General features: G+C 39.4%; 2 protein-coding genes and 1 long non-coding RNA gene across 7 annotated transcripts; 1 reads left to right on the top strand and 2 right to left on the bottom strand.

Moving 5' to 3' along the window:
- Positions 1 to 7,726: 7,726 nt before the first annotated feature.
- Positions 7,727 to 71,301, bottom strand: TMEM182 (transmembrane protein 182). Of its 2 annotated transcripts, XM_004764380.3 has the most exons (5): positions 70,972 to 71,301; positions 70,641 to 70,740; positions 68,905 to 69,003; positions 32,266 to 32,403; positions 7,727 to 9,957 (listed from the first exon to the last, which is right to left on the bottom strand). In XM_004764380.3, exons 1-5 carry the CDS (start codon positions 71,101 to 71,103, stop codon positions 9,737 to 9,739), a joined length of 690 nt encoding a protein of 229 aa, XP_004764437.1. In that variant the 5' UTR covers positions 71,104 to 71,301; the 3' UTR covers positions 7,727 to 9,736. The 2 variants fall into 2 exon arrangements, with proteins under 2 accessions (XP_004764437.1, XP_044933555.1); XM_045077620.1 differs by lacking the exons at positions 68,905 to 69,003; positions 70,641 to 70,740; positions 70,972 to 71,301 and adding an exon at positions 32,516 to 32,614.
- An 18,382-nt stretch (positions 71,302 to 89,683) lies between these two features.
- On the bottom strand, positions 89,684 to 94,695 carry LOC123391356. Its single transcript, XR_006605999.1, has 2 exons — positions 94,234 to 94,695; positions 89,684 to 89,939 (listed from the first exon to the last, which is right to left on the bottom strand). It is a non-coding gene; the product is annotated as an uncharacterized LOC123391356 (long non-coding RNA).
- MFSD9 (major facilitator superfamily domain containing 9) lies at positions 94,681 to 111,257 on the top strand. Of its 4 annotated transcripts, XM_045077622.1 has the most exons (7): positions 94,681 to 94,937; positions 99,227 to 99,314; positions 100,697 to 100,740; positions 100,854 to 100,983; positions 103,946 to 104,155; positions 107,502 to 108,172; positions 110,971 to 111,257. In XM_045077622.1, exons 1-7 carry the CDS (start codon positions 94,767 to 94,769, stop codon positions 110,998 to 111,000), a joined length of 1,344 nt encoding a protein of 447 aa, XP_044933557.1. In that variant the 5' UTR covers positions 94,681 to 94,766; the 3' UTR covers positions 111,001 to 111,257. The 4 variants fall into 4 exon arrangements, with proteins under 4 accessions (XP_044933557.1, XP_004764438.1, XP_044933556.1 ...); XM_004764381.3 differs by having other exon boundaries at positions 107,502 to 111,257; XM_045077621.1 differs by having other exon boundaries at positions 104,003 to 104,155; positions 107,502 to 111,257.
- The last annotated feature ends 5,438 nt before the right edge of the window (positions 111,258 to 116,695 follow it).

Raw genomic sequence — 116,695 nt, forward strand, 5'->3', positions numbered from 1 at the left:
CTCTGAAGGGAACATAATATTACAACGGTCCCCCCTTCCCCCACGTTTTTCTGGCTCTCATCACACTCCCGGGAAATCTTATACAAGGAGAGGCAGTGACACGGAAGATGTTCATAAGGAGAATATATAGGAAAAAAAGGAGGAAGGGGTCCTGGAAAAATTGCATCCACTGACCTTTGAAAAGTGAAGTTAAGAAATCCGGGATCAAAAATCAGAGTAATTCAAAACGATAATAACAACAATAACAAGAATAGATAATATTCATTCATTCATTCATTCATAGATAACATTTATTAAGCACCCACTCTGTGTCAGGTATTGTTCTAAACACCTTGCGTAAACATTTTGCTGTCCTTACGTTGTGGGTAAGGAGATTGAGAAATTATAGAGAAATTATAGAGAAATCTATAATGTTTGAGATTGTGCTGCTTGTAGTAGAACTTGGATTCCAAACCCGGCCCTTTCTCGGTCTCTCCAGAGCCCTCTTGCTTATCTGGAAGGTCTCCGTCCCTACTACCCCAATTGGCCTTAAGTGGGAACAGTGCCAGAAGTCCAGCTGCAGACTGTACATTGCACTGGGGGCTTTGCCCAGTTACACTGTTTGGAGAGAAGTAAAGAGGCTCAGTGATTTGCCTGAGGATACACATAGGTTTTAGACTCAGATTTCCACTGTCTTTCCTCTGTCACATACCTAGGTGTTTTTTCCAACACTGCGAGTGACAGCTTTCAATAATAAAACCAGGAAGTCATTTCTTCAAGGCAGTATCTGCTTTCCACGTAGCAGCATTTCTATTTCGCCCCCGCAGTGGCATAAGCCATTAAAGTGGCTTCAGACCCCTATTGCCTCACACCGGATCCTAGGTCGCTGAGGTAGGTCACTGAGCATGTCACAGGGACCCCCACGTACAGTAACCATCCCATTAATGCTTGAAGCCCAAAGACAACATCAAAGGGAGTGGTCAGTGCAAAATTTTAAAACAGCTCACTGTGTGCAATTTGGTTTTTCATTCATGCAACTAATCCAACACATACCCATTCACAGAAATCTTTCTGTTTTTATTCAAATATGTTCAAAACCACTTTCCAACTGTTATTAGGGGGAAGCCAATTGGTATTACAGAAAGAACATGGAGATTCAAAGACCTTCAAAACAAATTTTCAACCCTCGCTAGCTAAGGAGCATTGGGCAACTTACATGCCTCTTCTCTCGCACTTCCTGCAACTCCCCAGGGGAATGACACCACAGACAACGTATGAAAAGCTACAGGCACACAGGAAGTGCTCAAAAATCATTGCTACTCTTGTCTTGATTTTCGTTCAGTGGGAATTTAGAGAGCACCCTTTATTTTCCTAATGTGATCTTCAATTGCCCACAATTACTTAACTCTTGATAACCCAGGTGGACGGTCCTTACTGTTCCTCCTTTTTAAACTATCCCCACATAGACAGCAGCAAAGTGACTCCCAAAACACAGACTGGGTTGGCATGCTTTTGAGCTGTGCCGGCTTGGCTGTAATTGAAAGAGTGGAGTAATCTTTGAAATATTTAAAGACACAATGTTCAAGCTATAATATTAAATTAAGTAAAAGACAAAACTTTATTCTGTAGGACCCTCTTCTGGCTACCTATTATAACTATATATACCACTTGACTCTAGTAGTGGAATTATGGGTGAAATTTGTGTTTTTCTTTCAGCTTATTTATACTTTCTGAATTATCTAATGAATATGTATTACTTTTGTAAAGGAAAACAGCTTGGAGAATTAAAAGATTTCTTTAACGACTTTTTTTTTTGTCCTATTGTGTCTGTGAATAGGCAGTAACAGACCTTGGAAACTATTTTTCTGAAAGCTTGATAAGTAGTGAAACTGTGGGCTTTGGGGTTCACCATTTTATGATTAAGACAACATTATAGAACAACCAGGTTAATTTAGAAAATCCTACTATCTATAAAAAGTAATGTGCACAGATAAAAGTATTGGAAATCATGAACCAGAATGATAATACTGTTGGTCAATCAAAAACAACAGTATCTTCTAGTGTAAGATGTAGTACCTCTTCCTGGGCTCTTGAGATGTTTTACTTCTTGTGCTAGTGGTCAGTCGGGCCAATTACAAAAGAGTAGAAACTCTTCTATACTCCCCTTAAAAAATAAACTCCTCTAATTTTACTACTGATAAATTAAGAAACAGAAGAATTTCTTAGAATCCAGAAAGAGTCAATTTTAAAGATCTTCTGATGATTTTTATCAACATTCCTTCATATAGTATACTTTTCCTTTTTATCTTAGGGTATTTTCCCAGATCAGAAATGGACAACCTAAAGCAAATAATGTGTAATCTAGATCCAGGTTTCCAATGCAATATCCAGGATGTGTGTTGATTATTCTTAAAATAGGAAGTCAGAGGATTCCCATCATGCCGGTGGACGGTTTTCTGACAGTCAGAAGGATTCTTCTGGATTGGAATAAAACTAAGGCCATCATATATAAACAAGAAATCTCCTTCTCTTGGGGCGCCTGGGTGGCTCAGTGGATGAAGCCTCTGCCTTTGGCTTAGGTCATGATCCCAGGGTGCTGGGATCAAGCCCCGCATCAGGCTCTCTGCCTCCTTCCCTCCTCCTCCTCTGCCTGCCTCTCTGCCTATTTGTGATCTCTCTCTCTCTGTCTGTCAAATAAATAAATAAAATATTTAAAAAATAAAAAAGAAAAATCTCCTTCTCAAATACTTATCTAGAGAAGCAAGTCAGGGAGCATCTAACTTCACTAGCGTGATAGAAACTTCCAGATAGGCAGCAACATCCTGACATACTGATTCTGCTGTCATTTTCTATTCCTACTTAAAATATTAACGGATTATCTTTCAACTGTGTTGACTCCCTGGGGTCTTATTCATATACTTCTCTGATAAGCAATAAAGAGTATTACATTTGACCTATACAAGGTGATTTGTTCAACTTTCCGTAACCCTGACACCTAACGTTGGAACTAGTATGTGGTAAATGTACAATAGGATTTTTGTTTGTGTTTGTGGTGTTTGTTTTTGTTGTTGTTGTTATTGTTTGCCAAGTGTAATATAATGAGTGTTTTCTCCATCCTGGGTGTCTTTAAGTACATCACCTCCTTTAAGGGATGGCAGGTACACTGTCCGTCCACACATAAATCAGCATGCCTCATGACCCCGCTCTCGTCATGGTCCTTTCCCACATCATAACCCTCTCCTCTGAACAGAATGACCTGCAAAATAAGCAAACGGACTCTCATTTTCCCAGATCTTAAGAATGCTTCTCTCAGGCCTCACATTCCCTTCTTCTCAAGTCCATGACCCTTCGCTCTCCTTGAAGACAGTCTTCTAGAAGCTACCCAACTTGTGTTCTTCACATTCTCGCCTCTCATCAGCTCCTCACAACAATCACATCCAACTTCTGTTCCCACCACTATGCCAAGACTTCTGTCAGTATGTCACAAACAACCTCCAAGCTTCCACAGCCAGAGGTCCCTTTCTTTCCCTGTCTCAGCCATCTTCTCAGCAGCGTTGGTAACTATCCTGTCTCAGAACATCCCCTCAACCCCCGCCTTTCCCCTCCACATTTCCTATCAATGCTTCTATGTGTCTTTCTGGTATCTCTTCAGGCTTTACTTCACTTCACTCTAGAAATGTTGTGTTCTCCAGTGCAGAGAGTTCTTTCTCTTGCTAGTCATCCTCCCTCATCGTCTTATCTTTCCCGTGACTTTAAATGCGGTGACTCCCAAATGTGAGTCTCTAGCTCAGACTGTTCCTCTGAGCTTCTGACTCTCACCCACGAGTCTTTCAGCTTGAATATTTCACAGACACCAATCATTACATCGTCAAAATGGACCACAGATTCCATATCTTTCTCGCTCACACCTGTTCCCCCCGACTCTTCTGTTCTAAACTTCTGCATCTACCCATTTGCTTAGGTTAGAAATCTGAGAGTGAGTTCTGACTTGTCCCTCTCCTCATCCCTTATCCAATCCACCAGCAAGTTCTTTCAATTTTCTGCTTCAAAATATGCTCTAACATCCACAAGGGGTCTAAATGGTTGGGCCTTTCTTCTCCAACTTCATCATGGAACCCTGCCCTTCAATGCCCAGCCACACAAACCACCTTGCTGTTCTTAGAACATGTCAAGCTCTTTCCACACTCAGACCCTCTGTCACTAGTCCCCTGCCTTGAGCACCATTCACCCTTCCTAACTTTTATGCACCTGAATACTTGGTGTCCTAATTCAGAATTCTCTTTGTAAGGAGAACCTCTATGACTACAATTGGGGTTTTATGTCATTATGTCTTAAGTATTTTTCCTTAGAAGACTTACCACAATTTCTAAATCATTGTGTGTTTTTTTTTAAACTCATTTGCTTGTTGTCTATATTATTTCTCCAAGTCCTAGTTTAAAGAATGAAAATACCATGTCTATCTTTTTTAGTGATATCACCCAACATGCTGCACCATTTGTGACATGTAGTATGTACACAATTACTATTTGCTGAGTAAACTAGTAAATATTTTAGATGAATATACTGAGCCAAAGTAAGGTGGAATAGCTTGGCAAATTATAAGTTTAAAATCCAGGATTGGAGTGTGGGTCTTCAGATATAGATTTAAAACCTTTCCCACCACACCAGAGGATCCTTCCTACAAGTGACCCAAATAAGGGGTTCATGAAGCAGCTGGTTTGCTTAACCTTCTGCACGAGGATTCAGAAAATGTATCAACAAGGCATGTTGCTTTAGAAAGGAATTCTTTTATCTGGCAAAATTTATTACTATTGAATAAATATTAATTAACGGTTAGGTATCAGTTGTTATAAGATGTTCAAGGGCAGGGTCATTGCCATTAGGCATGCATAGGGTCAGACATAACCCATCCACATGCATCATCACATGAGCCCTGGATCTAAGGAAGAGAGGTGCTTATAGCATTCACTGAGTCTCCCCTGTAATTCCTCACTCATCGCTGGGCTAGGCTTGCAATAGCATAAAGATAAAACACACCCTCCCCTTCAGCAAGCCTTAAGAGCTCAGAAACGCCCAAGACAAACAGATATTTGCAATATGCATATACAATATACATTTAGGCATTTATTATATACAAACATATATACCTTATATGTACAAAATATTTTCATAAACACACATGGATTATGTATATATGTGCATATATATTCAGACCTGTCTATTGACAAATATATATGTATTGTTATCCAAAACCATATATATACATGCATAAATTGCAACACATACATAACTATAAGCACATATAGGTATGTGGGTATATGTTCACAACACACAAACGCACACACACATACACAGAGGTTAATCCAAATTTCTGTTTTACATTTCTCTAGGCATTTACATATACCCATAAAATTCTTGAGAAAAACAAAGGTCTTGCATTTGGGGGGAGTGAAAACAATATATCAATACTACGTATAGTGTCTATATAAGCCACACCAAAATATGAGTCAACAAGCATTCTTCTTTATATAATACTCTTTTTAAAGCTGTATTAATCAAATACCTATTTGTTTAACTTGTTTTCAATGACAATCCAATCTGTAAGCACTGGTAAATTTTTTAACAGTGGCAGTCTCTGTCTAGAATAAATGGAAAAAGAAATGCTAAGAAAAATAAAAACAACTGCCAATGTAAAGGGGGGGCTATTTACGTTTTTACTGAATTACATCACCATAACTCCTAGACTCCCAAAAGAATGGGAATATTAAAATTTTTGCGGCCTGTGTACTTATTTTATCCCAGTGAGCCTCCACTCCCCTAGACTATCCACACAATACTCAGAGTCAGTACAGGATGCCAATTACTCCAACCACACTTATTTCATAAAGCCAATTTTGACTATCACTCTCATTTGTATAAACCAGAAAAATCATTACTTGAATTCAAAATCATGTTAATTTATTTGCTTATAGATGCCTTACAAATAGAACAGAATGGTCAGACATGCCATATGATTCTCTACATCCAAAGACATATCATTTTATAAAGATCTATCAGCCAATTGCCTCTTCAATTGTTCCCCATTACAGTGACGCACTAGGAGGAAACGTGACCCTTCGGAAGCCAAAGTAGGACTCTTCTTAGTACTCCACTGTCATTTCAGACTTGTTGTCCCAATACTTCTCACGCCTGCAAACAGGTCCAGGCTGATCTTAATCTTCATGGAGACAGAGGTCCTAGCACTTGCCTTGGTTAGCTAGCTCAGAAACCCTAACCCCAAATTGGTGGTTTGTTCTTTTTTTCCTCCGACCCTGCTAACCAGGTTAAATGTTCCTGTACATGCTTTATGTTCATTATAATATACATGGTGTTTAATATTTACCCACCGTCCTTGGCTTTTAACATCAAATATACTGTCTTCTTAAGTTTTTGTTGCAATTTCTGTACCTACACTCGGTCATCATGGAGGAAATGTCTCTATGTATTTAATGTTCTCAGACAATCAACAAAAATCTAGTTTCTATTTCTTCTCTGCTGTATGAGCCCCCTCATTCCTGGTGGCATCCCACCAAAATCAAACTGGGGACTCATCCTCTTAATATATTTCTTTCCATATAACCCCAGCACTATGGGTCTTTCCCCATAATGCTACCCGCCTGAAGATGTATGTACAGCTTACTTTTACTAGCATCCCCTATCTGTCTAATCTTTAATGACATTCTAAGCCTCTTCACAAGCCTAATTTGGTTTCTTTCATGAAAATGTAAGTCGAATTATGTGTTTACCTGAACTGACCATCATCAGATGAGGAAAACCAGTAAAGTAGTACTCAGGGACATAAACTCTATGACTGTCCCCCAACACTGATTTTTAAATTTTTGCTTATCTCAATTATATTTATTTCTATCATTCACTTTATCTCTTTTATCCAAGTCTATAATTCTGGGTAGACACACACATACACACCCACACACGCATGTGCTGACGATAAACAGATTAAGAATCAAATACTATCCAAATACTATCACCCCACCCATCATATGACTTTATAAGTGGATTTAATATTCAAATTCAATAAATACATTTCATACATTAGTCATAAAAGTGACTGGCCAGGAATAGCATACTAGTGGCATTTTTTTTTTAAGTCCTACCCGCAGCCCCTATATTGAACATCATCATTTAGCTTCTCTCTATGGTTTTTCCAGCTAGTCCCAGTGCATAGGCTAAACCGTAACAAATACAGTATGGGAAGATCACAGCTTTCCCCAAAATGCAAGGGCATAACTCACTGCCCTCTTACTTCATTCTTTCCAGAATGTCACCAGAAAGATAATCTTATTTGTTACACTGAAATTTCATGATGCAAAATCAACTCTCCTAAAAAAGGTTTTAACACAGTATTTGGAAGCTTCTGAGAATTAGTCAATATACCAAACAGAGACACACATACTATCCTACATCAGACATAAGGCTGTTAGAAGAATCTACTGCATATTTCTGCTATTTTCAAGTATATTTACTTATTGACACAGCACGCACAACTCACCTTCCCTCCTTCCACGGATTGCTGGTAAGTGGATCAGGAAATGCATCTGAATTAAGGTGACTGATGCATTACAACTATGAAATACTTCCAAAGTATGTATCTGTGTAAAAGTGTCACACACATGAGATTGTCAGCCAATTGCCTTATGGTAAATATATGGTAGCCGCATAAGTGTATTAGAAAATGAGGATAACCATCTGAAATTTATAAATATTCAAACCTTTACTGAAAGCAGCTTGTATGTGAAATTTAAATGACATATAATACACCAGAAAAAAGGCTCCATTCCAAAGTTCTACAAAAAGGAATTGTATTTACAGATGACATGAACTAATCAAATACATCTAGCATCGTCTGGAAAACTCAATGGCATGCCATAACTTAATATCACAGTAAATATGCATAACAGAACCCATAATTATTTTTCTAATAATCAAGCCAAAAGCAAAGAAGTAAGTGGAGCAATATAAAAATGAAAACAGAAAAAGACAAAGGCGAGTACCACAAAAAACGTTTATAACTCAGATGGCTTGAGAAACCAGTTAAACCCCTGAAGCTTTTGTTTTTTTGTCTTATATTTTTGTGTTTTGTTTTTATCACATGCTCATCCTCTCTGTCCCTAAACACTAAAATGCCCTCAAGATTCTGCAGATAGCTCAGAGCGTGGCTATTCGAAATCCCTCCCGAGGAAACCGGTTAATGGAAGGTACAGATGTGTCCAGAAGACAGGCAATCTCTCCATCAGGGGAACGGCTGAAAGGAAAGCAATAGCCCCTCTTTCCCCTAGCATCTTCTAGGTGGCCACTGTTAATTTTCCTCTGAGTCCTGCCTTAGGTATTCATGACAGCTGCAAAGTAAAATGCTGTGCCCAGAACAAAGCTCGCATACCATGCAGGTTTTCTGTTCCCTCATCAACACCAAACTGCTCCTCCGGGGAGGTTTCCAAAATGCAAATGCAGTGTGGGCTTCTCAGATGGATTTGATTTCAATCAAAATTAGTGCCAAACAAACATCTTTGATATGCAAAATGTCTGCATGTCTACACTAGCAAATAAGAAAGAATTATCCACCAACCAGCACCAAGTTTTCTTCCAAGAGATTAAAGGAAGAAACTAGTGTATCTGTAAATGTTAAAATACCTGTTGTAAAGATGAAGAAACTGAGAGACAATAATAAAGGGAATCAAATTATCAGAACTACCATAAAATCTTGGGAAAAGTTAATATTTCATAGTCTTTAATAAAGCAAGGCTATTATCATTTCATATGGAAATATTTTGAAAGTTTATAGCTAGTGCATATTAAAAGCACATTTCATCAATAAATTTTCACATGCTGAACATATTAGCATATAATTTTAAGGGGGGATTTTAAAATATGAAACAGAATGAAGTACTAAGCTAAGGTGCCTTATTTTTACGTATTTTCAATTAATCCACTGAGCTCCTAACAATCCATTCTACATTAAATGTAGTTTGGTGTACAGATGAGTCACTTTTAAACACAGTTTAAGGTTTATATAAGGACACACAATTAAGGGAGTACGATTAGGTGACCAAAGTCCTGTTGGCTGGAGAGTGGAATAAGTACGCGTCCTCAGTCTGGTTGTGGCCCACTTGAACTGATGGGTCTGCCTGGTTCTTGCCACAAGCACACTGCTATCTGTTTTTAAGTTAGAAATAATTGGTTTACAGGACTCAGTAATGCATATGTGGAGATGCATGTGTGTGGAGAGGAAATGGAGGAAGTTCTCTGACAACACTTGTTTTCCATTTTAATTATTCTCCAACTTTGTTTGTTTGTTTTGTTTTGTTTTTGTTTTTGTTTTTGTTTTTGTTTTTATCAGCAGAAGTGAGTGCCAAGAAGGAAGTTTTAAGTCAAAGCTTCACTGGCCCAGGGGGTGATATTATGCTATTATCAGGCCTTTGTAACCTGCATGAGCTCTAACAGGTGCAGTGAGAGGGAGGCCCATCTTACCTGCTCCTAAGAGAACTAGGTTCTTGATAGCACCTACAGAGGATAGAAACATGTGGATGTCCAGAAATATTCTAGGACCTTCCTATTAAAGGAAATCACAAGCAAAATGTAAAAGCAAAATTCAAATACCAGCTCAACTAGTCTAATTCTATGCTGGGGTCACCAAAACGAAATGAAAAAGAAATTCTCTGTTTTAAAATCTCTCAAGAAAAGGCTGGTGGCAACGATTTGATTAGTGATGTATCTGTATATGCCGCCCAATAACTAGAAACAGTAATCCAGCTAGCAAAGAAAAAAATATCCCTGCCGGGGCCAGGAAAAATGACCAGCCATAGACAACAGAAGGGACAAACTCCAAGCAGTCTCTCATTTTCATGTTTTTGTAGTCTTCCATGTCAGCCACTGCCTGGATCCAGATGACATACAGCATCACCACCAGGGAAAACAGGATGCCTGAGAAGGACAAATCAAAAGACCTTTAGTCTTTCTGAAGATGTTTTCCCAAGAACGCTAACCAACCATCTGATGATATGTCTCTAAAAATACCATTCTAGCCAAATCACCTACTTTGTACCATATCCTTTAGTATGTGTTTTATATGCACCCTGCTTATCTTTAATTTTCAAAGCATTAAGATGAGAGTTATGACAATATAAGTAAAACAGCAACAGCTGACATGCATTTATTAAGTACTTACTGTATGCCAGGCACTGTATTAGGTGCTTATGACCATAAGAGTCAAAGATCCTGCCTAGTGGAATTTCTCCTAACATTTCCCTTTATACTATATGTCTGATTTGGGGTGAGCACTGTAATACATTATTTATTTCGAGATGTACAATGAGTTGATAAAATAGGTACTATTGACCCTCGGTTTTAAGTATGTGCCAACACAACTAGTAGTTTTCAGAGCTGATTTTCAGCTCAGGTCTTTCCAACTATTATTATATGATTATACCATAGCTAACTAGTGCTGCAGGTAATTGTGTCAATGAAAACAGAAGCCAAAGTAAGTATCAGACAAGAACAGAGATGAGAGCACTGAACTCCTATAAAAGAATAGATGTGATTCTTTTTAATTGAAATATAGATGCTGAAGACTGTATAGCATAAAGGCAACATTGCCTGGAAAGAGTGAGGAAAAAAAAAATAATGAAAGAATTCTGTGGAATGTAAAACCATAGGTTTAAGAGCAAGAGCCTTATTAGGCAAGAGAAAGGAACGGAAGAAGAAGGGAGGCATTCAGGGAGGGAGCAAGATGACAGAAGTATTGGGGCACCTGGGTGGCTCAGTGGGTTAAAGTCTCTGCCTTCAGCTCAGGTCATGATCTCAGGGTCCTGGGATCGAGCCCGGCCAGGGAGCCTGCTTCCCTTTCTCTCTCTCTGCCTGCCTCTCTGCCTACTTGTGATCTCTGTCTGTCAAATAAATAAATAAAAATCTTTATTTAAAAAAAAAGATGACAGAAGAGCTTCACGAATGCTAACATTTGAGAAAACTGCAAAGCATACACTTTTCCACATGGCTGTCCCTGAAATAACAGAAGGGAGGAGCACCACTGTCTGAGCTGCAAACCCAGGACAGTCGGCTCAGCTGATGCACTGGTGAGTGAGTGACAGGTCCCACACACAAACCACGCAGCCTGAGGGATTCAAATTTGTTGCTGAGCAAAATATACTTGAGGTCATTTGCTAGCTGTCCGAAAGTTCAATCCAAATAAGTCAAGGACCTATTATAGTGTTTGAATTAATGAACAAAACCATCAGTCATAAAATCTCCATATTCTAATTGCGAGTCAGTCTGAAAGGTAAACATAACCCTATGACTGGGAGCAGAGATGAAGGCATTTTGGCAGGACAGAGTAGCTTTTAAGAGCCTAGCTATTAATCAGCCTTCTCCGGTTAATTGTGATCCTCCAGTATTTAGGATGTCCTCTCTCTCTCGGGCCATCCATTGTATAAAGAATCCTGAGAAGTACACACAAAAGAAGAAGGACTCATAAACATGCCAAGGTGAGTCTTAAACTTTCTCGTAATCGGGATACAAACCACAGAGCAATGGGGAATCAACATAGATGCTTTGCTAATAAGAAACATCCTTCACACTGTGGTCTGTAATGTAAATGCAAATACTGGAGCACAGAAGAGTGCAATTTAGCCACTGAACAACAGCTATGTCAGAGAGAAATAGTAAAGTCATAGCCGGCGAGCAAACTCCCTGCAAAGCCGTACCTCAGATGCTGACAACAATATGGCAAGGCCATGTGTTGTCGAGCAACTCTGTGCATTCCAATACATTTTTCTGAAAATATAGACACTACTCTCCCCTAATGTAAAGGTTTGGCTTAGTTATTTGCATACTATTTGCCTTATGCAAACAGACTGCAAACCTTTGTTATTATTTGTTGATATGTTTCTTAACTCTCTCGCATCATGTGAGTCTCCTGTGCTTTCAGATAGTTTTACAAAAACAGAAAATTGCCTTTGTGAAGAACCAGTTGCCTTATGCATATTTTCTTCCAAAAGTTGCAAAACCCCTTACTGAGATTAGAGTATTTTAAAAAAAAATGTATTCCAAGTAACCATGTAGATGATTCTTAATAAGGAAGAATTAACTTACATTTTATTTTTTTTATTTTTTTTAAAGATTTTATTTATTTATTTGACAGACAGAGATCACAAGTAGGCAGAGAAGCAGGCAGAGAGAGAGAGAGGAGAAAGCAGGCTCCCCGTTGAGCAGAGAGCCCGATGCAGGGCTCGATCCCAGGACCCTGGGATCATGACCTGAGCCGAAAGCAGAGGCTTTTACCCACTGAGCCACCCAGATGCCCCTTAACTTACATTTTAAAATTGATGTTATTTGAAGAGCATTTACATCCTGAAATCAATGAAAATAGGTGTTTCTATCACTATAATCTTTAACTTGTTCACTAATTGAAGATACTGTCATTTAATTCATATTATATCCATTTATAATTACATCTTCCCATGGGGTAAAAGAGTGTTTCCCTACCTATTAAATTGTCAGTGTTTTATGCCTATTAAATTGCCAGTGTTTCCCTACCTATTAAATTACCGGTGTGTATGTGTACATGTGCACACTCAAATGCAGAGGGACAAACAGAAAGTGAATGGACTAACAGATAATGGAAAGTATTTACACCAAAGCCAATGGTTTAGTTAGCTGACACAGTAGCAAGAATTTATGATGAGGGGTTTATGCAATGCATCCGGCCAACAGAAGAGTCAGGAGACTATTACATAGGGGTAGACTGATCAAACCAATAAATATATTGAGGTTAATTGGAATCATGTTCTTCTTCACTGCCTGAAAAGAGAGTTACAAATTTGAAAAGGGGGAAAGCTAGAATAAAGTCTATGATGTTGTTTAGAATTAAATGTATCAAGGTGAATTTATGGTTCTAGACAGATAGATAAACAGATATAGAAGTAAAAGTATGTGTGTGTTAAGATACATCCATGTGTATACACCTACATATATTTCCTGGCTCTATGTCCTGGGAGGATCTGACCACCATAACACCCCTGTAGCATGGAGTCTAGATCGTGGCTTCTAAATATCAGGAACCAGGCATCTCAAAGAAATAGGTGAATCCAGGTTGGACAGAAAGTACAAGATAAGTCTGGAATGTCAGATGTGGTCTCGGAATGGTGGGAGAAAAGCTAAAGCTAGCTCTAAAGCTAGCTCTAAAGCCAAAGCTCTAAAGCTAGCTTTAGAAGCTCCCCCGGCCAGTTCTGAGGCAATCAGACTATCCAACCAATAATGATATTGGCACATGATACCTCACTGAATAAAAGAGAAATCCATGAGCCCACAGTGATAGAAATACACGAATGAATACATTAGATAGGGAGAAGGGAAAGCTTTTCCTCAGAAAATGCTAACTTATAAATGTAGAAGGAATAGCTCAATTAGAAATCACCATTTGACAATCATTTAAGTAATAATGCAGGCAAGAAACAGAAAAGGATGCTAAAACTAGTAAAATGAAATTTAGATGAGAAATAAATATTTACAGAGGCTCAAAGTCACTTCCTACAAAATACTTATCAATTATAAAGAGGAAAACAGTAATTTCATGCTGAAGAAACCTGGCAAATATCACCTTACTCAAATGATCAGCGTGAACATCACCAGTGGCATGGCATATTGATGTCACTAACCACCTTGTAAGATACAATGAGAATAAAATAGCATCACTGCTACGATACAGCCAAAAATGGAAAGCCTAAATCCAATCAGAAGGAAACATCAGACACACCAATTCAGGAACATTCTAGAAAATCATGGGCCTGTACTCTTGTAGAGTCAAGGTCATGAAGGTCTAAGTAGGACTTATTCTGGTCTGATGGAGATGACATGACTGCTAAATGCAAAGCACGTTCCAGAACTGGAGCCTTTTGCTATAAAACACATTGAGAGTGAAACATCAATGGAGTCTCTGGGTGAAGGGATTTTCAATTCCTATGTAAATCTGAAAATATTTCAAAACAAAAGACAAAATGAATGAATTAAAAAAAAAAAAAAAGCATGGTGGGAACCTGTGGTTGTGTGTTAGAAAGGGCATATGATGGCGGGAATGGGAGAGAGTACATGTGTTTGTACACCCAGAAAGACACATCTTCTTTTGGTGGGCTATTGTGATGATTAGTGAATATTGCTGCTGATGTGGTTCACCTACCAAGTGGAGAGTCTTATCTGGGGGAACACTAATGGAAAAATACTATGTTAAAATCTTATTTATTATCCTTTGATATCTTAAAGGACTCTCCTTCATGAAAACACAAGTAATAATTGTCCTTGAGTAACAAGTGGGTTACATGTCAAACCCACTTGATTCTGTGATTTTAGCAGGAATAGAAATATTGCTAATATTTAGGTAATAATTTATTTATTTATTTTTAGAAGTTGGTTTTTTTTGTTTTGTTTTGGTTTTTTGGTTTTTTTTTTTTGACAGAGTTCACAAGTCGGCAGAGAGGCAGGCAGAGACAGAGAGAGAGGAAGGGAAGCAGGCTCCCTGCTGAGCAGAGAACCCGATGCGGGGCTCGATCCCAGGACCCTGGGATCATGACCTGAGCTGAAGGCAGAAGCTTTAACCCACTGAGCCACCCAGGTGCCCCAATAATTTGTTTTTTTTAAATTTGTTATATTTAAATCTGGTTATATTTTGAAAGCATAGCTTATTTCTAATTAAATTTAAAAATACCTAATTGTTTGAAAACCAAAAAAATGCATTAAACAGCTCACTGGAGGCATAATAAAAGTAAGGTCCCAAATCCCAAGAAGATTTGTGATAAAAAAAAAAAAAAACCATGGACAAATACTTAAGTTACAAGAAGAATGTGTTGGTTCTCTTACTAACATGCAGTGTGGGGAAGAGCCACTCAGGGTTTTACAACTCTCACAAAGTTGAAAATTTTTCCCTCAAAATATGAATTCAATCTGGAAAGCATTTTCTCTGAAACAAAGGTCACAAAGTCACAATGGGCCATTAGGAATACAATTGTTGATGACAAACAATATGGAAATGTTCACAATGTAGGAAAAAATACAAAAGAATTTCACCAACACCAAGTCACAGACTGAAAATAAAACTGCACGGCCTCAATATTTCATGGAAACAAGGATGGAAAAATAAAGATTTTGTATACAACATTATAAAAACCAGATTTAAAAGTTAGCCACAGAAATGGAAACTCTTCAAAAAGACAGGCAAATGTCAAACCCCTATATTCTTGCCTAGAAATACATATACCTGTATTAAAAAACAAAAGCCTTTTGGAGTTGCTGAAATAAAACAATAAACTTGATCTTTAACTGCTTAGATATAAGAGCCTTTGAAATATGTCTTAGTAACTTCAATCATGAGCTGCTATTGGGTACTTGGGAAAGAATCATGAATTCAAGATGATTCCACTGGCCTCTTTTAGTCACGCTTGCACATAAATTCAGTGGCAACTCATTTCAGCTTTCTATGGGCACAGTTAAGGCCAAAGAATTCCACAGTCAAAAAAATTGCATTATGAAGAAAATTAAAGTGAACAGTAAATTAGAATCAGAAAAATAGTGCGTTTTTTTCTAACAGGAGGGCTGAATGTACTTTAAAGACAGGACAGTATTCATCAAGAGCATCTAGAAAAACATAAGTAGAAAGTCAGCTTCATAAAATTTTAGGGATGACAGCATCGGCTCACTCCTTGTCTATTTTCAGAGGATGAAATGAGGTCTATAGTCACAAGGTCAAAGTAGCCTGTGGCATAACTCAAACAGACACCCTAATAGCAGATATAATACAGTAGGATGAAGACACTCACAGACACCCTACAGTGGGGGAAATTTCCAAGGAGGTGGTGAGCAATGAGGGTACTTTTCCAGGTGGGGCTCCCGGGAAGGTACAGAGTGGGTTCCTGCTAACTACAGAAATGAAGAAAAAATCTGGGGTGTGGGTAAGCGTACAAAAGATAGCAGTGTTAATGGAATGGGGAACCTGGGTCTGCTATGCCCAGGAGAAAGAACAAAAAGGAAACTTGATAAGCTATGTATTTACTATCATTCTCCAAAAGGAAACATAGCAATGTATCAAGAAATACATAATGAATGCCTTCTCAGATCTGCAGAGGAGCACCAAGCAGCATAAAGGACCATGTCCCCTCAAGACGCTTTTGCAGAAGATCCATAAATGGTCTTCCTATCAACATTTCTGAAATTGGTCCATACTAATCATTGAAGGTATTATATTAAACCCCTATAGTTCAAAGGTTGTTCTAACAGGTAAAAAGCATCCCAGTTTCATTGTTTCTCTTTCTCATTTATTTTTAAACTGAGGTGTAATTTACATAGAGCAAAATGTACAAGTTTTAAGTGTATGATTTGATGAATTTTGATAAATGGAAACATCAGTGTACCCACAATCCATTAAAAAATAGAACACATCCATCACTGTCACTCCAGGGAGGTTCTTCAGGCCTCCTCACCCCCGTTCCCCAAAACACCTACCACTATCGCAGAGCTTTGCTCTTAGAACCTTGTAGAAATGAAATCATGACAGTGTGCGGTCTTTCGTCTCCGGCTGTTCATATTCAACATGATGACAGAGAATCCACCCAGGCTGTGCATGTCTTAGTAGTTCCCTCCTTTTTACAGCTGAGCTCTATTCCCATTGTATGAACAGACCATGGTTTGTTTATCCATTTATCTCCTGATGATCATTTGGATTCTTTCTAGATTTGGACTATAATAAATTAAGCCACTACGAGTATTTTGGTCCATGATGTTCTAACTCAAACACAGAGTCCTGAAATGACATATATAATTCCTTAGACAAATGGTTTTAAAAAAAGAAATGGGCAACAGTATCTGTTTATGAAACAGGATCTTATGCCATATACAATGACGCTGGGCTTACAGATGCTATGGCAGTGACCTGCAGTGCACCTGCTTTGACTTTCCCCCACACTCCTTAAGAATACAGTCTTCTCTTCCTCAAGCATCAGTTTTGTCAACAAAAATTTGACAGCTGTTCAATAGTGCTCACTGGGCAATTAAACTCTCCAAGGGCTTGGAGCACAGGGATGACTTTTTTAAGTTACAGTTTTTTGTTTTTGCTTTTTTTTTTTTTAGTGCATTTATGTATAATGCAATAAAAATGTAATATTTTGAAATATACAAAATATGACATATAAATGAATGTTATGAAGTTTCATTATAAAATGAACCCCTGCAAACGGATCCCCAAATTAGGAACCAGAAGGCTACCCTACATCTTTTTGTTTTCTGGGACTTCTTTGGAAAGACAGTTGCCCCTCAGGTATGTAGAGATCATCTCTAGCCTTTAATTTAGAGGATATAGAAGCACAACCAAGGAGAAAGAGCTAGACCCTTTCTGAGAATGGGCAAGGGTTTAACCTCTTGGGATGGAATAATAGTGCTCCTTCATGATACAGACGAGACTGGAGTCCATAAGTGATATGTGTTTGGGATCCAAATTCATAAAAGATTTTGGATAATGTCTGCAAATGGCCTTATATTAGGGTCACTATATTTATGTATGTGTTTTAAAAACATAGAGTATTAACTTTTAAAATGTAAACACTAAGTGCCACAGTATTTTCAAACCTTTTTAACATGTGTTAACTTTTAATACAGTAGGAATCTCAAAAATCGCAGTGTTTGAGACCTTTCTCAACTTTTTAGAAATCCTATGTGTCAGGCTCAAGGAGTAAACATGGCCATTAGTGCAGGCTATTCTCATAGATCCACTCCAGAATCTAAAATGCATACTTATTTTTCTAAACATTACATGATGGGGAAAGGAAAATTTTCCAATTCTGTATTTTCTCAAGAGTAACATACTTTCAAAGTAGTTATGTATCTGTTAGTTCATTCACTAAAAAGTTCACTTTTCCAGAAAATGCACTAGAAGTTCTTAAAAAATAATTTAAATTGTACTTTTGTAATAGTCCTTCTTTACATTAACATGCTATTCCTTTCTCTTTTAATTAAATTATGCTCATTTTTACATATCAGACTTCAGAAATTTTAAAACTACTAATGCATAATAGTCAACCGTAAACAATTTCCACTCTTCATTTTCTCAGACTCACTTTCCACTGATTTTTCTCCAATTTCCTGAGATAGCTTGAATACCTTATATAATTTCATGCCTGTATATTTTCATTACACCTATCTGATTTCCAAGTATTCATAACTACTTACACTTCACCACACTACTGTCCGAATATATTAACTGCCCCTTCTCTTTCAATTTCTGGCCTCATGGTTTTATTTAGTCCACCAAACTTATATAATGTCTATTGGATTTCTCAGATATTTATCACTTTCTTAGATTGGCGTATTCATTGTAAGCATTAAACATCCTGTCTATCCAATACTCTGTACTCTCTTGAAAAACAGTTATTGATAGAGAATGATCATGAGGGTTTATCCAATCTGTACAAGTCATTAGGGACTGCATCTGGAAAGCAGATTTTCATTTAACCCCAAAGAAGTGTTTACCCACAAGAGATGAGTTTCATGAAGCAGGAGGTAGTTGAAGGGCACAAGCCTGGCTTCTGACTGCCCTGGTTTAAATCTTACCTCACAGGTGTACAAGCTGGGAAGATTTACACTTGACTAGCTGAGTAACCTTGAACAAGTTCTGTACTTCTCTGTCTCAGCGTCTTTGTTGGTAAAATAGAGATCACGCAGGTGCCTACTGCAGAGAGTAGTCATAAGGAATTAATGGACATAACACACTTAGCAGGGTGCCTGGAACAGGGCAAGCATGTAATAAGCATTGGCTAGTTATGTTATTATCATTATTTTTATTGAGCTTAGGCATGAACTCCTGCTAATGGCTAGCAAATATTATTCTCTGAAATCTTTTAAAGCATCCGAGCTTCTCATTTGACTGGGCTATTTCAGGACTAGTCAAGAGGCAAGGGGATAAACTGCCCCAGTGCCTTCCAGTTCTGAGATTTCATGAGAAGTGAGGGAGGTTGTCTGCCATGTCTTACTAGAATCTTCCACCAGGTGGCACCAGTCACCCCCACAGGCCCATCACTGAACATTTCAGAAAGGGTAACAGGTGAATCCAGACTTGTGCTCACATATGTGTTAAGGACCATTTTCTGTCTTAAGGGTCCAGTGAGAAAACTTCCTGTCCTTCCCCAACAACCTTTTAGTTACAGGAAGTAAAAATTATTTCTAGGACAGACTTAGTATATGTCAATCTGGTCATTCAAGGAGTCTATTACTAATGTATTTCTCTTTTGTATAAGTAAGCATAATGGGTTGGGGAAAAGGCCTCAGAAATTTTTCAGTTAAAAAATAGATATGCCTTATTCATTTGCTATAGTTATTTCTAAGCAAAGTGACTCTTTGGGGGGAGGCCTTCCCATGTTATTATAGTATCAATATCCAAAATAATAACTTTGACTGATCCAGTTCCCAAATATGACAACTGAAGGCACAAAGCCAGGGTACAAAGCAAGTGTTTTTAGAAACATAAGGGTGACTGGCTCTTCTGGAACTACTCAGAAAGCAGATCTAGTATGGGAGCTTTGGACTGACCAAAAGAGAAATCCAAACTGCTGTTTCATGTTTCATAAAAATTGAAGACAGGAATTCTACTACAATGAGCACATCTGCTAAGGTATCAGTAACCTACAGTTCTCATGAGTCACCCTTTTGTTTCCATGCATACGTCTGACAGAAGAGACTTATGAATAAAATGTGAAGTCTTAGACTTTGTTCAAATAGTCTGTTCCCCACTAGGAGATCATGCTTGTCATTTTCTCCTTCTGGTGCACTAAGAAAGACAGAGAAAGACAGAATTTCCACTAAGAAATTCTGGCAAGTATTCACTGCCCTTCCACGCCTGTTCTGCTAACACAGAGGCCCCTTTGCTTTCCAGGGTAAGCGGCTGTTTATAGCCTGGATCTCTCATGATATAGACATGGAGACAGCAGGTGCAAGCAGGGAGATGCGTGTGCCGGTAAGTTTAGAAGCCTTCATCTGGGCTGTCAGCAATTCCTCCCTAATCCCTTCCTGCTCGTGGTCTTCTGTTTCCTCCACATATTCTTCTCTTGCTCTGCTTTATCTGGAGGAAGACGTGAGCAGCAAGGTATGACACGGAGCGCTTCCCGGAAGCCAAGTGATCATTCTCAGCCCCCCAAAAAGGAACATCTGAAATATGTCCGTTGGCTTCTGTGACCTATTTTTTTTTCTAGAATTAAGGCGAAAAAAACACCTTGTAGTTTGCATCCATCCCATCTATCTTATTTCCTATAGACGTAAATGTGGTTTACTGATGAGCCACTACAAATTCCATTAGTCTTTGAGAGAAAAAAGAAAACAAACCACAAGTCCAGTTTAATTTTGAATCATTAGTTTATAAATTTTGTATTCAGAATTTTATATTCTCTTTTTGTCCACTCACCTTTCCTGTGCTACTTTTCTAAGAGGGTTCACATCACTACGCTTTTAGAAAGCACTGTCCTCCAGATCCAAAGGAAACAGATATGAGCTGTGGAAGGATGTGTGCCCAGCAGTTTGTTCCACATGGCAGAGGATTTATAAAAATTCATCCCAACTCACTCAGCTGGTATCCCTTGGTGACCAGTATTGGCTTGAGCAGCAGCTGTCTGGGCAAGGAGCACCTTCTGTGGTCACAGAATGGAGCAGGAGGCAAACCACTACTTTGCCTCTAAAGGACTAATTGTTCCAAAGGACCAGTTACGTGCAGAAGTACCCTTTGCTTCCATTAATACCTCCTGGGTCTAGAATAAAGGCTTCTGTATTCCTCTAGCTTACAAAAGGTCCATGTAGTCTCACCAACATGAGGTCCCACAAGGGATTTGGACATGATCCAGAAGCTTTTCAGGTACCTTTACCCTGGAGGGACTCTGTCTGGCTCTACATTCAGCAGAAAAATGCAGTTGCACTTTGTCACTCAGGAAAAGGTGATTTCAATTAAAAAAGAAAAATCTTTGTACCCTCATATGTTGGTAAAATACTGATTTCAAGTTTTTATGGCCCATTACCCAGTGATGTCAGTACCCCAGAACTTCCAGATCACATCTTAAAAGTTTTATAATGCTATGCCTACCCATTCTAACCTCTTCTGCATCTTTCCTATCACCTACAGTATCACAAGCTTAGGAGAAGACAAGTGTGAACCCCTTTGGGTCTGACAGTTCTCTGGGACACCACATGAAAACAAATTTCAGCACTTGCTTAGGCTTTGTAGAGTGCGGAATGAGACCCACTGAAACAGGCTCAGCATTATAACGTTCTGACAATTACCGTGCACTTGTTCCAGAACTGAACCTCCTTGGGGACCCATGGCCTAGCCTGCCTGAAGAGGAATTTGTCCAGCTGCAAGGAGCGGCAACATGCCCTCCAAGGTTTGCTCTGAGCCTTTTGACAGAGCAAGGAACAACATGGACCCCGCCCCTTACTCACACAGACAACTGTGACATCAGGATGACTCAGCCACACATGGAATGCCCAAAACCAATCTTCCTGCTAATGCCAAAGAGTCTTTATGCATGCACACACCCAGCACTAGCCATTTGGAATTTGGCTATTCTCCCTTCTAAAGCCATCTGTCCAAATAAAGAGAGAGTGTGTAGTCTTATTTGTGGCACTGATAAAGCTGCCACAGCAACCCAAGGCCCAAACTGCACCTGTTCCCAACTGCCCAGCAGAGCACAGAGCAATGGCACAGGGCAGCACCGGAGACTGGGGCAGGGAATGACGAGGTAAGCTGTAAAGAACAAAGAGACTCTAGAATAGCAGGCACATAGAATAAGACCACTTCATTTTGAATATGTAAAATCTAGCCAAAGAAAGCATTATAAATTTAATTCAGTTTAACTCAGTAGATATGCATGATTCCGTATTAAAAGTGACATATAAAAATTTGGCTGGCAGAAAAACCTAGTGTTTGTTACATATCTGCCAAGTGTTCGTATAGCACATGTAAGTTTCCATCTTTGACTTTGAAAGGCTAAATTACCTGAAAAAATGTTCATCATCACTAGCCATCAGGGAGATTCAAATTAAAACCACAATGAGATACCAACTTATGTCAGTTAGAATGCACAAAATTAGCAAGACAGGAAACAACGTGTGTTGGAGAGGATGTGGAGAAAGGGGAACCCTCTTACACTGTTGGTGGGAATGCAAGTTGGTGCAGCCAATTTGGAGAACAGTGTGGAGATTCCTTAAGAAATTAAAAATAGAGCTTCCCTATGACCCCGCAATTGCACTAGTGGGTATTTAACCCAAAGATACAGATGGGCCATGTGTACCCCGATGTTCATAGCAGCAATGGCCACAGTCACCAAACTGTGAAAAGAACCAAGATGCCCTTCAACGGACAAATGGATAAGGAAGATGTGGTCTATATACACTATGGAGTATTATGTCTCCATCAGAAAGGATGAATACCCAATGTTTGTAGCAACATGGACGGGATTGGAAGAGATTATGCTGAGTGAAATAAGTCAAGCAGAGAGAGTCAGTTATCATATGGTTTCACTTATTTGTGGAGCATAACAAATAACATGGAGGACAAGGGGAGATGGAGAGGAGAAGGGAGTTGAGGGAAATTGGAAGGAGAAATGAACCATGAGAGACTATGGACTCTGAAAAACAATCTGAGGGTTTTGAAGGGGCAGGGGGTGGGAGGTTGGGGGAGCCAGGTGGTGGGTATTATGGAGGGCACGTATTGCATGGAGCACTGGGTGTGGTGCATAAACAATGAATTATGTTACACTGAAAAGAAATTAAATTTAAAAAATTACTTAAGAATGTTAAAAATAAACAATGAAAATATTTAAAAAATTTTTCTACCAAGAAGTATGGAAGCTCAAGGATGACTTATTGGCCCCATAACTGCCTTACAGAACTGTGTTTCACAGTGGAAATTGACACTAGACTGCAAACTTCAGTTATTCCTGAGAACATCACTTTTTTCTGCCCAAGATAATTTTGTCTCATCCAACAGAATCTGTCTCTGTGTTCTGTGGAAACAAATGGTCCTACACAAACAATAAAGAATTCTGCCATTAAGGAAGTTAAAAGTCAAGTTTGAAAGGAATTATTCATTTTGGTTGTTTGCAGAATGGGTCCCAGAATACCATGGGCACCTCTCAGTTCCCAGGGTACTCCATAAGAAGATCTGAGGAAGAGGAACCGCAGCCCCGTTCCCACACACAGCAAAGATTCCTCACAAAAAGAAAACATACTGGTCAATGGCATATGAATACATACCAAATGTTTTTCCTTCCTACAGAGTTTTCAGCCAAACGAAATTCTTTGGATATACTACCTTCTTGCACAATTTAAAAATGACCAACACTTTTTTTTTTCCAAAAGCACTAAACACACACACAGACATACAATCCTTTGATCAGACTAAACCAAGGATCAGAGCATTCCTGAGTTTAAAACAACATGCATCCATAATGTGTACTAAACTCATGCTTTTACACTTGATCCTTGAATATGTTGGGGTTAGGAGCACCAACCCTTGTGCAGTTGAAAAACGGCCCATACAGCAATGTCCATAATAGTCAAACCACAGAAAGTCAAGATGCCCTTCAACCGATGAATGGATAAAGAAGATATGGTCCCTATACACAATGGACTATTACTCAGCCATTAGAAAGGATGAATACCCAACTTTTGTATCAGCATGGACAGAACTGGAGGAGAATATGCTAAGTGAAATAAGTCAAGCAGAGAAAGTCAATTATCATATAGTTTCACTCATTTGTGGAACATAAGGAATAGCATGGAGGACATTAGGAGAAAGAAGAGAAAAATGAAGGGGGGAATCAGCAGGGGATACTATGGACTCCAGGAAACAAACTGAGGGTTTTAGAGGGGAAAGGGGTAGGGGAAAGGGTGAGCCTGGTGATGGGTACTAAGGAGGGCATGTATTGCATAGAGCACTGGGTGTTCCATGCAAACAATGAATCATGGAACACTACATCAAAAACTCATGATATACTGTACAGTGATTAACATAACATAATTAAAAAAAGAAAAGAAAATTTCAACTTCCTCAAATCTTAACCGCAGTTTAAAATTTGCCTATAACTGAGGGAGGAGTCAAGATGGCGGAGAAGTAGCAAGCTGAGACTGCTTCAGCTAGCCGGAGATCAGCTAGATAGCTTATCTAAAGATTGCAAACACCTGAAAATCCATCGGCAGATCGAAGAGAAGAATAACAGCAATTCTGGAAACAGAAAAACAACCACTTTCTGAAAGGTAGGACCGGCGGAGAAGTGAATCCAAAGCGACGGGAAGATAGACCCCGGGGGGAGGGGCCGGCTCCCGGCAAGCGGCAGAGCAACCGTGCACAAAATCAGGACTTTTAAAAGTCTGTTCCGCTGAGGGACATCGCTCCAGAGGCTAAACCGGGGCGAAGCCCACTGGGGGTCAGCGTGGCCTCAGGTCCCGCAGGGTCACAGAAGGATCAGGGGTGTCTGAGTGTCGCAGAGCTTGCGGGTATTGGAACGGGAAAGCCGGCTACAGAGACAGAGCCGACAGTAAGCTCACAGCTCCGTGTTACCTTGAACCAGTCGCAGGCTCGGTGAGCTCTGAGCGCGGCCGGAGGTCAGGCAGACGGGAGTAACTGGGCGCGGTTCTCTGAGCGCGCACTGAGGAGTGCGGCCCTGGGCTCTCGGCTCCTCCGGGCCGGAGACCAGGAGGCCGCCATTTGTATTCCCGTCCTCTGGAACTCTACGGAAAGCGCTCAGGGAACAAAAGCTCCTGAAAGCAAACCCGAGCGGATTACTCACCCCAGCCCCGGGTAAGGGCGGTGTAATTCCGCCTGGGGCAAAGACACTTGAGAATCACTACAACAGGCCCCTCCCCCAGAAGATCAACAAGAAATCCAGCCAAGACCAAGTTCACTTACCAAGGAGTGCGGTTTCAATACCAAGGAGAGCAGCAGAATTCCAGAGGAGGAGAAAGCCAAGCACGGAACTCATGGCTTTTTTCCTGTGATTTTTTTTAGTCTTGCAGTTAATTTAATTTTTTCTTTTTCATTTTTTTTTTCTCGCCTTCGGGTAAAATTTTTTTTTAACTGTTACCTTTTTCTTTTTTAACGATTTTATACTAGTTTATCTAATATATATATTTTTTCTTTTTTACATTTTTCTTAGGTGTATTCTTTTTTAAAAAATTCTTTTCTTTTCTTTTCTTTTTTTTTTCTTTTCTTTTTGTTTTTTTTTTTTTTTCTTTCTTCCTTTTTCCCGTTTCTTTTTATCCCCTTTCTCCCCACTCACGATTTTGGATCTCTTCTAATTTGGTTAAAGCATATTTTCCTGGGGTTGTTGCCACCCTTTTAGTATTTTACTTGCCCCTTCATTTACTCTTATCTGGACAAAATGACAAGACGTAAAAATTCAACACAAAAAAAAGAACAAGAGGCAGTACCAAAGGCTAGGGACCTAATCAATACAGACATCGGTAATATGTCAGATCTAGAGTTCAGAATGACAATTCTCAAGGTTCTAGCCGGGCTCGAAAAAGGCATGGAAGATATTAGAGAAACCCTCTCGAGAGATATAAAAGCCCTTTCTGGAGAAATGAAAGAACTAAAATCTAACCAAGGTGAAATCAAAAAAGCTATTAATGAGGTGCAATAAAAAATGGAGGCTCTAACTGCTAGGATAAATGAGGCAGAAGAAAGAATTAGTGATATAGAAGACCAAATGACAGAGAATAAAGAAGCTGAGCAAAAGAGGGACAAACAGCTACTGGACCACGAGGGGAGAATTCGAGAGATAAGTGACACCATAAGACAAAACAACATTAGAATAATTGGGATTCCAGAAGAAGAAGAAAGTGAGAGGGGAGCAGAAGGTATACTGGAGAGAATTATTGGCGAGAATTTCCCCAATATGGCAAAGGGAACAAGCATCAAAATTCAGGAGGTTCAGAGAACGCCCCTCAAAATCAATAAGAATAGGCCCACACCCCGTCACCTAATAGTAAAATTTACAAGTCTCAATGACAAAGAGAAAATCCTGAAAGCAGCCCGGGAAAAGAAGTCTGTAACAAACAATGGTAAAAATATTAGATTGGCAGCTGACTTATCCACAGAGACCTGGCAGGCCAGAAAGAGCTGGCATGATATTTTCAGAGCACTAAACGAGAAAAACATGCAGCCAAGAATACTATATCCAGCTAGGCTATCATTGAAAATAGAAGGAGAGATTAAAAGCTTCCAGGACAAACAACAACTGAAAGAATTTGCAAATACCAAACCAGCTCTACAGGAAATATTGAAAGGGGTCCTCTAAGCAAAGAGAGAGCCTACAAGTGGTAGATCAGAAAGGAACAGAGACCATATACAGTAACAGTCACCTTACAGGCAATACAATGGCACTAAATTCATATCTCTCAATAGTTACCCTGAATGTGAATGGGCTAAATGCCCCTGTCAAAAGACACAGGGTATCAGAATGGATAAAAAAAACAAAACCCATCTATATGTTGCCTCCAAGAAACTCATTTTAAGCCCGAAGACACCTCCAGATTTAAAGTGAGGGGGTGGAAAAGAATTTACCATGCTAATGGACATCAGAAGAAAGCAGGAGTGGCAATCCTTATATCAGATCAATTAGATTTTAAGCCAAAGACTATAATAAGAGATGAGGAAGGACACTATATCATACTCAAAGGGTCTGTCCAACAAGAAGATTTAACAATTTTAAATATCTATGCCCCCCAATGTGGGAGCAGCCAACTATATAAACCAATTAATAACAAAATCAAAGAAACACATCAACAATAATACAATAATAGTAGGGGACTTTAACACTCCCCTCACTGAAATGGACAGGTCATCCAAGCAAAAGATCAGCAAGGAAATAAAGGCCTTAAACGACACACTGGACCAGATGGACATCACAGATATATTCAGAATATTTCATCCCAAAGCAACAGAATACACATTCTTCTCTAGTGCACATGGAACATTCTCCAGAATAGATCATATCCTCGGTCCTAAATCAGGACTCAACCGGTATCAAAAGATTGGGATCATTCCCTGCATATTTTCAGACCACAATGCTCTAAAGCTAGAACTCAACCACAAAAGGAAGTTTGGAAGGAACCCAAATACATGGAGACTAAACAGTATCCTTCTAAAGAATGAATGAGTCAACCGGGAAATTAAAGAAGAATTGAAAAAAATCATGGAAACAAATGATAATGAAAATACAACGGTTCAAAATCTGTGGGACACAACAAAGGCAGTCCTGAGAGGAAAATATATAGCGGTACAAGCCTTTCTCAAGAAACAAGAAAGGTCTCAGGCACACAACCTAACCCTACACCTAAAGGAGCTGGAGAAAGAACAAGAAAGAAACCCTAAGCCCAGCAGGTGAAGAGAAATCATAAAGATCAGAGCAGAAATCAATGAAATAGAAACCAAAAAAACAATAGAACAAATCAACGAAACTAGGAGCTGGTTCTTTGAAAGAATTAATAAAATTGATAAACCCCTGGCCCGACTTATCAAAAAGAAAAGAGAAAGAACCCAAATAAATAAAATCATGAATGAAAGACGAGATATCACAACTAACACCAAAGAAATACAAACTATTATAAGAACATACTATGAGCAACTCTACGGCAATAAATTTGACAATCTGGAAGAAATGGATGCATTCCTAGAAACATATAAACTACCACAACTGAGCCAGGAAGAAATAGAAAGCCTGAACAGACCCATAACCAGTAAGGAGATTGAAACAGTCATTAAAAATCTCCAAACAAACAAAAGCCCAGGGCCAGACGGCTTCCCGGGGGAATTCTACCAAACATTTAAAGAAGAACTAATTCCTATTCTCCTGAAACTGTTCCAAAAAATAGAAATGGAAGGAAAACTTCCAAACTCATTTTATGAGGCCAGCATCACCTTGATCCCAAAACCAGACAAGGATCCCACCAAAAAAGAGAGCTATAGACCGATATCCTTGATGAACACAGATGCGAAAATACTCAACAAAATACTAGCCAATAGGATTCAACAGTACATTAAAAGGATTATTCACCACGACCAAGTGGGATTTATTCCAGGGCTGCAAGGTTGGTTCAACATCCGCAAATCAGTCAATGTGATACAACACATCAATAAAAGAAAGAACAAGAACAATATGATACTCTCAATAGATGCTGAAAAAGCATTTGACAAAGTACAACATCCCTTCCTGATCAAAACTCTTCAAAGTGTAGGGATAGAGGGCACATACCTCAATATCATCAAAGCCATCTATGAAAAACCCACCGCAAATATCATTCTCAATGGAGAAAAACTGAAAGCTTTTCCCCTAAGGTCAGGAACACGGCAGGGATGTCCATTATCACCACTGCTATTCAACATCGTACTAGAGGTCCTAGCCTCAGCAATCAGACAACAAAAGGAAATTAAAGGCATCCAAATCGGCAAAGAAGAAGTCAAATTATCACTCTTCGCAGATGATATGATACTATATGTGGAAAACCCAAAAGACTCCACTCCAAAACTGCTAGAACTTATACAGGAATTCAGTAAAGTGTCAGGGTATAAAATCAATGCACAGAAATCAGTTGCATTTCTCTACACCAACAGCAAGACAGAAGAAAGAGATATTAAGGAGTCAATCCCATTTACAATTGCATCCAAAACCATAAGATACCTAGGAATAAACCTAACCAAAGAGACACAGAATCTATACTCAGAAAACTATAAAGTACTCATGAAAGAAATTGAGGAAGACACAAAGAAAAGGAAAAATGTTCCATGCTCCTGGATTGGAAGAATAAATATTGTGAAAATGTCTATGCTACCTAAAGCAATCTACACATTTAATGCAATTCCTATAAAAGTACCATCCATCTTTTTCAAAGAAATGGAACAAATAATGCTAAAATTTATATGGAACCAGAAAAGACCTCGAATAGCCAAAGGGATATTGAAAAAGAAAGCCAACGTTGGTGGCATCACAATTCCGGACTTCAGGCTCTATTACAAAGCTGTCATCATCAAGACAGCATGGTACTGGCACAAAAACAGACACATAGATCAATGGAACAGAATAGAGAGCCCAGAAATAGACCCTCAAATCTATGGTCAACTAATCTTCGACAAAGCAGGAAAGAATGTCCAATGGAAAAAATACAGCCTTTTCAATAAATGGTGCTGGGAAAATTGGACAGCCACATGCAGAAAAATGAAATTGGACCATTCCCTTACACCACACACAAAAATAGACTCAAAATGGATGAAGGACCTCAATGTACGAAAGGAATCCATCAAAATCCTTGAGGAGAACACGGGCAGCAACCTCTTCGACCTCTGCCGCAGCAACATCTTCCTAGGAACAACGCAAAAGGCAAGGGAAGCAAGGGAAAAAATGAACTACTGGGATTTCATCAAGATCAAAAGCTTTTGCACAGCAAAGGAAACAGTTAACAAAATCAAAAGACAACTGACAGAATGGGAGAAGATATTTGCAAACGACATATCAGATAAAGGACTAGTGTCCAGAATCTATAAAGAACTTAGCAAACTCAACACCCAAAGAACAAATAATCCAATCAAGAAATGGGCAGAGGACATGAACAGACATTTCTGCAAAGAAGACATCCAGATGGCCAACAGACACATGAAAAAGTGCTCCATATCACTCGGCATCAGGGAAATACAAATCAAAACCACAATGAGATATCACCTCACACCAGTCAGAATGGCTAAAATCAACAAGTCAGGAAATGACAGATGCTGGCGAGGATGCGAGAGAAAGGGGAACCCTCCTACACTGTTGGTGGGAATGCAAGCTGGTGCAGCCACTCTGGAAAACAGCATGGAGGTTCCTCAAAATGTTGAAAATAGAACTGCCCTATGACCCAGCAATTGCACTATTGGGTATTTACCCTAAAGATACAAATGTAGTGATCCAAAGGGGCACATGCACCCGAATGTTTATAGCAGCAATGTCCACAATAGCCAAACTATGGAAAGAACCTAGATGTCCATCAACAGATGAATGGATCAAGAAGATGTGGTATATATACACAATGGAATACTATGCAGCCATCAAAAGAAATGAAATCTTGCCATTTGCAACAACATGGATGGAACTAGAGCGTATCATGCTTAGCGAAATAAGTCAAGCAGAGAAAGACAACTATCATATGATCTCCCTGATATGAGGAAGTGGTGATACAACATGGAGACTTAAGTGGGTAGAAGAAGAATAAATGAAACAAGATGGGATTGGGAGGGAGACAAACCATAAGTGACTCTTAATCTCACAAAACAAACTGAGGGTTGCCGGGGGGAGGGGGTTTGGGAGAAGGGGGTGGGATTATGGACATTGGGGAGGGTATGTGATTTGGTGAGTGCTGGGAAGTGTGTAAACCTGGTGATTCACAGACCTGTACCCCTGGGGATAAAAATATATGTTTATAAAAAATAAAAAATTAAAAAAAAAATAAAATAAAATTTGCCTATAACTCTTTTTTTTTTTTTTTTTTTTTTGCCTATAACTTTTGGCACCACGAAAACTTAACTGTAGTTAAAAATCTTCCTGTAACTTTTGACTTCCCTAAGATTTCATGACTAATAGCCTACTGTTGACCAGAGAAGTCTTACTGATAACATAATCAACTAACACATACTTTGTGTACGTATTATATACTGTATTCTTATAATAAATTAAGCTAAGAAAAGAAACATAAGAAAAATATAAAGAAAAAAGATGTACAGGACTGTACTATAAATTTACTGAACTGGACTGTAAAAACATAAGAAAGAAAAAACAGATTTACAGGACTGTACTATATATATATATGTACTTATATACATATACATATATATACATATATATGTACTTATATATATATATATAGTACAGTCCTGTAAATCTGTTTTTGTATATGTATACACACACACACACACACACACATAAAATCCATGTATAAGTGGACCCACAGTTTCAAACCCAAACTGTTCAAGGGTCAACTATACATACTTCCTTTATTGGAAAAGATTTAAAAAGAAGTGTAAGGAGTGAGAAGAAACAAATATTTACACATTCTAGCAGACAGCTGTTATTTCTGGGAAGATCATGGAAAAATATGCATCTTCACAAGACCTTGGAACGAACCAAAGTTAGAAAGTGGTTTGGAGAAGGAAAAAGTATTTGGCTCAGAAAATGCTCAGCTTTATGGCTTATGAGGGATTTGGTTTTAGGGAATTATGAATTAAAGAAGAGAGATTATAAATTGAGATTATTCTTTCTAGTCCCTCCACAGAATTAAGCACAATGTTATGTAATAAGAGTGCTTGAACTGTTGACTGGTCATCAATTACATGGTGATGGACATCAGGAGCTGTCTCTTTAATGATTTAGAGATGACAATGTTATCCATTCTGTTTCTTTACTATCACTACCATTTCATACAGAAACTCTGTGTCCCGATTTGGTGTTACAATATAGCATAGCCATGTATGATTTGGTTTTGGCCATAGTGATGTTTGTCTCATTTTCTAGAACTCTTATCTTTACAAATCATCTATGCTTATATGTTTTCAGATTAACGTTCTTGTTTTTATTTCCCAGTTAAATGAAAAACACTTGATATTTGCAAGACACATCTAGTCAATTATTTTCCTATCTTACTGAGATCTCTGTAATGGGCATTAAAAAAACTCGTTGGAAAGCTGACTAAAAAAAATGCAGGTTTTTCCAAGGAAAGAATGTATTTCTATAACACACATGAACCACAATTAAGAAAAGTGAATGGTGACACCATAGAAAGAGATGTTTTTTGCCTGTGATAAGTAAATCATGCCAGTTTGTAATATCATCATGCAGCTATCTCTTTAAGAGTACCTGGACAACTTCACCCATATCCTGATGTTACAGAGAGACATGCTCTGGACCCATTTTACAGATAGAAAATAAACAGGTTAAGTGAGGCTAAAGAACAGAGCATTTCCTTCTAGTGGCTTCTTTATACCATGTGGATACAGTAAGCAAATGCTGTGAAGAACATGGAAAACACAAGTCTCTAGAGAAGGGACTGCAAGTTGTGGGCACTCAAGCAAAACTGTGTACGAATTCATTGTATTATTACTACAGAGGTTTGAAACCTGAAACTAGAAAAGGAAAATATGAGGATATCCAGAAAAGCCATGGCTGGAAACCACACCCTTTGCCTCGCACATACCTGCAGCAAGGTAACCACCTCCACCGGCTTTATAGAGAATGTGGCTTGCAAAGGGAGCTGCACAGATGATCAGAAAGCTTGCGGTCACCACGGTGACGACTCCCAGAAGCATCAGGACTGCCCAGAAACCACGGTAAACTGGAGACCCCACAGGGGAAAGGAGAAAAGAAAACGCATTTAGATTGTGAACCCCACTTGGATTGTACCACGCAGTCAGTTTCTTTCCTCTTTACTGTTCTGATTTCGGTACCAGCAGAGTGAGGCGGAATCCCAAGCCATGACGATCCAAAGTAAATCTTACTAGAGAACTTTGTACTCAGTGAAGTCAACCTTTAACTAACTCGTGTTTGGTATTTGCACCACACCATGCTCAGTACACTCTCAGAGCTCAATTTCCTGACCTTGCTTTCCACTTTAGAAGTGGGAATGTCCTAAAGTTCTGGAACAAGCTCCCTTAAGTAAATACCTAGTGTTAGGGTGTTTCATACCAAACGTACAAAGACATGAAAAGTTATTCACATTTACAGACCTCATTTCTTACTACCACTGTCACCCCCTAGAAGCTAATAATCACCCCCAATCCCCTAACAAAAAAGTATACTTCTATTTAGACTGTGACTCAACTGGAAAATAGTCTTCAGTAAGAAAAATGGCAAACAAAACCAAAATTAAAAGTTTGTACAGACTGAGATTTTAAATCAAATATATTTAAGGCATACTACTTTCTAGCAATATTTTTCTTAGAAAGGCTCAAAATGAGAAGTTAGAGTAGTCTCTTATACATGGACCAGCAAAGCTGGATTAATGGATGCAGCTGGTGATAAATGGATTGTGGGTTTGGTGATACATAGTAATCAAATAAAAAGGAATTCTAATGATCATTTTTGAGTGGGATAATTACTGATCTATTAAACAAATTCATCATTTCCCAAGGCCTAAAACACTAACATAAGTTCTTTTTGGTACAAATGAGGGAAAGCTCCATAAAACACATTAGTCAAATTACATTTTTTAATGAAAACATAGAACTTTGTATAAGAAAGCGAAATAAATGATTTTCTTCCACAAGCCCACCTGGTAAAGGGAAATCTGTGCCCATCAGCTAGAATCTTAGAGTAAAGAATATAGGAAGATGGAAATTTTGGGGAGAAGTCCCTGCATTTAAATTGGAAACAAAAGCTGAAAATTGTGTGCGGACACGTGTGAAAAACAGGAGTGAAAGACCGGCTTGTACCCCACATCCCATGCTTTTCACTTGCCAGTGGTTTCCGGGTTTGGGGTGCTAGGAATATTCTTTGGCTGCATTCAGGCTCTGCAGGGTGCCAAGCAAAGGAGAAGTACTGAACATCTTTGAGCGTGGGAAGAGTGGTAGACAGTGAGCCAAACACGTTCTGTCCGGGTCATACCAGAATTTACTGGAGAATTGGCAAGCTTCACTTTTTATATTTTCATTCACATACACACACAAAGATTTCCTTCACATTGGTGAGCCTCACGTTTTATGCTTGTATTACCTTCAATTACTTAATTGTCTATCATGTGGTAGGTTCTGTGGCAAGTATTAGGGGTGAAAACATGATTAAGAGGCAGTCCACAGAATAAGGAGCCTATTCTGTGGCTCCCCTGGCCACAACTTAAATGTGGACACATTTGGCAAACAGCTATCTGAGGAGTCAGGAAAGTAAACAGCAAGTGGCTTAAGGAGAGAAGTCAAAACTTTAGAAAAGATAAAATTGGCTACAAAGAGTTTTCTGAGTTTATCCTTTTTTTTCTCCTTCTGGATTTGTCCTGAAAGCAAGCCAAATTGGGAACTTGATAAAAGGTGCAAACATCAAAGGCGCCTGGGTGGCTGAGTGGGTTAAGCCTTTGACTTTGGCTTGGGTCATGGTCTCAGGGTCCCGGGATCCAGCCTTGCACGGGGCTCCCTGTTCAGCGGGGAGCCTGCTTCCTCCTCTCTCTCTGCCTTCCTCTCTGCCAACTTGTGATCTCTGTCTGTCAAATAAATAAATAAAATTTAAAAAAAAAAAAAGATGCAAACGCAAAACAAAAAAACAAAAACAAAAACAATACAGAGTTAAGATCATTCTGGCTACATCAGCAGGAAAAGCTTCCTGTAAGCCAGAGTACGGGGAAAGTCTCCATGTTGAATTTTCTCTTTTTATTCAACCAGTCCTGCCTCGAGACCTCAAAAGTAAATCTGTACTGCTACCCCCAGGGGAGACATGGACACCTAAGATCCCAAATGATGATTCAACCTTTTGGCTACAAGAAGCAGAAAAATGGTGTGCCTGGGAGGTTTAGTGGATTGAGTGACCAACTCCTGGTTTTGGCTCAGGTCATATCTCATTGGTCCTGGGATGAAGCCCCATATCCAGCTGCCCCCTGCATTAGGCTCTGTGCTTAGCAGGGAATCTGCTTGAAGATTCTCTTCCTCTACCTCTCCCACCCAATCCCATTCTCTATATTTTTCAAATTAAAAAAAAAAAAAGAAGAAGAAGAAGCAGAAAAAAGGACACCCAGTTTGCAAAGAGCGAAGGAACCACTGCTATGGGTTTTCCTCTTCTTTCACTGCTTTGCATTATGGTACAACTGCATGAAAGTAGGCCATGGCCCAGGAGGCCAACTCTGAGAACCATCTTTCCAGCAAGAAAAACTGGAAAAGTGGATCCTGGGAGCCTGAGAATATGGAAGAAACCCCACAGATGAGAGAGAACCAGAGAAGAGAATCTCTAATCCTGTGTTTGAACCCACACAAGTGCTGAGCTCACCTTCAAGTTGTACATGTACCAAAAATGTCCAAAGAAGTACAAGGAAGACTTTGAGAAGTGAATTACAGCACAACATCACCCAAGAACCAGAGCAAGCCCTGAGGGATATTTATGCCCCAGCAGACCCAAACAGCATCTCAAAGGTTTTGAAAACTTAACCGACCTTGACATGACCACCACAAAAGCAAAGAACATATCATGCAAGTAGATTACTTGTTCAAACAACAAACAAATATTCTCCAGAGAAGTTTCACAGTGTACAAGGTCTAACGATATAATATTCAAAATGTCCAGGCTATAATCCAAATACTAACAACCAAATCCGACCAATTCTCAAAGGAGTGAGCGATCAGCAGATGCCAACCCAAAGACGGTTCAAATGTGTTAATTATCACACAGACTTTAAAGCAGCTGCTAGAACCATTTTCTATGAACTAAGGTGACACTCTTGAAATGAGAGAGAGGAATTCTTAAAAGAAATAGAGTCTATAAAAAAAGAACTAAATCACAGTGAAAACTATAATATCTGAAGCTTAGAATCCATGAAATGAGCTCAATAGAAGAATGGAGATAAGAAAGAGCAAGTGAACTTGAGTGAGCAGTAGAAATTACGTAGTTTAGGGGCGCCTGGGTGGCTCAGTGGGTTAAAGCCTCTGCCTTCGGCTCAGGTAATGATCCCAGGGTCCTGGGATCAAGCCCCACATCGGGTTCTCTGCTCAGCAGGGATCCTGCTTCCTCCTCTTTCTCTCTCTGCCTGCCTCTCTGCCTACTTGTGACCTCTCTCTGTCAAATTAATAATTAAAATAAATATATTAAAAAATTTTAAAAAAGAAATTATCTAGTCTGAACAGAAAGAAAAGAAATTGAAATAAAAAATCACTAGAGTCAGGGGTGTGTGGGTGGCTCAGTCAGTTAAGCATGTACCTTTGGCTCAGGTCATGATCTCAGGGTCCTGGGATCAAGTCCCACATTGGGCTCTCCGCTCAGGGGGAGTCTGTTTCTCCCTCTGCCTCTCTCCTTGCTCATGCACTCTTTCATTCTCTGTCTCCCAAATAAATTAAAACAAACAAACAAAAAAAACTTATTAAAAATGGTTAGAGAGTCTCAGTGACTTGAGAGAGAAAATCAAAAGATGTCACATTTGTGCCACTGGAGTCCCTAAGGCAGAGGCAGACCATATTGGTGTAGAACGAACATTCATAGAAATAATGCCTGAAAAATTCCCAGATTTGGTGAAAGATAAATTTATAGATACAAGAAACTCAACAAACTCCAAAGAACAAACACTGAAGAAAAAAAAATAAACCCAGACACATAACAATAAAATTACTGAAAACCATAGATAAAGAAAAATTTTTAAAAGTCATCACAGGTAGGTAGGGGGGAAGACAGATTGAATACAGGGGACAACAATCCAAGGACCACATTTTCTGATCAGATATGTTGGAGGCCAGGAGAGAGTAGAACAACATCTTTAAGGCAAAAAAAAGAAAAGAATTATCAACCTCAAATTCTCCTTCTAATGAAAATATCTTCCAGGGACGAAGATGAAAAAAAGTCATTTCTCAAGGAAGAAGACAGAATTTATCTAAGCAGACCTGTCCTCTAAGGACATAGGAGAAGGAATTTCTTTAGGTTGAAAGAAAGGACACCAGGGTTCACTTGAAACTTGAGGAATAAAGGAAGAAAAACAGCAAAGGTAAGTATCTGCATAAATGTGACCTAGTATTTTTCTCATCTTCATTTCTTTATTTTCGACTGTTGAAATACAAAAATATATTGTCTGGGACACCTGGGTGGCTCAGTTGGTTAAGCAGCTGCCTTCAGCTCAGGTCATGATCCCAGCGTCCTGGGATCGAGTCCCACATCGGGATCCTTGCTCCGCAGGGAGCCTGCTTCTCCCTCTGACTCTGCCTGCCACTCTGTCTGCCTGTGCTCGCTCTCGCTCGCTCTCTCTCTGACAAATAAATAAATAAAATCTTAAAAAATATATATATATATATATTGTCAGGACAATACAGTAAAGACATGAAGGTTTTACAATCAGGGTGACCTCAGTATTTACCACTTAACATGTGATGTTATCTTGGACTAGTCACTTAAGCTTCCCGAACATCTATCTCTTCTGTAAAATGCAGATGTTTCCATCCATCCTTTAGAGTTTTGGAAGAATTATTAATAATGTATGTGAAATGTGTGACATAAAATAAGAAATCAATGAAGAGCATTTATTTTGTGGTTGCTTTTATTTACACTATTATTTAAATTGCATGAACACTACACAGCAGGTGGTACTGTGTTCCGTAATAGGAAAGTGAATTACTTTCCTCAGAGAGCTTGCGTGCTGCTTTTATGTACCATCGACGTTTGGAAATCCCTTTAGATTCCAGCCCACTGTGTAGAAGAGAAGCTGTGTTTGACATACTGTCTTCCATGGGATGTTTCCGTGTCCACTAACCTCTAAGAAGGCCCCGTCCTTCTATAGAACATGGGACTCTACTCCTAAATACCCAAAATACAAACAAATGAGGTCAGACACCTAACACAAAGACAGCTCAAACACGGTGACCTCTGACCCGTGTCTTATGACCTATGTTTTGTAAAGATGAATTGGGCTAATCCTTGTGATCCCTGGAGAATGGGAAAACTGGAAACATGAGGTGATCTACTAATCAAGGCTGATGTTAAAAGGAAGCACTGATCGCTGGTGGGTCTAGAAGAGCCATATGCAAGCAAGAGGGCAGGCATTATGAAGCAGACCACAGAGAGGACAGAAGTACCAGGACATACCTCTCCAGGAGAAAAGCAGCGGGACTAAAGGAGAGAAGCACCTGTGGAGGGAGAGAGGGAAAGAGAGCAAACCAGGGGTGTGGATGGATGCTCTTCTTGACAGGGGCCAGTTCCCGTCCTGTCCTTTGCTCTAACAAAATAGCCTGATTTGATTTTGATTCTGAGTCCTTAGAGAAGGCGGAGCAACAGGTCTGCATTTAAGGCAAGGGGGAACCTCGTGCCTGAGAGTCGCGACCACACAGAAATGGCTTCCAAGAGAGACTCCTTACTGCAGTCACAGTGGGCTTTATTTTTCTCCTTGTACTTCAGCATTCAAAAGTGCGTAACTTCAAGCTTATTTCAGAATTTTTTGGAACTTCCTGTTCCCTAGCTAATTATATTACCTAGTTTGCATATGTGGCACACGTTGATTCCAGATCTAAAATGTTCACTCGTAACTCAGAATTGTCTTGTGGAATAGTTAGAGCTTTTTCACTGTCTGAAGTAAAACTGAGGCAATCAGAGAATCTTTAACATAAAATGAAGAAAGTCTATGTGTTTTTGGAGTCAAACATGACCCTGGGGTCTTTCCACTAATTGTGTGACTCTCACAGACCATAGTTTTCTAAGAAAACAATATCCTTCACATAAGCTTACAGAAAGACCTGAGAAAATATGAGGAAAGGAGCTACATGCAGTGAGTATTCACATACATTTGCTATTACTGTTATTAATTTTTACCCACTTTGTAATAAAATGTCCTTGTCAACGATGTAATTGACACATAAAAGATATCTACTAACTTCATGGATCTAGGATGGGGACAAGCTTTCAGTTCTAATATATCCATACCTTCGGAACTTTGGCAGGGAGGATGCTTGTATTTGCTTAGTGGTTTATATTATTTAGGACCCCTAGATCATGACTGTATCTCAGAGAATACTTCATTCATTTTCTTACTCCTTATAGGAGCTATAAAAACTGAAGTTTTGTCTTTGCAACCTTTGGACTGTGCCAAGTAAAAACAACTCTAAAAATCCATTTGTACCACTAAGTACAATTCAATTAACTTAAACAATATTGGATTTCTATTAATTCCTACCAGAACATGAAGCAAGATTTATAATGTAAATAGATTTACATGTAATCTATATAATCACAATTCGGATTAATTAAAAGAAAGCATCATGTGAATCTGCAGAAGGCCAGAATTAACGACTCCTTTCAAAGCAATGAAGTTGTTGATTCTAAATAAATTGGTGAATTGACCTAACAAAGGGCTCGTTGCTCGGGTGTTGTAATGAGGATGAGTAGTAATTACTCTAAGAACAGATGTTGTAGAAATGCTTCTTTTAGAGTATCCAGTTTATATTCCTAAATAGATTAAGCTTTTACCCTTACAGTATTAACTTTCACTACCAATTTACTTAGTAACTTCATCCTTGTAGATCTGGATTAAAAATCATCAGCACTGGGGCACCTGGGTGGCTCAGTGGGTTAAAGCCTCTGCCTTTAGCTCAGGTCATGATCCCAGGGTCCTCGGATAGAGCCGCACATCGGAATCTCTGCTCAGCAGGGAGCCTGCTTCCTCCTCTGCCTCTCTGCCTACTTGTGATCTCTGTCTGTCAAATAAATAAATAAAATCTTTAAAAAAAAAAAAATCATCAGCCCTGAGTATCCTGAAATGTCCTCTCAGTATATCCTGTGTACGTCCCTTCATATTTTCATACTTTCACTAACATACAGTATTTTTCTGATTTTCATTTGAGGACTATCCTTTTGCTTTTTCATGAAGAAAAGACACATCAAGTCATTACGGATTGTCTAGTTTGTTAAATAAGAGCATATATGGAATGCAAAACTCTGTTCCCAATGTGTTTTACTCATAAAAAGTACCTAACATATAGAATATTAACTGCACTGCAAATTCAAATTTCAGACTGAAACATACACCAAAGAGTTCATACCTTGGATATACCTAAAGGATCAAATTCCAAAGTGACATAATTAGGAAGTGTAGGGAGATATGTATTAAGCATCCTTCAGGGAAGAAACATAAAAATCACCCCAAACACAGGACAATGAAGGTCATGAATAAAGCAGACTATTAATTGTGTACATCAATATTGTGCATAGGTATGAATGTGTGTGTGTGTGTGTGTGTGCACGCACGCACATGTTTGCATGTATGCAGATTACCGCAGATCTCAGATGGGAAACTAATGGCAGAACTGGCATCTGCTTTGAATTCCATCTCCAAGGTTAGAAGAATAAAACCCTACAGTATCTTTTTCCACAAAGAATGTAATAAACGTGCCCTAAAACTCATAAATTTTGATCAGTCAGTTTAAGACTGGGTGATAGGCGCCCCAGCAAAGGTATGCACAGCATAGCCCGGAGCCGGATGGACAACTGCCCTGAGAAGCCACTATTTCAGGGTTGGAGGGTCATGAGTAACGCCCTGCAGTTCTGATTATAGTTGAAATGGCAGAAGGCAGGAGGAAGGTCATTCTAATTGGAGTTTCCCATGCATTGGGAAATAAAACCAGCTCTCTGCAGCTGCCTCCCCTGTGGACAAAGGCGCCAAGACACGAGGGACAGGAAGGTAGTCACAGCCTCATATGCCACTCAGAAAGTGTTGGTCCTTATCATACTGGTCCGAGGGAGCCCCCGAAGGTCAGTTATCAGCAATTATAGCCACATTTGTATCCGAATACCACTCCTGTCGCTGTCCAGAGAATAAACTGGTAAGAAAAAGAACAGAACATGGGAAACTGGTGAGGTGGTTATTCCAACTGGGGCCCAAAGCTGGGAAGTCAAGATAGAAATGAAATCAACTTTAGTGATAAGCTGTTGTTACAGGAGGTGAGAAACCAGCAAGAAATAAAGCCTGTTTTCATGTGTATGCCAGAACAGTTTGTTCTCTTAAGATATTAACAAATCTCCTCTTGATTTTGTAATATTATAATGTATACAACCAACCTTCCGTATGGAGTATAGAGGGAAAAAGTCAACCCAAATGATCACAATTCCAAATTCGTAGTGTTTTGATAAATTATTTTATTGTGTATATAAAAATGTAAATATTGTATTTGCAGTTTAAAGATAAACTTAAGTGTTATTCATTTTTCAAAACTTGCTATCTTGCCTCAGACACCTCACAAAGCTAGTTCATAAAGCTAATCCTATGTTTCGACACATCCTCGAGCACACAGTGTGAAGTGCTATAAAATGTTTTATGAGAAGCCAAAACAAAACACGCCACCCCCCCTCCACCATCCTCAGCAGCAAATGAGAACCTCCAGCATATGTTGCCGTAGCTTTAGGCAAGACGCTTCTGTTACACAGGCCAGCAAGCCTGTCCTGCATCTCCATACACTACTTGTCTTGGCAGCGTTGGGCAGGTCTAAAAATACAGTCATGCCTTCACCAAAGCAGAAGGACAGGCTGTACAGCTTCTGAGCTCCGCAACTGTGGACGTGCCAAGCCAAGTCACGTGCTCTCCATGGTCCATTGATTTTTTTTTTTTTTTTCCCAGAACAAAAAGAACATTGAAAGGCCTGATGGAATTTATTTACCTCCCTACTGCAAACAGAGGCAGCGAAGGGGAAGAAGGAGTGTCTTAGGTAGGTGGGGCAGAGAGGCCTCACCTCCTGTGCTGGCTGTGACCTTGGCAACGTCCAGACAGCAGGAGAAACTTGGGTTTCTTCAGAGCTTTCCAGGCTTGAGAGTGCATCCATGGTCACTATCTTGTTTCTCCTCTTAACGATCTCTGGGGGTAGGTGGGGGTCTGCTGGACTTTGCAGTACTAGAAGCAGAAGGGGTGGTGGTCGTGGGCAACAGGGGTATTAGTACAGTGCAGCTTGATTGCAGGAGCAGCCGGTATGCTCAAGGTCACAGGAGCAAGAAGCTAAAGGGGATCGGAATGTGTCACCCCAAAATATGTCACTTTGGGTAAGATTATTTTGAGCTGGAAGCCAATGAGAATCAGTGTATGTGGAAAGAAACCTGTGGGGAATCTTCCTTTTCTGACTAAAAGCAGAAACTTTTGAGAAATGGGGACTGCCACAAGTCCACTCTTACCGGGGGAGTCTGATGGCCCCGAAGCAGACAGCAAGTCAGCACTACGGTGGGTCTGTGAACAAATCTACCCAAGTACTCTTATTGCCCCCTACTCCCTCTACATATTTCCTAGTCACTTTCTCAGTTTGCTGCCACTAGCCCAAAACCCTTTCTTCTCTGTCTTGTCACATCACCACATCCATTGTCCTTTGTTAAAAAGGCATATAAGCTCCTTTGGCTCCTCATTTTCCTATGAAGGTCTCCGTATACATTCATACCAATAAACCTTTTCTCATCTTCCTCTCTTTTTATAGTCTAATTTGCAGGGTTACAGTCACTGAACCTAAGGGGGTAGAATGAAGTGTTTTCCTTCCGTACAGAGGTATTGTATACAAAGACACTGAGATCCTAATACAGGGGGCCAGATTAACCTCCAGCTCCGAGGTCTTCCTCTGAGCCCTGCTGCCTCAGAGAGCCTAGATGGGCAGCCTGCGTCCCTGCCTGAGCAGCAGAGCCTGGAGGATTTTAATGTCATACCCATGCCAGGATTCCATCCCAATCCATTTAGGTGAGAATCTCTCAGGGTGGGCACACAGGATTGCATTTTTTTTAAAGCCCCCTGGGAGGAAGGAATGTGCAGTCAGGTTGGGGACCACAGGACTCTCAGGTCTCTCGGGAGCTGCCAACTTGACTGCACAGGTGCTGTGTGCCAGTGGCCAAGCCTTTCCACGGTTTCATCCCTACTCTGTAGTTTACCCATAAGGCTGGAGAGGCTAAAGACAGTTCCAAATATTAAATAGCCAGTAAATGACAAGGTCAAGATTGGAACACAGGGCTGTCTGAGTTCAGTCTCAGATACCATTACTTTCTGTGTTCATTGTGGCTGCGTGTGTGTGTGTGTGTGTGTGTGTGTGTGTGTGTTTCTCAAATAAACTGCTACGGCTGCATCACAGTCTTCCAGGTTCAAATCCCTCCCAGTCTGGCTCCTCTTACCTGATCCTCCAGGAATGCTGAAATTTTACCGAAGTTTCCTGGTGGGAAATGCTGTTATGCCTCTAGGCTTTTGCAGTACTCTTTCCCCTCACTAGAATGAATTAGGCTTCCTACATGTACTTGAGATCTAGTCAAACTCCTTCCCTCCTTGAAGGGACATGGTGGAGTTACCTCCTCATCTCCACCAAAAGACAGGAGAGCGTAGAACCACGAGGAGTATAGCTAGACTCAAGAGATGCAATACCCCATCCCAGCTGTGTGACCTTGAGCAAGTTATTTAGCCTCTCTGTGCCTTCGTTTCCTTCCCCAGCATGTGATAATAATGATACCTATCTTACGGTATTATAAGAGGACTCAAAGAATTAACACAGGGAAACAATGAGCAGAGTACCTGGCCCGCTCCTCAGTCTGTGTTCCTGACACATGCCAGTCTCGAGATTCAGTGCACTCTGGGCTGTCCTGCTCCCTTTACATAACCACCTCCACTTCTTGACTGTGAGTTCCTTCGGGGCAAAGACTCAGTCTTGCTCATCATTCTAACTCTAGGGGAAACTTCATGCCTGAGTGTAATAGATGGTCAATAAAAATAGGAATAAGAGATTGTCAGTAATTTATCACCCAGCACCCACTGAAATCTCAAGTTGTGCAGCCAAGACTGGTGGAATATTTGGCCATGGGACAGAATGAAGCAAACTCATTCAAAACAGAAAGGAGTCCATGGTCTCGGCCTCATTACCACAATGACTAGGGAGACTTTATTACCTAAAACCCTACTTTAGGTACTTGGAAGAGAAGATCTGAAGGACCAAGCAATGAGCCATTAACACCTGGGAGCTAAGGGTACTGAGGTAACTGCCCTTTTCATGCTCCTGAATACCCAGTACACAGAAAGGAATCAAGAATATCATGGAGTTATGCCAGTCTTCCCACCCAACTCTAAAATTGCCAGAAAAGAGATGCATTTCCTCCTTGACTAAGTCCCTTAAAAAAAAAATCTGATCTTTACCTGAGAAGCTTTATTATACTTTATATTAAGGCATAAAAAGAACACTTTAAGGCTACTTTATTCATATAATGTTTGTAACATTAAATTTGAAACTGCTTGCCCAAAGCTTTTGTATAGACAATAGAAAATAATTATCGCCAAAACTTGCTTACTTAGTTGCAAGTGTTCTAGAATTCCCAAGTCAGATGATTTGCATCTATGAATTGCTAACATCCTAGAAAACACATTTCTCCAGGGGATTGTATGACCTTTTATCATACTGCAATTATATGTCCAAAATCTTTCCTAAGAGATGTAACTCAAGAGAAGTTTCTACTATTTCTGCATCAAAAAGTTACTTTAGGAATTTCATAGAAATGAAATTATTTGATATGTTCCCTCTATTTTTATCATAAAATACCCAACAAAAGAAGTGATTAACAACTAAATTAATTCCACTCTTTCATCTACCTACACTTAGATACTGATTGGAAAAATCTCCCTTGGATCAGGCACTGTGCTAGGTAAGCACTTACTGGTTATATGACATGAATAAAAGTAAAATATATGTTATCTAGCAGTCTAATAAGAGAGTTACACAATCAGATGGCTATTGGCTATGTCAAGTAAAGAGAAAACTCAACGGCATATTACATAAGAATATACCAAGGTATTCAAGTAAGGGTACTTAACCCGATCTTGGCATATGACAAAAGGCTTCCTGGAGGAGGTGACTCTTAGAAGAGAGAGTAGGAGTGCAGGAAATGGAGGCAGAGAGCAGAAAGCACAAAGGAGACCAAGGAAGAAAGCAGGGTGCAAGGAACTTAATGCCAAGGCACAGAGGGAAGCTTTGGTGGCAGGCGAAATGTTAGAGGAAGAAAGTAAGAGGCAGATCACAATGGTCCATGTAAGATAGAATCATTTTCCAGTGGAAGATTTTTGGCCCATGTTATATGAAACTTTCCCTACAAATGATAAGAAAAATCACCAATTAAATCAAAATAGGCTGTTTGCCCACATGAAGCTTCTATCAATAAGCCAACCACTGGCAGGAGATTTGCAGTCTGGTTTGTGGGGGGGAAGTGTTTTTGGTGAGAAAGACAGACAAAGATAAAAAGAGAAAAACACTCTCTTTTCTTTCTTATAGAAATTTGTATTTTCCTGTTTTGTTTCTTCTGTTTTGTTTTCCCTGAAGGAATAAAATACTATGATAAAGGCACCAAAAAAATCTCATAATACTTCATGGAAACCACCCTGCCCTGTGGAGAAAATGAAATGGATAAGGAAACCTCATGGAAGAAATAGAATAAAAAAGAAATGAAGCAACAAAGTTTCTAGGAAGAAAATAAAGGTATTGAGATGAGGGTAGTCACAAGCTGCTGGGATGAAAGGGATTTGCTGGCAAGTAGTGGCCTGTCCCGGCCAGCAAATGCCTTGGAAAAATACATAGCCAGCTGAGGAGAAGGACCTGCGTAGTCCGGGCTGGGAACCACGCATGCAGGGAGTGCTAGTACAGCCAGTGAAGATGGGAGTCGCGTGGGGACAGACGAGATAGCTGGCACACAGCTGGCATCTCCAGCAGGGCAATGCCTCATTTTACTCCAGAACAAACGTTCACATTTAGCTTGTTCATGAACAGACTGACCATCGTGTTTTGTCCACTTAGCAGGAAACGTGACCTTTGGTGTTCAAAGTCACCATTCACCAACTACCGTACATAAACCCTTCTTGGGCATCTTTCACTGACATGGCCTCTTTGAGCAGCCAGTCTGAAGGAATGTGGCAGAAATGCCTACTGGCAGCTTTGGGTTCTCACTGACCTACCAACTATTTGCTGTGTGTTCCTTAGATGAGAGTCACTTAACAAGCCTCCCTAATTTTCTGTTTGATTCTTGATAAAAAAAGACAGCAGTCTCAGAAGTCACTTCCAGCTCTTCTGGTTAGAGTCCCAGCAAGTCGATGGTCAATATTTCCCTTTGATAATGAACTGCACAGACTGAACTTCCAAATCTCTGCTTGAAAGGACCAGTTTCCCAAAACTGCCCATTTTAAGCAGAAAATCATTGAAAAGATGAAATATAGCATCCCCATAGCTACTCTATACATGATGTAGTGGGGGATTTGGTTTTATTTATTTATTTGCAGTGACAGGATCCATCTTTGGAAAACTTCCCTCTCTAGCTACTCAACATAGCAAACTGTTACAGCAAACACCCTCCATATTGCATAACAACAGCTGTTTCTCTGGAAACAAGTTAACACTTTGCTTTCCATAAAATGTATCACTTCCCTTAAGGATACTAACTAAGCCAATGCTCTCTGGATGTGAAGAATAGCCTTGGCCACTCACAGACCTGACATAATCAATTTGTGTACTAGGGGAGGCACTCCAAAGATCAATCTATTTTTAAATAATCACATTTAAAAGTCACTTTAATTTTACTTCCATACTCCTAAACTTGTTTGTAAAGAGTAATAAATAGTAAAAGAACACCTGACATTGACCATACCAAAACTATAAAGGGAAATGATAGGACTTACCAATTCTTCTCTAATTAACCAATGGATTTTGCTTTAAAGTGTATATTGAAACATAATTTTCCCTACAATGTTATCAAGAAGGTGATTATGCAAATAAAGGCAGCTCACTGCAGAGCATGATCTCTCCATTTCCTTGGCTTTGAAATGACAGCAATAAAACCTATCTCCTAATGCTGTCACCAGATCTAAGGGAGTAGATATGTATGACATATGTAATGTCAAGTACGTGGGCACAAAGATGGCACATAGTAGGGGTTCCACATATGCTCCCCTCAATCTATTTAACTTGTAATAAGAAATGAAGAAAGCCATTCTGTTGTGATATCAGTGATTTCTAATAAGATAAATAAAATGGGGCACCTGTTTGGCTCAGTCGGTTAAGAATCTGACTCTTGATTTCTGCTCAGGTCATGATCTCAGGATTCTGAGATCCAGCCCGGCACTGGGATCTACCCAGCATGGTTCCAGCTTAAGAATCTCTCTCTCCCTCTCCCTGTGCTCCTCCCACCTTTCTCTCCCTCTCCAAAGTAAATAAAATAAAATATTTATTTTTTAGACATCTGTTAATAGATTAGTAGGTCTAAATAAGGAGAAAAAAAGAAATAAGGATAGAAACAAGTAACGCTGAAGAAATTGTTAGGGTATCCCTGAGAAATTTATGGCTCCAGCTACTAAAAAACTCACTCGTTCTTATTCCTTATGCCAGGAGTGAAATTTATCAAACTATATTTGTGTTTATCATTTATTTATTATTATTTACAGAAAGAAGAAGAAGAAGAAAAAAAAAGAAGAGTGCAAAAAATGTTAAAAGGGAAATAAGAGTCGTGAGTCTTCGAAAAAGAAAGCCCAGCTTGGGAAATGGGAAATAAAGTTGCTGCCGGCAGAATGTTCAGCCCAAGGGTCAGACAATGTGCCATACCTTACCATACCTCTTGGTATCACTTGACCAAATTTATCACTCTCTCCTCTGAGAAGAATTTAACCATGAAGCATCCTTGGCCTCAGTCCTTGGGCTGACCTCCTCACTCCCCAAATGGTCCCATCTTGTCCCATGGCTTTAAATATATCTCCACACGATGACTCTCAAAGATGTAATGCCTGCCCAGACCTCCACATTTAACACTAGATTCTGTGCCACATTTAACACTAGATTCTGTGATCCAGGAGCCTACAAAACATCTCCACTGTGCAGCCTCAACTTGACTCTTCTAAAACCCACCAAAGCTTCCACTTAACAACCAGCTAGCCCTACCTCAGCTTTCTGCTTCTCTAATAATAGCAGCAGCATCCCTCCAGTTGGTAAAGACAAAAAAAGGTCACCACTGACTCTGCTCTTTCCCTCATACCCCACACCAAATCCATTAGCAAATCTGGTCAGCTGTTCCTTCCATATATAGTCAGATACAGTGAACTTCTGCTTTCTTCAATCACAACTGAAATCCCTGGAGATTATCCATGAAACAAACAGAGGAAGCTTCTGAAAGATAAATAGAAGAGGCAGACCAGCTAGGGAGCTTGGAGCCCAAGCAATGGCACAGAGGTGAGTTCCCTGAGTTTTCTTTTTGCTTCATTCTTCTTATACTTAGCACTACAGATTAATAACCAGAAAATGGTAACAAACTAGACAAAGTGCCAGAAAAGGGACAATCCATCATGACAGAAAACATTCAGACAAACACCACAGAAGATTTCAACAAAGTCTGAGTGAGGAGCCTAGATTCCCCTTCACTAGACTCCATGGACCACTCCAACACCCATGCTGGGTGGTGTCAGGGAAGAAAGGGAGATGAGACTTTCATCACCACCAGGTGGTACCATTTAACCCCTATCCTGTGGTGTCCATGGAGAGGGAAAAGCCAGTAACCTGGAAATGACAACAATCACAGAAAGAAGAGCCCCCAACAACGACAGTTTATCTAAAGGACAAGGTGAGGGGCTGTCTAGTAAGGCAAGGAACTTTTAGGAGATATGCACTACTATGCTAATAAAACACCACAGAGTAAGACTTTGGCTCCCAACTCAACTCTCATCAGCAAGGACGAAGAATGGAGCCTAGACTTTGACCCTTGACAGGCTATAACAAGGTGCCCCAAACACTCCCCCTTAAACACACACACATACAAGGATAAAGGATGTGTTGGAAAAGGCTAAATAAGCAATCAGAAACTTCATCTTTGCAAGGATAATGAGGTGACCAATCACAGTGACAGGAGAGATCGTGTGTGGAGCCTGGACTTCTACCCCTATTAGGTGAAAATTAGACATTCCTTCCAGCTAGGGTGCTATCAGAGGAGGCCTCGCAGAGAGCAAGACCTAAACGAACACCCAGTAGTAAAGAGAACACACCTTGTATACTCCCCAGGTCAATGGAAGCAATGAAAGAAGCTATAATTATTCAATCCTACCACTTCTGGCCAGGATGATATCAATGGAAGCATAGTGGAAAGTCATAACTCTCACTGCTGCCCAGAAAGACCATAGCCTCTCCTCACGTTAACACATACTAAGTGGGGAACATGGAATTCCACACCAACTTGATTTTTATTGAGGCAGTACCCACCTCTTCTCCAACAGAAGCAGTATCAAAAAGCCAGCCAAAACAGAAGATCCAAAGTTTCATAATACAATACCCCAAATTCCAGGTTTTAATTAGAAAAAAAAATGATTAACCAGGAATATCTCAACTTCGGTAAAGATCACTCAGTAGACCCAGCAATGGCACCATTAGATATTTATCCAAAGGTTAAAACAGTGATTTGAAAGGGCACCGGTACCCCAGTGTTTATAGCAGCAATGCCCACAACAGCCAAAATATGGAAAGAGCCCAGAGTTCCACTGACAGATGAATAGAGAAGATGTGGTATATATATACAATGAAATATTACTCAGCCATCAAAAAAAAAGAAATCTTACCATTTGCACTGATGTGGATGGAGCTAGAGGGTATTATGCTAAGTGAAATAAGTCAATGAGAAAAAGACAATTATCATATGATTTCACTTACATATAGAATTAAAGAAACAGAACAGATGAACATAGGGAAAGGGAGGAAAAAAGTATAAGATGAAATCAGAGAGCAAGACAAACCATAAGAGACTCTTACCTATAGGGAACAAACTGAGGATTGCTGGAAGGGTGGTGGGTAGGGGGATGGAGTAACTGGGTGACAGGCATTAAGGAGGGCATTTGATGTGATGAGCTCTGGTGATATATGCAACTGATGAATCAAACTCTACCTCTGAAACTAACAATACACTATATGTTAATTAATTGATTTTATATAAAATAAAAATTTTTAAATAGATCACTCAGTAGATACTAACAGACAGAGTTAGTATTAGCTAATAAAGCTTTTGAATGAGCCATGATAAAATGTCCCAAAAAGAAATATGGATGTGCTTGAATTAAATTGAAGAGAAAAAAAAAATCTTGGCAAAGAAATAGAAGGTATAAAGAGCTAAAAGAAAATTTTAAGAATGAATAAAATATAATAGCCAAAAATAAAAACTCAATGGATGGTCTGGAAAGTGGAATGAAGTAGAAAAATAAGATATAGTAAAAAACACTAAAGACAGATCAAAATGCATGGAATTCTAAGAAAACTCAAGTGGTCCATATTAAGGCAAGAAAAAGAAAACAGAAATAAAAAACAGAACAAAGAGAAAATAAACATTTAAATGGCAGGGTTAAACCCTAGCATATCAAAAGTGGCATTAAATATAAATAATATAAATACACTAACTAAAGGACAGCTTTGCCTTAGTGTATATGTACCTAACAAGAGAGTGTCAAACTACTTGAGGCAGAAACTGATAGAACCAAAAAAAGAAAAGAATCCACTATTATAGTTGAAGACTTCAACTCCTCCCTGTAAGAAATGGACAGATCCAGCAGGGAGAAAATCAGTAAGGTCCTATCTGGGCTCAGCAACACCATCAATTAACTGGATATAATTGACATCTATCTACAGACCACTTCAACAAACAATGGCAGAGTAACATGGTTTTCCAACTCATATGGAACACTCACTAAGACCACATTCAGGACCATAAAGCATAACTTTATAAATTTAAAGTCGAGCTCAAACAATGTCTGCTTTCAGACCACAGCAGAGTTAAATTAGAAATTAATAACAAAAAGATAACTGGAAAAATCCCAAAATATGTGGAGATTTAAAAACACACTTCCAAATAACACAGAGGTCAAAGAAGAAATTTCAGAAATTTAAAATATTTTCAACTAAATGAAATGAAAATACAACTTATCAAAATATGTGGAATTCAGGAAAAGCAGCGCCTACTGGGAAATTTACAGTACTAAATGCATATATTAGAAAAGAAGAAATATCTACTATCAATTACCTGAGTTTAAACCTTAAGAAACTAAAAAAAAAGTTGAGTGAATTAAATCCAAAGTAAGCAGAAGCAAAGAAATAATATGAATTAGAAAAATATCAGTGAATTTGAAAAGAGAAAATCAACAAAACCAAAAGATTGTCTTCGCAACGATCAACAGAATTGATGAGCCTCTAGCCAAGCTACTTACGGGGGGGGCGGGGGCAAGGAGGACACAACTCACTCATGTCAGAAATGAAAGAAGGAACATCACTGCATTCTTTGCATGGATTTTAAAGATTTATTTATTTATTTATTTATTTGACGGTGGGGAGAGAGAGAGAGCACACATAGGCAGAGTGTCAGGCAGAGGGAGAGAGAGAAGCAGGCTCTCTGCTGAGCAGAGAGCCCGATGGTGGGGCTCGATCCCAGGACCCTGGGATCATGACTTAAACCAAAGGCAGCTACTTAATCGACTGAGCCACCCAAGTGCTCCTTTTGCATGGATTTTTAAAGGGCAATAAAAGATAGCTATATTTATCATGGTGAACACTTCATAATGTTGAATCACTAAGTTGTACACCTGAAGTTAATATAATACTGTATGTCAAGTATATTGCAATAAAAATTAATAAGCAGACAATAAATGGGATAATAAAGAAATACTATGAAATATTCTATGCCTATGAATTTGATAATGTTGATGAAATGGACCAATTACTTTAAAGATGCAATCAGCCAAAACTCAAGTAATAAATCCCAATATCTATTAAAGAATTAACAATTAATAATCTTCTTAAGCAGAAAACACCAGGCCCAGATGGATTAATTGGTGAATTCTACCAAATATTTAAAGAAAAATTCTATCAGTTCTCTACAATATCTCAGATGATAGAACAGAGATAATACCTCCAAAATCATTCTAGGAGGCCAACATTATTCTAACACCAAAATCAGACATTATAAGCAAACTAGAGACCAACAGTTCTCATGAACACAGATGTAAAAATCATCAACTAAATCTTAGCTAATTGAATACAAAAATGTGTATAAAGAATTATGCACCATGATCCAGCAGGATTTATCCTAGATATGTAAGCCTGATTCAACATTTCAAAAATCAATTAATAAAATCTATCATATTAGCAAACTAATAAAGGAAAAAAAATCACATGATCATATCAACAGATGTAGAAAAAGCATCTGACAAAATCCAATACCAATTCATGATTAAAAAAAAAAAAAAAGACACTCTCAAGCAACTAGGAATAGGGCACCTGGGTGGCTCAATCAGTTAAAGATCTGCCTTCGGCTCAAGTCATGATCCCTGTGTCCTGGGATTGAGTCCCACATCTGGCTCCCTGCTCAGCAAGGATTCTGCTTCTCTCTCTGACCCTCCCCCTGCTTGTGCTCTCTCTCTTTTTCTCTCTCAAAAATAAATAACATCTTAAAAAAAAAAAACAAGAATAGAGGGGAAATTCCTCAAATTGATAATGCATATGTACAAAAATCCTACAGCTAATATTATGCATAGTAGTGAGAAACTTGAAACTATTCCACTAATTCTCAAGGATGTCCCCTCTCACCACTCCTTTCCAACATCACACTGGAAGTCCTTGCTAATGTAATGAGATGAGAAAATAAAATAAAAGGTATATAGATTGGGAAGGAAGAAAGAAAACTGTCTTTGTTAATTGATGACATGATCATCTATATAGAAAATCTAAAATAATCTTAAAAAATACCTGTAATACTAATAATAGCAAGGCTGTAGTAACACTGGTACACAAAATCAATTGATTTCTTATATACCAGCAATTAACAAATAAAATTTGAAATTAAAACCAAAATACCATTTATGTTAACACCCCTAAAATTAGTTAGGTATAAATTGAACAAAATATGTACAAGATCTATATGAGGAAAACCAAAAAATCCTGATGAACAAAATCAAAGTTCTAAACAAATGGAGAGATGCTCCATGTTCATTGGTAAGAAGACTCAGTATATCCTAAATTTGATTATAGATTCTATGTAATCCCAATAAAAATCCTAGATTATTCAGTAGATACCAACAAACTGACTCTAAAGTTTATATACAGAGGTAAAAGACCCAGAATAGCCAGAACAATATTGAAGCAGAGGAACAAGCCTGGAGAACTGACACTATTTGACTTCAAGATTTACTATGAAGCTGTAATAACCAAGACAGTGTGGTACTGACAAAAGAAATGATATATATAGATCAATGGAACATAATATATAGCCCAGAAACAAATGCATATAAACATAGTCAAATGACCTTTGACAAAGGAGCAAAGACTGTAAAACGGAGCAAGGGAAATGATACTATAACAACTGGACATCTGCATGCAATAAATTGAATATAGATACAGAACCTACACTCTTCAAGAAAATTAAACTCAAAATGGATCATAAACCTAAAAGTAAAACACTCAAACTATAAAACCCTCATAAGATAATATAGGAGAAAACCTAGATGTCCTTGGGTATGGCCATGACTTTTTAGATACAACAAAAAGGCACAAACCAAATAATTGAGTTTGAAGTTGAGTTTTCGACTTCATTAAATTTAAAAATTCTTTCACAAAAGACAATGTTAAAATAATGGGAAGACAAGTCACAGAGTGGGAGGAAATATTTGCAAAAGACACATCCAATAAAAAACTGTAATTCAAAATATACAAAGAACTCTTAAAAATAAGAGGACAAAAAATCAAATTAAAAAGTAGACAAATAGCCAAACTATGGAAGGAACCTAGATGTCCATCAACAGATGAATGGATAAAGAAGATGTGGTATATATACACAATGGAATACTATGCAGCCATCAAAAGAAATGAAATCTTGCTATTTGCGATGACATGGATGGAACTAGAGGGTATCATGCTTAGCGAAATAAGTCAAGCGGAGAAAGACAACTGTCATATGATCTCCCTGATATGAGGAAGTGGAGATGCAATGTGGGGGGTTTAAGGGGGTAGGAGAAGAATAAATGAAACAAGGTGGGATTGGGAGGGAGACAAACCATAAGTGACCCTTAATCTCACAAAACAAACTGAGGGTTGCTGGGGGGAGGGGGTTGGGAGAAGGGGGATGGGGTTATGGACACTGGGGAGGGTATGTGAGTGAGTGCTGGGAAGTGTGTAAACCTGGTGATTCACAGACCTGTACCCCTGGGGATAAAAATATATTATATGTTTATAAAAAATTTAAAAATGGTCAAAAAAAAGTAGACAAAGACTGTAACAGAAACAAAGATATAAAGAGGGCAAATAAATTTATGAAAAGATGCAACACATTATATGGGCTCAGGGAAATGCAAACTGAAGCAATGAGATACCACTACACGCCTATTAAAATGGCCAAAGTCCAGAACATTGACAAGATTAAATTCTAGAGGATTACAGCAATAAGAAATCTCAACTCTAGTGAGAATGCAAAATGGTTCAGCTACTGCGCAGAAGGGTTTAGCAGTATTTTATAAAATGAAAGAAACCCTTGCCATTCTATCCAGCAATCATCCTCCTTATATTCACCCAAAGGATTTGAAAAGTTGTGTCCACATAAAAACTTGCATGTGGATGACTATAGCAGCTTTATTCACAATGACCCAAACTTGGAAGCAACTGAATTGTCCCTCAATAGGTACATGGATAAATAAAATGTGACACAACCACCCAATGGAATATTATTCAGGAATAACAAGAAATGAGCTACCAGGCCATGAAAAGAAATGGAAAAAATTTAAACACCTATCACTAAGTGAAGAAAAAACAATCTGAAAAGGCAGCACGCTGTATGATTAAACACAATATGACATTCTAGAAAACGTAAAAATATGAAGACCGTAAAAAGATCGGTGGTTGCCGGATGTCGGGGTGGAGCGGAGGTGAACAGGCAGAGCACTAAGGATTTTTAAAACGATTTTATTTATTTATTTGAGACAGAGAACAAGGATGTGGGGGGCAAGAGACAGAGGGAGAAGCAGGCTCCCTGCTGAGCAGGGAGGTCGATGTGGGGCCTGTTCCAAGGACCCTGAGATCATGACCTGAACCAAAGACAGATATTTAACTGACTGAGCCACCCAGGTACCTCAGAACAGAGGATTTTTAGGGCAGTGAAATGATGTCATATGATAACGTAATAATGGACGCAATATGTATCATTATACATTTGTCTAAACCCATAGAATATACAACATCAAGATTAAGCCCTAAAGTAAGTTACAGACTTTGGTGATTAAGAGGTCTCAATGTAGTTCATCAGTTGCAACAAATGTACCCCTCTGGCAGGGGACCTTGATAACAGGGATGGCCTGCATGTAGTGGAACAGTGGGTATATGAAAAGTCTCTATATCTTCTCTCAATTTTGCTGTGAATCTAAAATTGCTCTAAAAATTGTCTTCAAATAGAAAAGAGATAGCTTAGCAGACTTGATTAAAAAAAAAAATCTAACCAAATGTTGTCTGTAACTCACTTCAAATATAATAATTTAGAAATATTGAAAATAAAAAAGTGAAAAAATATATACCACATAAATATCAATTCAAAGAATGAAGGAGTGGGTTGTTCTTAGATAAAATAGATTTTAGAATAAAGAAAATTACTGGCAACATTAAATAATGATAAAAGGATGACTCTACCAAAAAGACATAGGAACACTAAATGTGCACGCATCTGACAAAAAGCAGGAAAATATGTGAAGCAAAAACTGATAGAAATGAAAAGAGAAGCAGATAAACCCACAATTATAGCTGGGGACTTCTGTATTGCCTCTCACCAATTACCATAATAGCTAGACAGGAAACCAGCCAGAATACAGAAGAACTCAACAAGGCCATCAACAGATAGCCTCTAACTGACATTCAGAGCACATTCCATCCAACCGTACCTTTTTTCAAATGTCAGAAAAATAGACCATATCCTAGGTCACAAAACAAACCTTATTAAATTTAAAAGAATTTAAATTGTACGCAGTATGGTCTTTGGTCACAAGGGAATCAAACTAAATATTAATAACAGAAAGATTGAAAGAAAATCTTCAAACTCTCGGAAACTAAACAATACACTTCTAAATAATCTATGAGTCAAACAATCAGTCACAAGGGAAATTAAACAACACACTGAGTTGAATGAAAATAAAAATAAATAGTATCAAAAGTGTGGGAAGCCGCGGGGCCTGGGTGGTACAGTCTGTTGAGCATCCAGCTCTTGGTTTCTGCTCAGATCACGGTTTCAGAATGGTGAGATCCAGCCCCACATGAGGTTCCATGCTCAGTACAGACTGTGCCTGTTTCTCTCTCCTTCTCCCTCTGTCCCACCCCACTCTCTAAAATGAATAGATAAATCTTAAAACAAACAAAAACTGTGTGGAACAGCAAAAGCAGTGCTGAGAGTGAAATCTCTACCTGTAAATGCTTATATTAGAAAAGAGGATAAAATATCAATAATCTAATCTTTCACCTCAAGAAAGTATAAAAAGGAGAGCTAGACAAATCTAAAGCAATCAGAAAGAAGGAAATAAGAAAAGGCATAGGTCAATGAAATTTAAAACAGAAAACCAATAGAAAAAAATGAAAAAAAAAAGCAGCATCTTTGAAAAGTTCAACAAAATTAACAATCTTCTAATAATACTGACAAAATAAAAATAAGACACAAACTGCCAATATCTGGAATGAAAACATGGGATATCACCATAGATACTGCATTCATAAAAAATAATAAGGGAATATTTTGAACTCTATACATACAAATTTTACCACTGAGATGAAATGAACCAATTCCTAGAAAAACACAAACCGTCACAAATCACATGTTAAATACATAATCTGAATAGCCGTGTAATTATTGAGGAAATTAGATTTATAATTTTAAATTCCCTGAAAGTCAAATCTCCTGACCCAGATGATTTCACTAGTAAATTATATCAGATATATACATTTAAAGAGAATTAGTACCAATTCTCCACAATCTCTTCCTGAATACGGAAGAAGAGAAGACACTTCCCAGTTTACTTAATGAAATCATTACTACAGATACTTAACCTAGATGAGCAGTAAAAAAAAAGAAAACTACAGATCAATATCCTTCATAAATACAGATGCAAAAATCCTTAATAAAATACTAACATAGAATTAAGCAATGTGTAAAAAGAAATATTTATCATGAACATATGTGGTTTATTCCTATTAAAGAGGCTGGCTCAGCATCTGAAAATCAAGAAATGTAATACAAAATATTAATATGATAAAGAACAATAGTATTGTGACCATATCAACTGATGCAGAAAAAAATTTAACAAAATTCAACATCCATTTGTGACAAAAATGCTCAGGAAATAAGGAGAAGAGGACAACATCCTAGAGTTAATAAAGAGCATCCCAAATAAATAAATAAATAAATAAATAAATAAATAAAATCTATAGCAACATCATACTTGAGGAAGTCTTCTCCTGAAGACTAGAAATGAGGCAAGACTGTCTGCTCTCACTGTTGTTATTCACCATAATACTGGAAGCTATAGTGCATGCAATAGCGCAAGAATAGGAAATAAAATGCATATGTTTATATGCAAGCAAGGAAGAAATAAAACTATCCCTATATGCCAATGACATGACTCTTTCTACAGAAAATCCCAAATAATGTACAAAAAATTAAAAAATAAAACAAACAAAACCTCCTAAAGCTCCTAAGTAAATTTAGCAAGGTCTTAGAATACAATGTAAACATTAAAAAATCAATTATAATTCTATTATCAATAAACACATAGAAACCACAATTTAAAATATATTAACAGTTGTAATTGCTCAAAAATTGAAATACTTAGATGTAAATCTAGTAGTGCACATTCAGGATTTGTAAGCTGAAAACTATAAAATACTGATGTAAGAAATTTAAAAGGATCTTAATAAATGGAAAAATATATTGCATTCACTGATTGGAAGACAACATAATAAAGACTCAACAAAATAAAATTAATTCTTCCCAAATTGATAGAGGCAATTCTATCATCCAAGAAAGATTTTTTTTATAGATATAGGAAAGAGTATCCTAAATTTCATATTGAAATGCAAACAATCTAGAATAGCTAAAATAATTTTGAAAAAGAACCTAATAGGAGGAATCATTCACTCCAACTTCAAGATATAGCTAAACTCATGAGGATGATGTGGCACTGGCAGACAGATCAACATATAGATCAGCAGAACAGGATACATAATCCAGAAATAGTCCCACACAAGTATAACTAATTATATTTTAACAGGTGTACAAAGGCAATTCAATGGGGGAAAAGACAGGCTTTCCAACAAATGATGCTAAAGCAATGGAACACACATTTGAAAAATTGTAAATCATACACTTTACACAAAAGTAACTCAAACTGGATCATAAATTTAAATGTAAAACATAAAACTTAAAAACTTTTGGGAGAAAATCTTCAGAACCCGAGGCTTCGTAGACAGTTCTCAGATATGACACCAGAAGTATGATCCATAAAAGAAAAATGCCATAAATTAAACTTCATCAAAATTTGCAACTCTTACTCTGTGAAAGATCTTGTTAAGTTTATGAAAAGACAAGCTACAGATTGGGAAGAAGTGTTTGGAAAACACATACTCAATAAAAGACTCATATCTAGAAAATATTAAAAAATCTCAAAATTCACAATAATAATCATTTGATTAGAAAATATGTTGATAATTATTGTGTCCACTTTGGCAGTACATATACTAGAAAATACACTGATAACTATTGTAAAGGTTTGGAAATTTCTGTAATGAAAATTTTTTAAAACTACAAAAAGGGAAAACTGGTATTTAAGGTACATAGCAATCTGGACATAAGAGTTGTATTTTATTGTTCTGTGTTACAGGTATTGTCTACTCGATAGATTTCCTTACTGGTTGTTAAGTAATTTTAAAAGGACCGTGCTAGATTCAGACAAATTTTTACTTCCTAATGTCTTTGTGTTAGCCATCTGGAATATAGCAAACTTCCTCATTTGTCGGCCTGAATCCACATTTGACTTTCCACAGTCTGTTAACAATGCAATAACTGGAGAAATTCTTTTACAACACAAATTAGCTCAAAACCACCCCTTAACCCCCTTCTCCTCTCATTCAGAGAACATGAGCCAAGGTCCTTACACTGGCCCAACCCCCCCATACCATCCACTTCCCTCACCATCTCCTCTACTCTCTACTCACTCTATCCCTTCCTGCAGTGCTGGCTACTTTTGTGTTCTTTGCACCCATCAGGCATGTTCTACCCATTACAGCTCATGTTCCCTCTACCTGGAACACTCTTCTGGACATCATATGGTTCACTTCCTCACTTTCTACAAGTGTCCACTCTATCATTTTCTCAGAGCCAAACTCCCCTCTAACCACATTACAGAGTTCTTATCACCCTCACATCTGTCAGTCCCTTGTCTCCAGACTCTTTCCATGTTTTGTTTTTCCAAGGCACTGTCATCTTCCAACATGCTCTAAATTGACTTATTTTATCTTGCCTTATGTGTCTCCCCTCTCCAGAATGTCAGCCCAATGGGGACAGAGATTTCCTTCTGTTTTGTGCCCTGTTGCTCCCCAGAACCTAGAACAGTGCCTGGTACATAGTACATGTTCAATAAATATTTGTTGAATGAATTTTAATCAAAATTAAACAGTGGCAAAGCGTGGCCAATACAGATGGTAGTATTAGCTATCTTGTACCAGGATTATGGTGATCTGCTAAGGATAATGATAATGAGCACTAGTTTTGAAGTCCTTATTCTTTGCCAGAAACTCTACCAAGTGCTTGATGTGACTGCACACACACACACACACACACACACACACACACACACTTCAAAGAGCAGGAAGCATTTCACTGGGGAAGTTGTGATGAATTTACCTGCCCTCATGAGAACTTATTTCCAGTGCTCTAAATTGGTATATTGCCATAAAAGTAGTTGACATTTATTGAATACCAACGACATGGCAACTACTCTGCTAAGCACTTGTATTATTATCTCTTCTCATTTTAACAACTGTGTGGGTTAAGACTATACTAATCTTCCCTTTATCAACAAGTACAGTGAGCTTTGTGGAGATAAAAAAGCCAGAGGCAGGAAACGCTGGCTTCAGGTAGTGAACACAGACACACCGGCTGAAAGTTCAGCTTGTAACTCCCACAGAACTCTTACCACAAATGCCAGCCCCTGTGCTAAGTACTCTCTGTATAGCATCGACCTAGTCTTCAAAAGAGGGATCAAGGAACCACGACAGGTTAGCTAGATGACAGAGCCCCGTTCCATCAGGGCTGGCCAACTCAAAACAGACATCACCTCTCTGGTCACCTTATTTAATACTGAGATTGCCTCCACACATACACTATCACCTTTTATTCCCCTCCAAGTACCTGACTGACTGATTTTGTCTACCATCTGCCTCCCCCCTATAATAAAAGCTTCACAAGGGCAAGAATTTAGGACTGACAATAAAGCACCCAGAACAGTGCCCAGGATACAGTAATTCTTTGACATTTTTTTCCATTGGATTAAGTAAATCTCTTTCCTAAGAAAAGATCCACAGCTTGAAGCAGAAGCAGTAAAATTTAAAGTTAAGAGAGACCCACAGAAGCTCGTTGCTCCCTTTTTTGTCTGCATATTCTGCATGGAAGAAGGAAACTAACCATCATTTATGTGCTTTTGAGCCATGGAGCCTTGAAGGTGGGCACAGAAAGTACACAGTGTGAGTATAATCTGAAAAAGAGCTTGGGTCCTCAGAAGTGTTAGCAATGAATATCTACAGGGCCCCAGTAGTTTTAGTCAGAGGTGATTTTGTGCCCATCCACTCTAGAAGACTTGGCTACGTTAAGAGACATTTTTGACTGGCACAACTGACAGGTGCTACTGGCATTGAGTGGGTAGAGGCTAGGGGTGTCACTAAACATCGTCCAATGCACGGGATAGTTCCATAGCAAAAAATTATCTGGCCCAAAATCTCAATACTTCTAAGGCTGAGGTAGCCTGGCACCAAGAGCTTCTCTATGACTGGAGGAGATTTCTACTTCTGAGTATGGCTGACATTTTAATAGATATCACCAGAAGCCTCCATAGAGGCTGGAGCCTATCCTCCATGAGGGGAAGCCAAGCCATATACACAGTCTTGTTTACAGAAGGTAATCTTTCCATGAGTACAGGGATGTTATATAAGCTGTCAATCAATCCTTAGATGCACATGAATCAATTGCAGGGAACACAAAATAACACCCTCTGAAAGAGTGATTTTTAATTTCAGCCTTGATATTGGGCCCTGGAACTGGAAAGCCAATTAACTGTATCTTCATGAGCTGCAGCTGTGGAAGGCTGAGTGAGCTGCCCTGTGGGTGCCTCCAACTTGAATGCAGGGGAGCCTTCCCTGGGTCACAGATTAAAAAGTCCGCCAGAAATCAGGAACTGCAGGCACCCTGTAATATCACACTGTTTCTGTGGCCATGGCTGTGTAATCCCCAATGACTGAATGAACAGTAGGACATGGAGTGGATGTTAAGGTATCTCTCAATATTTAGGTACTTGACATGATTTTTAAAAAAGGACCTGTAATTTCCATCATATTTTGCAGTGTAGTTTTTTTCCTATATAACTAAAGCAGAACAGAAGGAACTTTGGTAAATTTAAGACAATGCCCAGATTTACCATATTTGAACATGAGAAAATTAGGAAATAAGACCCAGCTACACCAGCATTATTGATCAGGAAGCTGGTAGTCATCCCAATGAAATTAGGTACCTAGGACATGCTGATATATCTTCTTAGTTATATAAGTACTTTCATTAACTTTAGACTCAAATCTTAATTCATTTTTGTGCTGTTTAAAATTGTCAAATATAAGGGTATTTGTTTGATTTTACCTTTCATAAGGCAAAATGTGTGTGATTTTTTAAAAATTTTGTTTATTTATTTGACAGAGAGAGAGAGATCACAAGTAGGCAGAGAGGGAGGCAGAGAGAGAGGGGGAAGAAGACTCCCTGCTGAGCAGAGAGTCTGATGTGGGACTTGATCCCAGAGTCCTGGGATCATGACCTGAGCCGAAGGCAGAGGCTTAACCCACTGAGCTACCCAGGTGCCCTGTGTAAATCCTGTGCGCTTGTGGACTCCAAGTCCAAGTCCAAGCTGCTGGCTAATCACAAAGGTCTCAACTTCCTTGCTGCCCATTCCTTAAACATCCTGTATGAGGGTTCACGCCCCTATCATTCTGATGCTCTGCCCCCTTTATGAGCATCTCTGCTTTCTGACCTCTCCTCTTGGAAAAGGAAGAGAAGGAAACCTGAAGTAGGGCTATTGTCCGGCGACAGAGCAAGTGCAGGAAAATGGAATGGTTCCCTGGGGGAGGAAGGGCACTACCAGGAAGGAGGGCAGGGCCGTATGGTCCGATCCAAGGGAACCGGAAATAAGCAGGAGTGAGATACAGAGCAGCAGGCCTATAAGTCTCAGGCCAAACCAGCAGAGCAGGCGGGATTAGGTTTAGAAAGAGATGCCTCCGTAGCTGAGTCTTCAGTGTAGACAGCTATCAGTGGTCATGAAAACTCTTGCATTATCCCATCTTATCCAATTCCTTCATGCCCCTCTCATTCCCAGTCACTCTGCATTTGTCACTGAGGGCTACCAACTCCTTCCCAAGAATCTCACCACCCACTGGCAGGGCTGACAGCCTCCTTATCAGCTGGCTTCTCAAGGCTTCTTTTTCTTTCTCCTTTGTGGGTGGTTCTATGCTGCTTTCTTTCTCCCCCTAAGTATAATTGAAATTTTACCATCTCTTTTTCTATGACTTTTTTCTTAAAGATTATACCTTATATCAAAAACTACCTCTGTGGGTATTATGCTTAGTGAAATTAGTCAATCGGAGAAAGATCTCCCTGATATGAAGAAGTTGAAAGTGCGGGGTTTGGGGGGTAGGAAAAGAATAAATGAAACAAGATGGGATCAGGAGGGAGACAAACTATAGGAGACTCTTAATGTCACAAAACAAACTGAGGGCTGAGGGGGAGGGGAGGTTATGGCGTTGGGGAGGGTATTGCTATGGTGAGTGCTGTGAAGTGTGTAAACCTGGCGATTCACAGACCTGTACCCCTGGGGCTAATAATACATTATGTGTTTATAAAAAAATTAAAAAATTTTTAAAAACCACCTCTGTAATTCCTCATCAGTATCTGCTGTTCTAATTAAGGTCTTTCGAGGAAGTCAGTTCTACACAGCAAGCTATGGGCTGAATTATTTTGCAATGGTGTTTTACCATCAAACCAACTTTAAAATGTTGAAATCCAAACTAAATCCCCATCCTCCGCTTTCAGATGTGACTCCCTCCTCCTACTGCTCATATTTCTGCCCTCCTTACCAAATGTTCTTAGCTGAAGTCATGCACAGTTCAGGGCTTGCTGGCAAGCAATGACGTACCATGGCCTGACACAACAAAAAAGAAAACCTATCCCTACCTTCTGATTCACCATTCACACTTCTGTAAATATAATCCAAAGAATTAACACAAATTATGACATGGTACAGGCATAAAGTTATTTTTATTTGAAATGTTTTTCCCTGTTTTTTTTTTATTACATTAGTTTTAATGTGGAAGTAGTAACTAACATATTTAAAATTTTAAAAACCATTGGGTAAAAATGTGGACAAGTTCTTGCTAACTTAGAAAGGATACGTGTTTATAACAATTAAAACTATGTAAAATATGCATATAAAAGGATTGGCAAGAAATACTCTAAAATAGTATTTATCAGTGGGACGGAGGTGACTATCTTACCCTTTATTGCACATTGTTTAAATTGTTTAAGTGTTTATGCCTTCTTCAAAAGGGAATTTCTTCATCATCCCAGATTCCTCCAGCTTTGTTTTGTTTAGCTACCTATTTTTACACATTAACTCTTTTTTTAATTAAAAAAAATTTTTAATATTTTATTTATTTATTTGACAAGGAGAAAGAGTACAAGCAGAGAGAGCAGCAGGCAGGGAAAGAAGGAGAAGCTGAGCAGAGAGTCCCCAGTGGGGCTCCATCCTAGGACCCGAGATCATAATCTGAGCCGAAGGATGACACTTAACCCAGGCATCCCTACACATTAACTACTTAAATAAATCTATAACCATTATTCCCTTTTTATCCTTGCTGCCCTGCCCTCATTGGCCCTGAGGACATGTTGACCCTTTAAGGGATCAGCACTTGCTCCTAGCCCTTCTCCCTTCTCCTCCTCTGACTAGAGAGCTGGCAACTCTAAGTCCCAGCCCACCGAAGCCACATGACACTGCTCTGATGACTACAGCATTGGCAGAAATCTACTGGAGAATTCTAGGGACAGCCTGCTCTTCTGAAGATGGAAGAGCATAGCTTCAACTGTGCATTTTTTAGCTTGTTAGTTTCCTGTCACTTGCAACCTAACACATGGCTGACTAATATCTTGCCTACCTGCCTCCTTGCTGTTCTAGTCTTCTATAATCTGCTTTGCCTTACAATTTTGTGTAAGGGTGAAGAACGAGAAGACCGGAAAAGAATACAAAATAAATAAACATTGACAATAAATGCAAAGGACACCTGACATGTGAAAGCAGTGTTGAAGACTGAAAAATTATTTTAAAAAGTATGAAAAACAATTTAAGAGTAATCTAAGTCCACTTAGCAAAGGCTTGAAAAATTCCTACACACACCAACAGTTCCTTAGGGCACCAGGATGAATACCACAGTATAGGGTAGCAACAAGGCTCTCCCAAAGTTTTCATTTAGCATTCAGTCTCTGGTAGGTACACCAGTGAGCCAAACACACAAGATGTCACTGCCATGGAGCTTAGAGTTGAACGGGGAAGCAAATACATGAACAAAATAATTACACAAGCAAACAAAATCTGTGCTATGGATAGTCAAATTCAAGTATGGCTCAGTCAGTAGAGCATGCAACTCTTCATCTCAGATTTGTGAGTTCAAGACCCACATTGAGCATAGAGCCTCCCCCCTGCAAAAAAAAGAATGGTCTCGATAAAGGAGAACCTGGTCTATTCACTAATGGAGCAGAGGGCAGGCAAGGAAGACTTCCTTAAGGAAACTGACCTATGAGCTGGCTTGGGGATGAGCCTGCTTGTTAGAGAGACAGAGGGAGCAGGGGCTGGGACGAAAGGAAGAGCTTTGGAGAGGAGGGACACTAAATCCAAAGCCCCCACAGAATGAGGGCTAACACTGATTCTGAGAAACACAAGGAAGGTCATGGTGTGTGTGTGTGTGTGTTTCCAAGAAAAGGAAAAATTACTTTCATAGATTCTGCTTAAGAAGAAGACCAAGGAGCTTTTGCACTAAGTCATTCCATAGAGATACAGAAGCATTTACTAAGTACCATGCACTATACTAGGTTCTGGGATATAAATATGAGTAGGATATATTCTGTGCCTTTAGGGAGTTCCAACAAATAATAAACTAAAGTAAACCATTGTAGTTGTTTATAATGAGCACTTTGATGTAGGTGTGGCCAAAGGCTGTGGGGACAACAACAAAATGATTAATTCATTCAGAGGCTCAATTACCTAGAAAACTAATCTATGTTCTGTACATCATTACCAAATGATACCGAATAAAAGAAATATGACTGAGTCTAATCATGAAACAAACCACAAAATCTAAATTCTGACAGATATCAAAAGGTAATGGAATTGTTTAAAAGACTTTGTTGAAGTACACAACCCTACTTTAACAACCTCTCTAGGCTTGGGCAACCATTCAAATAACCGGAATTGCGCATAAAGAAATTTTAGGATACATGTCTGAGGCAAAGATAAATAAAGGAAACACTGAATTAGACCTTATCAGGATCAGATACAGAAGTAGAAAAGGCCAACATAACATTAAAATTCTTCTTTTGTTGAGATCCAGTGAAAAGACTTGTACTTAAGAAGAGTTAATGGCAGACATTAAAATCTGCCTCTTCATTCACTTAGTTTATATGATTATCCATAAACAAAATCCAGAGACTTGGGCCTTTGCAATAGTTCTGCCAATAATCAGCTGTGTGAAAACAGACTCACGTGGTTTCTCTGAATCTCAGTCTCCGTATTATGAAATAGAATAATTTCATCATTTGCATCTGATGGTTACAAAACAGTCTTCCAGAAAGATTAGATACTACTCTTTTATTTTCACTGATTTCAATACTGGCTAACTACAAGTACAAGAGCTCAGGAGAATACAGAGCCATTTTACCAATTATTTGCCAGGCTGGAAAGCACAGATTTTACAAATAATACTTTGAATTTAGCCAAGATAAATTAGCAAATGTATAATGCCTGATCATTATAAGGCTACATGAAGCCAAAGAGTGGCTATGGAGTCTAGTAAAGACTAGATGGCCTCACTAACTAGGAAACATGCACATTCAATCAGGTAAAACCCTTCTAATGATATCCATGGCCTTTCTCTTGGATAAAGGAAATCATAAGAAAAAAATCACCCAAATATAATGTCAGATATCATTGTACATTATTATGAAGGTAAATGAAATATGTGTATGCTATTTCTATTGTAGGACATACTTTTTCCCATCTCAGTCATGTTTGCTAAAATGTTTGATAAAGTTGCTTAAAGTGAATAGGGAGTTACAATACGTGAGCCAAAGAGGAATCTGCTAATTTAAAACAAAACAAAACGAAAAATTGGAATATGGTTTTGTCATCAGATCCAAAAAATGACACAGTAATTACATGCAGTGCTACACAATAATTCTAAGCATAATTGCAGTATAATTTTTGTGACATGCACTTTCTATCCATCTCCATCATAATTATTATGTTTAGATCATGTCACCTTGTTTTTAAAGTTCTCTTCTATTTCCTTAAGGTGCAGGCTTTTCAAATATGTAGAGTCATTTAAAATATATGTACCCCACAATACCTATCTCATCACAGGACCTGAACATATGAGGATCAACAAAAATCCTAATATTTATGCAAATACCTAATGTTGTGGAAAGTCAACCCTGTACAACTTCTTAGTCCATTTTAGAAAAATAAGAATGTCAGGGGAGTACTTCTTTTGCAACTTTTTATAATACAAAATTGTTTCTCCTACTCTTTGCTATGCCATCTTTCTCTTATCAATGAGAAGGTCCATGTCACACAGGATGCAAAGGGCTTTGAGAAATGGGAACTGCCTTGTGCAGTTTTCAATGGGAAAGAGCATCCACACTGTAGTTCTCAAGGCCAAAAGCCAAAGGCATTTTAAGCACAAGCAACTTTGATGGATAAGCATGGCTGTGTGTCAGTGCACCTCTTTTCCTATCCAGACCTCACATCCACTACCATAAAATGTCATGTCAATCATGTGATCTAAGCAGATGGTATATCCTTTGAAGAACTTAAAATTATAAGGTATAAAAATACATATTTTTATAGATAATTTTTAAAAATGATGTATGCTGTAAAGATTTGTTAAGATTTATGATGGTTAATCTTATGTGTTAATTTGGTTAAACTACTCATAATGGGGGTGGGCCTCGTCCAATCAGCTGAAGGCATTAAGAATAAAGATTGAAGTTTCCTTTAAGACATTCTACCAGAGTTTCCACCCTTTAGAGTCAAGACTGTAATGGCAACTCCTATCTAGTCTATAGGCTTGCCTTACAGATTGTAGACTTGCTAGCCTCCACAATGGCATAAGACAATTCCTTAAAATCTCTCCATCAATCCCTTAATCCATCCATCGTCCATCAATCAATCAATCATCCTCACTCCCCAACCTTCACCCCCACCCGTTTACCTGCTACTGGTTCTCTGGAGAGTACTGACTAAACAAGTCAATCCAGCATATTCAATATATTACTTATTATCTTTTATAAAACAAATATATTTTTTAAGGTTTTATTTATTTATTTGACAGACAGAGATCACAAGTAGGCAGAGAGGCAGTCAGAGAGAGAGGAAGGGAAACAGGCCTTCTGCTGAGCAGAGAGCCTGATGCGGGGCTCAATCCCAGGACCTTGAGATCATGACCTGAGCCAAAGACAGAGGCTTAAACCCACTGAGCCACCCAGGCGCCCCTATAAAACAAATATTTTTGTTCCTGTTTATGACACTGGTAAATTCTGAACCAACTCTTAGTTTTAAGATTATGATAAACACCCTTTATTAAAATCTTCATGAAACCAGCTAAGAATAAAGCTGACATATTGAGCTTAAGTACTTTCTCTAAAACTAGATTTAAGTATATATTATGTGTTTTCTATACAAATTAAGTTTGTGTACTTTCTATAGAACAAATAGTATGAAAAGACAAAAGAAACTAGGTAATTATGACTCTCAGTTAATGATATTTGACTGTTCTTCTCTGAGTTATCACATATAACAAAGTTCAGTCATTTTATAGGAAAATAGTAACATAATCATATTTGTATGTGCAACAGCTGCAAAAACAATGTTGTAAAAGTAGGGTATATATTATGATTACTTGTTGTTGTAAAACTAGTTTCAGGTCAGTTCTTCCTAGTATCATTATTTCCACATCATAAAACACACTTATAAATATCTTTATAAGTAGCAAGTAAATTACAATGGCTTTACTTCTATTTATATATTTTTAAAGATTTTTATTCATTTATTTGGCAGAGAAAGAGAGAAAGCATAAGCAGCAGAAGTGGCCAGCAGAGAGAGAGGGAGAAGCAGGCTCCCCACTAAGCAAAGAGTCTGTTGGGGGGTTTGATTCCAGGACCCTGGGGTCATGACCTGAGTTGAATGCAGATGCTTAACCAACTGAGCCACTACAATGGCTTTACTTTAAAACCTAAATTATAGGGGCGCCTGGGTGGCTCAGTTGGTTAAGCAACTGCCTTCGGCTCAGGTCACGGTCCTGGATTGAGTCCCACATCAGGCTCCCAGCTCCAGAGTCTGCTTCTCCCTCTGACCTTCTCGCCTCTCATGCTCTCTCTCACTGTCTCTCTCTCTCAAATAAATAAATAAAATCTTTTAAAAAAAACCTAAATTATATTCAATTAGAGTTATAAATGGTATATTATAAGGGCCTCCTATTATTTTATATATAACAGATTGATACCAGAGAAAATATTGAAATGATACATGTTAATTTTTTTTTTTTTCAAAAAAACAAGTCCATCTCAGAGGCATTCAGTGGACCGAGGTACTTACTAATAGCAGAATCATAGGAGGTTGAGTTGTGCTCTCCCCTCATAAAGGGATATGGTGACAGGTAAGCATGTGCGCAGTTCTTGGATGCTGGCTGATTGGCTAGAAAGGAGACCAAACAGAGGTCGTTGTTATTGAGAAAATGAGAGAAGACCTGTTCCTAACAGGGATCTGGGGCACACAAGCTAAACAAACTGCAGGTTAGATCAACAAGTTCAGAGAACAGTTGAATGAGGGGGAAAAAACTCCCATCAAGCAGCTGAGGGGACCTGGAAAGTGGATTCATCTAAAACATCTAACTCATGACATAGTTCAGTGCAGAGAATGCCCCTAATATCACCTTAAAATTAAAGGCACTACACTTCATTTATTTTCACAAACATATTCTCTAGTTCCTAATTTGATGTTTAGTGCATAGTAAGTATTCAAAAAGTAATTGTTTTAAAAATCTAATAAACTTAGATTTAACCTTGATCAGTTCTGAATAACATAAAAAGTATTCTATATTCTATTTTTAGGGAAAAGATGGAAATGATAGGTCATACAAGTTAATAATCCAAATGCATTTTTAGTATTTGAAAAAAATACAAGAAAAAACGTTTATGTTGTTTGAAAACTTGAAGATTTCAGTGCGTACTCTTTAAGAAGGAGTGAAATTCTTCCTTCTTCTAAGTCCTTGGAAGAGTCTTCCTCTTGCATAGTCTGATTTAATCTATCAGTCTAAATAGTTTTCATTGGAAGACACTTTTTCTCTTCCCCAAAATGTCTGTAAGAAAGCCTGTCAACTATTTCTTGCAAAATTTTATCTCATTATTACTTGTTTCCTTTTATGCATGCCTACTTGCTGTCAGCTTACTTGTCTTCCAAGATCTCATATTTTTATTATGTATCCTTTATTATATATATAAATGCCATATTTTGATAAATCACAAGAGTATATACCATATTTTGATATATCACAGAAGTATATGGTAAGGAGACTAATAATTTCAGCCTACAATAACCTTTGGGGTAAGATAAAAGCTAGTTATTTTCAAAGAATAATAAAATATAGGAAATACAGTGAAAAGAATGTATCATATTTTTAAGAGGCTTTTCTACTTCAAAAGAGAACTTTCAAGTTTCTATGAGAGAATGCAAACATCAAAAGCCAGGCATTTCTTCATATTGCCCACAAACTTGGTTAAAGCCCAAACAGAGTGAGCTTTCATCCACTGTGGCTGGCAATTAAGTTTTATTATTTAAAAAGATTTTTTTAACTTTAAAGTCACGAATATAAAATAACATCTCTATTTTTAAATTTTTAAATTTGAGGTTTCGAGGGATAACCTATATATATTGCTATGTTGCAAATATATATATTTGAGAAAATAATATATATTGCTATGTTGCAAATATATAGACATTTGAGAAAAATAATAAAGGTAATATCAATGGTTTTTGTTTTTTGTTGTTTTTATTAAAGTTAGGGTATTTTAAATCAGAACAAGAAAACAGCATATAATTCAGTTTTTCCATAAATATTCAGACTCTTACTTTAGGTTAGAAAATAAAATAATTATTCATATAGCCATTTCTACCTACTGAAAAAGAACCACTTCATGAGTCTTTTGAAGATATCCTATCAAGATTCTATAGTTAAGAATCCAATCCTGTATTGTAAATGATCTGTACTAAATAAGAAGCTGTTCATTCTTATTTTAATGACAAGGGGGAAAATAAAGCTAAATTGCACTTACTGTACCAGAACTTCCAGATACTGGAATCATTCTCTTCCACAATCCCATTAAACCAACATCTCCAGAAGAATCCTTCATGGTGGAAAGTGATGTTCTCTATCTACACAGAAGACAAATGAAGTAACTTGCCATCAACACAAAGTACATAACTTAAGTTACCATATCCAGGAAAATGTTAAAGAAATGTATTCCAACCCAAATAGTAATGGTAATAGCTTTCTACCTATCTCTTCTGTGAAGAAATAGGCACTCCACTACTAATCTCTGATTTCAAGAGGAAGGCTATCCTCATTTCTACCAAGTACATCAGTATTTGGAAGAAGAAACGCACATTCTGTTCACCTGAACACTTCCCCACTTCAGTTGCAAGAAGCCAATAATCCGATCCAAAGGCCACCAAAAAGAGTAAAACCCCCAAAGCACCAAAGAGAGCTCCAAAGAAGATGGCAATATTTAGTCTCATTTTCAAGGCAGTGGTTTCCCTTTAAACAAAATAAGAAAGTTAAAAATGGCAGACACTTAGCTTCTCAATTAAAAAAAGAAAACAAAAGAAAAGAAGAAGAAAGATTTTTTGAGTAAGCAGGATCTTCTTGAGAAGCCTCTCCTAGCTCATGTTGTGGTGGCTTCTCACTTGCACCCTGTGGGTGTATTTGTGTTCCCTTTGCTCTCCCCTGGAGGGACTCCAGCCCAGCAGCTGAGAATTGCCAGCTATTTTAGGATACTGATTGAGGAGCTGTCTCTCTCCCATGGGGATCAAAAAATAGCTGACCTTCCCTTGACTGTAGAGAGGAGCATCAGGAGCTGGTTAGAATGACCATTATTGCTGTTGGGTAATCCATAGAAGTGGAAAGACGATGCAGTGGTATGAAGTCATTGGCAGTATTGGTCCACCATCTTAAGTGTCTGAACAAGCCTCTCTTAGTCTAGAATGACCATTACAACCCCAAAGACAAAGACACTTAAGGCTCTCTTTGAATATAGATAAATAACAGCTATAAGAAACCACAAAGAGTTCTCTTGAGTACAAGTGAAGTTGTAATTAATTCCTTAATTCCTTTTTGATACTTTTGGGATACAAAATAATCTGTGTAGTCTAATTGAATATGTAACACAAAGTAGAGTCTATATTTATAAACTAGACAGATGTATACTTAGAAGATCAATAATAAAGTAACAGACTATTTAAAGTATAAAAAAGTACTTTCATGCTACATATGTTTTTACGTAAAAACAGCATTTTCTACCACAGCTCCCAGATCTTGTACAAGTTGCTTAAACAACCATCCCCAACATGGACAGGTTAAAAAAAAAAGTCTCAAAATACATTGTTTTGTGGATTAAGATGAAAGAAGCTAGTCTACCCTTTCTTTTGTTCCCTTCGTTTTAAACAGCTGATTTCCTCATGTGTCATACTTGATTCTTATACAAACCACCTAATGAATCGATACTTTCTTCATGCTTTGTCTTCTACAGTTGTTCTCTTTTCATGTCTGAATATGTCAGACAGTATGTTTAAGTATTGGTGTAGCATTTTAAAATTTGTACTATCTCTATGGCTACTGTTTTTTTTTTTTTAAATATATATTCTCAACAATAACATGAGTTTCTGCATCTTCTGAAGAGGCATCAGCTCTACCAACTTCCTTCACCAATTCTTCTTCTGGTCTGGGACAAATCCTTAAATATGGATTTGGCGAAGGCAAGAAATGACTCTTCAGTAAGGATGTAAGGCCTTGGCCAGTTCCAACTAAACACAGTGGAGGGGCCCAAAGGTCACGAATGGAATTCTAAGTCACAGAATTGGTGGCTATGAGGGTTAAATGGAATTTAACAGTTGACCTGAGCTGTCCTAATGTTCAAATCTCTTTTGTAAGACACCCATGACATCAAGTCATGACATTTCTAGTTGTCTGTATTGAAGGACATCATTAATGTTCATACAACCAAAATCTTTTTCCCTAAAGTTTCCAAGATTAACCCTATTCAGTCCTCTGGGATTTCACAACACAAGTGTACAATCCTGTCATGACACAGAATTTTCTGATATTTTGAAGAAGCAGTCATTTCATGCCTCCGCAAACCACAACTGCCACTGGATCCCTACATGTAGATCTTGTCTTTTCTAAGCTAAACTTCCTATTCCTTTAGACTAGAAATTTATTTAGAATTTATTCCTATTCCTTAGACTGGCACAACTCCAAATCTCCTTACTGTTCTGGTTCTTTGCTACAATTTTCAAGTATTCAGTTTAACTGAGGCATAGTAAAATATTCTGCATAGAGTTTAACACCTTATCACTATCACCTTTCTGATTTGGAGGCTATGATAAGCAGAGTAATGGTCTCCCCATTACTCTGGCCACACCCTAGTCCTAACTGTAATCACATAATCTGTGAATAGGTTACTCTTTATGGCCGTATCTTGGGTGATACAGGTAGATCCAATATAACCATATCAATCTTTAAAAGAAAAGTAGAGAATCACTTCTAACAGAATGGTCAAAGAAAGAAATGTGACAAGAAAAAGGGTCAGAAATTTCCCAGTTTGAAGGTGCCACAAGCCAAGTAATGTGGATGGCTTCTAGGTCCTGGAAGAGGAAAAGAACACAGATTCACTTGAAAGCCTCCCTGAGGAAAAAACATAGCATTACCAACACCTTGATTTGGGGGGTTGCTGACCTCTGGAACTGTAATGACAATAAATTTGTATTGCTACAAGCCACTAACTTTTTATCAATTTGTTACAGCAACAGTGAGAAACTAATACAGATGCTATTCCATAATTAATGTTATATCAGATCAAATTAAGGGATTTTGGGGGGGGTTGAAGAAGAAAATACTCTTGAAGAAGTGCTTATTGAGAACTTGTGAGGGTCCAGGCATTTTGCAAGATATTAAGGTTACAGTACATAGGCCCTGACCTGGAAGAGTTCATGTCCCAGTGGAAAAAATGATTCATTAGAATGAAGCACACAGACATTGTAATAATGAGCTTCTGGCCGACCTAGACACATTCTCCTGCTCCCCACCCACCCTTCTCCCAAGACTGGTGTGGCTGTGTAGTTGTGGTTGTGGTTGTAGGCACCGACACTGTTCTTTGGAGAGGAGGAGGGATTTTTTCAGGAAGGTTTTATTTTATTTAATCACAAAGGTTTATATGCATTATCACTAAATCTTTAACACAAATTCACAAACATACAAACAATTAGATTTTTAAAATAAGCAGAAAGGAACATAGAATTTTGTTATTATTATAATTCATCTCAATTTTGGTCTTTGTCATGCACAACAAATCATCTTTCTGACTAGGTCTGTCAATGAATAACATTTTCTTACCATTTATGGTTTATCCAAAAATTGTATAATCATTGTTACAAAAATATGTTTATTAAGTCATTTATTAGGTAACCAATCTAATTAATTCCACCACTCGTTTGTACACGTTAATTCGATAACACAGAGTAGTTCTGACATCATGAAACTGAACTCCTTTAGCTCCATTATCCCCAGTACTTATCACAGTACTTGACACACAACAGGCACTAAAATTAAATAAATAAATAAATAAAATTAATTTGTATCAGGACTCTTGGCTGAGATGCAAATACATGACCTTCTGAGCTATCCAACTGGCAATCCATCCCAGAAGAAATGGCCCTGGTCTGGCATGTCCCGTTCTTTGTGAAACTTGGAAGAATGGATTTGGCAGGCGGGGGGTGGAGGGGGCCACAGGGAGGGGAGGGGCGTGTGTGCTTCCTCTGCAGATGCTCACACACCACCTTTTTGAGAATCCCCATCAGACTCCGAGAAATGAAATGGAATTTGCCATCCAAGGGTCAAAACGTGTCTCTCTTTTTTAGAAAACCAGACCCTTCGCCTGTCGTTTGCAACTCCTCTAATTTTGCATGATTCCTAAAATATTTCTAACAGCTATTCAGCATCTCTTCCTCAGATTCCCTCGGCAGCCTGAACAATTACCTATGTACCAGGAAGATGGCTAAGAAGCTGCTGGGTTCTTATCATCTGTACGGATTTGAGCAGAGGGTCTCTTTATCCCTTCACACTCCTTTCTAGTGAAAGGCCATGAGATGAGGAGAGACAGACATATTGAGGCACCAACCTCAACTCATAATAATCCCATAATAAAGCATCTCCATTGCCTATCCTTTCTGTGAATATTGAATCTATTTTTATGTTGATATGATTATCACACTGAATCTGCAAGGCCACAAGCATAAGCACATGGGAGAGCTTGACTGTCAAAAATGAAAAGCTGATATTCATGAGCATCTACCAAGTAGCAGACACAAACCTAAGCTCATTAAATATCTTGACTATGAGTTAGTCTACAATAGGCAAAATATGAAATAACCACTCTCTCTGTGGGCATTCACGCTCTTGGGCAAGGATCTTAGCATCTAAAAGTGTTCTTGGTGGCAGGAAGTAAAGATGCTCTCATTCACATGAACATGGCCAGAGGCAAACCAAAAGAGATCTGCATGCAGTCTCACCACCAAAGGCAATTCACAATAATTCATGGGTGATGTTTCTATGTGTATACCCTAAACATTAGCCCATAGCTTTGTTACAACTTTCAGTTATTCTCTGTGCTCCAAAGACTAAATGAGGAGGCAAGGCAGCTGAGTGAAGACTTTGGACTTGTTCTCCAAATACAATAAACCTGAGCACAAGCACAGGACCTGCAAGGACAGCTCCGTTCCCTGAGTTCTCCCCAACTGTCAGTCTTTTAGAATGAGAATTTCATTGAATTAAGAAGAGTAAGAATTTTCTTTCATAGATAGTGATCATGGGCAAGTCATTCAAATCTCTTAAGCTTCAGTTTCTTATATGGAAAATAGGAACAATACTTGAGAGGATAATTGGGGTATTAGGTAAGAGGACGAGTGTCAAATGTGTTGGTACGTAATCTACATTAGGTTTCTCTTCTATCTTGCCTTCAGCTGAAGATCAGGTTTTGATGGAAAAAAAAATTAACAATCATAATATAAAATAAAACTCCCTGAGATAGCATTCCAGATAGGACTCGGATTTATTTCAACAGACTAACCTCTCACCAAGCGCCTCCAGTACTCCCCACGCCCACATACATTGTCCTTCTTAGGCCACCAGCAACATCTCCCCCAGTCCTTTCCTATTCTGCTCCCTTCTCATTAGAAGTCTCTTCTCTTCCATGATGAACTCTTCACTAACCCACTCAACAAATAGCCACCAAGTCCCTACTATGTGCTACATGTTCTTCTAGGTGTTGAGTACCAGCAGCAATCCCCAAGGAGACTGTATTATACAACCTCTAACACTTTTCCCTATCTGTTTAATTACATTCTTGCTCTTCTATAGACACTTTTTTGAAGCATGTCTTGGGAAAACTTGGATCAAGAAATGTATGCTCGATGAACAAATTAATAATATATAAACCAGGGGTGCCTGAGTGGCTCAGTCATTCAGCGTCTGCCTTCTTCGGCTCAGGTCATGATCCCAGGTCCTGGGATCGAGTCCCACATCAGGCCCCCTGCTCATTGGGAAGCCTGCTTCTCCCTCTCCCTCTGCCCCCCCCCCCGCTTGTGTTCCCACTCTTGCTGTGTTTCTGTCAAATAAATTTAAAAAAATCTTTTTTAAAAATCATATATAAACACTAAATGAAATCCCCATATAAAGTTTGCCACACTGTTCTTCTAAATGTTATCAAGAATGTTGGTCCCTGCAACCACAGTGTCTTTTTTTGAAGACCAAGAGGAAATTTCTGAATGCTAAAAGAAGTTCTGTTTTCGCAGATGAATACTGTGATTTTTTAACCTTAGAGATACTGTAAATCTTTATTCATTTAATACATATTTATCACATGCCTATTCTAAGACATATTGCTGTGTCCCAGAATGGTGACAATGAATAAACGGTGCTCTCTAACCTCAGTGAGCTTATATTCTCATGGCACTGAGAGTGCTTCTCTTCTAACCTGGGTACTTAAAAAGCTCAAAGCCAAGATGTACAAAGGTGATGTCCCAGCTTCCCACTCTTTCCCCTACCATCCTTCCTTAGTTTTCTTCCCCTGTGACCCTGATTTTCTCTCCCACATGTACTTGTTTAACCTTTTATTTTACATATGCTTACGTAAGCTGCTCCAAGTACTTTTGAAAACAACATAAAGACTTAACAATGAAGCAAACAAATTTAGATGCGTTGTGAAATCAGGTAGTAGAAGGCATAACGCACCAAACTAAGAAAGCTGTTCTGGTTTTGTTGCCTTCTGAAAGCTCCATGAACTCTTCAGTCATCCCTGCCATTCTGCTCTCATCCTCATCATTTCTACTATCATCATTCCATTGGAAGATCCTCCTGACTTCCTGGAAATAACTTTTTTTTAGAATCTTTTGTCACGTAGAGAAATTGTGACAAAAATGTTTTTAGGTTTTCGTTTTTTAATTAAAAAAAAGTTTAAAAATCAATCTTCTGAAACCTAGATTATATGAAGATCATTAGCACCATATTACCACCAAGATAGTGTGGTAAATTTCCTTCATGTTTTCTTCAAGTTAAATAAAACTTGACAACCAAAGTCTTCATGACCGTAAACAACGAGAGGCTTTGATTATTTTAATCCAGTGTCTTTTTTTTTTTTTTTTTAGTTAACTGTGTTTTTCAATTGGTAAATACACTGAAACTTAGCAGAAATCCCAAGTCATGTTTAATTTGTGAGTGATAATGAGCAAAACATTCGTTTTACCAAAGTCATAATTTCCAATCCTGATACTGCAATAGTCTTAATTCTCTCAAAATACCACATTAAGCTAAACATTCTCAAAATGAAATTAATTTTAATTCATTTCAGTTTTTAAAAATTCAAGAATAACAATACCCAGTACCTAACAGTACTGAACAAATTTATAAACAAACATAGGCATAAGTCAGAAATACTATAAGTTTGGTTCCAGAGCACAGCAATGAAGCAAACAAATATCACAATAAGGCCAGTCAAGTGGACTTTTTGGTTTCCTAGTGCACATAAAAGTCATGAGTTTATATTCTCACAACACTGAGAGTGCTTCTCTTTTTCACTATACTGTAGTCTTGTAAGTGTACAAAAGCATCACGTCTAAAAATACAATGGGTATATCTTTTTTTTTTTAATTTTTTTTTTTGTTTGTTTGTTTATTTGACAGACAGAGATTACAAGTAGGCAGAGAGGCAGGCAGAGAGAGAGAGAGAGAGGGAAGCAGGCTCCCTGCTGAGCAGAGAGCCCGATGCGGGACTCGATCCCAGGACTCTGGGATCATGACCTGAGCCGAAGGCAGCGGCTTAACCCACTGAGCCACCCAGGCGCCCCCAATGGGTATATCTTAATTAAAATATTTTATTACTAAAAAATGTGAACCATTATCTGAGCTTCAATGAGTGGTTATCTTTTTGGTGATTGGAGAGTCTTGCCTCCATGTTGATGGTTACACACTGATCAGGGTGGTGGTTGCTAAAGGCAATTTTTTAAAATAAGACAACAATGAAGTTTGCAATCTGGGTTGATTCTTCCTCTCACAAATGATTTCTGTAGCAAGTGATGGTGTTTGACAGTATTTTACCCACTGTAGAAGCTCTTTCAAAATTGGAGTCCCTCTTCTCCACCTGTGGCTATTGCTTTATCAACTAAGTGTATGTTATATCCTAAATCCTTTGCTGTCATTTCAACAATCTTCACAGCGTCTTCACCAGGAGTGGATTCCATCTCAAAACCACTGCTTTGCTCATCCATAAGAAGTAACTCCTCATCCATCAGAGTTTTATCATGAGATTGCAGCAATTCAAGTATAATAATAATGAAAAACTTTGAAATACTGTAAGAATTACCAAAATCTGATACAAAGACATGAGTGAGCAAATACTGTTGAAAAAATGGCACCAACAGATTTGCTCAATGTCAGGCTGCCACAAAGTGCCAATTTGTAAAAAACCAACTAACCAACCAACCAACCATCCCATGCAGTATCTGTGAAGCACAACACAGTGTCCTGCAATAAAACGAGGTCTGCCTATACAGAATCAAACTCTCACAAGCTTCTATAGACGGACAATCCATTTTCCAGAAAACTCGAATTTTTTTTTTTTTTTGGAGATTTTTTGGGTTGGGATTCTTTTTTGTCATGGAATAATATATTATAGATCCAAAATACTTATCTGCCATTCCAACATCTCTGAAAACCGAAAGCTGTTGGCAAAACAAACCTAATTGGCATAGGGATGGTGTATATAAATTATAGTGTGAATTTTCTTGTATTTTATTGCATAAGTATGAATGCATTTGATTAGAAGGCTCCCCCAGATTACATTGGAGGTGTTACATAATATAAGGCATATTGCTTTTCCAAAATCCCCAAGATTATGACTCTAAACACATCTGGCCTGGGGTTACAGGTAAGAGACTCTGCTCTCATAGTCTTAAATATAAGACAATAGACTGCATCATGACCCTAAACTTCAGTTGCTTCCCTATGATCATTATTGAAACAAGATTTTACTGCCAATGAAACACTGTCATCTGTCTCTGTGACTCTACTGACTTCTTTTTTGGGGGGTGGGGGGAGATATAGAGAAGGAGTGATGGGGAAGGATAGAGGGAGAGAGAGAATCCTAGGCAAGTTCCATGCCCAGTGTGGAGCCTGATGGGCTCAATCTCAGGACACTGAGATCATGACCTGAGCAGAAATCAAGAGTTGGGGGGCACCTAGGTGACTCAGTTTGTTAAACATCTGCCTTCAGGTCAGGTCATGATCCTGGGGTCCTAGGATCAAGCCCCACATTGGACTCCCTGCTCAGCAGGAAGTCTGCTTCTTCCTTTGCCTGATGCTCCCCTGCTTTTTTTTTTTTCCTCTCTCTCTCTCTCCCTCTCTCCCTCTGTCAAGTAAATAAATAAAATCTTTAAAAAAGAAAGAAATCAAGAGTTGGATGCTCAATGTACTGAGCTACCCAAGCACCCCTCTACTAACCTTTTTAAATTTTTTTTTTTTTTATGCTGGTTCTTGGTTCTGTGTGTGTTCATCCCCACTACCTTCCACATCCACCAATGTGACAACAGGACCACATCCTGTAGTTTTAAAGGTTTAGATTTAAAGACTTTATCTTTTTGTAGATTATTTAAAGGCTTTCTCATCTTATAGGTAGTACAGAACAACAAACTCTATGTGGGTGATTAGTGGTTCTGTTTTTGTTTACTGCCACATCCCTAACACCTACCAGGACTTGAGGTAGGTGGGCAGGAAATTTTTAGCTGATCAAGTAAGTTATCATATGGAATTGAACTGAACTGGGTTGAACACTGCCATCTGCTGGCCACAGATAAAATTTGCATACTATGGTACACCATGGTCGGTGGTCACGATTTTTTTTTAATTTATTTTTTATTTATTTTTAGCATATTCATTATTTTTTCACCACACCCAGTGCTCCATGCAATCCGTGCCCTCTATATTACCCACCACCTGGTACCCCCAACCTCCCACCCCCCCACCCCCCGCCACTTCAAACCCCTCAGATTGTTTTTTAGAGTCCATAGTCTCTCATGGTTCATCTCCCCTTCCAATTTCCCCCAACTTCCTTCTCCTACATAACACAAATATTGGAGTACAAAGATTTGCTATTTTCACAGTATTTGATACAGCAAATCAAGATGACACCACCAAAGTATCAAGACCCTGATAAGTAGCTCACACTGAACACAACTTCAGGAAGATCCACCGGCTCATTCACCTCATTAATTTATCCTCCATTAAATTGATGGCTCCTTACACAAGTAAGTCACACAAAGCTTACATTAACATCCTTTACTTTGAAAAAGAGTTCACTATCTAGCTCCAGATTAAATTCCATAAAGAGCTCAATTAGTGAACTTAAGTACATCAACTCCTGAAAGAGGTGAAAAATTAGAATTTATTTGTCAAAAAAAACCCACCTTTATTTGTAATCAAAACACAGTAAGACATTTCAGAGACCAAAGTGAGGACCAAAGGGGAATTTTTTTTGATACATAAAACTAGAAATCAAACATATGTAACTTAGCAAAAGCTATCTATCATATAAATACACATCTTAAAGGATTGCTATTTTGATTTAATTCATTCACCACTTTGTTAGTTGCAATTCTCTCTTGAAGATACATGCTACACTCCATGTGCCAGAAACCTGTGAATGAAAACATTCCCCTCTCCTGTCCCTTGGTTGTAAAAGTGCTTTTCATGTGTCATAACCTAAATTTTAACAGAGAGAAAGATATTTTAACTCTTGGCTCTGGGATGTGTAGCCTTTTCTTTACATACCTTTGCCACTGGGTCTTCTTTATCAGTAAAGATAAAGATGGACTTTTAATTCCCACCTCAGATGACTTTCCCAAAGCAAGACGCTCAAATAGGTTCAGTGTCTGCGAGCCAGTTCTGGTTATGTACCCCAAAGGAAAGACAATCCAATCCACAGGTTGGAGTGCAATGCATGGAGACACATCCATGTGACCTTCATGCTACCACGTCTCCAAGAGGAGAAAATAGTTGGTATTGCGCTGGTGTGAAAAATCCAGTCAGAAGCTGTCCAGAGTGGCCACTGTCTGCAGAACTGTTGAACATGCTGGTAGTTTCTACAGAGAGGGCTGCACAACTTCTCTTCATGTTTTCCCTCAGCCAAGTCTTTTAAGTTCTAAGTTCTGTTAATTTAATTACATATACAGTATGGAGTAAGCACTTGAAAATCAGGACATATCAGGATACTCAAATAACACAACAGCTAAATAACAAAAATGACAAAGAAACGAAATAGTAACACCCAGCAGTACATAGCACTCACTTTGCTCTAAGCACACTTCTAAGTGCTTTGCTTCACAATAACCCACTACAATAAGTCCATGATTTCCCCTATTTTATCAGTAAGTAAACTAAGGTAATTCTGTATCTCTCTGTGGCATGGTTTCTTATTATGCTGATTTGTGTGCCCCACCTCCACCAAATTCATACATTGAATCTCTAACCCCCACTGTGGCTATATTTGGACACAGGGCCTATTAGGACTTAATTAAGATAAAATAAGGTCATAAGCTTAGGTGGGACCCTAATATTTTACTCCAGAACATAGAACTTAAGCCAAGAATTAGATGCTCTGTGAAGATTTCAGTTCAACATCCATTGTCAAAGAATTACAGCAAAAAAAAAAAAAAAAAAGTAATAAGTTCCCTTTTCACTTTGGAAGTGTAGAGCACTGAAAAGAATTTTATCTCCACTTTTCCTCAAATGAAAGGTTAGACAAATTTCACATGAATCATTCTTCTTGAACACATGAGAGAATTGAGGTGTAAGTTAAACAACCAACCAGCTTGGGTCTCTGAGGAAAAACAAGTACATGTAAGAAGAAAAAGGACCCAAGCATTTGCTAACCTATAGTGGACAAGGCTGAGTGACATACAAGGTCCTAAGAATATTCAACTAAAAATTCCTTATGAATTGCTATCGGCCAAGTGTGGCTAGGATGAATCCTACAGGTCCCACACAGAACGATCTGCACCAACTTATTCATGTCAACAAACCCTACTAGGTTTTTACACAGACTAGTGAGAATCTTGACCACCTCTGACCTCAATAACACCTGCGTGCATAGAAAAATAGCCACTGCCAAACTCTACTGAACTGCCTCCCCTCTGGAACAAAAGCCTTAATCTGCACGGAGAAGAAAAGCACAATGTCCACTAGGGCACTCATTGGTGAAAACCCTTTGTAGCTGACAAAACCCTCCCTTTTTTTCTTGCTTTAAAAAAAAAAAAAAAAAAAAAGCAAGAAAGAAAGGGAGGGAAAAAGGAAGGAAGGAAAGAACTTTTCCCCAAGAGAAACAGGAATAAGCACACAGCATGAAGAATACGCTAGAGCAGTAAGGATATTCTGTACAATACTCTAGTGGTGGATAGATGTCATGTATTTGTCCAAACCCACCAACTGTACAACACAAAATGAAACCATGGTCTTTGTGACAGTGGTGGTTCAATTTAAGTTCACTGATTATAACAAATATACCACTATGGCACAGGATGTTGATAATCAGGGAAACTGCATGTCTGGAGGCAGGGGATATATAGGAACTCTACGCTTTCCACTTACTTTTTCCTGTGAACCTAAAACCAATATGAAAAATAAAGTCTATTCATAAAAACCTCTCTCCCAGAACACCTGGGTGGCTCAGTCTGTCAAGGGTCCAACTCTTGATTTCAGCTCAGGTCATGGTCTCAGGGTCATGAGATCAAGCCCCACAATGGGCTCCACACTGAGCATGAAGCCTGCTTAAGATTCTCTCTCTCTCTGTCCTTCCCATTCCTGCTCATGTGTCTTCTCTCTCTCTCTCAAAAAACAAAACAAAAATAAGTCCTCCTAAGTTGGCAACCAGAACATGTGGTGCCAGGCACAGTACTACAACCGGATAAGAATGTGAACACTTCTGAAAGGCCCTATCGCCAAGCCTCAGATTCACAGTACCTGGCTAAAACATACTTGGCACATACTGACAGTCTACATGTCAATGTACATGCCAGCCACCAATATACTGACGTGAGTCCAATAGAAATAACAGTGGACTACAACTCAGACCTGCAAGAGAAAGACTGTCTCTGAGGGGCAACGCGAAGTCAGCCAAGAGAGAAGCAAATGTTATGGAAAACACTCTAGCAAACCACCTGAAACATAAAATGTCTCTAGAGCAGTGTTTCCTAACTCGGGCACTACTGACATTATGTACTGGATAATTCTCTTACGGATGCTCTCCTGTGAGGTGCAGGATATTTAGCAGTATCTCTGTTCTCTACTCACCAGCGATGCTAGAAGCACACTCCCAGTTATGGCAATCAGAAGTATGCTGGGCAGTCTCAAATGTCCCCCAAGGGGCAAAATCACCCTCAGCTGAGAACCCCTGCACTCTAAAAACATCAAGCCTACGGCGCACTGAGAATAACCATCATGGTAATCGCTGAGGGTAGCTGGGCAACAGCAAATTTCAAGCTCAGTCCAACTCCTGACTAGATTAGCACATACCCTCATGCTGAAGGATCAGCAGAAGGAAAGTTATGCTTACCTCTAAATATATAAGCAAAATGTACGTATATATTTTTATTTATCTGACTATCTAGTGTTCTCTAGAATATGCCGAGTTTTCGACAAACTATTACAGAACATGAGAGAAGCAAGAAAAAAAAAATAGAGCCTGACTTGTGATCTCTGTCAAATAAATAAATAAAATATTTAAAACAATAGAACCTGAGTTTTACTTCAGGAATGGCAGCTTGCAGAGCTTCATGGACATGTTCCCTAATAACACAAGCATAACTGGTAAAATCTATTATTTACTTTTAAAAAATATTTAACTTACTTATTTGACAGAGAGATAGAGAGCACAAGTAGGCAGAGTAGCAGGTAGAGGGAGAGGGAGAAACGGGCTCTCTGCTGAGCAGGGAGCCTGATGCGGGGCCCTGATCCCAGGATGCTGGGATTATCACCTGAGCTGAAGGCAGAGGCCTAACCAACTGAGCCACCCAGGTGCCCCCCCCACTTTTTTTTTTTTAAGATTTCATTTATTTATTTGATAGAGAGATAGAGAGCATAAAGGTAAAAGCTATTTCAAACACCCAACCATTTAAAGTCTAAGGAAATTGTCCTAAAGGCATACACAAAATGTAGAAACATTGAGCCAAAAAGTCTACTAAAAATTTGATAAAAAAACAGCAAGCGCTTTTGACATTTAAGCCATGGCCCACTCTCTCCCCACCCCTTTCTCACGAAATATAGAAAAAATTAATTCACTATGGATCAAAGACCAAAATTTAAGAGCTAAACTATAAAATTTTTAGAAAAAAACATGGGCATATGACTATGGATTAGGCAATGTGTTTTTGGATATCACAACAAAAACACAAGCAAACAAGAGAAAAAAAACCAGACTGGACATCCTCAAAGTTAAAACTATTGTTCATCAAAGAATACTATCAGAAAGTGAAAAGATAACCTGCACAATGGGAGAGATATTAGTAATTCACATATCTGCTTAGAGATTTGCATCTAGAATATATAAAGAATTTTTATAACTTGATAACAAAAAGAAAACTCAATTTAAAAATGGGCAAAGTATCTGAACAGACATTTCTCCAAAGAATACATGCATTGCAAATGGAAAATATGCACATAAAAGATGCTCAATAGTATTAGCCATCAGCAGAAGTAAATCCACACAACTACCATTAGATAAGTATTGATGAGGATATGGAAACATTAGAACACACATCCCCTGCTGGTGGGAATATAAAATTGTATAGCTACTTTTGAAAACAGTTTGATCATGAGCTGAGCCGAAGGCGGACACTTAACCAACTGAGCCACGCAGGTACCCCAGAAACCATCTGGTATTAATGAACTCCTCTATGGTCACCAGGTGGATGACTTTCTGACCTGCTGGCAAAAATCTTCATGTGCTTTCTGATGGTCTCTGTCCCCCTAAGCCTTCTGACTAAGCATGGCTCACCACTCTCTCTACTGTTCCCATTAACAACTATTCAGAGGCACCTAGGTGGCTCAGTCGGTTAAAGTGTCTGCCTTGGGTTCAGATCATAGCCCAGGGTCTTGGGATCTAGCCCCACATTGGGTTCCCTGCTCAGTGGGGAGCCTGCTTCTCCCTTCCCCCCTGCTTGTGCTCTCTCTCTTGCTATTTTGCTCTCTTACAAATAAACAAATGAAATCTTTAAAAAAAGAATAATGGAAAATATATCTACACAAAAATTTGTATACAAATGTTCATAGCAGTATTATATCCACAATATCCCCAAATTGGAAATAACCCAAATGATATTAACCAATGAATTAATAGATAAACAAAATATGAAATATCCTCACAATGAATGTTATTAGCACCCATGTTACAATAGGTTGAACCTTGACATCAATGTGGCAATAAAAATTGGTCATAAAGGAACACATATTGCACAATTCTATTTATTATGAAATGTCCAGAATAGGCAAATATAGAGACAGAAAAAAGATTACTGACTTCCTAGGGCTTAGGAAGGTTGGGGGGCTGCTGGGTGATAGCTAAATGTTCAGGTTATCTTTTTCAAGTGACTAAAATACTCTAAAATTGATTGTGGTGATGGCTGCACAACCTCATGAGTATTCAAAAAACTTATGAATTGTACATGTTAAATAGGTGAATGGTATAATATAAATCACACTTCAACAATGTTGTTTTTTAAAAAAAAGAGGGGTGCCTGGCTGGCTCAGTTGGAAGAGAATGTTATTCTTGATCTTGGGATTGCAAATTTGAGTCCCACGTTGGGACAGAGATTACCTAATTGAATAAAACTTGAAAAAATAAAAACAAAGAAAAATCAGAGTCTAAAGAGACTGTATTGAAGCTATCATAATACGGAGTTAAAACAACTAATAAATGTTAAAGACCATAATGGAAAAGGTAGACAACATTTAAGACTTGATATGTTTCTTTAGCAGAGATATGTAAACAATAAGAATCAAATGCAAATTCTGGACACAAAAACACAGTAACAGCAATGAAGACAGCCTTTATCAAAGTCATCAGCAAACTAAACAAAGCCAAGGAAAGAATCAGTGAACTTGAAGATAGATCAATAGAGATTACCCAAGGTGAAATGCAAAAAAAAAAAAAAAAAAAAAGGGGAAAAAAATAAAGAGAACACACCATTCAAAATTGGATGGGCAGTAATAAATGGGGTAAAGTATGTATCACTGGAGTCCCTGCAGAAGACAGAAAATGGGGCAGAAGAAATACTTTAAGAAATATGGCTATGGAATACACCAAACAGAACCAAGTAACTCAGGAAATATTAAGTAATACTAATACCAAAATAGGAAGAAAAAAAAGTAGGTCTATCATATGCAAACTGCTGAACACCAAAGACAAAGATAAAAATCTTAAAGGCAGCCAAGGAAAAAAACTCAAATTACCCATAGAGGAAAAAGAGTTATAGCAAGACTTTTCATTAGATAACATGACAGAAGATGATGGAGTGAAATGTTTTAAGTGCTGGAAAAAGTAAAACCCACATGCCATTCCAGAATTCTATACCCTTTAAAATGAAGGAAAATCAAGGCTAGTCATACAATAAAAAGAGAGAATTCACTGCCAGCAGATCTACACTTTAAGAATTGTTAAAGGAAGTTCTTTGGGAAGAAGGACCGTGATACATATTAGAAAACTTGGTCCCAAAGAAAGAAATTAAAATTGTTCTTCCTTTAGTTTCCTCATAGGTTAAGATTACTGATTTCAGATCTTTCTTCTTTCAGATATGTGCACTCAATGTAATAAATTTCCCTCGGAGTGCCGCAACTGTTGCATTTCACAATTCATTTAGTTGAAAAAATTTTTTTTTTATATGAGAGAGAGACCACAAGCAGAAGGGTCAAAGGGAGAGGGATAATCTTCAAGCAGACTCCCCAGTGAGTGGGGAGTCCATCACCAGACTCAGCCAATCTGAAAGATCATGATCTGAGCCAAAATCAAGAGTCGGGCTGCTTTACTGTTTGAGCCACCCAGGTAGCCCAAAAATATTTTTTAAATTTCTTGTAAGACTTCATCTTTGAGCCATGTGTTATTTCAAAGTTTGTTGTTAATCTTCAAGGGTGTTGAAAATCTGATAATTTTCTGTTATCATTTTCTAGTTTTTCCATTATGTCTACTTTTTCTATTTTTCTAAATTTGTTAAGGTCTATTTTAAGGCCCAGAATGTGGCCTCTCTTGGTGAATATCAAAGTGAATTTGAGATGAAGGCTGATGCTAGATGAGGTATTTCATAAATGTCAATTAGATCCAGTTGAATATTGGTGCTGTTCTTTGGTTTTCTGTATTTTGAATATACAGGTCATTGTAGGGTTTTTGGTATTTATCCTGCTTGGTATTCTCTGAGCTTCCTATGGTATAGTTTCTGTCATTAATTTTGGGAAATTCTAGATCATTGCTACTTCAAATAATTCTCTTTCTTCTTCTGGTATTTCAATTATGTATATCACATACTTTTGGAAACTGTCCACAGATCTTTAATATCTTGACATTTAAAAAAAAAAAAACATTCATTGTATTTTATCTTTGCTTGGGAATTTTCTTCTGACCTATCTTCAAACTCAATGATTCTTTTCTGCGCTGAGTCCAGTTTACTGATTAGCACATCAAAGGCAATCTTCATTTCTATTACAGTGTTCTTGATTTCTATGATTTCCTTTTGATTCCTTCTTAGAGTTTTCATCCCTGCTTGCATTGTCTCTCTGTCCCTGCATGTTGTCTACTTTCCATAATAGCCCTAGCGTACTAATCGTAGTTACTTTAAATCCTTTTATAATTACAAGACCTGTTCTGAGTCTGGTTCTGATGCTTATCTTTTCAGAATGCTCATTTTTGCCCTTTACTGGGTTGTAAAATTTTTGCTCAAAGCCAGACATGTATGTATTGGGGAACAGAAACACAAGTAATTAGGCATTTAATGTGAGGTTTTATAATAATATTGCTAGGAGTTAGGTTACATTTAACATTTTTATAACTATAGGCTACACTTAATATTTTTATAGCTTCAGTTTCCTACAGTTCCCTTGTTTATCCTTCCCTGCTTTCTTCAGAAAGTCCTTCTTAAATAGAGTCTATTGTTTTACATCTTTCTCAGTTGTAATGCACTGTTACTATACTGAAGCTCTGTTGAGATTTTCTTCAGTTGTAGGGAAGGGGGAATATTCTATAACCTCATGATTAAATCTCATTGTTTTAGTGAGTTCGAAGTCCTTGGATTGTGACTTTTAGAAGATACCTTAGTTTTGTTTTGTTTTTTTCTTTTGTGTGAAATAAAAAGATTAGAGGGTGCTGGAATTAATTGTCTTTTTTCAGGTCAGATAAGACTCTGGTAGTTTCTCTTCAAGAGTAAACCTTTGTCATAGAAAATGAAGTTGGTGTATCTCAAAACTGTTAATTTTCACTTTTAAATGTTTACTTTTCTCAAATCTTCACCATGAGAATCTGGTGTGAAGCTTCTGTCGGCAAATACCATGAGCATGGGGATCCCTAAGACTAAATTCTAAGAATCCTTAGATTCTTAAAGTTCAGTCCACTCTCAGCCTCCAGCAATGCATTAAAATTACCATGGAAGTGTTCCTACTGGTTGCCAGTACCAGCAATTTCTGTTCCCATTAAGTTGACCTTCACAGTAATCATCTGTATTAGGCACTCTCCAAACCTCAATTTTCAGATGGATCTATTAAAAGTTGTTGGTTTTCAGTTTCTCCATCTTTTTTACTTAATGTAAGATTGACAGTTGCAACTTCCAAGGTTTTTATATATTGGAGATGAGAACAGAGTTCTGTGAAATCTTCACATACATGGAATCCTACAACATGTATTTAATTTTATCTGATTTCTTCAGTCAGCTTAATTATTTTGAGATTCATCCATGTTGTAGTATGAATTCACAGACTTTATTGCTTAGTAGTACTCCATTGTATGGATTTACTACAATTTGTTTAGCAAGTCACCTTCTGATGGATAGTTTCTAGTCTGGGGCTACTACAAATAAAGCTTGTATGGACATCTCTGTACAAACCTTTTTTGGATATATGTTCTCATATACATTGGGCAAATATCTCAGAGTGTAACTGCTGAGGTTTATGCGGTAGATGTATGTTTAGCTGATCAACTTTTAAAAGAAATTTCCAATCTCTTTTCCAAAATGGATGTGGCATTTCACATTCCCACTAGATTCATTATTCCATATCCCACCAACACTTTGTATCGTCTTTTCATCTGTAGTCATTCTAATGATAAATGAGAATAATATATTAATATTCAGTCTTCTAGTCCATGATCATAGTATATCTCTCCACTTACTCAGTTTTTTTTTTCCCCTATCTCTCAGTGTGCATGTCTTTGCTCGGTGTTTAATTTAATCTTATGCCATCTAAAAATTAAGTTAGCCTATTACACTGTTTCACAGATGCCAACAGAAGACATGGACCTCTTGTATCAGAGACAAAAGACTTTATTACTCATGACATGACAAGCAGCATAAACATCAGCATGTTTGCACCAATTTCTCTTGCCTCCATGTTCCATGGAAGTGATGCAGCAGACCCACATGGATTCTGATTCTGTATACATAGTGGTTTTTACAGACAACTGATGAACACTGAGCTTGTTTGCAACCAGAAAGTTGGCTTTATCTTTGAGCAGTGGAAGGACATTACCTCACCTTTCAAGGTTACCAGCTGTATAATCAGGTCTGTGAAAATGACATAAATAAAATAATGGTTAGAGGCTTGCTGTGCCCAGTAAAAAGCATTGGAATTCAATAGGTCCAAAATGGATCATCTCTCTGCACGTTTTTTAATCAAATTTATCTGTATTTCATATTTAATGCTTTCTTTTTTTTTTTAAGATTTTATTTATTTATTTGACAGAGAGATCACAAGTAGGCAGAGAGGCAGGCAGAGAGAGAGGAAGGGAAGCAGACTCCCTGCTGAGCAGAGAGCCCGATGCGGGGCTTGATCCCAGAACCCTGGGATCATGACCTGAGCCGAAGGCAGAGGCTTTAACCCACTGAGCCACCCAGGCGCCCCCATATTTAATGTTTTCTTAATGGTTTTCTTCTTAAACTCCAGTTTCTAACTGTTGTTAGGATATGTGACTAAATTGTTACTTGTATAATGATCTTGTATTTTGCAACCTCATTAAACTCTTGGTTCTAGTAGATTTCCTATAGATCCCTTAGTATTTCTTATATAGATGACCATGTGGTCTACAAATATAGACAGTTTTATTTTCTTCCTATCAAATCTGGATGTCTTTGTAACTTACCCTCAGCTGGAACACTCATGAAACTCACTGGAAAGCCACCAGCTGGGGTGTCTGTGGAAATGGCTAGGAAATTATTTGCTAGGGCACCTGGCAGGTTCACTTGGAGACCAGCTAGGATGCCAAAGGAATTTGCAGCGTGCATGGATGCCACTGAAACTTGCTGGAAGCTAAGCACCACTGGGTATTTCACACTCTTCTGGATGCCATACACCACAGGAGCAAGAAGAGGGAAAAACGCATTCATCTGGAAGAGAAGCTCCTTCCTCATGAAGTGTGCCCTTAGCACCTTTTACTAAAAAAATTTAACATTATACCAGCTAGTAAAAGAGAAATTTTGATAGGGTTCTTCTCCAGTATCACATAGCAGGGCAATTTTATGTGTATTTGGCACTAACATCAATCAATCAATACCTTTGTCTGCCTGATTGTTAAAGCCCTCTGCAGTAGATATCCAATGGGAGGCATTCACACAGGAGAAAAATATCTTCTACATCCTGTGCCCCTTTAGACATCCAGCCATATAGCTCTTCTGTAGAATTCTTTGCCATTTATCTTCTAAGTCTATTCCATCTAGCCTATTAGAAATTGCCCACAAATAGTTCATTTTATTTTTGGCCATCTCTCACTCCAGACAAAGTGACCAAAGTGCCACTTGAAGTTCCAACTAATGTTAAGATTTTCCTTCACCACTCTATTTCAGAGTCACTCCTGTGTAGTACTGTAGTGCTACAGCTGTCTACTTTGATGTGGTACCAGAATATCTTTTATCAGCTTATCATTTATAAACCTGCCTGAGGACTTTTCTTCCTCCGTCAGTTGGTTGTAAGAAACTCCCAAAAGGCCATGGAGGGATGGAGGAGACAATGCAGAGTCAGGCCACCATCTCATGCAATTTGCAGTTTCTGGAAGAGCCCAATATTAATTTCCATTTTATAATGTGCACATACAACCTTATGTCTAGGTAAATACAGTAGGCTTTTGTTTCCCCTGCCTAAGGAGACCTATCTAGAAAACTGTGCTAAGGTCAATGTCAAAACTACTGCCTCTGTTAGAAGTATTTCATGGTTGCATCTCTCACATCTAGATCGTTAATCCATTTTGAGTTTATTTTTGTGTAAAATATAAGAATGTGGTCCTGTTTCATTCTTTTGCATGTAGCTGTCCCAAGCAAAAACATTTTAGGCAGACTTTTTCAAAGGATAATAGTTAGGCCTGTTATGTTAACTCCTTTCTGCACAGTAGCTTAGGGTAGTTACATGATAGACAGGCACTGAGTCTCTGTCAATTTCCCCTGGTAGACAACATTTCACATGTGTCACAACTTATAGCTAGAAGAATTAATGATGTCTTGTGTGACTCCACTGGAATAGGACTCTTGGAAGCTTGTACCTATTTTTCTTCAGACTTCATTCCATGCAAGTCACTTTGCTGATTTTGCTTTGTGTCATTTTCCTGTAATAAATCTTAGCTATGACTATATGCTGAGTCGTGTGAGTACTCCTAGCAAATCACTGAATCTTAGACATGGTCTTGAGAATAACCAGTTCAGTTCCATTTTTACTGGTGTGGCATAGTGCATTTTGAGCCCCTAATGATTAGCGTCACTCTGGAGCCAGCGTCTAGTAATTTTCCAAAGATCTGGCTATTTCCTTTTTCATAATGCCCACTCTGGTAATAGCTGCAGGATACGTAGTGGAAAGTATAGAGGAAGATTTATGGTACATACTCATGTAAATGCATCAAGATTCATTCTAAGGTTACCTAGACTCCCCTTGAGATCAAGAGGCTGTTTGTGAATTGATTTTTGTCTAGTAGTGAGTGAGAGGTTTTAATTCTCCTGTGGCAAGTCAAGTCAGGATTCTGGGTACCCAATCTAGAGGTTTTTTTTCTCTTATATAGCTCAAACAACATCTAGTAGACTATTTCATTCCTACGGATATTATAGTCAATTATCCATAGTCAAAAATCCTTGAAAGCAAAGGCGTTCTGATTACTGATACATGCTACCTTTTACAATAAAGGCACCCACCTCATCTTTGATGTCAAAGTGCTACCACCTGGCCTCTAATAATCTGGAATCTTATTACCTCCATTTAAACCAGGGAGCTCACCTCAAAAGCCGTATCACCCATAGCTACACCCAGCCTAAACAGAGAGCAATCACAAGCCTTTACAAGAATGTAAGAGTTCTTCCCACTAACATAGTCCTCAATGCCTTATTAAGGTTGTGCCTTCTGGGCCTTTTAATGGAATATATTCGGGGGATATGCATGCAGGTCATACTCTATAAATCCACTCTAACATTCTTATCTCTCAAAGCTTTGGATCCCCTTTTTCATATTATGCCAGAAAACATTTGGCATCCCAAGACTTAAATGTAAGTCACCTTGGAGTCCTCGTTATCAGTCAACCAACCAAGTAAACTATGAAGAGTCACCTCTAGCCTCTAGCTCTCCAACCTAAAGCATTACATCTGGAATCTCTAGCAAGCGCACCTTTATCAGTGAATTCTGCCTAATCTAGCGTTATATTTTTCTCTCCTTAATCTGACACACCTAAATTCTCTACCCCATACATTTCCAAGGTATGCTGATTATACATTAGCAGAGTCTTTCAATTCTTTTGGTGTGTAAACAATTTCCTCAGAGGCCATAATGTCTACCTCCCCTCTGGAACAAGAAGAGATTTTTACCTTAGCTATTTATCTGTGAACACAGGGAGTAGTTTCTTTTTCTTTCTTTTCTTTTCTTTGTTTGTTTGTTTGTTTATTTATTTATTTGACAGAGAGAGAGACATCACAAGCAGATAGAGAGGCAGGCTGAGATAGAGAAGGAAGCAGGCTCCCTGCTGAGCAGAAAGCCTGATGTCAGGCTCCATCCCAGGACCTTGAGACCATGACCTGAGCCAACACAGTGAGTAGTTTCAGTGGGTCTTGAAAAACATGAGCATTCCCCTCTTAAGGCACCTACCTCAGATGGGTTAATCACAAAAACTTTAAGCACAGGAGGGCTAATTTCCTCAGACACAAGAGGACACACTACTTCTGGTGGCAAAGGAGGTTCAGAGTGACTTGGGGGGGGTTCAAGATTGACAGCTTCATCTGGCTCCAACCATGTATCTCCACTCTAAATTTCAGTACCCCATTCTTTCCTAAACAGTACCCTAACTTTCACATGATAAACTCTGCAAGATCGAATCCTACAGATGTAGTTATTTAGCAACCTGCACAATTAAAATGAGATTTTCTTGAAAACCTCCGACTCTTTATACCAGAGCAAGAAAGGAATGAGTGCTGAAACAAGTTCCTGAATAAAAGAGGGGTGTCACCATAGGTAATATTAAATACTTACCATGTGTCAAGTCACTGTGCTACATGACTGATAACACACCATCTGGTGTCATGCACTGCTTACCTCCTCTCACTGCACTTAGAATTAAACCCTAAAGCTCTACCAGGACCTTTTAAGTCCTGAATGAACCTGCCTCCTGCCTGTTTCTCTGATGACTCAAGTTTGTTCAGAAAGTTTCAGCCACATATACCTCCTCAATCTTTTCAGCCTACATGTCCCCTCTTCCAAGCTACCAAAGGACACCAGTACCCCCCCATCTTCCCCCCACCCCGACCCCAGAGACAGTGCTTTTCTTCTACCATTTGCCACCATATCGTTTTATTTATCGTGTTCTTCTCTTGTGTACGGCACGTGTATTATTTAACTTACCATGTTTATGTACTGTGCGTTTAGGGTTATTACTCCAGGAAACTGTAACCTCCCCTTGGGCTCCAGAAGCATTTGCAGGATTCTCACAGCTAAGGTTAGTCTACCTTATTTCTGCCTGCTTTTCCAACAGACAGAATGAAGTTGGAAGGGGTCATAGTCACCCCTCCAGGTAACGCAGAGCCAAGTAGGGCCTGAGTCTGTGGGTCTCCCGAAGGCGGGGCTGGCCGCCACCCCAGGAGGCCCCATATTCTGTGGTGAAGCTCAGCACAGTTCCCTTCCGACCTCCAACATCAGAAGCAGTCTTCCCTCCAAGGAAATGGACAGCATCACCATTACCATCACAAAACTGGCCCGCGCAAGCCCCTTGCCGCCTGGAGGCCGCCACGTCCCCGCGCAGCCACCGCCCCGCAGCCCGGTCGCGCTCCCCTCTGCGCAGGCGCACGCCGCTCGCTTCCGCTTTCGCTTGGGGCGGGGCTAGCGGCCGGGGGCCGCCCGGCAGCGGCTTCGGAGGTCGGCGCCCCCGACCCATCCGCATGGAGTCGGGGGTGCGCCGCGGCCCGGCCACCGCGGGGGGACCGGCCTCGGCGACCCCGACGCCAAGGCACGAATTGGGGGCCGGGGCCGGGGCTGAGGCGCGGGCTCGCGGCCCCAGTGCCGTCGGAGCCCGCCGCTTCCTGCTCTGTCTTTACCTGGTGGGCTTCTTGGTGAGTGCGGGGGCTGGGAGCGAAGGGCGACTGCGTCCTGGACCTGGAACCCGATTGGGGGTGGCTTTTTTCTTGAAGCCCGAGTGGTTGAAGTCTCAGCGAGGGCTGGGAGCCTGCGATCTCTGCCTGGTGGTGCCTCCTTACCTTTCAAGCCTCTTTTTGCCCCCAAACCTCTTTCACTCTGCGCCAGGTCACATTGCTCCCTTGCGGAGCCCAGTCCGCGGCTCCTCTGCCCCTCCTGCGATTTAATGCGCCCCCAGCACCAGCGTCTAGTGTGATTGAGCCCGGGCTCAAGGGTGACCCCAGGTGTTAGGTGCTGTGAAAGGTACAGAACACGCAGAGTGGATAGCTGGGCTCCTGAACAAGTTTGAGGGCCGTAGGTATAGTAGGAGTGAATACACGGGCCTTTTTGCCAGGCCCGGTCAGCGAAGTCACTGTTGATGACCTCACTTGGGCAGAATTAGGCACATTTTCATTAGGGCTCCTGATAGACTGAAATGTTTAAAAATGCAAACCATAGGGAATTATACCTGTTTCTGCCTTTCAACAAACTGTTTATTGGGCTAAGCAGATTTGTTCTTTATCATGATGTGTGTGTGTGTGTCCTGGTTTAATAAAGACAATTAATTATGAATTTTCCCCACTTAAAATGGAAAGCTTAGAAAGATGAATGTATGATAGGAGAAGTCATCCATCCATCCATCCATTTATTAGTCATAGAATTTCTGAAAACATTTTGTGTTGCCAGGGCTGTAGAGCTCCAGTCCCTGTAATACACAGTCTCTGCCAGGAAGAACTTAAAGTCTTACCAGAACGCTGTGTTGGTAGCTCATAGGCCATTATCTGCAGGAACCCTAGATCCAAGTACTCACTCTTCTTCTTCCAAGTCTAGACCCGGTTCAGTTGCCCTGGTTGTGAGCTGGTCTAAGTTAGGAGAGAACTGGGACGAGGACTCAGTAGGATTTCCTCTTTGCTGGTGTCACTGGGTAAAGACTGCCTTTGGGGGCCTTGAATAGTCTGCAAAGGCCCTAGGTCATGGCAAAGAGAAATTACTATTTTCTGCCCAGATGCAGGTTAAGACCTCTACTCTCCAGTATATTAGCCTCACTAGAGTTTGGGTACTGAACCATCAGTCTGTAACCATCCTTCTGTAAAGGTTTAATGTTGACTTAATAGTTGTTAAGACAATGATGAAAGCATTTTCCAAATCACTGTAAACACCACATCATGAGGCACTCAGGAGGGCTCCGGTTAACCTTGCTTCGCTTAGCCCCCATGGTTAACACTTCAGGTCAGAGCCTGGCATTCCTTAATCTTAGTTCAGTTTTAGAGTGCATGCAGATGCCTCTTCCACGTTCTATTCCAGCCATCCGCAATTCAAAACTATTGATGGTGAGTCGCCCTTGACATTTCCGAAGGGAGTTGGCTGCCATCCACCCTCTGGTAGAAGCTGGGGACTGTCCATCGGCTACTGCCTCCCTCCCTCAGACAGTACTACTATCTGGTTCTGCCAGATGAGAAGAATTTGAACCCTCACCTGGAAAGTCCAGGTGGGGACTTCAGAAAAACCAACATGACCTAAAATTCAAAATAGTTTGAATGTTTTAAATGAATCCACAGGCCATTCATTATAGTTGATCTTTCAGTACAGATTAGAATATTCACATCATCTCCTGTGTTGTGTATGAACTGTGCACACAGCAAGTATAATTTAGCAAGCCTGATGTAAAATTGTAATAATTTGTTCAAGAGAGTTCTTAGGTCTCTAATATGTTCAGGGTAAAATGTAAGATTTCCCAAAAGTTAAAAGAGAGTAGGGATTTTTTTCAAATGGAAAATGTAAGCAATTAAAGTATGTGCAGCTTTGGATATCCTTGTAGGATCTAATGGCTCTTTGTTAGGTAACATCTAAGGAATATTATACATAACTTAGTTATTACTTTTATTATATATAGAGAGATGTAAAGACCCCCTAAGACTTTTGGGGAAATGGTTTCAGATTAATAAGAGAGGAAGGAAACAGGATTAAAGAAGTCATTTGCCAAAATGTTCTGTTTTTAGTTCTCATCTGGGCTTCCAGGTTTTAATTTGTTTAAGAAGGAAGATGAAGAGGACCTTCTAGGCCCCTTTTGGTTAGCATTGTAAGATGGTGCTAAGACCTATGATTTCAATCCCTTCTTTCCTCCAGATACAGAGATTCATATTTTATTTCATCAGCTGTAGTGAAGTCTCATTCATTGTTACTGAGGCAGTTTGCTGATCAAGAAATATTTAGGTTCCTACCCTGAAAATCCTGAAACTTCTTAGTGTATTCATCAGTTTTTGTAGAGAGATGTAGATGTTCCATGAAAGGTTTAAGTGTCCCCTCTAGCCTGATTTCCTTATAAACGGTTACAAGCACATGACCAGTTGCCACATTCAAAATACATTCAAAGCCGGTGGTTTTGAAGAAAATGCAGATTCACAGCAAGAGAGGAGTTGCCTTTTCTGGTAAGGGGAAGACGAATTTAGAGCACAACTTCCTGAAAGACAATTCTAGAACACCAGCATCCATGGAAATAGTTAATCCTTTTCAGGCTCACAAAGCATTAAAATAATACTGATCACCAGTTATTACTTATGAGCCTGTTTTCTTATTACCTACCATAAATTGCAGCCTACTTAATTATTTCTCTCCCATCCTTTACTTGAATGTTAAATAACAAGTCATACTGCGAATTTTTTGAAAAAGAAATCTTTTTGGACAATTGAGTTTCCTTTTCTGAAAGATGCAGAAAATTCATTAGGTTGCTGATGTATTTGGGGTCTTTTAAGTGATAGCGTATATCAGTAGGCTGATGAAAGAAGGCTGAGAGCCCCCAAAATTTAAGTAATCTTAAAATCAAAATAAGCTGTAGTTGAGGTAGTATAAATTTATGAACTACTTGAGAACACTAGATAGTAAGTATATGGCCATTTAAAGATGTAACCATGGAAAAGAGCCACTGAAAAGTACATTTAGAGGTTCCTGTTTCTAAAATTAGGTGAATGCACAGCCACCAGGAGAAGGGACAAGCAGAAGATTAACTGTGGGCCCCAAAGAAAAAATGTTTTTCATGCATTTCTTTCTATTTAAACCAGATTGATTATAAGGAAAGGAATTCTAGTTGAATATAAAGAAACCTGTGTGTGTGTGCAATGTGGTTTCCTTCTTCTACTCCAGTTGTTGCAAGTATCCAAGTGAAGTAGGGATGAGAACAAAACTTAAAGGAAAAATTAACAATCCTTCTGTTAACTCAGAATGCCTAGCAGAAAGGATCAGTACTTATCCCTAGGACTGAAGAAAAGTGAAAATATATTTGAACTGCTGTTGTGTGTTAGATCTGTCTAAATCATTACATCTTTTAATGGACTTCATATTTCTACCAGACAGGTGTTATTATTACCATTTTTTGCAGATGACAGCACTGATGCTTGGTGACATTAAGTAACTTTCCAAGCACACATGCTTAGTAAGTAATGGAACTGGAACTTAGAACTGTCTGTGTAACCCCAGTGCCTGCACTTTCATTGACTTAGCTACAGAACACTGGATTTCCCCAGTACCCCATCCTTCTCTCTCCTTCCTGCTTTGCTGAGACCTTCTTTTCGGGTATTATTTTTAAGGCTATAAGCCACAGATTAGTTGCCTTCCCTATCAGGAGGAAATTCATATTATGAAGCAAATGCTGCTTTGTCAAGAAATAGGTATTGGGGCACTTGGGTGGCTCAGTGGGTTAAAGCCTCTGCCTTCGACTCAGGTCATGATCCTAGGGTCCTGGGATCAAGCCCCACATCGGGCTCCCTGCTTAGCAGGGAGCCTGCTTTCTCCGCTCTCTGCCTACTTGTGATCTCTCTCTGTCAAATAAGTAAATAAAATCTTAAAAAAAGAAAGAAAGAAAGAGGCATTATCCCTGCCTCCTTTCCCACTTCATTACACACAGACATTTTTTGTTTTTGTTTTTTATTGGAAAAACTTCTATAGCACATCCTCCTTGAGCATTAAGGATCAATCACAAGGAAGCTAAAGTTGCAATGATTCTTGGTCATGGTGGTCAGGCATTTATAGGTAGCAACTGTTAAAACATTGTATTTTGATTCTTTGATAAGTTTAATCCGATGGGTATAGCATACTGTAGAATTACGATTTCTTGTTTCCTCAAAATTAGATATTGGTTTATGTTTTTAATCAGTTTGTTATTAGAATTACCACTTTAAGAATACCTAAGCATCAGTTTCTAATTTGAGTTGATCAGTGTTTTGTTGTCTAGGATTTGTTCGGTGTCAGCATGGTCGTCCCTTTACTGAGCCTTCATGTCAAGTCTCTTGGAGCAAGTCCAACAGTTGCTGGAATAGTAGGTAAGTAGTTAATATTGTACATTTCAGAGCACCGAATTTTCAATCCTCTGGACTAAGAACCTAAAAAAAAATCAGTCTTGATAGCTGAATATCATCCAAAGCTAAATTCAAAGTGGGCTAAAAGGAATTTTTAGAATACTTAGGAATGTTACCCTGGAGTGAATATAGTTCATCTTTTCCTATACTACCTGTGTTCAGAGAGTTGTTGAGGGTTAGCATCATTTCTTTGCCCTCACCACCAGTTACATCACAGTTCCTCCCTGAGCCTCTCCAAGGAGCTGGCTGTGTGTGTCAAAGGGTAGGTACAAACTCCTGCCTGCGGGAACCAAAGAAATGTAATCTACAGAAATCAATTCACACAGCAAAGGGTCTCAGGGTGAGGCTTGACCACCACCAGTGCATCTTTGGGGGTTGTAGGGTTTCTCTGCCTGTGCAGCATAGAACCTCCATCTGAAAGTCCCTGATTTACCAAAGAGACAGGGCTTAGCAGGGTTTAGGACTATGCCAATTAATAAGGAATTGTTAAAAGACTAACAGCCCTTGACTATTCGCAAGCTGGATAAGCAGATGTTGGGAGATTGTGGTGGACACAGTATTTGGTAAGTCCTGCATGCCATGACTTGTATTTCCCTTGGAAAGTAGAATTATACCAGCCCCCACAGTGGCCCAAGGGTTTTTGTGAAGAGCAGAAGGGACATGTTATGTGCTATAATGGAGGTAAAGGCACTCTATAAAATTTTGTCAGTTCTTTATAAAACTAAAGCAGTTCGTAAAACCGGAATATTAGAGGCATATAAGAGGATACAGAAACTTTTAGACTTAGTAGAATTTTTGTAGAATTTGGATTTCTATTCCCCAAGTACTCTCTATTCTGTCTTCTCAGTTGGGGGTATGCATCCTTACAGAGCAGAAGCCTCTCTCAGAGACTGTGGGCAGCCCTTGCTGTAGTCTCTCTCCTACTTCCTTCAATTTTTGAGGTTTGTTTTTTGTTTTTGTTTTTGTTTTTTTAAAGATTCATTTATTTGAGAGGGAGGAGAGAAAGAGCCCAAGCAGGGGGAGTGGCAGGCAGAGGGAGAAGCAAACTCCCCACTGAGCAAGGGGCCTGATGCAGGGCTCGATCCCAGGACCCTGAGATCATGATCTGAGCTGAAGGCAGACATTTAACCAACTGAGCCACGCAGGCATCCCTGAAGGTCTTTTAATAAAAATTGTATTGCTTTACCCTTCCAACTGAAAAAAAAAGGGGGGATATCTCCTTTTTAAAAATGGTCTTCTTTTCCCCTAATGTTTTCCTGTTAATATCTGTGTAATTATTATCACATTGATCCATTTTCATGACGGGTCCAGCTGATTTTCTTGATGTTACTGATGTTTTTTTGTAGGCTCCTCTTATGGCATTCTGCAGCTCTTTTCCAGCACACTGGTGGTAAGTTGTCTCCCATCTGGCATCACATCTCGGTCACATTTGGGGGCATCTCCATGGTGGTGGTGGTTAAAGGTGGGGGTCAGAGGACTTTCTGTGTTCTTTGCTTTCTTCAGGGCTGCTGGAGTGATGTGGTTGGAAGACGGTCTTCCTTGCTGGTGTGCATTCTGTTCAGCGCCCTCGGTTATCTGATTCTTGGAGCATCTACCAATGTGTTCCTGTTTGCCCTGGCTAGAGTCCCTGTGGGTAAGTTCCTGTCCTTGGGTGTGTTTTCATTCAAAATAAACCAATTGTCTGTAAATGTATAAAGAGAGACCATTTTACCTGTCAGTGCCTTCTTTTTCTTTCTTTCTTTCTTCCTTTTTTTTTTTTTTCTTAAGAATTTACTTATTTATTTGAGAGAGAGTGAGTCTGTATGAGCAGCTGGAAGAGCAGAGGGAGAGGGAGATAATTTCCAGCAAACTCTGCACTGAGCCACAGAGCCCCATGTGAGGCTGGATTCCAGGATCCTGGGATCGTGACCTGAGCTAAAACCAAGAGTTGGGTGCTTAACTGACTGAGCTGCCCAGGCTCTCCTGTTGGTCCCTTCTTGGTTACAGCTTATGTCAAGAGAGAATAATGGCAAGAGCGATTATAACTGGAACACCAGACGCTGCTGTTGAGGGAGGACTTGGTATCAGTCAGGCTCTGCTCAGATGAGCACAGCCACAGAGCTTGTCCATGACGGGGCCTGGAGCCTTCCCTGTCAGTATGAATCATTATACCATTGCACAGACCTGGCTCCTTCCCATCGCTCTCTCTACCTTCAGTCAGTAAGAATTTGTTAACTGTCTTTGGCCAGCGCTGTGGTTATTATTCTTCCCCTTGGCCAACTTCTGGTTTTAAAATTGGGCTTCCTGACTTCAGATGGAGATCTCCCACTGTAGCTCTCTGGCAGCCTCCCGTAAATCCGGGGGATTTACTGCTGGTCGGGGGAGATACTAGGATGACAATGGTGTGGCTCTTGGGTTAGTTTCTGTTTCTAAACTGATCTTGAATGTTCCTGACATTTTCGAAATGGCTTTTATTTTGTCCGTTCTTTGAGCTGCCGCTGTTGACTGCTATCCTAGTGTGGTGGGTAGGGAGGCCCTGTGGAAGCTCTTTGTTCTCTCTTTGCCTTTCTCAGTTAGAACCCTGGAGTTTCAGTTTCTTTCTCCCTTGACTCAATAGAGCACCAATAGACTCAGCTGCCCTGGTGGACAAGTTTGCAGCCCTGGACCTCTGCCCCTAGTCAGTTAAGCTGTTCCTTTTCACCCAATGTCCCAAAGGAACAGAGCATAAAATAAGTACTTTTAACATATGGTTGATGATCAGCTCATTTGGGATTTTCACACCATTTCTGTGACATACATCCTTACTCTCCAAGTCTTTTGAGTTAACCCTTGAAAATTCATGCTTTGCCTTTCTTTTAACTCAAAAACCTGAAAATACTTACAAAGGTCTTCACTTTAAATTTGAGCTATCATCCTAACTCGCACCCCGCCCCACAAAAAATCCAACTGATGGCTGCTCTATGTGCATTCGGAGTCAAAGTTATTGTACATACTTGGTTTGAGTTGCAGTGTTAAATATAATACACTCCACCATTCAGCATTAAGGCTGTTTGTAATTCTAAAGAACTACAGAGTAATTGGCCCTGTATACAATAGGTTGAAATTTATAGAGAAGATTAAAATGTTTTTATTTAATATGAAATGAGCCTGCTTTGAGTAGTGATAGTTCCACTAACATATGTCTTACTCTTGGCTAACAGGAGAGCTACACATAAAATTCTCTCCTGCCATGGGAACTTCTACAGTGTTTGGTTGGCCCAGGAATATGAGGGAGCCCTGGGGGAGCCTTGCAAGGGTTATGCTGTACAATGTCATGTAGGTTCAGGTCCTTGGATCTGAAGGTGAGCCTGACAGAGTTTGAAGTACCAGAGGTAGACACATGGTTTTCCCCTCTTCTCTTTATCCCCTAGCCCAGCCTCTAGAAGGTAACAGGAAGCTAGTCTGGGTCACCTTCACCACAGTCCTCCTTCCCCGGGTATGTAAGGTGAACTCAACATCGGTATCATTTCAGAAATAATTACAGGATCTCTGCTAGGCCTTTTACGAATCATCTTCCAGCCTGGTCCTTTCTCACATTAAAGGAAATAGATCTAGAGACAATCTGTCTAATTCTAAGACAGGTTTGTAAGTTTGCTTCCCATAGAGTCTGGTTATCAGGCAAATATCCGCTCTAATGTTTACACCCAGTTGGATATAGAACCCAGGAGCAGGGTGCAAGCCAAGAGATGTACAGAGTGATGCTTCTTTCAAGGAAATAACTGGAAACCATTGTGTTGCATCAGAGTTAGGAGCACGGCAGGCCGACCTGCCAGCAACACTGACTGAACTGCTGCCATGTATTGCCAGCGTGACGGGCAGCATACGGTACCAGAACCCCTCAGTCTGTTTATTCAACATATGGGGGTATGGCTACAGACAAGTCAAATACATCAGTAGAAGTATGAGGAATATAAAGCTGCTATATACACTTTAATCTCTTATTAAGTCATGTCCCACCTTTCAGTTTGTTTAGTCAACCAATTCATAAACCTCTTGCTAGGAGAAAATCAGTTGGTAGTGTCTAGATGACCCTGTCATCATGTTTTTATATTCTTCCTCACTCCCTGTCCTTCCCTGCTCTCTTCCTCTCTAGCAAGTTATCACCTGTACCCATGTACACACATACACACACTCTATGAAGAGAGGTCCATTTGTGGGGTTTTTTGCTCTCTGATCCTTGCATTATTCTCAGGGTCAGGGTCAGGATTAATGCTGAACATACAGTAGGCATGCACGAATGTTTACTCACTGAGTGAATGAATGAAGAATGATACATCTCTGTAGAGAAGTGACCACGAATTACACTTGGCTAACAGAAAACTGGAGATACTGGGATGTCAGTGTGGACGGTGGGAAAGCAGGGGATGCAGGGCTTGACTCCCAGGAATAAGGTAGCCAACTAGGACTGTGGGGCTAGATCAGGAGTCCAGTCACAGTGGGATGAAAGTACAAACCTTAGAGGTTCAAAGAGAATGGAGACCAGAACTCCATCTGTGATAGAGATGAAATGCAAGTTCACATCCAAGATTCTTTTGGTCTGAAAAATGTTACAGAGCATGTTTCTTATCCCCTTGCAGGTATTTTTAAACATACCCTCTCCATCTCAAGGGCTCTGCTTTCTGATCTGGTTGCAGAGAAAGAACGGCCACTAGTAATTGGACAATTCAATGCGGCATCTAGTGTGGGCTTCATCTTGGGCCCCATGGTTGGTGGATATCTTACGGAACTAGAAGGTGGATTTTATCTGACAGCCTTCATCTGTTTCTCTGTCTTCATCCTCAATGCTGGTATGTTGACGTTTCATCCTAAGAAGGCTGTTTGGTTTATGCATTCATACTGACCCATCTACCTGCTTTACTTTTATCTCCTTACACTTTGTTGTTCTTAAAATAGGCAGAGTTTTTGTTGTTGTTACACTGCTATGATAGTTTCAGGTGTGCAATTTAGTGGGTCAGCAGTTCTGTACATCACTCAGGGCTCATCCTGATACGTGTACTCTTAATCCCCTTTACATTCGAATAGGCAGATTTATTTTTCAAAGTTGGTCACCTCGTCTCCTGCTGCAGACCACCTGCCCATGTCTTCCCATCATGCTTAAAGCATGTATATGTCTCATATAGCATGTGGATGGGCAAGCCCTGCCCCCCACCCTTCCATCTGCTCCAGCCACACTGGCTTCCTGGTCAGCCTCACACATGCCAGACTCATTCCCACAGGAAGGCACTGCAATTTGCTCTTTCCCCCACCTACAACATTCTTCCCACACACCTTTACTGGGTCTTTCTTTGTTTTGTTAATTTTTTTTTAAATTTTATTTATTTATTTGACAGAGAGAGATCACAAGTAGGCAGAGAGGCAGGCAGAGAGAGAAGGGGAAACAGGCTTCCCATTCAGAGAGCCCAATGTTAGGCTCCATCCCAAGACTCCATCCCAAGACTCTGAGACCTGAGCTGAAGGCAGAGGCTTAACCCACTGAACCACCCTACTGGGTCTTCCTTATCATTCAAGTGTCAAATATTTGCTTCCTTGGAAAGGCTTTTCCTGATGATTCTATTACACATAACTCCGGTTTCTTTACAGCACTTCTGAAATTATATTATCCATTTGTTTTCTTGCTTATATTCTCTCCTCCCTACCTCCCCACACATTCTGTTAGAAACTAAATGCCACAGGGTAGTCATTTTCTCACCGTTGTCACTCCTGCCCAGAACTGGCCAGGCATAAAGCCAATGTTCAATAACATTGGATGAATAAAAGAACACTTACTGGACTATGAACTCCTTGGAAGCAGGGCCAGTCGCCTAAAGCCAAGAGGATAAACCTCTTTGCCTAGAGACTGGTACCTTCCTGAGCCTTAGATAAACAACTTCAGAAACAAGAGGATTTGTTCATGTTACTCAGTTTTCCTTAAATTTAATGATAGCCTACTCTACTACATCTTTTTTAGTCTTTGTATTCAAGGCTCCAGGTTGCATGATGGATTCCATGTTGAGCTAGGATATCACACTCAGGAAACAGAGCTCAGGAGTTCAATGTAAATTGTCATACGAATACTTTATGATCTCCTGCCAGAAGTTTAACCTGTAACCTCGGCTGGGAAGTGAGGTCTGACGGATTAGTGCAAATCTAGATAAAATACCTGAAGCCCATGACTGACTGGTGTGGCCAGGTACCTTCCCACATGAAGGAATGTGATGAATGTGATAGCTCTCCAAGTCAGAAGTCAGGGTATAAACGAAGACTGTGATCATGGGCTTCTGTTTGGGATTCTCCAGCGATGATGCTGTTTAATATCATGCCCTCACCTAAGCCTGTGAGTGGATCTGAGTCAGTCAGGGATAGTTCAGCCACAAGTGTTCTCAACCGCAATGGCTAAAAATAGTAATAGGGATTTCTTGTGCATTCTTAAGAAATTTAGAGGTCAGCAGGCCAAGCTGATGCAAAGAATAGCAGGGGAGAGTGATAGGGGCAGGCCAATGGACAGTGTCTCACACTGGGCTTTGCCTTCCAGCGCAGTGACCAGTGTATTGCGTTTTTTCCCCTCAGTGACTGGCTGTTTTCTTAAACCTCTTTTACCCCTTCAGCTTCTCATATCCTCATTCTGATAGGCCACTTTGCCTGAGAAGGGCCTTTTTTATGTCTTTTGTGGCATGATTTCTGATTTCTTGGTTAAGAACTTAGACTCTGGAGTTTGATAGATTTGGATTCAGATTCTTGCTGTGCCACTTTTTAGTGTGGGCCTTGAGCGAGTTGCCTCAGTTTACTCATCCATAAAATGGGATAACAACACTCCCAGTCTTACTAGGGCGAGCCCGGGAGGTCTTGCATGCGAGCAGTTCACCCCGCTGCGTCAAGAATACTGCATGCTCAGTAAACATCAGTTGTTGTCATCATTATCATTTTTATTATTTTAATTATACTCTTGGTCTCAGTCCACGGGGGCGATAGCCCTTTCATATTTTTATCAAGATTGTGTAAAACGTCTAAGGGCCCTTGCAAAGATAAGAAGTGGTAGAAAGGCCAGGCCTGCATCCTCATGTGGTTAAGTTTTCTGTCATAAATTAGTCCCTGGTGAGTAGTCCCCCTCGACTGTGGAGAAACCACACACACAGATGTGGTTGCTGAAAACATGACAGCATGAAGCGGTCTGAAGGGCCATGGTCCAGTTGAATTTAAGTGTGGAAGGACCAAAAACTCCACAGAATGAGTTTGGAAAAAATGTCCTAGCTGGAATTCAGTTTCAAGAAATTTGGGGGCATGGATTGGCAGTAGGTCCTTCTATTTGGATGGCATGGGATACATAAAACGACCAAGGCAGGAATGCACCAGTCATAAGGGTGGAAGTAGGATTATCTGAGTAGGAATTGGGCTTCTCTGTAAGATCATACATCATGGTCTGTGAGAATGGTACCCCAAAATATTTTGAGGTGTGACTTGCAAAAGCACATGGTGGGCCCTGACAGGGGGCAGAGCCAAGCAGTTGCTTCCTGACAGGTCACTGGTGTCAAGCTGCCCCACTTCCCACAAGCCGAGGCCGGCAGCCTCTGCTCACAGAGTGAGCTTCCCCCAGCACAGTACTCACCTGTAATCCAATTGCTGTGTTTTACTTGTCCAAACCCCCTTTTAGACTTAAATTCCTTGAGGGCAGGGATGTTATAGGCCTTGTCTTGTTAATATATTCCTACTGTTTAGCACAGGCCTTAGCATTTAGGAAGCATAACTACTCAGAATGTGATGCAGTGTGGGTGGGGAGTGGATGGGAGGGTGGATGGATGGGGAGGCAAGACGGTGGACAGGCACGGAGTTAGAAAGGTAGTGAATTTAAATATACAGCATGAGAATTTCGGTACCCCATGATACAGGAAACCATCATGGGCTCTTGAGCCGGCGAAAAAAGTGAACATTTTGTAGGTATAGAATTTTTCTAAGGTGAAGAGTGGATTTCTACCATCAAAATGGAGTAGAAGTAGCTGTGGCCATGGTTAAAAACTGGATTCAAAGACAGAGGTTAGTAAATGTACTAATACAAAACTACAGCATAGAAATCTCGTGCACATACGTGCTCCTCCCCCGGATTGCGGGCACCCTGCGAGTCCGGGCGTGCAGCCGACAGATCCCATGCCATCCTACCAGGTCTGGTTTGGCTGTTTCCCTGGTGCGAAGCTCAGCTCTCCAGTGCAGAGAAAGACCAGCCAGCGAGGAGGAACTCTGCACCCTGGGGAAGGAGAGATGGTCACGGGCAGGAAACCGCCACCCGTCCCAGGAGCACAGTCCGCACCAGACCTGCCAGGCCGCCCTGGCTGGAGTTCGCGTCCACACTGCGCGACATGAAGAGCCTGATTTTTTCCGAGATGTGGGACATCTTCGCCGTGCGCTTGCTGATGGCAGTGGCGGTCATGCTCTACTACAGTAACTTCGTGCTGGCGCTGGAGGAGCGCTTTGGGGTGCGGCCGCGGGCGGCCGGTTACCTCATCAGCTATGGCAGCGCGCTGGGCGCCCTGGCCGGCCTGGCGCTGGGGCCCCTGCTGCGGCTGTACGGGCATGACGGCCACGCCCTCCTGCTGCACTCCAGCGCGCTCACCTGCCTGCTGCTGCTGCTGCACGCCTCCGCCCGCTCCGTGCCCGTGGCCGTGCTCTGCTCCTCGCTGCTGGCCGTGTCCACTGCCGTAGGCAGGACCTGCATCACCGACCTGCAGCTGGCCGCAGGCGGGGCGCAGGCCAGCGGCACGGTCATCGGCGTGGGACAGTCCGTGACGGCCGTGGGCCGGATCATCGCCCCGCTCCTCTCCGGGCTAGCGCAGGAGGTGAGCCCATGTGGGCCCCCCAGCCTGGGGGCTGTCCTGGCCCTCGTGGCGATTTTCCTAATGTCACTCAACAGAGCCCGCTATGGTGGTGCCGGTGGTGGGAGTGACAAATTAAAACGTGAGTAGAGTGGAACTGGATAGAAGAAACCAACTCTGAGGCCATGAGGAAGGGACAGCGGCCAGGAAGGGTGGTTCCCCAGCAGGTGTGCTTTGTTGGGAGACTCCCAGGTCCAGCCTGCAGGGTGATCAGAAGTCAGAGCCTTGTCAAAGGGGAAAGTATTAAATCTTATGTAGAAGTCTCCTCTTCAAACTCTGCCGGTGGGGTTCAGATTTTCCAGGGGGAAACACTACCAGCTTCAGGACGAGAAGGTGGTGGTGAGATAACAGAAGGTGATAGGCCCTCTGCTAAGTAAAAACAGGGTAACCCATTAACAAAGTGATCCGCTGGGACACAGGCTTCGTGTCACACTGTATAAACCAAGGGTTTTTGTGCTATCAGAAGCCTAGAGATTGAATAAGCTGCTTTATTGAAATTAGCCTGTACCTTTCTCAAGTCCTAACAAGATTCTACCTGGGAGGCTGGGGAAAGATCACACGGCTGCCTCAGCCCCCAGACACTGGTTCTGGGGGCCCAGGGGAGGCCCAGAAACCTGTATTTAATAAGCGACACTTGCACTTCCTCATGGAGGTAGAAGAAGGATCATTTAGAGACATACAGGTTTGGATTCAAGTCAAAGCCAGAGATTTGGTTGTGTTTATTGATAGCTAACTCAGTTTGAAGTATTAAGATTATGTGATCCTGAAACATTACCTTCTCCCTAGATCTTAGCAGTCACGCTCTGTAATAGGAGAAGCAGGTTCATGGAGCCTGTCCCCTGTGTCTATTGCTTCGGAGGCCCTGTGCTCTGCAGAGAGCTGAGGTTGTCACTGTGGCTAGTTCTCCCTGGATATCAGGCATGAACTGCTCCCGGAAGCCAGGGCTCCATTAGGCTGCATGGGTTGGATGATGGTAGAGCACAGTGGAGAAGACAAAGTACAGGAATGCCTTTAAGAGGAGCATCTCATGCAGGTAAGAGAGTCAGGTGCCATGCCTCATGAGACAGACTTAACTACAGTATCTTATGTTGAAAGTCATTTCTTTTCTCTCACTTTAATATCATACCTGAGAACAAAAGAGCTACACACTGATCTACAGGGAAATGCCTTTTCCTAGGCCTAGGCTTAATGGTCATTACAAAAGTAGCATGCCAGGGTCCAACTGGTAGGCTCAGAGGGAAGGTTAGCACAAAAACACAGGGAAGCATTTGTGTGATTCTTGCTACTTGGATAATGTCACCTGTTAATAATAATTATATTGGAGCCGCCTCTCGTTTCCTCATGCAAACTACCGAAGTTCACATTCCTCTCATTCTTTTTCATTGGTCCACTGGGAAATTAATCTTGTTTTCAACCAACACACGTATAATTGTAAATGTATTGTATGAAAGCAGAAAAAAAAAGTTTCTCTAGTTTTAGAAGTTGTGTATGGGTTAAACCCAAATGTTTAAGATAATTAATTGGATGTCTGAAGATTGTCCTTTCTCCTATCTAGCTACAAGGAAAATACTAACTTTTTATGAAGTGTTGTGATTGTGAAGTGCTAAGTGCTTTTGAGGAAAGCAAAATATAATACAAAATGGTGTGGCCCTTAAGGAGCACACCAAATTGGCATAGAGCTTAGACTCAAAGGACAATAAGTAATCAAGGGTTTATGCAATGAAGTTGAATTTCTCCGAAGATTATCTTTTCTGTGCACTCAGAAACAGGCAAGTTTCTTAGACATTCTTTAATGTAGTCATTATTAAATTTTTGAAATCCTAGCACTTTATTTTTGAGGTTAAATAAAGCCTATAAATTTATTAAGGCTTTACAGTTATCAGATAAATGGGAATGAAAACCAGGGTTGATCTTCATATAGAGAGTAGAGAAACATTTTTGCTATTGTCCACACTCAAGTGGGTTTTTTTTAGATAAATATTATGCAGACATACCTCATTCCATTGCATTTCATTTTATTGTGCATCGCAGATACTGCATTATTTTTTTTTTTAACCAGTTAAATTTCGTGGCAACCATGTGTTGAGAAGTTTATTTGCACCATTTTTCCACCAGCATTTGCTCACTTTGCGCCTGTGTCACATTTTGGTAATTCTCACAATATTTTAAACTTTTTCATTATATTTGCTATGTTGATGTGTGATCAGTGATCTTTGATGTTACTGTTATAATTGTTTTGGGGTGCCATGAACCGCACCCTTATAAGGTGGTGAATTTAATCCATAAGTGTATGTGTTCCAAGAGCCCCACCAACTGGCTGGTCACCCATCTCTTGCCCTCTCCTTGGCCCTCTATTTCTTAAGATGCAAAAATACTGAAGTCAGGCCAGTTAACAACCCTACAGTGGCCTGGTAAGTGTTCAAGTGAAAGGAAATGTCAGCCGATGTGGCAAACTTCCTTGTTGTCTTATTTTTAAAAATTGCCACAGCCACCCCAGCCTTCACCAACCACCACCCTGATCAACCCTGAGAAAAGACCCTCCACCAGCAAAAAGATTGACAGTTGCTGAAAGCTCAGATGGTGGTTGGCATTTTTTTAGCAATAAAGTCTTTTTAATTAAGGTATGTACATTGTTTTTTTAGACATAATGCTACTGTAAATTTAATAGACTATAGTATAGTATAAACATAATTTTTAATGTATACTAGGAAGCCAGAAAATTCATTTGACTCACTTCATTGCAATATTTAACTTTATCGCAGTGGTCGGGAACCAGGCCACAGTATCTCTGATGTATGCTTCTACCTCTCCTTAAAATGTCTGATGTGTGGATATTCCGACGTGTGTTCCAGAACCAGCAGTGTCCACGTTCCCCTGGAGCTTGTTAAACATGCACTCACACCCCAGCACGGACCTGCTGGGAACCATTCTCAACAAAATCCCCAGCTGCTCTGTGTACACAGTAAACTTTGAAAACCACTGTTCTGTAGACAGTTTTTGTATAATTTATGGACTATGATCTCAGGGAAATTAAATCTGTTCCACTGAAGTTTGTGTTGTTTTGTTTTTTAGTCCCTGAGCAACTTCCATAATAATGTCCAAAGTATTTAGGTTGAGCCACATGAAATTGCTACTTTTCTAGGTCAAAATTACCTGCAGTTTCACATAATTCAACTTAATAGTATATGGAATCTTATTTTAGGGGCATTGAACTTGCCTCAAAAGTTTATAAAGAATATGGCATCCTTTCAGCATTTTACCAACCCCAGTTGCTAAGTTTTGTGAATGAGCCTCAGGGTTTTGGGTTCTAGAAGATTTTGGAGGGATGGTATACCTCTGCGCTCATGTCCAGAGAGCGGTGAGCAGAAATCAGAAAGGGAGTGGGGCATGTTTGGCCAGGGCAGTAACATTGGCAAGGCTCCAAAACCCAAGTGTGTGAGTCAAAAGTTAAGCCTGCAGCAAACAGAAGGGGCAAGAACCAATGGTTCTGGCTTCATAGTAGAGTCACCTGATGCCCAGAACCTGCCCTAGACCTCTAGAACCAGACTCCAGAGTGCCTCAGAGGTGAGAGTCCCTGAGTTAGATTGTGAAGTAGTTCATGGACCATGCTCAGGAGTGAGCTTTTATTCCCACAGCTGAGGGGGAGCCACTGAAGAATTCATGCTGGTGAATGCTCTGTGGACTTGATGTTAAAGATCCCTAGAGGGCAGTCATCCAAGGGGGATGGCAGGGAGAAGTCACGGGCACTGAGGGAATCAGGTAGGGCACGAAATCTGAAAGGCCTAGGGACCGTCAGCTTATGACCTCTGGGGAGGTACTGGATGGCAGAGCTTAGACAAGGTTAACTAGTAATGAGTGTTGAGACATTCTGCCCCGTCCTCTGTTAGCTGTAAGAGAACATGTGTGGGCAATTATGATAGACTGTTCCCTGCATGTCCTGAATATTAGGAGACGTCTTTTCTGTGGGACACTTTTATAAGAAGTTTAGACACCTGTGGGGGAGCCCTGGGAGAGTCAATCCGCTTAGGGGAAATTTCCAGCTTTGGGGCACCTGCTAGAAGGGATAGCTTTTTATTTGGAATGTACAGTAAAAGCCAGCATGGTGATTTCCCATGTCCTATTCCCTCTGGAAACCTTAGCCTTCCAGAAGTCTCTGAAATAAGATTCCCACAGATCTAGCCAGGATGATGTATAATGTAGCTCTTCTCAGAACAGGGTGATGGACTGAGAAAAATTGTTTTTCTGTCCTAAAATTGTATTTTCCCAAAGAAATTTGCCATTTATGTAGTAATAATTTTCTTTAATAATACAGTCCCTTTAAAATTATAACAAAGTGTTATCATTTATTCTGAGTGTAATTTTTAGGAGCTGTTGCTGCATCCTGACTGTATATGTAAAGTCAGGATCCTGAAGCACTGGGAAATGTTAACCTCCAGTTAGGCTAAAACGCGTCCTAATAATAAGAACAACAAGCATTTGGCTTTTCAAACCATATGCTAATACCAAATGTATACATAATCTGAAATTTATTGCACATCTTTGGCAAGCAAATTGTTTTAAGATGACATCTCATCAGTAGGATTTATTTGTACTTAATCAGATACACAAATACTAACTTATTTTAACACAATATTTTACGGTAGATTTCTCATTTCTCCCCAACAGATCACCTAAACTCACCACTTCACAGACAGCTGTGTACGAACACAATATAGACAATTTCTGTTTTCCTGATTCAGTACATTGTAAGAGATAATGCTGATTTTAATTTGGAATTGGATACTCTCAAACAGCTTGCACTGTTCCTCAAGGGGAAAAGATAATTATAAACATTAAGGAAGGAGGTGTTAATTATTACCCGTAATTACATAGCATAAACTATAACATAAAAGTGGACTAAGGACCTTGTTCGAATAAAAAATTATATTTTGATCAGCCTTGTTGTAAACTATACTACATCCTGATAAGTAAAAAATCCGTTTTTTTTTTTCCAAAGCATACACTGTGGAGGGAAAAATAGTTGCAATTTACAACATTGAATAGGAGATGACCTTTCTTTAGGCTTAAACAATCTCTTCTATTTTGAATCACTGGGACTCAGGTGCTTACCCAGACTGAGAATTTTTTTTTTTTTTTTTGTGGGATAGCTTACCCACCTAAACCTATCTGAGTTTGCCTAATGAAACTGAAACCACATGAACTCTCCGGAATGAACCTGATGTAATAAACGCGTTTGCTGCTGACTATGGGGCCTGGCCCTCAGATCTGAGTGCACATGAATGGGTACATGACCCAGGCTTGTCCTGGTCTGTGCTGTGGGCTGGGCTGGAACCTAGGCCCTGGCATCATAAGCCAACTTCTGACAGTGCCAGGCGGTCATGACATGGAGAAGAGCGAGCATTTTCTCCTGGTCACCTTCAGAGCACCTTCACTGTGCCATCTTCTAGGAATGAACAAAACAAGAAAGTATGTCAAGTTGTAACGCTTTCAAACTCATTCTCCAGCTAAAGGTAAGGACTTGAACTGAATGCCTGACAGGGGTACATAATTATGGTAGCAAATACAGTAAACCTTGTTGAGTAGGTGCCAAAAACTATATGTTAGTGAAAACCTAAAAATTTGATGTGTTGGTACAGAATCCTGCATAATCTTGTAAATTTTACCATAAATCTGGTAAGACAGTTGATGGCATCCACCTAATTTGTCTTGCTTGAGTTGGCTTGGGAAGGCAGCATGAATATTCCAAGGCATGCATTATTTTTGAACACTTTACAAGGGTCTGTTTACGTAGAGAAAATTAATGGACCAGTTATAATCATCATTTGAGTTTCTTTAACACAGTTAACAATGTTATCCCTGTTTTGAGATATGATGCATATTTGAAGCTAAAGCAACTCAAATTTGTAATACTCTTAAATTCTTACCTTTCACAAATTCCAGGTATCATGATCCCATTTTAGCACACATGAAAATGGTTTTGATATATAAATGCAAAAATCGAAATTGGGGTGCTGTCCTGATTTCTTGTGATGCATTATTTTATCCATAGTGATTAAATATCTTTATCTTTATTCCATTAACTGTTTCCACTTCATACTGATTCAACACTTAGATTTTTGTACATTTCACAGAAACCAAGAGAAATTCTTTGTTGGTATACATACATAAAATTTCTGTTTGGCAAGCATAATTACCAAATACACAGAGAGCCCTCATTTAAATTGCAAATTTTTTTACCACTTGTAGTGATGAGGGGACCCAGTGAAATTAAAAAGGAGGGAGAAGAAAAACATTTGCATATTTAATTCAGGGTGTTTTGTTGGCATTCTGACTACTGGACAGGGCACTTTCATACCACACAGATCCCCATGAAACATCCGTAACATGAAACCCCTGAAGTCAGTTCTCAGCCATTCAAAATCATCAATATGCTATGCAGATCAAAAATTTGATAATCCATTGACAGCAGATACATTAACTCTAGACAAAAAAACACCTATTTCTCTGATGAGACAGGTAAGAGAACTGACCGGTATTTCTTGACTATTTTTAGAGGTAGTAAAATAGAATTTTCTTTGAAAAAATTGTAGGAAGTTAGAAGACAGAAGGGATCAAAAAACTATGTACCATTGCAACATTAAAGAAGATGTTCAAAACTAACCATGTGGGTGCTTAGGCCGCACATCTGCAGGGGGTAACCACGTTTGAGGGGGTCAGCCACATGTGGAGTGAATGACATTGGAAATAATCTAAAGGAGGGTGTCTTTTCTCTTGAACAAAGTGCTATGGTCACAGCCAGGCAGCAGTTACCCCGATGGGAGTTCTCTCTGCCTTACAAGCAGATTCAAGAAAGGGCCTGGTTAAGATGTTGGATATAAAGTACCAGCAAGCTACACATTTTGCTCTGAAAGTTACACACACACACACACACACACACACACTCTCTCTCTCTCTCTCTCTCTCAGATCATCCGACAGTTGAGTCCTGAGCATTCCTCGTTCATCTTAACAAAGGGAATCAACATACAATGTTCAGGCTTGGGCAGATAATGCCAACACCTACTTCAACCAAAGAAATCTCTTTAATCACTCTTTGGAGAGGAAAGTAAGTGTGAACTTCAAACTAACAATATTACAGTTCTTACTTTTATAAAATGCCAGTTTTAACATAAACATGATTTGGGCAGTACGACAAGTGGAAAACATACTGAGACATGTAATAACTTCTCTATGCTCTTTATATAAATAAACACTCCCCTCCCCCATTACAAAGCTTAGTAAACGCTAAAGGGAATTTCGTTCCAGATATTCTGGGAGCTTATACACAAAACACACATTTTTTTAAATTTTTGAACTTTGGAGCCAATTTCTAGTTGTTCACTAACTGTCCTGTTCCCAACAGTCAGCCCGTAGCATTACAGGTAAAGAAATAAGCCTAGACTTTGCATTTATAGGTAGTTTAAGTCAAATTTGTTACAACAAATACCAAAGTCCCATCAAAATTGTATAGTCACACTGGGACTTTGGTTGGATCAAGTATGACTTGAATTAGGGGAGTCATTTACAAAGGGTTGGGGATTTTCTGTAGTACAGGAAATTTGGACTTTTGATATTTAAAGGGTTTCATATTTTCTCCTATAATATCTAGAACTTAATAATTTTATTAGGAAAAAAGAAAGTATAGAGAAAAAACAAAATGAAGTCAAATTTATTTTTCACTGCTTTTGTCATCTAACAAATAAGAAAATTAAACTGATAATAAGATGACATAAGTGCTCCTTTTTTTTTTAATTCATACAGTTTCAACCAAATTCTTTATGACTTTTAATCAGTGCAAGTTGAATTTGGTCTACCTGCTTAACAAGAAGAAATTCAATAAAAACTTTCATGTTTTCTCCTTTCGTTCCAGAAAATTACAATATCTATTATAATATTATAATATTTATTATTCTAGGATACCAGAAAAAATCAGGAAATGTATTTTTAAGGTCAATTTCCACTTTAAACTTTCTTTTCATTAAGTTCTAAAAATTTACTCTTGGCATTCTCAAAAATATATATCCCATCTCTTGATGAATCACATTCCTATAATAAAATTCTAAGTTAAAAGTCAGTTTTAATTTCTTTTCAGGAGGAAATAGATATACATATATTTATTTATATAAATATTTTCATTTAAAATTAAGATACTTGGCACAGAGTCCTAAGCTTACAGTTTTCAAATGGTGTCTGTCCTGCCTTCACTGATCAACATGGAAGAGTTTGGGAAGGAAATTGTGCTCTTCAAACACTTGTACCTTGTACGTTTATCTTTCCCTCTGCCTCACTCCCAATGTAGCAGTATCCCAAGACTGTGGAAGATAAGAGAAAGGGTAGATTTATTTCTCCACATTGGTGAGGTTAAAGGGAGAGGATAGGAAAAACAGCCCTGGGGATTTCTGGGTATAGTCTAATTCATTAATGTTTTCCTACTAACAATACTGTGGTC

Source organism: Mustela putorius, unplaced genomic scaffold, assembly GCF_011764305.1.
Source record: "Mustela putorius furo isolate JIRA1106 unplaced genomic scaffold, ASM1176430v1.1 tig00000224_pilon_pilon_pilon, whole genome shotgun sequence".
NCBI classification, from domain to species: Eukaryota; Metazoa; Chordata; class Mammalia; order Carnivora; family Mustelidae; genus Mustela; species Mustela putorius.

Excerpts from the sequence above, each read along its gene's own strand:
- MFSD9 (XM_004764381.3), top strand. The coding sequence starts at position 94,767 with ATGGAGTCGGGGGTGCGCCGCGGCCCGGCCACCGCGGGGGGACCGGCC. Across the intron at positions 99,315-100,696 it reads AACAGTTGCTGGAATAGTAG|GCTCCTCTTATGGCATTCTG; the intron begins GTAAGTAGTTAA and ends GTTTTTTTGTAG. Across the intron at positions 100,984-103,945 it reads CCTGGCTAGAGTCCCTGTGG|GTATTTTTAAACATACCCTC; the intron begins GTAAGTTCCTGT and ends ATCCCCTTGCAG.
- TMEM182 (XM_004764380.3), bottom strand. The coding sequence starts at position 71,103 with ATGAGACTAAATATTGCCATCTTCTTTGGAGCTCTCTTTGGTGCTTTG. Across the intron at positions 69,004-70,640 it reads TATCTGGAAGTTCTGGTACA|CCAATCAGCCAGCATCCAAG; the intron begins GTAAGTGCAATT and ends TCTCCTTTCTAG. Across the intron at positions 32,404-68,904 it reads CTCCTATGATTCTGCTATTA|TTTACCGTGGTTTCTGGGCA; the intron begins GTAAGTACCTCG and ends TGGGGTCTCCAG.